We start from the raw sequence: 142,738 nt of genomic DNA, 5'->3' as shown, positions 1-142,738 counted from the left end.
TTATATGCTTTTTTTTTTTAGGTTACTGACACTGAAAATTAATCCCCTGTTAGAGACACTTTCAGAATATATCAAGCAAAGAACAAGAAATTAGAAGTGAAGAAAGAGCCAAACCAGATTTTTTTTTGTTTTTTCAATCCCTTTTGGCAGACAGGCAATTCTGTTTGGAAAAAGCACAGAGTTCATTAAAAACTCGAAATTGGGATTTAAAGATGATATCCCTGTCCACATTATTAGTGTATATATGTTTAATTTAATCTATGAATTCAGAAGCAAACTGTAACTGCAATGGTTTCTCTTTGGGGGCTTGAATTCCCATCATTTTTCTGAAACTGATTTGGCTTTACCAGGGTTAAGTGCTTTGTCCATTTCTCATCTTTCCCACGTAAACTTCCTCAAGTTACTGTATGGCTCAGTCAGTGGTTTAGAGATCCTTGAGGAAGGGAAAGCATTTTACTGCTGACATCAAAGCACTTGATTGAAGACTTTGCAATGAGCAGACACAAAAATCAGCACAGATTTGGATTTTTGAGACCCCACGGGATGTAAAGACCTCTTAGATTCTGCTTGGCCTCTTTTATAACAGCGAGTAAGTTAGATATGATTCTATAAATGTGTACTCTAGAGGTGTATTCCTGGCTGTTAAGCCGGATGTTGCTGTGCTCACAATGTCACTTCATTATACAAGAAATGCTTAAACTTGTCTTTTAATTATGGCTTAGAAGATTATTCCAGGGAAGTTTACTAAATCAGGTCCCAGAAAGACACAAATGCCAAAACAAGTGGGAGTTTTCCCGGTGAGGCAGACACCAGGCACTCACTGAAGGTGTTTTCCACAGCAGTGCTCTCTGTCTGCTCTTGTGCAGGATGTGAAAAAGCCCCTGATGCCCTCAGACCACAGCTGGACAATGAAAGAATGCTATTGCTGAAGAAAACTCCTGAGTGATGATGAGACAGAGAAACTCACCTTAAGCTGCTCCTTTCCTAGGATGTGTCTCTTGGAATGAAGTCACACTGGAAAGGACTTTGAGAGCTTTGATTTTGTAGCTCTTGTAAACAATAGTGTTTGTGTATGTTTTGGGTTTTTTGTGTGTTGTAAGTTTGGTATTTTAATGTTTAAAAGCAAATCTTACAGATTACCTGAAATTGTCCATACTGAGAGATTACAGAAAATGGGAGAAATGCTTGTGATAAGAAGAAAGTTCCTGTGATCCACATGGACTATTCTGTCCTAGAATAGGTACCTTCCACAATTGTTACTCACTCAGTAAAACTTAGAGGGAATGACACATTAGTCACTGTGCTGGGACTCCAATGACCCATAGCAGGATACATAATGCTGTGTGCTCACACAATTGTTTCCTTAGAATATGTTTATTTTTCTGTGAGTACAGGCTGGGATCACAGGATGGTTAGAGGCACCAAGACTGTCTTGTGAGCACATTTAGCTATTCCTGCAGGCAAGGTCAGCTGTCTTTATCAAATTTACATACAAATTAGTAGATTTAAGAATTAATTTTTTTTCACTGCAATTTGTGAGAAAATTAATGAATCATCTCTTGGTAGATGTTTTAAATGTGAACAAGAAAACTTTTGTAATTAACTCACTACGAGCCTGTCTATGCTAAAGATCCTAAAATCTAGGAAAGTTGTAGACCTGGGAAGATGGGCAATGGCTGGTGTTGTGTGATGGGCAAGTCTGAATATTTGCTTGTGTATTACATCACTTGTGTTGTCCTCTTCCCCTGCCACAAATATTTACCTTTCTCTTCCTTCCTTTCCTTTCCATGGGTAATTCCTTGCCATCTCCTTCCACTGCCAGTTTCTCTACAGAGCTCTTTCCCAGCATCACCTCATGCTGAGAGGAGCAGGTACCCCACATCAGGAGGATTTGAGCTTCCTCTCCACTTGTGACACTTTCTGATGACAGCATGACACTGAGGTACCTTGAAAAACAGCTTATAAATAAAATGAAGAAATAAATAGTGCTGCAGATTTGTTAAATTTTGGAACAAGAAACAATTTCCTGCAATATTGATATTTGCAGAGGATGCTGCTGTATATATATATATGTATATGTGTGTGTGTGTGTATGTATATATATAAAATTTAATATTTTATATATTTTATATGCATATTATTTAATTTGTATTTGTATGTTAGAAATTTATATAAATAAACAGATTATGGGGTTTTTTTCTATTTATATGCATAAATATATATTTTCTTTAGCCACTTTGTACTTCCCCACCCAAGAAAGGTCAGAGTTGTGTAAAGTCAGAGCAGTTGAGACTCTGTAGCTGGCGTCCCGATTTTTCCAGGGGCTCTGGCAGCTGGATCCCCGCAGTGCTGTCCAGCAGCCGGGAGGTGGGGCACGGGCTTTGCTGCTTCTTGCCGGTGATGGTGACAGGACCGAGGCTGAACACCAATCTCGAGGCTTGTAAGGTTCAGAGGAGATAAAGTAGCAACAGATTGACGATTAAAATTGCATAAGTGAAAGAGCAGAAAGTGAGAATTTTTAACACCACTGTCAAAACTGAAGCTGGTTGGCCATCAGGTCTCTTGGCACTGCTGAAAAGGTTGTCAAATCCAGGTGGCAGAGGCAGGGAACGGGGAAAAATAGAAGAGTAGGGAACTGAACTAAGGGAAATATGATGAAGCTCTATTTGCCACTGTTTCTGAAACTCTTTGGGGCAGTAATTAACTAAGAACACTCACTGTACAGATTTCAGCTTAAAATAGATGTATTTTCTGCCTTCATAACAAGGACCTGGCAAAATCTAATATAAAAGCTGGGTTTGAATATAAGGCAAAACTTGTTCATTTACATTGAGATAAATTTAGAACAAACCCATAGAAGTTCTCTAGCAGGGTTGTTAGGAGTTTATTCTGCTGTAATTGTGAGCAGAGACATCTCCAGTCTCTGGACAAGCTGTGAGAAACTCAGCTTGAGCTTCATCACATACAGGAGTCACAGCAGAACTTGGCAGCTTGCAGGAGCCTTTAGTTCTAGGTTGATAAGCACATAATTGTGATTCAATTAAACTCAGAACAACACTGCATTGATACCCACAAAGAGTTTTTTCCTTCCCTAAGCTACTTCCAGCTTTAGAGCAGTCAGTACACATCCCTGTTTAGGAGCACATACTAAAAGGTGCATTCAGATGTTGGAAAATTCCAAAACTGCCCAAAACCAGCTGCTCTGAGACAGCATTGCTATTAATTTATCAAGCATATTTATCCACTGCCACTGAATGGACTGAAAGTGCTTATCTTGTAGTTTACAGAGCTGCACCCTCTGGATGAACTCCTCAAACCACTCTGCAGGTAAAGGTGTGTGTTAATACATGTTGTTAATACCATGTCCTAAATAACAACGGACTTGAGCTCTTCCCCAGAGGAAGAACTTGACCCTCACCTGGCTGCAACCTCCTCCCAGGGATTGTAGGAGCCATAACATCCCCTTTGAGCCTCCTTTTCTCCAGACCAAACAACCACAATTCCCTCAGCTGCTCTTATCAGACTTGTGCTCCAGCCCCTTCCCCAGCTCCCTTGCCCTCCTCTGGACACACTCCAGCACCTCAATGTCTTTGTGTAGTGAGGAGCCCAAAACTGACCCAGGGTTTGAGCTGTGGCCTCAGCAGTGCCCAGTGCAGGGGGACAATCACTGCCCTGGTCCTGCTGGCCACCCTATTGCTGACACAGCCAGGATGCCACTGGCCTGCTTGGCCACCTGGGCACACCTGGGCTTGTGTTCAATCACTGTCAACCAGCACCTCCAGGTCCTTTGCCACCAGGCAGCTTTCCAGCCACTTTTTCCCAAGTCTGTAGTGCTGCATGGGATTAATATATAAATATATTGCACAACTCATAACCTGCTGATAATTTACACAACACTTTTTGTTGCCATAATTAGGTCCTGTTAAAAATTACTCATGCCCTGGAAAGTGTCATCTTCCTTCACTCCTCCCATTTTTCTGGTGAAGAAGAGCATGAACATCCCATGTGCAGTTTTCTGTACCATGACACTAGTCCTGACTTTGCTGCTATCAAAGCAGGTCAGTCTCCCTCAGCTCTGAGGGCCTAATCTTTGGGAAGACTGAGTAAAAGCACTCCTCTAAGTCAGGTAAGGTTCTTCCTTCTCAGTGCACTGATAATTATAATTGCTATCATCTTCCTTCTTTGTGAGGACTGTGAATCCATTTGGGGATCTGGAGAGCAATCTCTGACAATATCAGATATTCTCAGAACTCTTAATCGAAGGCAGCCCATGAAAGCACCCTGGGGAGTGCTTTATTCTCTGTGTTTAAAAGGACATGAAAGTACAATAGTTCTCTTTACATGGGTACAAAGCAGCCAATTGATCTTGTCAGTTTAATAAATAATACAATTGCTTCCATCAGACACTGTTAATAGACTCCTGTCTGGACTAATGTTGTACAGAATTGTACAAGTACAGAAATGTTATCTTCCTCGGTCTGCCTTGGATCAACCATCTCCCCCTTTGTCACCTAGAGGCAAAGCTTCCAGCAGGAGCTCCTGGAGGGCATCAGGTCCCCTGGTCTTCATCTCTTTCTTCATTTTACTGTGCGTTCTTGGAAGAGATGAGCTAATTTCCTGATGCATCTATTGTCTGACTGGTTCCTAACATTTGTATGGATTCCAAGAAGCTTGAGAATGTGAAATATGTGAATGTGAAATATGCAGAATGTGAAATTTAGATCATGCTCTTCAAACCCTGCAAAGGTGCAGGGAAGCTCGGATGCAGCTTCACACCTGGGGTGTTATGAACACAAGGACCAGGCATCAGCAGAATTGATACAAGGCTTTGGTTCAAGGAGCTCACAGCTCAGGGGTTTGGAATGCTTCTTCTTCAGTGTCAGCATAAACAGCTCATGCCCTTCTGTAGATGCCCCACTCAGCATTTTAAGCAGGCCCTGAGTTTTGCATTATCAGCACTGCTTTTTAGGTGAGCTTTAGGTGGAACACACACACACCAGTGTTCACCAAGAAAGTGCTGGTAGCATTAGCAAAGGTAGCTTTGAAACTTCTTATTGTCCTTGACTTTAAATCTTTCACTAACTTATTTTCTTTTCTCTGCCATGACAGAAAGTGTTCTGGGTTTTGCAGCTCAGAGATGTGCTAAACAGGGAAAAAGAGAAAGTATTTGTCAGAGAGAATAGGTTTTCCGGCATTTCAGGATGTTTTGCTTTGAAGATAGTTAATTTCACGGCAGTTACGGATGTTACATTTTTACATCTTTCTGCTAGTTACATACCTAAATATATGTTTATATATGCATAGAAGGTTTGTAAATATAAAACTATAAAAATATAGGTATGGTTTATATAAATATGTACATGCGTTTATGTATGAATCTAGTGTTTGCCTGTCAGAGCCCCCACAGGTGTTTTCCCCAGATGATGATGACAGTGTTTTCTCCTCATGCCTCCCTTAGAGTATCAAGAGAGATATTGTGGTGAGTAAAACAATGGCTGATCCCCTTCTGTGTGTTTTCAAGGAAAGTAGATCTGGTTTTAATGCTGGAATCAGTTGTTCAGTTGTTAATATCATTTTGTTTCTCTATAATAACCTAAGTGAATAATGCAGTGACCAATGAGTAAAAACCCCTGCTGGGGTTTTCCCCAGCCTTGGTTTTAGATTAGATTCCCTCTGACTTGGTTTTTCCCTGCTGTAAAATGTAGGTAGCAGCAGTGGCAGAACTCAAAGGGGCATTAGGAGGATAAATACATGATTTACATTGAGCTGTGCAGGTATTTCAGGTGCTGGGACAATATATGAAGGCAAGGGATTTGTAGCTAAGCAGAAAGATATTCAGGCTGAGCAATGAGGTCCTACAGCATGAGGAGCAGTCAACAGACCTGGAATTCTTATGGATCAGTGGGAAAAGTAATTTCTGGGAATTGAATGCTTCATCCCAAAAGTCTTTTTCTCCAGATCCCTGTGGGATCAAGTCTGTGATTCCTTCAGTATTGCTTTTGAATTGTTGCACTGCTTGCAGAGAAAACACATTGCTGCCCTCCTATGTAGTGATGAATTCAAATGTTTTTACTTTAAATTCAAAACCTATTCAAAATTTAGATTCCTTGGCTAATTTTAGATATAACTTCAGAAAAAAAAAGAAAACCAGTTCTTCAAATAATAAAATGCTCATGTTTAAAATCAGTTTTTTTATTCCCACATCCATTTTGAACTGAGGTTACTGTGTTTGAAGGGTGAGACCAAATTATGCTTCTAAAGTCACAATTGGTATTTGAAAGGCAGCTCTGTGCCCTCCTTTGAGTGCTATTGATGCTTTCAGCTGGGGCATGAAAGACCTAGAACTCTGATCTCTGGTTTTGGCAAGTCAAGTCATTCAATTCAATTTCAGAGCTGTGCAGCTGTGAAGCTTTACAGTTTTTGATGTTTAAAAAGGTAGGGATTATTTCTGTTCTCTGTGATTTCTGAAAACTGCTGCTTCTGTTAGCAGAGCCAGGAAGAAACCTGTCTGTCTGATGTGCATGGACTGTAAACTGATACCTGGCAAACACCTGAGCAGGTATTACACATCTGGCTGGCATCTCTGAGATCAAAGCACTCCCTGATGCTCTGCTGCCCTTTGAACAGCATTTAATTGGCCATGAGACCACATTTTAGGACCTGGGACTGAGCTTTGCCTCCTTGGGTCACTGGATGAATCCAGTTTAGGTCTGCAAGAAAGTGGTTGGTGTTCTCAGCCTCCTTTCTAGCGGAGAGAGGGCCGTGTGCCCTGGTTCCCTCACCTGCCCAGTCTGCAGTGCCTGCTCTCCCTTTTGGGGTTTCTGCACTTTGGCTGAGACACATTAGCACGGACTGTTGGGTGGGGATGGCCCTGGTGCCCTCTGCAGAGATTTCAAGCAGGTTTGGCTGGCCTTCCCAAGTTTACAAGGCCTGTCCCAAACCCCTCAAAACCCCATTCCCTGGGGAGCAGAGAGGAGCTTACAGAGAGGGACAGATGCAGCAGGTCCAAGGTCAAACAATGAGTCTGTGGCAGGGAGGCAGCACTTGGTGATGGATGGCTCCTGCTGCTTGCCCTGCTTAGGCCCACCTTGCTCATGCATGGTCCCATCCCCTGATGGGGACCCCCAAACCCAGTTGTCAGAACCCCAGGACCCTGGTGTGGGCCTGGGGGAGGCCAGCACTGCCCCCTCTGCCCACCACGACCCCTTGGCCCAGCCTCACAGCCCCTGTTGAAGCCAGCAGCCCCCAGTGGCCCAGGCAGTGATATGGTGACACTGATAATGGATGGGTGGCTATTTCCCAATAATAATCAACTTGTTCTGCCCCTAAGGGACCCTCAGCCAGGCCCAACTGGGGGACATGGCCTCTGGTCCCATCCCATGCCATTTAGGAGGTCCCAGGGACTTGTGCTTGGCTGTGTCAACAGTTGTGGCTTGCTGTCTGGGATGCTCTAAAGAGTTAAAACCTGCTTTTGTGCAGAAACTTTATTTTGTGCAATCCATCTCTTTCCTCTTTGGTGTTTGTGGAGGCAGGGAAGGGCAGTGGGAATGCCTTTCCTCTGGGATCAGGCAGAGCATTGGCCCTGTTGTTTCCACTGTCCTAGAGAAAAGGGATCTGGCACTGTAGAGAGGGGCACCCCAGGTGTTCTGAGTGGGGAAAATAGAGTGTCTGCACTCTAGCCCCACTTGATGGACTTAGCAGCTAACTGGAGTGTGGTGTGTGCACCCCCAGTGAGCAGCTCCCTGTGACTTGTGACAAGGACGCTGTGCTGAGGGTATCTGCTGACTGTATGGTGCAAAAAGGGTCCTTCAGAGACAGATCTGGGATCCAGGTCTCTTCCATGACCGTTTCCCAGGCAGGACAGATGCTGCAAGGGTGCACGGCAGGGAGGTGGGGGCGGTCAGAGCAGCCTGAGCTGGGGGTGGGTGTCGGGATGCTGACAGCACTTCCTCACTCCACGGGTGAGCAGGTGAGGGGAGGAGTGTGGGACATGGGCAGATGTGCACTGGGGAGAGGAGACATCAAAGCCATCCTGCAGGAGGTTTCTTCTGAGCAGGGCACTCTACCAGGGCTCAGTTCAGCTGTGTGCAGCACTGCTGCTGTCTGCAGCCAAGTCCAAAGGCATTTGGGATACCAGTACCTTGCAAGATTAAGCTCTTTGATTCCAATCTCTTCAGCTGCAAAGCATGTTGTTTTATCTAATGCTTGTCCCTGTCTGTTTTAGGCTGTGGTGCCTGCTGAGAAAAGGTATGCATAATGAAATGATTAAATCATGCGTTTTCAAATCATCAAAGCCATGCTGTTTCAGCTATGCAGAAATCCTGTTCCTCTTATGAGACATCTAGCCAGATTCAGAATTTGTTTTGGATTTTACATTTCTTAGAAGGACTCATCTGTTTAAGGCCAGTTCTGCGTTCCTGTATGCCCAGGGCCAGAGATGATGACATTCATATACTTCTTGTGTTGCTGCAGAGAGAAAATAACTTTGCAGTCTGATTTTATGCTCTAAAGAAAATCATTCACACTGTGACAGCACTTCAAAATATTTCAATCCTTATTCTGTATATGCTGCTGGCTATGACTGCAGTGCAGAATAAAAATGCTTCACTGAATCAGTACTTATGAGAAGGGGTAAAGTTTCCAAATCACTCCTTTCCATCTTAATTTGGTAACTAATCCCTCATCCCTGCTGTATCTCCAGTTTGAGATGTCTCCCCTGTAACTCTGCACAGCTCCCAGCTCTGGCATCCCTGACACAGTTTGTTGCTCAACACTGCTTGAATATTGTTCAGGGTAAGGTCAGAAGGTGCAGTGTGGGCTGCTGCATATGGAACCACCTCCTGGCTGTGGGGAATCTCCCAGGGAAATGTGCCCTGGAGTAGGTGGTGAAGGAAGTGAATCAGAAAGACACTTATGGTGCAAGTACAGTGCGTCCTACCCATCCACCAAGGTAAGGTTTCTTCTAAAAAGGATTATGCTCAGGCTTTTTTACCCAAAATGAAACTTTGTGTGCTTGTTTGAGTGATGATCATATGTGTTCCCATGTCGTACTGTTTGGGGTCACTTAGAGGAGTACATGAGAAAGCAGCTGAAAACAAACAGGAAAGCTGCTATCAAGGAGGACATTGACTTGCCAAGGCCATGAAAGTGACTGAAATGATGGACATTAAAAAGACTTGTTTAAATGAAAAAAAATTATTTACAGATGAGGTGGCACAGCACATATATATAGCTGCACTATAAGGCTCACTTATAGGTTAATTTTTGCAGGTCCTAAATAGAGTCTCAGGGAAAAGAGCAGTGAACAAGTCCCTCCCCACCTCAGTGTGCCACATTTATGAAATTGAGTAACAACAGTCTCTCTAAGAAAGCAGAGATATTTAATCAAAAAGCAAAATATCAGATGTACACTTCAAACAGAGAAGTGGTATTTTTTCAGGCCAAGGGGAAGAGTTTAATTTTGACAAAAGAATTTGTAAGAACTCATCTGCTTTACCATAAGGAAAACTTCCACCACCAGTCTCATTTATATTACAGAAGTGTTGTTCCCAAAGACTCCAGATCCACATGTGCAATTCTCCATCTCAAAATCGAAACATCACAGACCAAATGACTCCTGCACTTTCAGAGACACCCAGTGAAAGAGCCAGTGATTATATGGCTGCACTGCTGGGATGCCAGCCTTGCTCTGCAGCTCAGATGATGGGGACAACATGGTGGTAAGACAGAAGGCATTAGTCCAGCAGAAAGTGTTAACTGGAGACAATGGAAATGCCAGAGTAGCTATATGTAGACAGCAGATGGAGAAGGAAGAAAAGGAAATAATCAAATTGTGCATTAAGACAGAGTTTGCTTAGATGTCTTTTTACATTTGCACTCATCTTGTGAGATGAATTTGCTGTTTTCCTCTAGATATAGATTTTGTCAGATGACAAAATTTTAGAACTCCCAGCTTAGCAGCAACGCAGAACAAACTCAGAATTTGAAAAGAGCAATTTCTTATCCTTGAAAGAACAAATCTGGATGGTTATGCTGGTCCCTTTCAGCTTTAAAATGCTGCTGCAGAGCAGAGCCTGGCACTATTCTCTTTTCCTCTGTGGTGCTCTCTGGGACAGCACATGATGCTGCCATGGAGAAACCCATCTGGACAGAACAGTCTGGCAGATATTCACAGACCTTCATATGGAGCTTAAAGCTTTTCCCAACTAGGAGCTAATGTCAACAGTGTCCATATTCAACTTTGCAGAGTTCTGCCTCATCCTCTTGGCTGTTTTACATCCTACTTGAACCTCAAACTCCAACCAGCAGCCAAGAGAAGAGCTGTGTGTGGGTTTTAGAGTATTCAGTGCAATCTATTTGAAAAATGTCTGTTACTAAATGGTGTAAAGCCTTTAGCAGTCAAGACTAGAACAACTTTTTGTCAAAAACAAATTATACTAGTCCATATTGATTTTTCTTATCTGAGCAATTCCCAGATCAAATGTGCTCTTTCTACAAGTCAAAGGGCAATATTTCTAACTGCAGTCACTCCAAACTCTGAACAGATAAACCCCAAGTTTTTCTTTCTGTGCTCCATCATTGCTGTAAATAAAAACTTTACAGTGAAGGACTCACCTTACCATTTTGTTGCTGATCCATAGAGCTTACTTTCAAAACAAGGAAAAAGCTTCCCAGCTCCATAAACTGGGCATGGCTATGAAGAGCAATTGCACATAAAAGACACAGTTGTGTGCAGCTTTTATGCTCCTGAGCATCCCAAGTGCTCTGATGTATCCTGCCCCCTGCTCCCACTGTCTGACCTGCATGCTCAGCTTCCAGAGGACAGGAGTGCCTGGAGTCTGTGTTCTTCTCACCAAGCTCCCTCTGCTTGAGTCTGACAGTAGCAACTCGTGCACACAGCAGGGACAAGAGAGAGCAGAGTGAAGCAAGAGATGAAAATGCCCAAGCTCTTGGCATCAGATGAGATTGGCACCTCCATTCCTCGTGTTCAAATTTAATTCCTCTCCTCCTCTTCCTCCTCCTCCTCCTCCTTGAGGTTTGCCAAGGAGATTCTGCTTCTGCCAAGTGATCAGTGATGCTGATGTTTGAGATCTGCTGGCAGAGCTGACAGCAGCAATATCTTCAGTTCCCCACAGAGGTGATGGTCGAGAGCAGACCTGGAGGGAGCCCCACACAAACCTGCAGTCTTGTCACCCCAAATAAGATTACACAGCCAAGATGATGGATTTTAGGATATTAATAAATCAACATTTATTCATGAGTGGACTCTGGGAGGATCCTTAAAATCTATTTCACTAACAACAATAAAATTGGAATTTCAAAAACCAAAATATGTCAAATACCAAAGGGACGTCCTATTGAAGGAGAGGAAATCAAGCTGATTTGAGTCCAGAGACAAAACCTGAATACTTTGACTATTTCTCTGTACAACTGATAAAATTACTTTTATTTTTACAAACAGAAACTACACTTCCATATTTTTTTCTTTTTTTAAAGTAAGTATTAGTCCAATATATTTGTCACAAAGGTGGAGTGAAGGGTGCTGGCTTTCATTCTTGGACTCTCCTGAGGAAACAAACTTATCAACAAAGAGGTGATGGTGACCAGATCCAACACAGCTCTCCTAACACATTGTTTGAACCATGTCAGAGCCCAGCCCACTCTTTTGTCTGACCTTCTGTCCAGCCCTGTCCCAAAGTGGTGGCACAGAGCTCTGAGGTCCCCAGGCTGCCATCAACAGCAGAGTTGTTGATCAACCTCAAGTGTCCAGGCCTCAGAGCAGAATCGTCCTGAAGCTGTTCACTGGCAGTGAAAGCCCTTTTGAGCAATCCCTCTGTAAGAAGCACACTTAGCTGCTCTGTGGGCTTTTTTGGTGCATGGCACAGGCTTTTCTTTGTCGTGCCCCAAGGATCCTTTCTTCAGTCTTCTCCTGTTCCAGATCTCCCAGCCTTTCTGCACATACACTTCCCCTTTGATCTCCTTCCTTCCCAGCCAGAACTGGCAGGGCTTGCATACTTTTTTTTTTCCTGATTATTGTCAAAATGAGAGATGTCCTAAATACCAGGTTAAAGCTGAATACCAGACATTTTACATCTGCAGGAGAAAGGGCACTGCACGGTTATTTCCCATCTCCATTAAGTCTGTGGTGCCCTTTGCATTCAAACAGAGCACTCAGTCTTTCTTAGATAATTTATCTTTCTCATTCTTTTCTCTTATAGTCTCCCATAGCAAGGTCCCCAAAGTTATCTAATAAACATAGATGTTGTGACATCCTCCCACAATAATTCTAAATGTCATACAGGAAACATCACCTAATAAATGATAGAATTACTATGAAGAAGGAAATCAGCACTCCTGAAAATTCACTGTGAGTTGTTTTTTAACTTGTTGTAGAAATTGTTTCCATTTCTTTTCTTGAGTCCTTTTCTTGAGTGCTTTTTTGTCCTGCTTTGCTTTTCAAGCTCTTCTTTTGCCTCAATGCTTGTAATCACGTGCAAGAAATGTATATCTCCAGGCACAGAAATATAAAGTGCAGTCATTCTGAACTGGCACGAGAATGCAGGTCCACCCAGTTAATTTTTTTCCATTGTACTGGGTGGAGTGGCTCTGCAGAACCACTCATATACACACCCTTTCTTTTTTGGTATTGTTAATTATTTTAAACTGCTGTTCAGGTTGGTAGCATAGCTTATTACTGCAGAAAATGGGCAGTTTCTCTCCTTCTGTGGTGAGTTATGAAAAGCTTTTTAGCTTGATTTATTCTGAATTCTGCCATGTCTTGCTGATTTATCTATTATGCTCTAAAATAAGGCCAATTAAGCCCAGCAGTTAAGCCAGACGAAGACATGCATTTCCCTACCCAAAAGGTACTTTTGAAACAAAAAGACAGTGCTTTAAGCCAGTAAATGGTATCTTTTGCTTTGAACTCAGGACAGCACCATAGGATTATCACTGACTGTTGTCATGGGCACCTCACATTATTACTCCACTTTGCTTTGTTACCACATTCAGTCAAAGCAGCGACACACAAAGGAGAAGGCAGCGCTGTCAAGTGCTCCGAGGCTGGGATTGCTGAACGTGGATTTCAATAATCTGACTGGTTCACATGAGCCAGCCAGCCCCTGCCAATGCGGGAGCTGTTGTTGGCCAACCAAAACACAGCTGTTGTGGCTCATTTTGAAGTCTACCAGCCTTTCTGCTGTCCCCTTTCAGAAATTAAGCTTAATCTTCTGTATGCGAGGCTTATATCACCTTATTCAGGAAGGGTTTCACTGACAGCCTTGGTGTTTTTTTCCCTCTTCACCTTATCCTTTGTGGTTCTGGCAAGGAAGAAGATTTAATAGAAATATATCCAGGCAAAAAGCAAAACAGTGTGAATGCTGTGTGGTTCTGCCCCACAGCCAGCCCATGGCTGTGCAAGGGAAACACAAGGTTTTTGGGAAATGTCCGAGCCGTCTTTTGGAATGTTCTCCACACTGGGGGAAGCCGACCCTCTAGTGTGACTTAAGCCAGTGGGCACACGCCCAAAACAGAAGCTGTGTTTTAAGCTGAGTTTTATTTTAATTTCTTTTTTTTTAGCTTTCGCTGAAACCCAAGTGAAATTAAAGTGTGGAAGGGGAGGCAGTTGTCTAATCTGTATGGATCAAAATTTCATTAAATTTTAAGTGAGTAGCAGCAAAACAAAGCAGCTGAGCCTCCCCAGCCCACCAGCATCTCCCCATGGCCTCATCTGTGTGTGCAAAAGCCAAATCTATAAGCTATAAGTAACTCTGCTCCACTGCCAAGGACTCATCACATTGGTTTATCCAGAAGGGCTTCTGCACCAAGGACAGCCTCAGGCATGTGGGTTACATTTCAGGTCTGCTTTTAGAAGAGGGCTGCTCCCAGGGAAGATGAATGTTGGTCTTCAGGCCTGTGATTGTTGAAAAGCCTAGACTGGAGCTTTTTTTACTGCCTGGTGTCACAGTGCTCCTCTAATGACCACTGGTTGTTGCCACAGCTGAATAAGTTTCCCAGATTAACCAGCAAAAAGAGAATCCCTCCATCCTTGGTTCTTTTTTCATTTTATAATTATCTGCTCTTTCTCTACACTTTCTTTTATCCTTACGTTGTGCTCCTGCCTGGATGTGCCCAGTGCCTTGCAATTAAAACGAAGCTGCTCTGTAGAGTTCACAATCTAAGATCACACGCTGCCAACCCTTGCTCATTAGAGCAATCCCACTGGAGAGAGTAAGGCTGTTTCACACCAGGCCTGCTTGCTTGGTGTAGTTAAGTTCTGACCTTAAATTACGTGTTTTAAAACATCAGCAAAACGTTCTCTGACTCACTGCTAATAATATAGCTGCTAATGGGGTGAATGTCTAAAAAACACATCCAAATATTTTTATATAATAATCAGAAAACTTTCATTCCCAAAGGGAAGGAACAGTTGCACTTTCAACATCACTTGTGTTTTGGCCTGGAGGTGTCCTACATGCTGTGCCAAAAAGTAATAATTAAAGGGACACAGTCAACATAAAACTAAGTTTATTGAAATTCCTAACCTGTGCTCCTTGGCAATGCAGTAGAGTGTTCAGAGTGAAGAGTTTTTTAATATAAGTTTGTTTTGCACCACTCAGACTCTTTGTTCTTTTTGCAGTGCTCAGTTTTAAGTATAAAATCTGTTTTTTCTGGTTTCGCTTCTAGTTTGTGTTCGATCACTCAGTGTTTCTGTGCTGTATGTGCTCTGAATTTAAAAGACATCTGCTTCACTTCAGCTGGATCCCCTACTGTCAGTCTTTGCTTCCTCCTGTTATGTGCATGTTAAAATATCACTGGCATGAATATTCAAGGAAACTAAATGCAAAGCCAGCACCACAAATAATTGCTGATCCTTTTAAAGTGTCCAAGCCTCTCATGAGGTCTTTGATGCAGAGGCTGTTAAGCAAGACTAAAATTTTGACTGCTCTCTTTGCAAGCAACAAGAGTGAGCATCTGCAATTACTTTGTGAAAGCAACCACTGGTGAGAATTACAAATCAATACAATGCAATGTGCTGGGTGTATTTTATTTTAATGAAACCCTGCTTCACACATTGTTTGGAGTTTCTCAGCTGCCTTGTTCTTCCCTGGCATCCAGGCAGGGTGATAAAGGAGTGAGCCACCTCCTCCCCAGCTGGGGTCATGTAGCAGATGCTACAAGAGACCCCACAAATTTTGCTGATTTCTTTTTTTGGTGGGGTTTCCCCCAGTTCGATGGTGTTGCAAGTAACTCACTGTAAATCACAAGTCACTTGGTCGCCAAGGCTTTGCAAGTAAAATGGCAAGAGATTCAAATTAAAAGAAAAGAAAGAAGTATAAAAATGCATAGCTCTGAGTCCGCAGGAGGGAGTGACGCTCCTGCCTGTGCCAGAAGCAGCTGTGCCAAGCAGACAAACCCCAGCCAGATGTTGGCACCCTGCCCTGCTCTGTCCTGCCCAGGGAGTCTTGGATGGGCAGTGGGGAGTCAATTCCCACCCCTGGGTTTGGGGGTAGGGGGCTCTGCCCCCGTGCCAGGCTCAGGGCCTCGCTCATGCAGCCCCACGGCTCCTGGCCAGGAGTCACCTGCATCTGGCCAGCAAAAAACTGAGCCAGAGGAATTTCTGTCCATCTGCACCCATGGCCTGTTCCTGCTCAGGGTGTAGTTGGAGGTTAAAGCCAAACCAATCTTGCTTCTAGGAACACTGCCCTGAGCAAGGCCTGTCTGATCCAGATTTGATGTTTTCAAGATGAAAAAAAAACAAAACTAGAAAACCAAAAAGAACCAACACCTTTATGTCAAAGCTGTGCCATTATTCCCCCAATTACAGGGGTTAGAACAAAAGGGGCTGCTGCTCTTACAGGGACAGTGACAGCCCAAAGGCTGTGCAACAGCCTGCTCTGCCAGTGACTTCTTCTAACATGTCCAGAGTTGGGGAAAAAGCTGAAAACAAAAATTCTATCAGAAAGTGTAATGGATAGACTTGAGAAATCCACAGACTGCCCACCCGGATTGCTCAAGCTGGAAGGGAGGATTTGGATACCGTATTGATCTCTGCCAGGGAGAGCCAGCCCTTCTCTGCAGCAGCAGCAGCTCTGAGGAGATGACCCAAACAAGAGACTGCACATTTCCAAAGGTCCAAGAGAGCACTGGAAACAAATACATAAATATTTAGGTTGTGTGAATGCTCAGACAGGTCAAAAAGCCAAGGGGAAGATGAGAGAGGCTCCTGGCAGAGCAGCACTGCAGAGGAGAAGCCCTCTTCCTCCCAGGGACTGGGGGCTTTGCTGAGCTGTGCTGCTTCTCTTTGGAACTTTATCCAATTCACATCTCTTTCAGTCTTGATTTGTAATTCTTCATGAAAACCAGTTGTTGTTTTTACTTCAAGGGCTCAGTAGCCACTTGGCTCCTTTCCAGCAGATGCTCCCCATGCACAGCCAGGGCTGTGTGCTCCTCTCTATTGCTGCTTTTATTTCTGTATTCCCTGCCCTGAATGCAATGAAGAGGGGTTTGTCTGCACAGCACCGTGGAGGGGTGACAGGGGGAGCCTGCAGAGCCCCCAGGCTTCAGGGGTGAATTCAGGCAGAATTACAGCCACGTGCAGGGGCTGCTCCCGGAGCAGCGGGGCCTTTGTGGATGTGAGCAGCCTTGGCAGCTCCGTGTGCCACGGGCACAGCTGCTGGGGCTCAGCCCCTCCGCAGGCACAAGGCACTCCCTGGGACAGGCTCCTGCTGCTCCTGGGGCCGGGCACTGCAGAGCACACTCTGCTCTTGGCTGCTCTGGAAAGAGCAGCAAAACCTCTCAGCAGAGAGAGCCTGGCTTTGCACTGGGAGTGGGATTATTCCTTCTGCCCTGCTGCAGCATCCTGAGCAGGTTTGGATATAAACACCCATGCTGAACAGCCTGGCCTTGATCTGCACCCAGCTTGGCCCCCTGCTGCAGTGGGACTCCTGGAGAAAGGGTGCCTTTTGGGGCTTTGAGTTTTCCCAGGATGGGGAGAAAGCTCAGTGCACCCCTTCAAAATGCTCCAGCTCTCCTGGTGAAGGTGTGGCCCCCGGGGAAAAATGCCTCATTTGCTGAAATTCAGGTGGTTTCTCAGCCACATTGCATTTGGGATGCCCAAATCCTACCCAGAGAGGCTGGCCCGTGTGCTGCAGTGGGGAACTAAATCCCTGTGAGAGCTTGTTTGGACTGAACTGTGCATGTGCACAAGGGAGAACCTGCTGCAATGATAAAAACCCAGGCTATGTCCCCATGCTGGTGTTTGGCTGCACTGATAATATAACAATTCCTGGGGCAAGCTGGGGCAAAATGACAGGTTTACCCTTTACTGTGGAAGTGAACTGAAAGTGAACTTATACTCTGACTGTGAAAGTAAAAGAACTTGAAAGGAACAAAGAAAACATTGGATTAGATGTTAAAGGTGTCTTGCAGGAGATAAATTGGCAGGAGTGAAGCTGACTTAACATTAACACCCAGAACGAATAAGAGGCTGTAAGTTAACCTTGAGGGATCATTAACTTCCATCTCCTTTCAACCTATGGAAAATTATTTTCCCCCATTCTCTTATTTTTTGGTCCCTTTGAAGGTGATCAAATGCAACTCTGCTTTTCAGTTCAGTGAAAACTTTTAATCCTGCCTGTGCATGAAACACTTCATACCATAGTGTGGCACTTGACAGTAAATTAAATAAACTCTTCTTTATACTCCTGAACTGTGAGAGACCCTCAATAAATAAAACAAATCTGCAAATAAAGAGAATTTAGTAGAAGGCTGAATGTTTTCCATTCCCCTCAGAGACGTGGAAATCAGTGTTACCCTTACATGCCTGTGTACCTGTGAAAGTTCAGACACCTGACTTCTGTGCACCTCTTTCTCTTCTTTTGCTTCAGAGCAACACCTGCTGTCTTCTGAAAACAACCAGGGACAACAAGAGCAGCCTGCTCGGCTGCTCCAGGCAGTCTTGCAGCCCTTCCCATCCCTGCATTGTGCTGCAGGAGGACTCCTTACCCTCTCCAGGCTCTTTTGCAGGTCAGCAGAAGAGCAAGAAAACTCCTTCATGTCCATGATATGCACAGGGGATGAGGATCAGAATCAGCCAAGAGCCACCAGTTTCTGTGTAAGGCCTGGTAAATAAAGATACACCTGAGAAATCCAGGGGCTGCCCCTGAGGATTCCTCAGGCTGGAAGAGTATCTGGATACCATGCTGGCTGCTGCCAGGAGAGCCAGCCTTTCCTCTGCAGAGGCAGCAGCAAGGAGATTACCCAAACAGGCACAGTGAACACTTTCAAATACCTAAGAGAGCATTGGGAAATAAATACCAAAACTGTTTATGTTGTGTGAATGCTCGGCCAGGTCAAATGCCAAGGGGAAGCGCCCTGCAAGAGCCAGGCCGGCCTGCCCAACGTGGCTGAGAGTCACAGGTTCTGTAACCCAGGGATTGATGAGCTCCAGGGAACACTCCCCATGGATGACTTTTACTGCTGGCTGGTTTCAGCTGCACATCCTTGGATGTGGCTCCTCTGAGCTGCCGGGAATTGAGCCTGGCACGAGGCACCGGGACATTGATGGTTGCTTATGAGGCTGGGACAGGCTCCTGGCAGAGCAGCACTGCAGGGGAGAAGCCCTCTTCCTCCCAGGGACTGGGGGCTTTGCTGAGCTGTGCTGCTTCTCTTTGGAACTTTATCCAATTCACATCTCTTTCAGTCTTGATTTGTAATTCTTCATGAAAACCAGTTGTTGTTTTTACTTCAAGGGCTCAGTAGCCACTTGGCTCCTTTCCAGCAGATGCTCCCCATGCACAGCCAGGGCTGTGTGCTCCTCTCTATTGCTGCTTTTATTTCTGTATTCCCTGCCCTGAATGCAATGAAGAGGGGTTTGTCTGCACAGCACCGTGGAGGGGTGACAGGGGGAGCCTGCAGAGCCCCCAGGCTTCAGGGGTGAATTCAGGCAGAATTACAGCCACGTGCAGGGGCTGCTCCCGGAGCAGCGGGGCCTTTGTGGATGTGAGCAGCCTTGGCAGCTCCGTGTGCCACGGGCACAGCTGCTGGGGCTCAGCCCCTCTGCAGGCACAAGGCACTCCCTGGGACAGGCTCCTGCTGCTCCTGGGGCCGGGCACTGCAGAGCACACTCTGACAGGTTTACCCCTTACTGTGGAAGTGAACTGAAAGTGAACGTATATTTTGACTGTAAAGGTAAAAGAACTGGAACAAAGAAAGCATTGGATTAATACTGAAGGGTCAGCAAAACAGCCAGAAAGCCCCTCCAGGTCCCTGATCCTCACATGATGTGGGTGTTCAGTACAAGCAAAGAGCCCTTTCCTTTTCATGGCAGCATTCCAGCTTGTGGAATGGGGATTTCCCCATGGGTTCCATTTGGGGGATCCTCTGTCACAACATTGGCTGGTTTTGTGCCATGTGTTTGAAACCTTTTGTCTTCCTGCAGCAGCTGGCCACTGGTGCCCTAACAGTGCAGGACAGGCAAGTATCACCTGACAACACTTAACTCTCTCAAGAAGTGATACCTGCTCTGCTCAGACACCTCCAGTGCTGAGCACATGGCTTGCTGCACCACCAGCCTTCACAGAGGCAGGAGAGGGAGGGTGCTGTGTAACAGCCCTGGATGTCCCTCAGAGAAACTGCTTTAGATGTACATTAGGAGGGATTAACTTTTTTGGAGTAAACTGCTATGAATCAAGTTAGCTCAGTTCTGTTTTGCTCTGCCATTGACTTGTTCTTCCATCACAGGCAAGTCACTTCATCTTGATACATGGATTGTAGGAACATGTATCCAGGGGAAGTCTGTTCCATGCTTTTCTGGTAATGGCTGTGCTCACTTTCTACTTTATCCATGTTCAGTTGATCTGGAGATATGAATTTAGTTTAGAAAAGGGTAGCATGGATTAGAAGTCCTTGTTAAAGAGCCAAACCTGCAATAGATAGTTTAAAATTGTAGTGAAGGTGTAATTGGTTAAAGAGTGAGTTAAATGGAAAGGAACTTGCGGTTGGTAGGGCAATAGAGCTCCATGTTCTCACCCCATCAGCCCAGGAAAACTATTATGGGGTTCCTACAATGATTTCAAGATTCACTGTACTCTTGGCTGCCCGCTTTTTGCCACAAAGAATTATAAATGTGTCATGTTCCCCATGGCATTAACTTGTCTGGCAGCACAGCCTCTTCTGAGCCAAGTATTTCTAGAGTGGCACCACACAAACAGTGTTGCAGCTTACTGTGACTCACTGAGTATCCCCTTTCCAGAGCAGAAATGTGGGGGGGAAGCTGCTGACACCCCTGGGCCTGTGGACTTTCCTTCTGCCTGTGCCAGCTTTGGGAAGCTCTGCAGAGCGTGTGAGCAGAGCTCTGCATTCCCCAGGTGCTTCCCATTGCTTTTACACAGGACACATGCAGCGTGGTAAACTGGGAACAGGGCTTGTCTTTGTGTGTGGCTTTTGAGGACTATTTAATGAGACAGTTGTGCTCTTTTGCACATCTTTTTGATGTGCTTCAGTACAATTCTGATCCTAAAGGGTATTGCCCAGCAAACATTCATCCTAGTGAGTCTTTGGGGTTCTATGTGCTTGAACTTACTTTCACCTGTCTTGCTTAGATAAGAGCAAAAATATTCCCCTAGAATCTGGTTGAAGAATTTACATTCAAGGCCCAGGATGCTGTCATTGTACTGATCTCTTCTTATGCAATAGTCAATCCAGCTCACAGGCTGGTGCACCCACTGTGTGCTCCTTCTACACCTCTTACCTTCACCTCCCTCTTCATCCTCACTCTCCTACACAGCTCAGTCCATATCTTGTACTAACTATTTTCACCCCTGAGCTTCTAGTGCAGAGAACACACAGCACCCATGGCCCTGGCTCCAGCAGTGTCCCCTCTTGTTCCCATTTCTGGCCTCTGTGTTGGAATGGATAATAAAATGCTCCTCATTTCATCTTTATTAGGCTTTCCAAAAGGCTTTGGAAAATAAGATCTCTGTCTGAGGGGGGTCTCAAAATTCACAGGCTCAGTTAACTGCATGGACTAGAAACCACCTGGAGGGCTTTTTAAAAACTTTTTTGACCTGTGAAAATTTAAATTCAGCAACCAGCTTGTTTTCTCTGCAAGAGAGAAACCATCTCTTAACTCCAAGGAAAAAGCTGCTTTCCTTGATTTCCTTACAATGCTTTAGGTGTTAGTGATTAACAGTGTCAGCCTTCATTTCTGTCTTTGCAATACTGAATTTTGTGCATATGGCAAGTGATGCAGGTACACCACCTATTGCTAAAATGGACCAGCACTTCCAGCAACAATAATTCATTTCAGCTGCTCATAGTTTTGCCAAATTGCAACTATTTGGGCTGAAACTTCCTAAGCAGAGAATGTCTGCTTCATACTGATTAATTGGCTTTAAATATCAGCAAAAATGTTTCAGCTGTTCTTTGGCCAAGGTTAAAGAGATTCAATATTGGACGTTGCTCTTACTACTTTGGTTATGGTGGAGGTTTTTATCCCTTCCATCAAAGAAATTCTACCACCCACATGTGTTGTACTCTAAGCTTGTCATTTCTTGGATGTGATTTCTGGTGTCAGGCAGGGTTGTCCTGAGAGCCTCTATGAAACAAATGGTAAAATCACAGCCCATATCACTGCCTTCTGTTACAGTCTGTCTCCTGGAAATCTTGCTTTTCCTGCTTCTGTCCTCAATCCCACCATCCAAGCTGAGTAGCTTTCTGCTGTCCCCTCTTTCAATCAAATACACCCGGGGTTTCATGCCTCCTTACAAATCTGTCCCAGGTGCTCAGATGTACATTTTTGCCCTCCCTGAAGTCAGCAAATGGACTGATTTTAGTTGGTTTTATGAGCCTGGACATTGTGAACATTTCCCACTTGATAATGCCTCTCTGCAATTTCTGTGTCTGAAGAGGTTATGGACACCTGGGAAATGCTTGTGTTACGTGAGTTTATTCTGATTTCTTCAGATGATTGATTTTACAGCCAATATTCTTACGGGCAGGTGGGTGGAAGAGGTTTTTGGGCACGGAGAAAACCAGATACCTGAAGCTAGTTAAGAAAAAATTCCTCCCTCTCCTGTCCCCCACTTAGTTATTATGATATTTACTTAATATCACTTAATATGATTTAAAGTTGGCAAGAAAGACTTGCTGCAGGAAAACAGAAATACTCACATCTGTCACTGTAACTAACGGGGACTTTCTCTGAGCACAGCTCAGAAAGTCAGGTGCATTTGTTTTCATTGCTGTTGGATCTCTCACCAAAAGCATTTGGTTCCCCAGCAGGATTTCCTGCTCTGGCTTCCATGAGATTAATTGTTTCAAAAGCTGGAGTGGATGGAAAGTTGCGATGGCTAAGTCCACATAGAGCTAGCACTAATTCTCCATGCAGGAAAAGCTGATCTTTTGAGCAATGCCATGTGTTTCTGTGCAGTCTAATATTTCATTCAGCTGTTACATATTTTTACTTTATTCAGTCATTATTTAACACATTAAGGAAGAACATGAAGAGGTTCCATGCTGCTGTTGATGGATACCTTTTCTTTTATAGACTTCTCATTGCAATTTTTAAAGTTTCATTGCCACACTCACTAACAGCAAGATGTAGTCACAGATCAGACTTGGAACTCAGGACAGGTGTTTGAGGCACTGCAATCAAAAGGAGGAGATTTTGCATTGTGTCATTCACTTCTACTCCTAACAGTGGTCACAAAGTGTGGGATCTAGGATTAAGTTTCCCTCTGCAGTCCTGACTGATTGAAGAATACATTTGAGAGACTTCTGCTGAGAGTAGTTTTCTCATATTCTGCATTGTTCAATGAAGATTTCATTGGAAAACAACTAGTTAAGTACATCTCTTCTTCAGCTGAAGCTGTAGCAACCACATAGCTATAAATTCCTGTGTACCCAGACAGTGGCTCACGAGATCCATGGAGTCCTGCCCACTTTGTCAAGCTCTGGACATCCTGAGAGGAGATTCTGGAAAGTTAGCGTTTGCCTTGACTGCATGTTTGGCTGGTTTAACACCACGAGTCTCTTCTGGACTCTGCAGGAATAGTTTGGCTGGCTACAAACCAAAGACCAGAGAAAGTACAGCTATGGGAGCAGAAGAGAAGACAGTGGTCGTGGTTTAACCCAGCAGGCAGTAAAACACCACACAGCTGCCTGACCCTCTCAGACACACACACAAACATGGCTGGGGAGAGAAGGAGAGAACTGGGGACAAAAAGTACAGGACAGCAGTACAGTCATATATACTGCACTGCAGTGTGGATGGTAACTGTCAGAATAGCAGACCTTTACTACATTTTTCCCCCTAATTCCTAATCTTTTCCTAGCATGGAGCCAGAGTTTATAGTCTGGGCCAGCCCTATTTCTAGATAATGTTTAACCATGAGTCCCTCTCACTGATTATCTTACAGCTCAGTTTCAGCTGCTTTGCTGGGCAGCATGAAGCTTTTCCACATGGTCTGTGGACATTATCAAAATGTCACATGAGCCTGGTGCTTTCAGCCCAGAGGGATTTGACCCCCCTTCAGCAGCAGGCTGAGGCACAGCAGCAGCCCCTGGCTCTCCCCAGCCTCGTGGTGCACCGAGGAGCTCTGCACAGGGAGCCTCAGCCTGCACACTCCATGCAAGCTTGGATGAAATCCATGTTGCAGTGCAGTGTGGATTCATACTTCATTCAGAGCATGTCCCTCTCTGCCACCCCTGCAATTTGAGCAGTGAGTTTTTAATCCCTCACTAATTATCAGGTATTCCTTGTCTTGCTTTGATCAAAACAGGAGGTTGGGGGTGGCCGTAGTCCCCCATCCTGCATTTGGGAGAGCCCTCTGGAGGACTGCAGGACAGAATTGTTGGCCAGGGGCATCTCAGGGCATAAGCCACAGCGAGGCTGACTGAGGCACTTTGTTCGAGCTCCTTCACTCCAGTAGCTCCAGGATGCCAAAGGGAAATAGAGCAAGCTTCAGTGCAGTTCTTATTGCTTCAGGTTTTAAACACTGAAACATATGCCTGAGCTACCTTGTACTGTGTCCAGCTGGTGCTTTCTGGACATGCTCTCATTGAAAGAGATAATTGTGTTTTGTTTAAATTAATTTCTGAAGTTTAAAAGCCCATTTATATCTGCCCAGTTCACTGAACTGAACCTCTGCACAGTAGCATATTCAGTTTCTGCTGTAACCTGCTACTGCTGCTTTTAGCTGTAGCTCTAACCACAAAATAGCAGCCAAAAAAAAAAAAAAAAAAAACAACCCCACCAACACTCTACTGACTTCACTTTTTTCCTTTTTTTCCCAGTGACACTGGCTACACTGTTCATTGGAAAGAGGGTTTGGGCAAGGCTGTGACTGTGCTGTCTTCCTCAGCTGAGAGAGGAATTGGAATTCTCTTGGGCTTTGCTGAAATCACTCTATTGCTAAGAACATCTGCAGAAATGAAGTAGCTTTTTCTCTTCTCCTCTCACTGATGGCAAACTTCAGAGCAGGTCAGGCTCAGGGTGTTTGTGTGGATTATTTTCATGACACTGAAAAGGGTAGAGCCTGTCTAACTGCAACCAGCTGGAAATACAGCAACCTCTTTAAAAAGTACATGATTTAGCTGCCATCAATGTATAGATTTGGTAGCAGCCAGACTGTTCAACACTGTCAGCAGTACTACCACAGCAAGCCAGGTGCTCTGAGGGCAGGTCTGGCCATGCCCTGGGCAGTGCAGAGCAGCAGTAACTCAGGCAGCCACACTCTGCTTGAATGCTGGAGTCTCCTCCAGGGTGGCTCAAAGTGGGGGACAGGCTGCAACTGAGAGTTGGGACTCGCAGCTTGAGTTTCTGGAAGCTCATGACACACAAGCTCATGAATCATCCCTCCATGGCCAATCTCTGCAAGAAGAGCCCAAGGCACTGCCTGGAAACCTTTTATCTGATGGGTTTGGCCTACAATCTGCAGGGCTCCTTGGGCTGTTTCTCCTGAATTGATTGCAGTAGTAATAAAAGCTCCAGCTGCAAATCTCTGTTCCCTTCTGTCTCTGGACACTGGGATGAGGTGCTTGTTTGGAAGATTTCTTTAGGAAAGAGAGAAGCCAGCTGGCTTGGCTTTCTTTGCAGTGGCTCAGAGACTTGGAAAGGGCTTTCTCCACACCACACTAAGCTGATTTGGTACCTTTCCAGGACTAAAGTTCTTGCACAAGACACCTCTGGATGTAGTTTCTGGTGGAGGCAGACACCATGCTTCCTTGATAGACCTCCTAGACATTATGGGTCGGTGGCTGTCTGATTTTAGCAGGACTGGAATTTTCTAATGCAGACGTAATTCAAATAGGGCACCCAGAGGATTGGAGAAAAGCCTTCATTATTTTTAGTCTAAATAAAAATAGTATCTCAGGCTTCCTAGAATAGTGAAAACACAGAGTATCATGAACAAGAGCTGGACTAAGAATATTTATATGCCTTTTCAGCCAGGGTTTCCATGAAATAGAAGCTGTTTGAATTGGATATGACCAGCCCTGTCATGTTCAGACATATGCAATTACTTCTCTATGCTTAAAATTGCAGTAACAAACCTGAGTTTGACTTTGTAGCAGTATGTATTCACTAATGGTATTTAGTTGATGATGATGATTATTTTAACTGCAGCTCCTTCGGTAAACAAGATCTGTTTTTAGTCATGAGGGAATGTATCAGCAGTACTAAAGGGATTTAGGAACCTAAAACCTCAACTAGACATGGTCAATAAGTCACACAGATTTCTTTGAAAATGTCATTCCATACTGTTATCTTTGTTCATTTTCCTCTTTCCCCAGGGCCAGCCTGCTTTATTGTAGAAAGAGTCAGCAATGTCAGTATTTCAGGATGGTCTGGTTATGCTGTCAGGACATGGGGCGCTGAGGGGACAAAGGACAGACCTGCTCAAGCTTCCCTCATGTGAGAGGGGCAAGAATAAATGGGACCTCTGTCCCTGTGAATAACACAGGGTTTTAAGGAGAAAGAGAAGTTTCTCAGCATGTTCATTCTGTGGTTGAGGAGATTTCTATAGTGCTGTTCTGACCACTGAGGGCAATTTACACTTACTATTTACAGTGTGGGTTTTTCCCCTTCCCTTTGGAGCCAGTTCAGATGGATGTGTGCATTGTAGCAGCAATGTGAGTGCTAGCAGTGCCCTGACAGGCTGGGAAGATGCTTCCCTTGGCCACAAGCATTTAACCCCACAAAACACCTCCTCACTCCACTCTCAGGGACAAATCTGCCTTTGCTCAGACCTGGGGAGTTATAGAATGCAACACCCCAGGTCACAGTCTTGTGCTCAATGCTGCTGTGCTCAGAAGAGGACTCTCCAAATGAGGTACTAAAACTAAGGTCTCTCTCATGCTGTTTCTTGGCTGTGGCTGGTGGATGCAGAAGATTCCAAGACCAGATTCTTTGGTCCCAGGATTCTGGTAATGAACAGTCAATGTAAATCGACTGAAGTCCAGGAAACAGAACTTTCCAGTGAGATTTCTGAGCCGTCTTTGCTACCTGCTCTGCTCCTGAGATACCAGGCTTGTCTGTGCTGCTGAGTTATGTGCTTTCAAGCAAATAAAGCCCAGTTTAGAATGATCTGGTTTATACTTTTCATGAAAGTATAAAAGCATTCTGTTAATCAATTTCTTTCTATCAAATGCATGTATCCTGGACATGGCCCCTCAGCTGGGACAAAAATGAATGCAGCCTCTGAGCAAATGCTTAGAGCAGCCAAAGATCTGGCCCTTCCATTACAGGCTTTGATCTAACAATCCTGGGTTGCAAATCCATCACAAAGGCACTGTGTCTGCATGGGCAAGCTCTGCCTTTTGCTTCCCTATCACCAGCTTCAGCCAAATGGTTGAAAGCGCTCTGAAATATGAAGAGGTTTCTTGATGGCATCTCCAAGCCTCTCTTTCCCCATTTTGGGAATATTTTGAATGAAAACTGTGCCTTCAAGGAGAGAATTTTTTGCTCTGACATGCTGGAACTGTGGTAGCAAGGTCAGCATGTGGTGGTGCAGATGTTGTGCCCATCTCACCTGGCTTTGCTGGGGAGGTCCAAGAGTGTCTTTTATTCAACCTGTGTCTTTTGTATACTGACCTTGCCAATATTTAGTCCAGCACTCGATGGTGAATAGTCCATCCCAGCATGATTCTCTGCTGCTGTGAAGTAAGGCTCTTGTATATCAGTGCAAAGTGAGCATAAACACTAGTGCATTTATGAAATAATATTTGAAAAGTCACATTCTGCAGGTGCAAAGGGCTACAGGAAATGGTGGAAAATCATTGCACTGCTTGAGAAATGGAAGTATTCCAGCTTGGTGCTCTCAGCAGCAGTGACTTTTCCTTTTAATGCAAAAAAGTGACAGAACCAGGCACTCTGCTTATCCTTCAGGGCAAAATGTCATGGGTCCCTGTTTTGATAAGGATGGTTCAGATAAGGTGTTAGGAAAAATTTTAGAGGGTTTTTAAATCTGGAAAGGGTTGCTTGGCAAGATCTTCGGTGTCCATCTTGGGGAAACTTGCATAACAAGCTCAAGCAGGGACAGGCTGAGGCTGTGCAAGGTCCCTCTCAGCCAGCGTGTTACACTGATGCCATAAAATTTAAAACACAGCATTGAGTATCAGGATACACAGGGGTCCATGGAAATCCCAGAGGCAGGGTGATGCAGTTCTTAGGAAACAGAGAGGAGCTGACCCATGGTCATCCCTGGAGCACCTCCCAGCTGCTGGTCTCTGAGGAAAGCCTGTGCTGCACCAGTGTCATTCCCCACATCTCTGCCCAAGCCTTCACTCGCTGACACCCGGGCAGTGGCAGCACTGTCAGTGCACCAGGGCCACCAGCAGATGGGAGTCTCACCGGCAGGAGGCCAGGGAAAACTGCTTCTGCGGCTCCAGAATTAAACAACTGGGTGCAAAGTCAAAATATCCTCTAGAAAGGCTTTTTCACAGTGGCTGGACAATTGGGCCTCAGGGAGAAGTACAACAGACTCCTCAGTTTCCAGCAGAAACTAGACACTGTTTAATTTCTATTCACCATGGTCATCAGACCAAAGCTCGGGGTTAATCTCACTCAGTGGCACCAAGGTCCTGGGAAAAAGCAAAGCTTGTGGCAGAAACCTGCTGAGAAGACAGTAACGAGCACTGCTAATGAGCAGGGAGGGAATCAAGCATGCACTGCATCAAAGGCACAGCATCATTCCGCAGGCAAACAGCACTTCCTCTTCACCTACAAGCCAGCTGCAGTTCAGACCTTGGCAGTAACAAATAATTTCCCTCCACAGCACATTTTAGCACCTTTTGATCATTATTTTTGGTTACCAGTATTGTTTTAATTGTCATAAATATCTCCAGCCATGCTCTGAACCCCACAGTAGGAGGCACCGTGGAGACAGGGAACAGGGTGGCCCTTCCACAAGGAGTTCACAGCCTGTCAGGGAAGGAGCCATTGGCATTCTACAGCAAAAACTCATTTCTCAGTTCTTCCAATTGACCTGGCAAAGCAACAGATTAAGACACCAGGCATCAGTGCTTGCCACATTTATTTCATCTGTGCTGCTGAGCAGTTGTATTTTCATGTGTGCTTTGTGCACCTGCTGTTCTCCAGCCACAAGTGGGGCCTGGGGAGGGAGAGAAGGGCTTCTCCAAAGCAGACTGAATCTGATGATTCCATTAGAAATAGGCTTGGGATCACAATCTGAGACTCTGACAGCTTCATCTTGTGCCATCCTATATATCTGCAGTGATCTGATCTTCTCAAGCAAGCACTGGTCACTCTTGTCTGCCTTAATGGGCTGAGGTTGCTCTTTTTGGAATGGTGGGGCTGCAGGGGGGGGGGAATGGTACAAGAGAGCAGCATGTATGACCAGGGAGGTCTGTCACTCACTCAGGAACAGGCAACAGCAAAGGCCTGACCTCCCAGCAGCTGGTGCCATTGCCAGCAGTCAGCTCTTATAAAAATATAACTCTTCCCCCTGGAAAATGGGGGGGGTTTCTCTTTCTGAAAGGGGTTTGCCTTTTGAAAAGGGGAGCATTTGCAGTTGAGTCCACATAGGAATCCTATGAAATCCTCATGATGTGCTTCCATTTTTAGCCCCATGGATCTGAACAGCACATTCACCTCAGGCTGCTGAGGACCAGCCTCGCATATGTGATGTGCTCACAGATGGCCCTGGCCCTGCCCTCGGGGATGAAATACAGACAGCAGGCAGCAGGACTCAACAGGTCCTGCTCAGTGCATGAGTTTCTACTGGGATGCTTTACTGTATTTTCTTTAACAGGAATTTCCAACTATGGGTGAAGTTTGCTTATTTCTACCATTTTTATTCTTCCCGCTGAACCTAGGGAAACTGGGCTAAATGGATGATTATTCTCCCTAGCTCCTCTGGGAGCCTTGGGCTAGATTCTCTGGTGTTTCAGTACTGGGAGATGCAAATAATGAAAAATGCAGCAACAGTCTTGAGTACAGCTTCCAGCTCCTGAAAAGCTACTCCAAGGGGGTTCCCATTGCACAGGTTGGATGTGTCTTCAGTCACTGAACTCTCTCTGGCCCCAAGGACAGCGGTACCAGACATCCCTTTTGCTGCCCTGAGGTCTACCAGCCCATCTTTACATGTGAGGCAAACCCCAAGTCTTTCCATACTCATCAAGGGGCCAAAACTACTGCACCATTTGCAACAGAGAGCAGGCTGCATGTGCACAGCCATTGCCACCAGCAGCGCTCCCCAGCACTGTCTCTTGCTCCCCGGTGCTTGGGGTCACAGTCCCTCCCTCAGGGATCCACCAGGCACAGGGCTCTGCTGCCGAGGTTCCTTCCAGCTGGTTACTGCTCACACTGGTGTGCCCTTGCAAGGAGGGGTGTTGGGGTCCCAGTTGTGGTCTCATTTCTGTTACCCCTCTCTAGACCATCCAACAGGATCATCAAAGAGCTGTTTAATTCCATGGTCATAGCCCAACACAGCCTGCAAGATGCTGCGTGTGTTTTTATTCATTCCAGCTTCCTTCACTACAGTGAGATTCTCCTCCTGGTTTCCTCTGCCCTAAATGAGGGTAGAATGAAGCCCAGCATGTGCACTTACCCAGGCTTTCTTTGTCATTCCCTGTGGCTCCTCCTTGAGCTGTCCTCTTTTTCTTAAAGCTAAGTGTGCTGGGGTTGAAGGGAAGCAGTGAATGGGTGTTGTCAGTAGAATCCAGCTCTTGGTCTGGCTAATTTGGCAGGTGGCCTTTGAGTAGATCTCGAGTGTTTTACAGAGCTGGGTGAAAAGCATTGCTGCTATTTCAAAACTGGGGCAACAAAAGCTCTGGGCTGGTTCTGCCTGTGATTGCGGAGCCTGGGGGATAGAAGATGCAGTTAAGAGAACTTTGTGCTCTCACTTTCCAAAAGCATGCCGTGAGTAATAGAAAATTATGTCCTCCTACAGAAATTTATTGCTTGAGGTGGAATTAGTCAGAAGCATTATTGCTTTCAGTAAAAGACTGCAGGGCCGGGGGTAGCCAACAGAATATTAAAAAAAAAAAAAAAAGGAAGAGGTGTATTTTAAGGCCACGTGTATTTTAAGGCCACGAAACTTTGTGAGACTTCCGAAGTACTGACCGTGCAGAGGAAAGTGATCAGGAAACTCCCGACCCTGCCACCACATCAGCGACTCCCTTTTCCCCTCGGGGAGTCCCAGAGCAGGGAAGTGCGCACTCCGGAGCGCTGGCAGGGCGCGGACACGGCAGCGGGCGAGGAAACCCCCCCGGCCCCGCGGCGGGGCTGGCCGGGCCGAGCCGCTGCCGGCGCCGCGGGGCTCTCGGGGGGCGAAGTTCCCGTGGCGGCGGCTGAGCCGCCCCGTGTCACTTCCTGCGGGCGGGCGCGGGGCCGCGGGCGCGGGGCGGGGCGGCGGCGGCGCCCGGCGGGGCTCGGCGGGGCTCGGCGGGCCGGGCCGGGGCCGCGGGCGCTGCGCTGCGCCGCCAGCCGCGGCCGAGGATGCGGCGGAGCCGGGCGCCGCGGCTGGCGCTGGCCGCCGGCCTCGGCTCGCTCCTGCTCGTCCTCTTCTACTTCCAGAGCAGCCTCAGCCCAGGTGGGTCCGCGGGCGCCGCGCTCCAGGAGGGTCCCCGGCGGTCGCGGTCGCGGGCGGGCGGAGAGGGGAGCGGGGCACGGCGGGCAGCCCCTTCCCTGCTCCCGGAGCCCCTCGGGTGTCGGCCGGTCCCCGGCGAGCTGAAGTTGTGTCCGCCGGTGCAGTCGCCGGCGATCGCCCATCGCTCGGCTGAGCCCATCGAACTTCGCCGCTGCGCTCGCCCGCGGCGTGAGCGGCGTTCCCGTCCCGGCGCCGCCGCTCCGCGCTGACACCCGCGTCTCCTTTCCAAAGCCGCCTTCTCTCGGGTCGCTGTCCTGTTCGGAGTCCCTGCGGGGCATGAAACTGTTGGTGAGCTTTGTGCGATCACGGAACTGTGCACGGCTTCGTGCAGCCCTCCCGAGGCTGTGCCGGGGTCGGGACGGGAGAGGGGAGCTGCTCTGTCCCGCAAGTGCCTATTCATACCCGCGGTCACGAAAATTCCTGGGAGTCTGTCTGAATGGCCCAAGGGACTTATCTAATGTGTGCTCTTAGAAATTTCTCGCAAGTTGGGAAACAATTCTGAACTAAAATCTGAACCGTTTTGTACTGGGGGGATAATTTATTTCCCTGTCTTTTCTGCTCCTTTGGGGAAATTAGTTCCTCTCTCCTACGAGACGTTTTTGGGTAATTCCTACCGTTTTAACAATGTACTAATGTTTTCTGACTACAGCAGCAATCCATCAATGGGGCCTTTAGAGTTACATCTTTAAATTCAGAAGACTGACTTGACTGAAACGTTAATAGAATTTTATCAGTGAGACTAAATGAAATGTAATTTTCCTTTTATAGGGGCTGCTCTATCAATTTAATGTGTTTTTTCCCTAAAAATAAAAAAGGCGTAACTTGTTGGCTGAGTAAGATTGAAAAGGAGTTGGGTTTTGAGCAAGCATTTGTTATTTCTAGACAAGCATGTGAAGCTTGTCAGATGAATTCAGAAATCCCAGAAGACCATAATCAGTATTGTATTCCTTAGTAACTTTTTCTTTTCTTACGGAAATGATTTATGCATCTTATTTTAGTATTGGGACTGCTCAGTAAAAAGTGCATCACTGAATCAGCTTTAATCTCCAGGGGTGCTAATGAAGAGACGATTGTGTTTTACACTGGATATGCTTTCTAGCATCTGACTGGAAAACATCTCTCTTTTCAGGGCTCTGGTTTTCAAAAAAGATTCTGCTGGTCTGAGTCAGCAGAACTTTCTGTGCTTAGTTGACTTTAATTCCTTACCTGATCTCAACCCAGTTTCACACAGAGCTCCTGCGAGGTCAGAGCAAACCAGGTGATGGCAATGGTGGTGGAGTCTCACGAGGCCCTGCAGGGAATTTGGGTCTGGAATGCTAATGCAATGCCCTGCAAATCTCTTCTTTCACATGGGGCAAGTGTGATTTTTGAAAGTTCCCGTAGATGCTGATAGGTCTGAGGCAGGGATCTCCAACTGCTGGAACCAAGTAATGTTTGTCACTCCGTGGGAACCCATTTGTGAGGATGTGGATACCCTCTGCAGATTTGCCCCTTTCGGTTCAATAAAGAGGTGAGTTAGAATATTCTCCAACAACAGCTTATTTTCTAGCCACACAGTTGTCTCCCTGAGTCCAGCCTTCATTTGTGTGACATTTCTTTCCCTTATTATTTTTCAGTTTACAGTTTTTCCTTTCCTCTTCAGATCAGTGAGAAACACCAGCAGAGGAAAGGTCATTACCATATACAGAAAGGAAGCAAGCTACAGATTGCTTCATTTTTTATCCCAAAGGAAAACAAACTGAGGCCAATTGCTTGAATTTCAGAAGTTATAAGTTACAATAATAGGTAAACAATTTGCAAACAAAAATGTCATCTTTAAAGTGATGTCTGCTATGGGGTTATTTGGAGTTCTAGTTGTCTGGTGTCATTTAGTTTTTATACAGTAACGAAGAAAAATGCTAGAAAAAAAAAAGAAGCAATGCTTTGAGTTTCCCCCAGGAGCAGTCAGATCCTTTCTCCATCGTTAGCAGGATTGAGCAGGTTGCCTTCCCTGGGCTACCCACAGTCCATTACATGGAACATGCTGAATTAATCCTTGCTAATGGTACAGAGAGACCAAACCTTCCTGTGACCAGGACAAGGAATGGGAAAAATGATGATACAAACCTTTAAGCTTGAAGTGCTAAGGGCTCACTCAGCTCAGGGAGCAGGAATTAACCACTCTGGTTGTGTTGCCTACTTACAGCTGCATCTGGACAGTTGTGCATGAAGTGGTTTGTGCTGAGCTCCATGGCTGGGCTGGAATAAGGCTTTCTTGTTCTGCCTCAGGAACACCCACACACCAGCCTGTGCTGAAATAACTCTGCTCCTAAATGCTGCTGAGTTGGTGATTTTGGTGGTGGGCTGAATTCGTCTGTACTGCAAGCAGTGGCAGAATTCCCTGTTGTACCTTCTGGAGGCAGGAATGGGCTCAGTGTGTTTGCCAGAGGGGTGGGACAGGTCTTGGTGCTCCACAGGGAAGTGGGCTTGTGTGCTTGAGTGTGCCTTTACTTTGTGGCCCTGGTGGTTTTTTGTTGCCTTTCCTTCCTGCTGGCTGTACTGGTGAGCAGACACGGGGTCTGCAGGCCCAGCACTCCCCTGGCCCTGGGGTGGAGCTGTGCCATGGACTGTCCCCTGCTTGCTTCAAGTCGGTGCTGACCTGTCTGTCCTGTTGGCCATCAGCTGTCCCGCTCCAGGCTCACAGGTGCATGGCCAAGGGGAGGACATCTGCATTGCAGGAAGGTGTTTTTGTGCTGAGCACACCGGCCCTGGACCTTCCACACCATGCCACAGTGGGTAGTTCCGGGGTTTACCTGCAGCAGTCACCTTTCAGCACCTCCTGCACCTGGGCTGGTGGTGTGGGCAAGTGCGCGCAGCTCCCAGGCAAGCCTCATGCCATCTCAGCTGGGCTCAGGGGGTGATGAGGGCCACCAGGAGACCTTGGCTGTACTGGTGTCATCCCACAGCCATCCAGGAGATCCTGTCTGGCCTCGGCAAGATTATCATCCATGGTCTGAGCTGATGTTCCTCTGCTGTTCCCGGCAGGAGCAGCACACCATCAGCTGTGCTGACTCGTGCACGCTGTGCCTTTCTGCATGGAGGTGAGCATACACAGCTGGTATTTCATCTCACTCTGCTGGCAGCACATCTAGGCTGGCACAGCAGGAGATACTGGAGGCTGCCATTCCTTGTCTGCATCAGAGCTTTGGTCACTGCTGTTCTCAGGGGGACCACACTGATTTTAGCAACAGTGGGGGAGGTGAGATGACTCTGGTAGGACAGATGTGGGATAGAGGGAAGGGGAACATGTGAAGGAGGTAGAGGGAGGTGAGTGGCAGGTCCTAAGGCCTTATGTTCATCTGGTCTGAGGTTTCTGCAGGGCAGTACTGTGGGGCCACACCAATGGTATGTCTTTGGAGCAAATGTGAGTAGGCAAACTGTACTGACATCTGGAGAGCTGGCAGATTTTCTCCAATAAGAAAGAAGGAAAAGCTGTCAATCTCAAAGCGCTCCTTTATCTCTGCTCTGGTTCTGTCCGTTTGCAGCATCCAGCTGTTTTTTCTTAGGTCTTTTTAGCAGCACTTGCTCAGTGCTGGCTTCTGCACTTCCCATATTGTTTCACAACCTGCTGTCAGCACAAGCTGTTGGACCTCGTGGGGCCTTGCAAGTGAGATGTACTCAGCCTTTGGTCTGACTCTTTCATAACAAGAGATACCAGAAGTGCCAGGGTTGTGATCCTATTCCAGAAAGCTTTCCAAGTGAGAAAGCAGTGAGAGTCCTGTCTCCATCCTTATCTGCTCCTGTATCAACCAGTTGGATCTCCTCTGAGCTCTGATAGGGCAAAGCCTTCTCCAGCCCCTTCACCAGCCTGAGAGAGAAGGGTTGGGGTGTTGCAGGAGGATGAGCAGCAATGCCAGAAGCCACATCAACACTTGTAGCAGGTATCACAGGTAGGAAACTGCCTCACCATCTTTGTGTGTTTCTTAGCCCTCTGATGTGCCAAGGTGGATATGGGAGACACCACTGCCACCATTCTCTGCCAGTTCTCAGCTGGTTTCAATTGCCCAGCCCAACACCCTTCAGGACCAGCAGATCTTGGAGAAACTCTTGCTTCTCATTGTTCCAAATTTATTGATCCTAGTTGGCTCCATCTCTATGCCTAAAGACTGGTCCCTTCAGAGGGATACAGATTATTACAGAGATTACAGAGTTGATTAGTGATTTGACCCACAGAGCTCTAGTCCTGGAACCTACAACTGCACCTAGACCTGACATGAATGGAGGTAAATACACACTTAAATATTAGCAGACCTTTGAAAATCAGGGATATTTTTTTCAGAACAGGAAAGAGCCTATTTTAGTCCTCAGTTCCTCCCCATTGTTTAAAGGTATTTGGAGGCTGAAATTCAGCCACTGCCTTGGGACGTGTGAGCAGTTTGGCCAGCAAATGCTCTGAGCCTGGGTTGTGCCTGCAGCTGGCTGACACATGCCTCAGCCTTCCAGATAACGGAGGAGATGCTGCTTTTACCCTGGCTAAGGCTGCAAGCACAGGCAGGGATGACAAATCAAGCCACCCTCGGATGATGCTGACCTCTTTTCTTTTCTTTTCTTTTCTTTTCTTTTCTTTTCTTTTCTTTTCTTTTCTTTTCTTTTCTTTTCTTTTCTTTTCTTTTTTTCTTTTCTTTTCTTTTCTTTTCTTTTCTTTTCTTTTCTTTTCTTTTCTTTTCTTTTCTTTTCTTTTCTTTTCTTTTCTTTTCTTTTCTTTTCTTTTCTTTTCTTTTCTTTTCTTTTCTTTTTTCTTTTCCTTTTTTTTTTTTTTCTTTTTTTTCTTTTCGTTTGTCACGGGGCAGTTTTTCCCGACTCATTTTCCCAGTCGTAGTATCATGATGCCCAGAATGCAGCCCCTTCCTTTTGAGGAGCCAGTATTTGAAGTGCAGTAACATTTGCCAGCCAAGATGTTGGCAAACACAGGCTGGGCACCCTCAGATCTGTTGTTTTTGGAAAAGACATGAAGACTCTATCCATGACCTGTTGGAGTAGAAAAATCCACACAGTCCAGTGCTGAGAGCAGGACAGTAATGAAGCCCATCTGCTCCTGAGCTTTTCCTGGGCTTTTCATGAGGAATGCTTTCTCTAGTCCTTCTTGGCTTTATACAGTTTCCTGAGAATCTCTGATACATGCAAGAGGTTTTGGAGGGGAAAGAAGTGAGCTCAGCACACCCGGAGTTAACTCTGTCCCTGCAGGAGAAATTCGTGTCCCAGTGGCTCTGCTGCCTGCATCCAGCCTCTCCTGGCCCCACGTTCCTCTGGCATCTCAGCCTGGCTGTTTCTGTCTGGCAGCACATGCACCTGCATTTTGTCCCCACACACAAAACTCCAATGTGCTGCATTAAGAATTCCACAAAAACAGCACCAGGAGGGCTTTGCCTGTGCTGGTGCAGGGCAGTGAGGTCCAAGGCTGGCAGATGAGTGCTTGTGCAGGGGTCAGGGCTCTCCTGAGGGGTTTGGGATTTTTTATGCGCTGAGTTTATTTCTTGGTCCTTGGTTCCTGCAAGCATCTGAACAGAGAGCATGACAAACCCTCCATCTTAATTCCAGTGCAAACACAGCTGTCTTTCCCAGGACTCTATATCAGAAGCCAAAAGAAACTACAAAGGCATTAGGCACTTAACTCCCAGTACTGCCCCTTGGAGCTGAGTACCCAAAGAAGAGCTTAGCTCCCCAAATAGTTCTGAGGGGCCAAGGGGGGATTTTTCACTTTGAGCCTTTGAGGCACAGCTGGACAAAAGCCCAAAACTTTCCTTGTTCAAAGGCAGTTAAGGACTACTAGCAGTCAGACAAGGGGGAAACATGTCACTGAGGAGCTCTGGTGGCCTGAAAGTCCTGGGTTTAACACCATTGTGCCTTGGTCCTGCCTGCATGGCACAGTTTGCACTGAGAGTGAAAACAGGGACAATGGACCTACCCTAGGAGCTAGAGGTACTTTCTTCCCCAAGTAAAATTTGTCATGGATGGAGGGGAGTGACTGATGTCAATGGGGATTTGAACCCCACATTCCCAAGCTTTGCTGCCCAGTTTAGACCAGTCTGTTCTGTCCCATACATGTACTTGTACCTGCAGAGCTTGCAGTGCTGTAAACTGGGACACCCTGTCTCTGTCTCCTGTCTGGATCTGCAGCTGTGGGACAGGTCTGTATTCAACCACAAGCTCTCTGAAATTTCCCCACTGATTCACATAGATATTTTATTTTTTCCCTTCCCTTCTTTACTTCCCCCCTTGGCGGTAAAATCCTCCCAGCAAGGCTGGATGCTAAATGCCCCCTATATATGCTGCTGCCCTGTGAGGTTGTCCCCCATCCCTGATGCTCATTTCCAGATGGTGGGATCCTTGCTTCATGGCTGGCTGGTGTGATTTATTCCAGCTATGCCAGTTTTTGCTGTTGCAGGTTTGTGCCCCATGTCATTCTAGTAAACTACCCATTAAAGTAACTTCTAGAGTTCTGATAAATTTGGTTTGACTCCCAAATGTCTCTTCTTGCTCTGTTCTCTATTTTCCAATTGCCTGTACCTTCCACTGGGAAGCCAAAATTTCAATCTAAGTTAAAGGGCAAAGGTGAGAAGAAAGTTTCCCTGTATCCCCAGGAGCTGGGCAGCCACTGCTTGGGTAAAGTGTTCCTGCACGTCCTTCACAGGAGATCACCCAGCGTAGGAGGTAGCACTGGGCCATGGGGCTGGATTTGTTTCTGTTACAGTTTAATGAGCTGGGGAGCAGAGATGATGCCTCATTCATTGTGTTGGAAGCAGAGTGTGATGCTCTGAGGGACACCCAGTGTGTCCCTCGTGGGGACAGGGAGGGGAAGGGGAGCCAGAGGACACAGTGTGAGCAATGGCTCTGTGTGACTTGGATCCTGTACACAAATGATACCCACATTGCCACTGCAGGGCTCGTGCTGTCAGGAGCCGTGGTGTGCTGGCTGCTCAGCAAACAGGGGCTGCAGCAGCACCAGCCAGGCACTGGCACCTCTGCAGGAGGCAGCAGGGGTGGTTCCAGCAGCCACCAGTGCCAGTGCCCCTCTGCACAGAGCTGAGCAAGCCCAGGACACCCAGTGGCAGAGGAACGTGCAATGGCTGACATCCTGAACTGTCACCCCACCACTTCACAACCCACAAATCTCTGCTCCCCTCTTGGTGGGCTGGATCTGTCAGAGCTCAGTAGTACCCTGAGCGTGTTTTCAGTCTGAGCTCCTCAGACAGGACAGTGATTGCAAAAAGCAAACACACACACGCTGCCCTGTGCACACACGCTCCCCTGCCCTTGGCAAATTGGTCTCGGCATCACCCCCACATTGCTGTGACTCGTCCTGGGCAGCTGCCTAAAATATGGATTTTCAGTCTGAAAAGCCGATGAAAGGCTGTGTGAGGGCACCACATGGGATCAGGGCCACAGTCATGCCATCAGAGCTCCATCTTGGACCTGGTGCTGTCCTTCTGACCTGCCAGTTGTGGGGACATCTTTATGCTGGCTTCTGGTGGACAGGAAGAGGGCAAGTGAGAGGGAAGCTGAGTTCTCTTCCAGCATTTCTTTTGAATGCTACTGAGCAAGTTTCATTTTTTCCCAAACCATTTACAGCAGCCCTTACTGGGATATCTGGGGTCTGTAGGCTTTTTGAAGGTCCCTGCCTTGTAACCTTTTCCACTTCCCACCTTTGGAAGTCTCAGAGGCAAAGATCTGCCTCAGGTTTGTTTCTAGCCTTGGTGATCCTTGCCTCAGAGATCCTTGCACAAGTCCACTGCCTTTAACTTGCTGGCATGGCTCTGAACACATTTAGCTTCAGGGCATGGAGGTGTCCAGCCTTGAACCAGCCAGTGGGAAATTCCTGCAGCCTGTTGGAGGAGCAGGCTGCCTACTCTGCCTGCTCCTGTTTTCCCACAGTGCCCCTAAGCTCTTAATATTTGGATGAGCTTCGACTAAATAAATAGTTGTAAATTTATGGGCAGGCAGACTGATGGGAATTTGGCTGGGAAGGGCTTGGAGTTGGTTTTTCCTGGGAGAAGGAAGCAGGGTTTCTCCTCTCTGGTTAGGACTGTAGCAGCTCCACCACCCTTGGGTTCTGCAGCTACACCCTCAGCTGAGGTGGCTCGTCTATCTACCAGTGCAGGAAAGCCTGGCCATATAACCCACATAACCCACATCCTCTGGCAGCTCTGCTGAGAGGATGTTGAAAATGGTCGTGAACTTGGTTTTGAGGGTGTGAGTGTGTGTGGATTCAGGGTCTGCTGATTTTTCTGTCCCAGTTCAACATGCTGTCCCATGCCACCTCAGGTCCTTCCCTGTGCTGTGATGAGAGCTTCCTGACCCACAGCAGGGCTGGCTCTCCAAGCACCAGCCATCCCCAGCCCTGTAGACAGCCCTGGCCTGGCTCTTTGGGGTCCTGCTTGCCTCCCTGTCTATCAGCACGTCCCACCTCCCCTTCACCTTGCCAGTAATCCACGATACATTGGAGCAAGGAATGGCAAAGGTGTTCAGAGCTCCCAGCAGTGCTGCAGCCCTGGTCACTGAACCCTCGGGTGGTGTCACACCGTGAAGCTGTTTTGGCAGCTGTGAGATGCTGCAAACCACAGTGCCCCAGGCTTGTGTGTGGTGTTGTGCTCGGGTGAGTCTGTTACAGGGCCATGTACACAAACAGTGCTGAGCACAGGGCTGAGTCCTGCTGTGCTGAGGAAGCAGCTGATTCTGGTGAGACCCAGCTTTTTCACAATTGGACTTAATTTTCATAGACTCCCTCAGAGCAGCATCCAACTGGACTTGAAGCTGTTTTCTCCCCAGAGAATGTCTCTGAAGGTGTTGCTGCCTCCACAGCGGCTCGAGTGACAGATGAGGAAGCCTCTAAGGTGGCCATGGCAGATAGGCAGGTGCTGGCATCTCTACCCATGGTACTTGTGCAAGGAGATGTGCCACTAAAGTTTTGGATCTTCACAGCAGTACACAGGGCACATAGGTCCCTTCCCATCAGCTTATCTCCTGTGGTACAGAGAGATGCTGAGGCCATGAGTCCTGGCCTCCAGTCACAACGTGCTCACAGCTTTTCCTTCTCCATGTAAATGCCACTTGATTTATAGCCCTCCATCTCCTGGCTGCTTTCCCAGCTCTTCCAGGGAGGAGCAGCAGCAGGTTTGAGCCATCCCTTGCAGTGCTCTCCCTCTTTGTGAGTTTGCAGCCTCACTGCTAATGTGGAACCCAACCCAAGCCTACTCTCTGGCCAGATGTTGCTTCACTGACCTCACAGGAAGATGGGTAATATCGACGTGAGGTTCAAAGGTGATGTTTGTTGGGAGCTGCTGAGTGTGAGTGTCCCTGGGGCTGCCTTGCCTGTTCTAGAGGGCCTTCTTCAAAGCAGGGACCTGAGAGATCAGTACAAACTAGTTGGAGGTCAGAAGCTCCTCAGCAGCTCCCCGCTCCCATTTATACTGTGTTGCCCTGTGAGACTGGGGCTCTGCCTGCCACGGGAGTGTCTCTGCACAGGCAGATTTCCCCATGGCAGGAGAAGGCAGCGAGTTCAGTCCTGCACATATCTACAGAGCCAGGCCCTTCCTTTTGGCAGGGGTGCAGGGGTAGCATATTCACAGCTGGGTCTCTTCCAAGTTTACTCCTGGCAGTATCAGGGAGATTGATTTCCCTTTAGCTTAATAGGAACAGCAGACACAGGCACTGTGAGACCCAAACAAGGCTGAATTTATGCTGCTGAGTTTTGCATCAGTAGCCCACAGCTGCTGCTGGGTGGTGTAGACACAAGCCTCCCAGTTCCCTTCTTCCTGAGGTCCCCATCGGAGCTTGCTCACTCCCTGTGAAAAGGAAAGGGATATCCCCAGAGCCAACAGCCACTCTCAGGAAGGGTTAAATCCAACAGCCACTCAGACAAGCAGCTACCAGTGATGCTGGACCTGTTGTGCCCCAGAGCTGCGATGGCACTGGAGATGTTTGTGTCCTCTGCTAATGTGCTGGCTGGGGAGACAGGGCTCTTTGGTGGCCTCAGGCAGGGGTCATTACTAAATGCAGCAGAAGCAGGCACGAGGGGCCGTGTGGTGGGACCGTATGTGCCGGAGATGGTTCTCAGAGCTGGTTCTCCCAAGTCTCCAGCAGGCTGTAATTCAGTCCTCTCCTCCTCCGTGAACTCATGCATCTCTTCAATTCTTTGTAAAGCCTCTTGTTGTGTATCTTGAGACACAGAGTCTCACCAGCTGATGACCTGTGTCATTTAGAAAGTCAGGACACAGCCCCTCAGCTGGCTCTGCTGGGAGCAGAGGGATGAGAGCCATGAAGCAAAGCCAGGGAGGGATGGCTGCGTGCAAGGTGCTGCACTGTGAAGAGTTTGCTGAGCGTGCATTTTTTTCTCAGATCAGCTTGTTGAGGCTTTCATCAATCCCAGATGCACAGAGCTGAGAAGATGGCTTGAGACATGTTCAGCAGCCATCTGACATTAGAGAGACTCCTCTTTGTTGTACCTGTGCAGGTGGCCTGTGTGCAGAGGGCACAAACAACATCTGCCCAAACCAGACCTGAGCGCGGGCAGGTTTTGAGCAAGCCCAGCCTGGTCCCCTGCACGCTGGCCTGCCGTGGCCTCAGCAGCTGAGCAGGAGGCAGCAGGCTGGTCCAGATGGTCTCTTGGCTTGGCAGCTCTGTGGTGCTGTGTGAGCAGCTGTGGGCTGCCCGAGCCTGCCCAGAGAAGGGGGCCTGCAGGGGTACGGACACCACACGAGCGGGATTTTAGGGAGAAGTGGATCTCTGGTGCTGCCTTGCCCAGGGAAAAATCAGCCCCTGTCCACCCTGACAAAGGGTTGTTTGCCGGTGCAAGCCCTTCTTCTGCAGTTCCTTTGGGCAGCAGGCTGCAGAGGAGGAGTTTATTGACAAGGAATGGAAATGCTGGCAGTTCAGGCTTGAATTATAAATGCAAGCAGCCAACTGGGGCCAGGAGAATGACAGGCGTAATGGGGAAGAGAAATTGCTCTTGGAAAGCTTCTAGCTTGGCTTATAGGAGGAATTAACCATTTGGAAACAGAAGATTGCATGGTACTTACACACAAATACTTTATTTGCTCACAGAGGCTGTGTTCCTGCTGGATATTGTTAATTTTCTGTTTCCTATAAAGATCTTAATTGCAGTCCTTGTGACATTAGAGACCTAGGGACACTGCCCCAGCAAAATACATTCCTCCAGCTAAAAAGCCTGTGATCTTTCTATTAAACCTTCCTGGCATTTGCCTCAGGCTGGTACCAGGTGACCAGAGCCTCCTGCTGCTGAGGAGACACGAAGGTTTAGGAAGAGCCCCTGCACTGAATGGGCCAGAGTGTCCAGACCAGCTGCCATTGGCTCTATTCCTAATATGATCCCCACAGATGATGCTGGGGCATTTGGCAAGCTCCTTGAAGCAGCTGGATTCCTTCTTTCCTTTTCTGCATGATTTATTATGAGCTAATCCTGTAACTGTCACCATTTTCCATCACTTGATTAGAGTTTCCCTGGCTGATCCTTGACTCAACTTGACTAAATGGGAGTAAGAGGGCCTTTCTTGAAAAACAGAGCCTGAGCCATCCCCACCTCTGGGGAGGAGGGAGCCACACAAGCAAGGCCCAGCTGTGCCAGCCCCTGAGCCTGGGTGTGGCTGGTGGCACTGTGATAGTCCAAGAGGTGTCATTGGTGACAAATGAAAACAAATTATCTTTAGAAACATAAAGGCAAAGTAAGCTGTGCAAGAAAGCAGGAGACAAAAGAGGAGAGAGCTTTCATGAAGCTTTGTAGAAAACAAGGAGGCTCTTCATGTAATTTTAATAGCTTCCTAATGGCAATGGCAATAACTTCTTCCTAAGTAAACTTTCCAGGATCTTGAACATCAAGAGTAATGCACAAGTGGTTTTAAAGCATGTCCAGAAGCCAGATCCCTGAATCACAGTCACTTCTGGAATGAGTGGCAGCCAGTCCCTGCACTGGCTTGAGTACAGCCAGCACTCCCTAAACAGAAGGCATCTGGCCAAAGCCTGGACAGACCATGGATTTCAGATTACAGAGGTCTCTTCCAGGCAGTTAAAAGCTGAGCAGCCTCCTGTTAGGGAAGAAAAAAATGAAAAAGGAAAGGCAAAAAAGTAAAGTTAGAAAGATAATTATTTTCCTGCCTAATATGTGTGACATGCAGTAGAAATCTAAACTAGTGCAGGATGTTCTGACCCCATCTCACATCAGGAGTTTAATGTTCTTTTTGTAGCAGCTTAAAAAGACATCCATCAGATGACACCCCCTCAAACCCCAGAGCCACCTCTGTGGCTGCTGCCTGAGCTTTGTGTACAGCAGATGGAAGGCAGAGAGACAGAGCTGGCTGCAAACCCCTCAGTGCTGGATCATCCCTCAGCCTGGCTTAGCTGCAGAATGCTGAGTGTGCACTGCAAATGTGAAGCTCTCTGGGCTGGGTTTGTCAGCCAGGCACAAGGAGCAAAGCACACACAAGTCCATTGTCTTTTTTGCCAGGCAAGTGCCCCTCCAAAGGGTGCTGATGGGGGCTGCACACAGGGTCACACTGGCTTTGCTCATCTGGGAGTTCTTGCATGCCTTGAGCAGTGAAAAGTCAGCTCCAAGCTTTCCAGTTTCTGCTAAACCTGTAAGAGCATTAATAGAAATGGACAGTGGAGATTATATTGTCAGCAGTGCTTGCTGTGTTTCTTTGGAGCACTTTCAGCAGAGATCTCTCTTTTTTAGTGGTTTGGAGCAAAACACAAGTAGCTCTGAACACTGGATCTCTGCCTCCCTCCCTCCCATCCCACATCCCACGTGGTGCTGAGTGGGACACGCAGGCTGTGCTGTGGCAGGGGCTGATCTCACCCAGTGACCCAGAGTCCTGTTTCCAGTCATGAACTGTGCCAAAGGCACAGCAGATCCTGAGGAGTGGGAATGGAGAAATTGCCCCTTGGAGAGGCAGTTTCTGGATCCTTTCAGTGGAGGAAGGAGTGGTGATGTGAAATAAGGTCTGGTTGTCACGTTTCTTTAGTGATGGCAGTGCCAGCCCCATGTGTGACCTGTCAGAAGGCTCTCTTCAGGTGTGATTCCTGGCAAGGGATATGGCTGGGACATGTTCCAGCTAAAAGAGAAGATACTGAACTTTGGTGGCAAGGGGGACAGCCATGAGGAGCCCTTGGCTGGGAGGGGGTCAGGTCAGCTGCAGGGTGGCTGCGTGTCACAGCACCCGTTCAGGAGGCATCTGTGCCGTTCTTGGCCTGCCCCACAAAGGCTGCCACAGCGCTTGAGAGACTGGGCTGAGGCATTTTCTGATGAAAGTCAATGTGTCTGTCTTGAACTGGATCCAGATGGAGAAACCTGAAGTCTGGTGGGACTTGGTGCCAGTGGCACCTTATGCTGCTGGCCCCTACCCCGTGTTTGCTGTCTGTGGATTTATTGCATCTGGCATGAGTCACTGAGCATGGAAGTGGTTGTGGGTAGGTGACAGTCGTGAGCATGGGTCACTGCAACCCCAGACTGAGGAAGCATCCATCTGCCTCTTGCAGGCTGGAAACCATGTCAGTTTTTTGTTTAATTTAATGTGCCTGGGGCTTCTGTGCTGTCCCTACGCCTGTCAACCCTCAGATTTCTGTGTGAGAGCCTGTGCTGTGAATAATCTGCACTGTGTGGACAAGTGCCCCAATATCAGACAGAGAGGTGATGCAGCTCTGCTGCCTCTCCATTCCCAATGCAACATGTCAGAGGCATTCCAGTCCCACGAGCCCCATTTACAGGGATGCTGCCTGCAGATGACTGTGCACAGATATCAGGCATCTTGGGCACAAGTGGAGGCAGGTGTGCTTGGATTCTTGGTCCCACTTCAGTTCCCTGAGGCTGTGTGTTTCCACCCTCGCACATTCACCACAATCACTGCTGCTTCTGGCAGGCCTGGCTGTTCCCTGTCTGGCTGGAATGAGAGCAGGACGTACTCACCCCGCTGTATGGCTCTTCCCATCCATCACTTTCCAGAGAGAATAGCTCAGAACCTTCTTCCACACCCTCATTAACATTTCCTGAAGGCAGCACACCCCTTGTCCCTCTCTTGCCCGTGGGCTGCTGCCTTCCAGCCAGCATGCCACATCTCTGGAGGAGTGAATGACTTTTCCTACTAAAGGAAAGTGCAGTCCATTGAGTTATCCCATGTAAAACAGTGACTCATTGTCCCCTCTTTGGAGAGTGTTTCTTGGCTGGAGGAAGGCTGTTGTCAGTGCCAGCGAGCCTGGCTGCCATTACCACCCAGTTGTGCCACACAGCCCTGGCGAAGCTGCAAGGGGGGGATTGCTGAAAATAAGGGTATTCTTTTTAGGGGGTGACACCTCCTTTCACCTCCTTCCCAAAGGAAGCAATCTTGGACATCTTGCCTATGTACACCTGGTTACAGTGAGGTCCAGGGATCCCAAATATCTTTACATCTGTGTGTGTGTGTGGTTTGGAACTGTGTGTAGTAGGAACTGTGTGGTTTGAGGTGGAAAATGTTGCAGAAGGGTTTGTCCCAGGGGATGGTAGCTGTGGAGCATATACATTTGGTGGAAGGATTTTGGAAAATGCTCCTTTCCCTCTTGGCTAAGAGGTTTGTACTGCTGTGCCTCCTCAGAAGTGAGCTGTGTCACCTCAGTTCAGTGCCTGTGGAGCCTCCTCTGAGGGCTGTGGCTGGGAATGGGGTACTGGGGTGCTTCAGCAGCAGAGACATGGGATGAAAATGTGTCCTGGGGATGGGGTGCCCCATCACCCTTCAGGAGCCATCTGTGACTGCTTGGAGTTTGCCTTAAGTAGCTTCCCAGGAAAACAAGAGAGTCATTTGTGCAAAAAGGGTAGATTTCTGGGGAGGAAGATCTGTGTGATAGAGACTGGTAGGATCCCTCCATTTAATTCCGCAGGAGAGTGATGTATTATAGCCAGGTACTGGAGAAGAGGAAGGTGATGGACCATTGTGCAGCCTTCATCCCTCTGCTACACCCTACCCCTCATCTTGAAATGGTACTTTATCACTGTGGCTAAAACATCACTTCTGTGTGAGCCCAGTGCCTGTGGAGATGCAAAACCACCCTCTCCCATACACAAACACGAGCGGGTTCACCCACCCTGGCTGATGGGAGAGCAGATTTGTCATCCCCTGCTGCAGCTCACTGTGCGTGGGCTGTTCTCTGTGCAAACCTACTCATGCACACGTCCTGTCTTGCCCTGCTCAGGTTGGCCCTGAGCTGCTTTCCTTGTGGTTTTTCCGTTAGTGTGGTGGGTAACCTCCTCCCAGTGTATCTCTATTTCCAAGTGCTGGGTGTGAGGGGAGGTGGGGGGGTTTAATTACTTGGTTTGGCTGTTTCAAGAGGGATGGGAGAAAATGTGCAGCTCTGGGAAGAAAAAAGCCTGAGCTAAGCTTTCAAGCACCCCTGTGTTGCTGGGACTCAATTCTGTCTGATCCAGCCAAGTTCAAGTCACTTGGTTTAATTTCTGCTAAATTAAATATCGTTAAGTCAAGAGCCACCAAATGGAGCCCCTTTGCCATGGGGATAACCAGGCTGACAACACCCAGGCACTGGCTGTGGTTCAAAACCAAGCTGCTTGAGGCAGTTCCTGAGCCTGAGAGTTAGGGTGCAGCGCTGGTGAAGGACACTTACCCAGTGGTTTCAGAGGGACACTTGAGCTTCCTGGTGCCATGCCAATGCCTGAGGGTGGTGGCTCAACTGGTGACATGGAGGAATGAATCATGAGATGGCTTTGCAGGGCACAGGGACGTGCCTGCCTGCTGATCTGCTCAGGGAGGCAGAATGACAAAGGTCCTGACCTTCTGATATGCTACATTAACCTGGCTGGGTTATCTGGGAAGGACCTGCTCCAGGACCCCTGCAGGGGTAAAACTATCCTGGCCCTTGGCTCTTCTCTGCTGTCTGAAAATGCTCTGGAGCAAGCATGGCAAAGGTTCTGCTGCTCCCCAGGATGCTCCAGATTGTCATTTGTCTGTAGGGAACAGGAGGGGATCTGGCAGGGGAAGGTCTGATGGAGAATTATTCCCATTCCCTAGCAAGTGAGCTGAGACAGACAGCTCCAACAGACTCTCCGCCGCCTGTACCTCAGCAGAGAGACATGCAGAGCAGCCAGCCCTTCCCAAGGCTTGGCCCACAGAGCCAAGGGCAGGCTGTCAGGAATAGCTTGGGTTGTACATTGCTGGCTTGTTCATCAGCGAGGAAAACACTGGAGGAGGCCAGTGGTGGGTCTGCCTGTGACCACACCACATGGGGCTGTGTTAGGTGGCAGCCTGTTAGCTGTGTCAGTGCTGAACCTCTGCAAAAGGACGTTGTCATGAGGCAGAATAGGCTGAACAAGGCATAACTGGGGAGAAAAACACCATGAAAAGAGAAGCAATGGTGGGAAGGGCCACAGGGGCATTTCCTGAGCTACAGAGGATGTTGGTCTGGAAGAAGAAATGTATGTTTATATTGTAAATACCAGAGTTGCAGAGCTTGCGAGTTGATGCCAGCTCCCCTCCATCACTCCTGCTCACCACTCGCTGGCACAGCCCCAGGAGGAACAAAAGAGCTCAAGTACAGCGTTTGCTCCACAGGGATCTGTTCACTGCCACCTGGAAGCTGTGCCAGGTGTGGGCTGTTGTGGGCTGATATCTGAGCTCTCCTCTTCTTGGGGAGCTGTACTGTGCCTGGGAGAGACCCAGGGAAAAGACCAGAAATTGTCTCTTCTGGTTGTTCTCCAAAGGGCTGGTTGCTTTCTGCCATTGCTTGTGCTTGTCTGAATATTGCTGTGACATGTTCTCTCTCCCCAAAATTCTTTCTTGTGCATGTGCTCTGCTGCCAGTTACCTGCCAGAATGGGGCATGGATGCTGCCCACTCCCTCGGAGTGTTCTGGGTGCAGACACCTGGATGAGCCCAGCCACTTACATCTCCTTACAGCTCCCCAGCAGAGGTGCTTGTGTCTGAATTCACAAAGATGAAGGATGCATTTAAACAAATATCACTTGTGTGGCTCTATTAGATTTATTTTCCTAAGCTTTTTAATTAAGCCTCTGTTGTCTATATCCTTGACTTTCTAGATGCAGTAAAAATGAGCAGTCACAAGAATCTAAGGAGATTTGATTGCCTCTTTGAAGCCAAAAATTTGATTTGCTTTTGGAGCCAAAAAATTCCCATTCCCAATCAAAACCTTTCAGTAAGAATTAAAATTGGAATAATTCCCAAAGGTCCTCCCTTAGCTCTGTGAACACCAGAATTGCCACACAGTTCTTCACAGCTAGGGGTATGATGTGAGAAAGCAGTCACTTATTTGGTCATATTGTCCATCAAAGAGAGGTCACTGCCTTCCACAGCATTAAGGCAGTAAGTGAGTCTGGAGTTCTCTGTGGGATTCTGGTGTTGGAGTCTCACATCACCATAGTTTTGAAAAATATTGTCTTTTAAAAAAATTCAAAACAACAAATAACAATCAGCCTTTGTGTTTAGGCAGAAATTAAGGAAATGTGTTCACCAATAGCCCAAGCATAAAAGCCAGAGCTTCCTAGAATTAAACTGCTATCTGGAGACAACCCTGTTTGACCCTATAGCTCTGATCCTTGCAGGCAGGGCTCTCACATGGACCACTGAGCACTGCCCAGGGGTTCAGCTGGTGCTCCCATGTGGGATTTCTTGGCCTCCATGTCCTGGACCATCCTCATGCAGTCTGTGCATCTAGCTGCATGTCTCAGTCTTTGCTATCAAACCAGGAAGGAAAACTGAGCTCTGACTGCAATAACTGTCTGGATCCATCACTGCTACTGCCAAAGTCTATTTTCTTTTTCTCTCCCTATTTTTTTTTTTTTTGTCCTGCTTGGATGTTAATATTGAAAATTGGACCAATTTAGCAGCCAGTGGCTGCAGCTAGGGTTTGGCTTTGACTAGCACAGTCACAGTATCCTCTCAGAAATCCTATGGCAGGATCCTTCTGGTGCATTATTTCAGTAGGGAGGAGCCTGTCTTTGTGGAGTGGCATCTTTGTGGTCAGGGGTGAGTGAGCCATCACTGCTGAGGCTGAAGCACTCGTTGCCCCTGGCAGGTCCTGGAGAGGAGTCAGCATGATCTGGAGAAGCTCATCGCTGTGCCCACAAAGAGATCCAGGTCCTAATTTCTGGCTCTTCCAGTGATGCCTTAAACCAAGTGCTAATCCCTGTACACTGTGAAGCTCTGGGCGTTGTTTACCCTTCTGGTAATACAGTTACTTATTTCCCTCTGTACGCTCTTCCTTCTCCCATGAATGAAGTTCAGCTGCACACATGCCATGTGTGCCAAGCAGACAGCTGCTGTCACCAGTCCTTTTTCCTTTGTTCAAATCAGAATCCATCGAAAATATCACCTTCAATTTCAGAACTTTTTCTTTGGTGTGGGAGAGAGCATTCCCTTCCAAGAGGGAAGTCAGTTTTCCCCTGAGAACTGACTCTTCCTACAGAACAAAGAAGCACCTCTCCCACTGCCCCGCTGGCAATTGCAGGCTGTAATTTACACTGATCATTTCAGGCACCGCAATTATTTTTTTCTCTTTTTTTAGGTTTTGCACAGACACAACAGGAAGCAACAGGGCTGTGAGACGGCGGCGGGGAGGCAGTGGTGGGGTCAGGATTAGCTTCTCAGGGCCTCTGGGGTGCCTGCTCATGTGCAAGTACATGTGCTGTCTCTTCACTTCCCTTGTCTGGGGACCACTGATCTTCTCCAGGTGTTAACCCTCTCCAGTGTTTCATATTGGAGACCACATGTGGAGTTTTTGGCTTCTTGTGACCTGAGGGTCCAGCCTGGAAAATATCTGAAAGCTTCATCCTCAAACCCAAAAGGAGCTGGGATTCCTTCTGTTACATCCCAGCCACCCACTCCCACTGATCTGGGGTTTCCAAACCTCTTCCAGTCTGGCACCTGACACATGGGTGTGATGATGTCCTGCATGTGGAACACCTGCCATCCTCTCTGCTGGCCTGTTCCCAGGGGTGATGGCATCCCAGCTCTGCTCATACACACATCCAGCCCGTGCAGCTCCGTGAGTCCTGGATCACCCGCTCACCTGGCAGCCCTTCTCAGCACCTCTGGATCTGCCTTGGTCCAGGAGAGCAGAGCTGTCAGTGCTGCAGGTGAGGGTCACCAATGCTATGGACAGTAGCATATGGATAATGCTTTTTTTTTTGCTGTGATGGCAAATATCTCACCTGACTTGTTTCAGGGCTTCATTTGCCTTTTTTTATGACTGTCACACTGGCAGCTGATGGCGCAGAACTAATGCATCTGGGACCTCCTGCCACTTCCAGCAGCAAAGTAGCAGAAACTGCTGAATTCCAAGATTGTGAAATTAAATCCTGTTAAGTTTCCACTTCCCTCATCCAGGATGAACTTCAGTTTCCCTGTTGGTGTTTGTCTTTCCCTGCCACGGCAGCCTTTCTCAAGTCTTTGTCCATCATCAGTATCTTTCTGTTTTTATGTCAACTCCTTCTCAACGTATTCATCCCAAAGCTATTCTGGGAAGTATTTTTCTAGAAATCTGCCTTCTGTCCAGTATTTCTCATTTAAGTGCCACCTGCTTTCTTGTTGCTCGTGACCTTTCCAGTTCACCTTCTAAACTTCATCCTCTCTGACTGAAGAGGATTAAATCCTTGTTTCCTGTGTTGTCTCTCATGCACTGTGTGTATCTGGGTGAGGATCTACCACATAGGCTTGATCTACAGAAACAGCTTATTTTATTTACAGACAAGTTTGCATGGGTATGAGCTGTGTCTGGTTAGTGCCATGTTGATTTTCATTCTAAGTTATTTATTATCCAGTTGCACCCACATGTTTTAATTGCTTTCTTTTCTTCAGACTGTTTTCTAAAGCCTGGGTAATGCTGATGTCAGCCTAGCAGGCTTGTTGCTGCCTGAATCTTGTCTCCAAGCCAAACTCTTCAATTCACACACTGGATTTGCTGTTGTGGTTGCAGAGAACCTCCCTCCCTTTTTAAGGCTGTCTGCAGCCAAAACAGCATATTCTTTCAGTGCTGCATCCAGAAGTCTGGAATAGGCATGATCCAGTCTTTCCCTCACCTCACACGTCTGGCTGTCTTTGTAATCAGCTAGTACACCTAAATATTCACAGCTTTAAAATCTATTCCCTTTTCCAAGGATAGCTGGCAAGACATTGAAGCCCCAGATCCTGCTGCGGTGTTGATGTCACACTGCAGGAGAGTAGCTTCAGCTGTGGTGGGACAGCACTGAAATCTGGGGTACAGGAGGAAAGAAAGGAGGAAATGTGATATCTTTTTAAGCTCCAAAAGAAAGTCTGAAAGCCCTTGTAACATAGGAGACTCAAAAATGGGCCTGAGCTTCCTTTCAAGCTCATCTTGTGCAGTGATTTCTGGTCAGTGTCTTTGCCTTAGCACAGTGGTTTTGGTCTCCTGCTTCACATCACTCCTATGCCCTTGCCTCATTGTTTGAAGATTCAGAGGACAAATGTGATACTTCCTTCTGCCTGTGTCAGTGAAAAACACTTCAGATTTGGATCACAGACATGCACTGTGTTGATACTTCTCACCCAAATAGTGATCCTGCAGTTGCCAAGGGTTGGTGCTTTTTCCCCTTTAGAAAGTTGATATGCCTTGGCTAAGTGATGTCCCTGCTTTCAGATGCAATTGTGGCAATGCTAAATTTCCAAGGATTACCACTGCATGTGGTGGAATCTGGGAACCTCAGTAACAAGCTATAAAGTCAGGAGAAAATCCAAGATACGAAGATCTTGGCAGCTCCTCCACAATGGAATATCCTGCTCTACTCAGGGCCATGGTGCCAAAATGCAAAACAAACCATTAACTCACTCACATGATACTCCCTCCTCAACAGTGTCATTTATTTCAGTACTCCTTGGCCTTCCCAAGCTTTTTGGGAGTCCCATGGGCATTCCAGAGCTTGGTAAACCAATAGTACAGGGAATGGGATGCCTAACTCTCTCTCAGCATGAATGAGTGGAATAGGAGGGATGTGTAAATGTGAGCATTTACATGTAAGTATGTGAGCAGTGATGCTGCAGGTGCTGGGGCTGGTGAACAGGGGGTAGCCACAGCATGGGGTCATGGGGCAGGGCTGTTGGGTGTCAAAGGCTGATCTTAGTGGGGTGGACTCCTTTAAATCACTGTCTCTAGCCTGCTGCTGGCTCAAGTGGGTTGCAGTAGCCCTGGCCTGCTTACCACTGTGATTCCAGATGTTTTGGGGATGCTTTGGGCACAGACAGCTTGGACTTGTCTCTGTTCACACACCTGCAGCCGCTCTGACCCAGCCTTATGGAGAATGGACACTCCATCCCACGGGACACAGCAGATGCTGCTCTCCTCATGCTGCATCTGCCACGGGGCTTAACCCCGGCTCCAGAAGTCACTGTCACTGCCCAGCTGGGATCCTGGCTGCTTTTCTCCTCGGGGTGCCCTGTGTAGTGTGAGCAGACAGTTTCTGAGCGGGGACACTTCCTGCAGTGGAGCCGTGTAAGAACCCAAAACCCGCTGCCAGGCCAGGCCTTGCTCTGGAGGGTTTGGCAGCGCCTGGGCAGGGATGGTGTCACCGCTTTGGAGCGCACAGACCTCAGGATGCAGCCAGAGCCGAGTGCTGGTGTCTTCCCCTGCCAGCTCAGCACTCCCAGCCTCCTCCAGCTGCACGGGAGCAACCTGGCAGGGATTATTTTTTTCCCTTTTTTTTTAATCTCTTCCTCTTTTTTTTCTGGGACCCTGTACAGCAAGAGCATAGCAGGGATCCCAGGGGGTTTGCTGCTATCCAGAGAAGATTCCTTGTTCTCTGCCAGATCTTGCGCTGGGGAAGGGCTGGAGGAAATCCATTCTGCAACGTTTCTGCTGGGGCTGTTGGCAAGAGTGCTGCGAGATGCTGCAGCCACTGGCCAGGCAGGTCCCTCTGAAAAAAAGAGGACTGAAGAGGTCAGAGCATGGCTGTGACCTACCTGACCTCTGCTCCCTCCCCTCTTTACTGCAGATTTGCCTTTTGTTGAGCCCGAAGAGCCTCCTGCCAAGCCAGCGCTCCTCTGGGGCCGTGACCTGATGCTGCAATAGGCACTGAAGCCTTTCCCTAGGACGTTTCCATGCTGCCCTGTGCAGCACCAGCACGAACTATTTGCATTTCTAACAGCCTTAAGTCAGCCTGAACCACCCGGGGTTTGCTTCTTGTCCCCATGAGAAAGGTTCTGGCTGATGCACGTGTTAATCTCAAAAACAAACGCCTCCACATTGTTTTTACTAAATATAGGAGCAGTGTCTGCTGCAAGGCACTGCTGGCAGCCCTCAGCAGGGTTACTGTCCTACATCCAAGAGGAGTTTATCAGCCCCAGCCAAAGGGGAAAGGGGCTCAAGTTCAGTGCTCTGTGTTTGCAGATGTGAGCTGCAGTCAGTTGAGTATTCAAGGTCTCATTCCCTGTCATTTGCAGAGGGCTGAGCCTGGAAATGTGAAACGGGACTCCTCTGGGATGAGCATCTCAGCCCAGAACTGTACGTTGGATTTTCTGCTTATCTCCCGCTGGCACAGATGCTATTTCACCCTCCTGTGGGGTAACTGATAGAGAGGATTGAGGAAGAAACTGTACCTTCTCGTTGAGTCACATCTTGATCAATCCAGCGCTGCAGGAAGTGTCATTTCCCATGGACGCGCAAGCGTACGGGCACTGCTGATGAAATTTTGTGAGGTCAGGCAGTCATTTCCTCCTAATTACAGCTCCAGGAATGAATAATGTTTAGCTGAGACCCTGGTGACTTTGTGCTTTGGTGCAGTTTTCATTTAAGCAAAATACAAGCATGTCAAAATGAACGCAGGATCTGGATTTTTCCTTCTGGTTATTTTGGTTGTACAGATGCCATCTGGGACTTGTATAACAAATGTGATGGTCAGTGAATGAAAAGATCCGGAGCCCCAAACTACCATGCAAAAAGCTTCTGTTAGAAACCTTCATGTTGCCAGAAATGTCTTGTGGCAGATGCTTTTTCCAGGAACTTGGAGGACTGGAAGAGCCTCCCAGGCCACAGTTTCCTGAACAATGTGTCCTATCTTCCCCTTCAGAAAAAACATAATTCTCCATTTTAAAACTCATGGTGTGATTCCTTCTGTGGAAGCCAACTCCAGGACTGCACAATCCCCATGGTTAAAAACTTGTCATGTGGAAACTGTCGTGGCATCCTCTGCCAATGGAGAGAGTCAGAGCCAAGAAGCAGAGGGTGGGTGAGTGATGGAAGAGCTGCTTGAAAGGGTTGCTGCAAGTGAGGGCCTGTGCCCCTGCCTTGGCTGGCTCCCTGCGTTGGGTTTGGGATATCCAGGCCACATGGTTCTGCCCCCACTCTGCTGGGAACAGGTCCCTGAGGGGACCTCAGAGGCTGAGCTGAAGCAGATGCTTCCTAGCCTGGAAGGTGGTTGCATCCCTAAATAATTTATGAGAACAAGAACTTGAGCAGCTGTCACTGATTGGGTCTCTGGTGCTGCACTTATGGCTGGCCACATCCAGCCTTGGGTTTGGTGCTGCTGCAAATGGACCTCCAAAATGAACCAGCTGATCTGCAAGGCAGGGAGGGGGCAAGGACTGTCTGGAAGGCTGTCTTCAGCTTCAAACACCAGAGGAGATGCAGCTGGTTTAGAAGGGATGAAAAAAAAATATAAATAGCAAATAAGAACTTCAATAGATTTACCAGTCAGACAAAGCACCTGACTAATTTGTGTGCTCCTGTCCGTGTCTCTGAGCCTGGAAGTGCAAACTCTGAGTCTGTGGGGGCTCAGCACAGAGCTGCCAGTATTGGATCTGCCCTTCATCTCTGCCAAGCACAGGGGCTGTCTCACCCCTCACAGGGCTGTGGCAATGCTGGCAGGGTCCTGTCTCCTCTGGGTCATTCCCTCAAACATACAGCCTGGACAAAGTGGCATTTCCCAAAAGCATATGGATCAAACTTTTCCTAGTTGCTCTTGAAATTGTAATTGTAACCTTTATTTATGGTGTTTTATTTGATAAAAAATAGGTCTGGACCTTTTGAATCCTAGCTGCAGATTTTGTTACAAAGTAAGGGGGAGGGAAGAGCATTGCTTGAGCATCACTTCCAGGGCAAAATGGGTTTGTTTCTTCTTGGGAGAGGTTGTCTTATCCCAATTTGGGCATCTCAAAAGAAAGTATGGGAAGCAGACCCTTCCAACCCCTCTGATTTTCCTCACTCCTTTTTCAGCCCCTGAAGATATGAGATCCACCTGGCAAGGCAAGGCTGGTCGCAGCCCACTCCAGGCCCTGTATGAGAGTGACCAGGTAAGGGGACAGGGACAGAGAAGTGGTGGGGCAAATATCAAGTGGAGCACTGAGTGCTGACCCTTTCTTCCACTCCTCTGGTGTGTGGGGCATTGTGCCAGGTCCAGCCACCCCCAGGGTCCTTGTAGCTGAAGGGTCCTCTGGCTGTGTCTGAAAGACAAGACCACACTGCTTGGGGGTGTAGCTTGATAAACACTGCTTATGGCCCTTGCTGGTGCTTGGGTAAATATTTCAATTACCAGTGGGCTGAGCCATAGCTGGGCAAACCTGGGAGACTTTGTCATCTGAACATTTCAAAGCCAACTCTGTGCCATCATAGCTGGGCAAGAGCTTCATTGACAGATATTTCTGTGTTAGCTGCTATATATACATGCACACACATAGGTATGTGCACATATATGTGTTTACATAGATGTAGCTGGACTCAGCCATGGGGGATTTATAATCCTGGAACATCTCAGGCCTCTCCATCACTCTGAGCTGTGCCAGCTACACCTGCTGAGAAATGAGCAGCCAGGCACAGCTTGGGCAAAGGATCACTCCCCTCCAGGTGGGCTTAGTGAGTCCCTCCCAGTGCAGGAATTAGGGAAGGTGTCCTGTTTGCCCTTCACAGTGGGGCTTGTGGTTGGAGCTGTAAAAAGTCTTTGTTTCTTTCTGCTGCATTTCCCCCTGGGCAGGCAGTTTTCCCCTAATTCAGCCTCACTTCCCTTTGCAGAGGGATCTTTACCCACAACTTCCCTGCAGGAAGGCCTGTGGGAAACCACCCTCCAACGGGTGCCATGCCACATGCCCCAGCCACCAAATGTTCCCTGCATCTCCCCTTGTCCATGGGGCTGTCATGTGCTGCAGACCCCAAGAGCAGAGGGCAATGCTGGTGGCCCCTCAGTGGGCTGCCACCCCTGCTGCTTCCCCAGTGCCCGTGGGCAGTGCCCCATACAGCCAGAGTCAGCTCTTCCCATATGTGTTGCTTTGTGTCACTGTCTGGGTTGATGCTCTTATGTCTGTAAGCAGCCAAAGTACATTTGCTCTCTGAAAAATTACAAATATGGACTCCCTAGGCCATGATGCCAACAAAGCCTGGTGCTGCTGGAATGTCATGGTGCTATTTCCCTAGAAGTGATACTTAATTTCCCTGGCTTTTAAAGAGAAGGAAATGAAGGGAGCAATTTTGCTCTGAAATAACTGCAAGACATGCATTTATTCCAGTGGGCGGCTGCTGAAAAGTAGTCACATTTATTTGTTGCCATGCCTGCAGACAGTGTCTGTCTGTCTGTCTCTCTGGTCCAATAATTTTGCATTATGGAAGTGCAGGGAAAAACACCTGAAAAAAAATCACATTATTAAAATGCCTCTTTTTCTAAGCCTTTGCAAAAAAGGTTTTCCAATTCTGAAAGCTGACGGGGAAGCTCCAAACAAAAGAAATTTCTACTGAAAGGTTTGGCTGTGTTGCAAGGCAGCATGAGAATGCTTCTTCAGCTGTGGTTATCATCTCCCTAGGTGCTGTATTTTTTTTGTAGCCTCGTAGCCAACAATGTCAAAGTCATACCTTGCTGGCAGTTAGCATCTGTTCACCTGAATTTTGTTTGTTTTGGCATTTTCCCTTATCATGTCCCTGTTGGAAGGAGTAAAGATGGGATGCTTTCTCCTATCCCTGTCTCACATTACTGCCCATACAGGTTCCTGGAGAAAGTGGTCACTAAGGTGACCTGAACAAGGTTATTTCTTTTGTGGAAATAAGATCCGAAAGGGTTGGAGAGTGGTTCATGCATTGCAGAAGGAGTGTTTGCCCAGACATTAGTGTCTCTCTGAAGATCCAGGTCTGCTGGATCATCCACAGGATGGACAGCTTGTCCTAGTATCCCAGCTCCTGGCGGGAGCTTTACAAGCCCATACAACTGTCCCTCCAAACACCTCATTAGTCCCCAGGGAGCAGTGAGGGGCACCTGAAGCCTGGCCAAAGGTGTCCTTTAGCATTCCTGGGCAGTGGCAGCTCTCAGCAGCCGTGTAGGCAGCAAGGCCTGCCCTTGCTCTTCATCTGGAGCTTACCACGCCTGTGCAACTGCAGAACTGTTTGCTGTGGCACCCTCTGGCCCTGGGAGGATTGTCTTTACAATCCCAAAGTGGGAGCCACAGTGATGTTGGGAGGTAGTGGTCACTGCATGGCATGAAAGCCACAGCCCTGCGGGGTCAGGGCCACCCCAGGTTAGCGGGTGCTTGGTGCTGCCATTCCCAGACGAGGCTGTTGGATGTTCCCAGCAATGAGGAACACGAAATTTCCCAACCTTTGTGAGCAAAATAGGGATGTAGTGGGCAGGAGGAGGAGGGGACCTTCCCCTTCTGACTTCCTGGAAATGGTTTCCTTCACCAGATGTTCTAATGACATTTTGGAATTTCTGACAAAAACCATGACAGGAAAGGTCACGTCCCAAGATCTGTAAGGGGGTTTCAGCTGGGTCAGGGGTTAAGGGACTCTGGGCTTCTGGTAAGCCAGTGCAGCAGCTGCCAGTTCTTGATGTGAAGGTCAGAAGGGTTAAAGGACCATGTGTTGGTTCCTTGTCCGTGCAGCCAAAGGAAACTGTGACCAGAGCTGAGGCATTGGACTGGCCTGTGTGGAAGAAGTCCCTCAGGAGAAGGAACCCAAAGCTCTCAGGAAGGGCCCCAGCACTACCTACTCAGCCCCTTGCTCTTCTCCATGATACCTGCCACCCCACCTCATCTCCAGCTCCCCTCCTGGTCACCAGGGTTTGATCATCAGCGTTAGAGACCATTTCCATTTGCCTTTCCTTGCAGAACACACAGGCCATTTCCATCCAGCATGCCCAAATGTTCTGCTACATTTCTGCCCTTGGCTGGGTGTTCACAGCAAACACATGTGTGTGGGTGTCAGTGTGAGGCAGCAATGCCCCAGAGCAGGCAGGAGGTGTGCAGGGCCCTGTGCCAGCAAACAGGCTGTGCTTTCTGCCCCTGGGGCCATACATCGCCCCCAGACTGGTGTAAGGGAGAGCACATTAGCCCAGTGTGTGTGTGTCTGCTTTTAAAAAAATGTTCTGTTATTGACCCTCTCTGCACCACCCCTTCTTCCCTCACCCCCATTCAATTTTTCTCCTCATCCAGCTCCTTGTCACATTTTGTCCTTTCTTTTGATGCCAGCCTGTCCAAGGATTAAGTGCACCAGATCAAGATGTGTTCAAAGTGAGTGCTGTCTCCAAAATCCCACATGGGTGACTGACCAATGCAGTAAAGGGGAGACTGGGGACAACTGTGGGACAAGTGTTGTGTATAGGCCACAGTCAGCTTGGGCAAGCTGGTGACCATCTCTGTTGGGTTTTTTCTCCCCAGTTTGAGCAGTCGTCCCTGCAGGCAGTTCACCAGCAGAGACGGGAGATGTTGAGCAACATCTGCAGCCGTTACACCCGCAAACGGCGTCTCCTGCAGCCGGACGACTTGCGGCACTTGGTGGTGGACGACACGCACGGGCTGCTCTACTGCTACGTGCCCAAAGTGGCCTGCACTAACTGGAAGCGGGTGATGATGGTCCTGACGGGGCAAGGCAAGTACCAGGACCCCCTGGAAATCCCCGCCCACGAGGCCCACGTGCCCTCCAACCTGCGCACCCTGTCCGAGTACAGCGTTCCCGAGATCAACGCCCGCCTGCGCAGCTACCTCAAGTTCGTCTTCGTGCGGGAGCCCTTCGAGCGGCTGGTCTCGGCCTATCGCAACAAGTTCACGCTCAGCTACAACACGGCCTTCCACAAGCGCTACGGGACCAAGATCATCCGGCGGCACCGGCAGGAGCCCAGCGACCGGGCCCTGGAGCGTGGGGACGACGTGCGCTTCGAGGAGTTCGTGTACTACCTGCTGGATCCGCGGACGCAGCAGGAGGAGCCTTTCAACGAGCACTGGGAGCGGGTGCACTCGCTCTGCCACCCCTGCATCATCCACTACGACGTGGTGGGCAAGTACGAGACCTTGGCCGAAGATGCCAACTACATCCTGCAGCTGGTGGGGGCCGACACGAGCGTCAAGTTCCCGGCTTCTTCCAAGACCACCAGGACGACAGACGACATGACAGCCCAGTTCTTCCAGGACATTAGCCCCTTCTACCAAAGGAGACTCTTTAATTTATACAAAATGGACTACTTGTTATTCAATTACTCCATCCCATCGTACCTCCGCATCCGGTGAGGCAGGGGCTGTGGGGGAAGAGGTGAGGGAGAGCTGGATAACTCTCACCTTGCCACAATCCCTCTCCTCCTGCCTTGAGCTCATCTCTTGGTTGACTTCTTCCCTGTGTTAGGGTCTGCTCCACCTCCTGATGCCTTGTTCATGCATGCTCTGGAGGAAGCACACTTCTCAAAACACTGGGGCTGGAGATTTTCCTTCCATTTCCCTCCCAGCCTTCAATATCTACAGGGAATGGTGGTGGGACTGGACACTTCTTGCCTTGGCTGGGGACTTTCTTGTAATTAAGAGACTCCTCTGTAGATCCAAATCTTGGGAAGGCTCCATTTTTGGGCAGGATCCCTTCAGGTCTTTCTCCTCCCTACTGGGCCGTTTGGGGGCAGATATGGAGTCTCAGGGGTCAGAGTGGAGTGTATCAGAGACTTGCATAGAGCCAGAAATAAAGCAATAATTTAATGTAACTTTTTCCTTTTATTTAAAATTGCTCTCACTTTTTCTTTTTGTCTTGTTCTCCTCTGTCCTTCGTGCCATCCCCTACTGAGGGGGATATAACACACAGAGGTGTGTTACTCTGACCACATTTTTATCCCTGGAGGGATTTTTTGTTCCTCTCCTTCCACGTGTTCTCAGTTGGGGTGCAAAATACTCCAAAGATAGAGAGGAAAGGCTTGCAGCAGGTCCTCAGTCTTTCCCCTGAACTACCACAGCAGAGTGCTCAGTGCCTGTGTGTGCATGTCTCTGGATTTCTGGTCAAATCCATTAAATCCAGGCCCCACACCTCCCATTTTTTGAAAGCAGGTGACAACAGTTGTAAAGCCATACAGACAGCATGGGTGCAGGTGTCTGCTCTGATGAAATCACTTAATCCACGATGATGATGGTCAGACAGGGCCCTGCTGGCTTCTCTTCCCATGAGAGCATGGGCTGCTCCTGTGTGCAGCCCCTTTATAAAAGTTATAAAGTGTTTGGGGGAACACTGGGCTGGGATGTGGGAGATTGCTGTGGTAATGGAGAAGTAATGTTGGACTGGGAGGCCAGAAGAGTCTGTGTGTGTATGTTTGTGTGTGTGTGTGAGAGAGAGAGGAAAAAAAATTGAGGATAAAAACAGGGAGAGAGACACCTAGAGGGAAACAGTCCTTTTCCTGGTTGCCTTTGGATAATCATTCCTTGGAGAAAAAACGGGGAGGACTGAGTGCAACACAAAAGAAAATGACAAACTAAGCCCTAGGATTTTAAATAATAGCCAGTCCATATTTCTTATGGAAAGACTCCATAAGAGTCTTTCCTCTTTTCTGTTTGGCTTTGGCTTGCTGGCTGCCTTTGTAAATAAACACACTGGTAATAGATGCTGTAGAGTGTGTCTGCTGCCTTGGCTGCAAACACTTGACTTATTAGTGCAATACAATGGGAGGTTTTATAAAACCACAGTGCTCTCAGTATCTGTAAAAAAATGGTGTTTCCATCTAACAACTTTCAGCTGTTATATCTTAACCTTTTTCCTCTCTGCCTCTGACTGGCATCTATATGCTGACACTCCCTCCTTGCTTGCTCTATTGGAGATTGGCTTTAGCAAAGCAATGAAAAAGAAAAGTAAATGAAGCTGCTGGGGATCCTGGCAGTGTGACTGATTCTCCCAATCTGCACTGGAGATCTTGAAGAAATGGCCCTTCTCATGCTGTCTTGGTATCTCCCCCCGTCTAGCTGAAACACAAAGCACAAAAACAGATTATATGATGCAACAAATCTCATCTGCAGCGTTCAGGCTTGGAGAGCATTCCTCTTGCTTTCTCAGGAGTCTTGTGCTCCCTGCTTAGAGCTGCCTCTGCTTGGAAAAATCATTGTTCAAATCACTGCAAGATCTTTTCATCGCTTTTGGTAATGAATCATAATTTGGGGTCAGATGCAGTGTCATATTTAGATTTTTTTTGTTTTGTTTTTGTTTTTATTTTTCCAAAATACTGTTCCCTGCCAGTATACCTCTAAAGAGCTGATGGCACAGTGAGTGGCAAGGACAGATACACTCACTCCCAGCTGTGCTGTCTGTGGGTGTTTAGACAGTATCTGGCTGGCTGGGAAGTGCTTTGGGCTTTCTTTGGTGTGAAAGTGAGGGAACAGAAGCCTCTGGGCTTTTTTCTTTAGCCAGGTGGTTTCTAATCTTTCCTGCAACAGTGGCAATGGGGAGGTGGTCCCAGCTGTGAATGGCTGTTTGACTGGCAGCCTGTCCTGGCATCCCCATCAGACCTGACCCAATCAATAGCCCAGCCACACACAAATGGACCAAATGCAGCCCTGCAGCCTTGGTCATGATCTTCTGAAAGCAGGACCCTGTAAAGGTGTGGTTTGGGTCATGTAGGACCTTTAGAAATACCCACCTTTGGGCTGCTTCTATAAACAGACAACATCCACAATCCAAACCATTTAGGTCATACCCTTGGTTTCTTCTTTGCCTAAACCCAAAGCTTTCCAAAGGAAAACCTAACCATGCAAACAGAAAAGGGGCACTGTGCATTTCTGAAGTGAACACTTTCAGCCTGGACTGGAGCATTTTGGGACAGGAATCGCTCAGCCTGTGCCAAAGCTGAATTGCTGGGACCAGGGTGCTCTGGGGCCAGCTCTGGAGTCGGGATGCTGCAGGATGGGGTCGGGAAGCTGCGGGATGAGGATCGAGATGCTGCAGGGCTGGCATGCTGTGGGACAGGGGTCGGGATGCTGTGGGGCCGGGATGCTGTGGGGTCAGGTTGCTGCGGGGTCAGGTTGCTGCGGGGTCAGGTTGCTGCGGGATGAGGATGCTGCGAGGTCAGGATGCTGTGGGGCCGGGACGCTGTGGGATCAGGATGCTGCGGGGTCAGAATGCTGCCGGGTCAGGATGCTGCGGGATGAGGATGCTGCGGGGTCAGGATGATGCGGGATGAGGATGCTGCGGGGTCAGGATGCTGTGGGGCCGGGACGCTGTGGGATCAGGATGCTGCGGGGTCAGGATGCTGCCGGGTCAGGATGCTGCGGGGTCGGGATGCTGCGGGGCCGGGGCCGGCAGCCGCCGCCCTCGCCGCAGGCACGGTCCAACCCTTCCCGGTCCGATCGAAAGCGCTGGAGGACGGGAGCAGGACGGAGCTAGGAGGACCCCGTGTGACCGGTGATCCCAACTACAGGCGGTGTGATTCCCTGTACGGGTGCTGGGAACAATTTCTCTGAGGGCTCCTGGTTGGTTGGGCTTTTCTAACTGTTTCGCTGCGACCCTTTTTCTTTTTAGAGGAGAAAATATAAAGGAGACCTGGGCCATCTCTAACGTGTAACTGGATTTGGTTTTCGCCTCCACTTGGAAGTGGGAATGTGGCAGTGGCTGATGTGCAGCCAGGGCATGACCTACAAGGAGATGCCGGGGTCTGCCCCCCAGGAGCAGGGCAGGGCATCACCCCCCCGGCCCTGTCCGAGCAGCCTCTCTGAGCAGGGAATGTGACCAGCAAAAGGTGCCAGTCCTGGCCTCGCTGAAGATCACCATGGTAATCATGGTAATCATGTCCCCCCAGCCCCCTGAAAGGTTCCCATCCTGACCTCAGGCTGCAGAGCTTGGGGACAAGAGACTAAATAATTCAGGTTGGTCCTGGAGTCTCGCCCAAGGCTTGGGAGCTACTGGGGAGCTCTTAGAGCTCCAGGGACACAGGAAACAAGAACAGCCTTGCTTTGATACGTTCATGTGTGCACAAATATACAATGAAAATAATGATTATATTATAATGCATAATAGAATTACTCCCGGGTCAATCTACATATTATATATTGAGTGATTACATTTTTATATGGTTATAATACTTAATTGACATTTGGCTTTTGTATGTCTACATATGTGTATCTGTACACCATCCCATTTTTTTATATAAATACTCATATAATCCCCAGCATAAAAGAGAGAGCACCTTCCCTTGCTGCACTGTTGAGCTTTGCCACAGTCCAGTGTGGGTCAGGAGTTAATGAAGAGCTGGCCCCTTCCTCCAAGTGGCCCCAGCAGCTCCAGCCTTCTGAGTGTGCTGAGCACTCTGCCTGTGCTGTGGAGCTCCTGGCCCCATCCCTCATGGCCCATGTGAAGCTGCTGAGTTTCTCCTTCCAGTGGAACAAAATGGAGCTTCAGTCATCAGGAGGTTTCCTTCCAGACTTTCCTGTGCACCACAGATTGGGTTGTTTACCAGCTGGAGGATTAAATAGACTGTCATTGAAGAGAAAAAAAAAACAAAAAACAAGTGTGTTTAAGTATGTCTTGGAAGCAGTGTCTCCCTTGAAGGAGGCTTTTCAGACTTACTGTGTTTGCTGGCTGGCACTTCGCTTGTCCCTGGTAAGGAAGCTCCATCTCACAGAGAGTTTCTGGAAAATTACTGTGTTAGGATGGAGGCAATGAGTGGAAGCAGTGGGGGGAGAAAAATAAATTATTTGACTATCCCTGAAAACAAACCTGTTCCCATCTGCATCTACAGATGGTGACAGCCCCTTCTTTGCCTGCAAAGAAAAACCCTTATGCACCCAGGAATGGGGGAACCCGTGGCTGACCTTCCTCCCTAGTTCATCTGGGATCTCCCCAAGGTCCCAGCAGCCACCCCAGCACCCCAACACATGTGGTGCTCCAGGGCACCCATCCCCTCCCAAACTCCAGTGCTCTTCCTCAGCCCCATCCCACAACACTGACATGAACCTGCTAGTGGCTGATGTCAGGAGTGAGCCTACCTGCACTGCTAATACAGTGGGAAATAAAACCATGGGACAAAAAAAAAATTGTTTCACTGCCCACTACTAGAGTCAAGATCAGCTGGCTGATGGCTGCACATGGTTCAAAAATAGCCAGTCTCATTCTCTGCCAACACTCCCCATTTTCCTTTATTCCCTCTAAAGATTACAGCAAGGTAAGCCTTCCACAAGCATCTCACAGCATTGGATGGGTTTCTCAGTCCAGGACCAGCACTGAGCCCAAAGGGGCAGCTCAGCAGCCAAGGACTAAAGAGCACCATGAAAGAAGCTCTCTTCTTCCACCTCATCCTTTTTTAATGCTGTTGCTTATTTGGGAGCTGTGAGGACTAAATACAAATAAAAGTCACTGTCAGCTGAAACTGAGGTGCTGGTGTCTCTGGCAGGGTGTGTCCAGCCCTGTGACAAGCTGGGCACAGTAATGACACAGACACAGCAGCAGAGAAGCCAGGCCCACTGCTGGCAGTGACTTCCCTGCTGGGTTAGGCAGAAATCCCTGTGAAATGTCCCCACCCTGTCTGGGCTCTGCTACCCACACAAGTCTGCTCTGAAACTGAAATCTGTGGAAGAAAAGGGAGTCAAACAACCCCCTCCCCAAATCTCCTCCCTGACAAATTGCTCCAACACAACACCACAGGGAGCATAAAAACAGGTAGGGCCTGCTGTGATGTACTGAAAATTCTTAGAAGCTGAGGAGCCTGCAGGTATTTAAGCATCAAATTTCTGCTTTTAAGGGGAGGGAAGGGGGAGGATGCCCGGACAACTCAGGGGCTTCTGGCCCTGCTGGGATGGCTGGGGCAGCTGTTGCCAGGGGACAGAGCAGTGCTGCCCACTCACTGGAAGGGCTGGCGGTGCTTTCTTAGAGGAGCAAGTTCAGACAGAGTTGCAGGAATTGTGATCCAAGCTGTGATCTGGGGTTACATATAAACTTTGATAGCAAAGACCCTTTCTCATTTGCAAAGGGAAGAAAAAAAGAGGAAAGAGAAAGGGTAAACAGGCTGAGCAGCCAAATAACTAGCCTCTCACTGCCCTTAAAAAGAAGGAGAAAAAAATCCCCTTTTATTGAAACCATTTCCTTTGGTTATATCATTTCTCTTGAGGCTGGAAGCAATTTTAAGTCTGAAGTGCATTCCCTGCACTAAGTCCACAGGGACAAGGCTGATGCTTGGCTACCCACCAAGGGGTGCTCTGGAGAGCAGCAGGTCTTGCTGTGCCCTCTGTCATTTCCCCACACCACCTCTGAGCCCCAGTGCCTCCTGCAAGGGGGGAACCCCCAAGCCTAGCACAGGCAAGGAGCAGCATGGGTCACCTTGCACAGCTGAGTCCCACAAGTAGGACACAGATGGCATCCATTACATGTTCCCATCCCTGTCCTCTGTCAACAGTGACAACCAGATTAAGCTGAGTTCTGCCCAGAAATCCCCCAGTGAAGGGACGTGCCAGTGCCAGGGCTTTGCTGCAAGCACACAGCAGAGAAGCACCTGTGCATTGGGCACTGGGATTTGATGCTGGAGGAGTGTGACTGGGGTCCCTTGCACCAGTCACTGGCTCCAGTCTAGGTCTTTTGCAGGATTGGAGGAAGCAGGACCAAATCTGTAATATTAAGAGAAAAGCAGGAGTTTCACATGTTCAGGATCCTGTTGAGGGCTGGGGTGTCCCCAGCACTTGGCTTTAGCACCAGCCTTACTTGATTCACAAGACCAGCACAAGCACCAAGCTCCAGAGAGGACTTCTCTGAGGTGGTGGGGACGATGCAGCAAGGAGGAGGAAACATGGTGTTGAGGCAGGAGGAGTTACTTGCCAGGACTGCTCAAGCCAGTGCCAAATTTGAGCTATTAAAGCTTTGCAAAGTAAAACACTAAGCTCAAGTTATTAAAATACATATGTACACATCCTCTAAGGTGCCCCTCAAACTGGGACTGGCAGTCGGATGATCTGCTTTTCCTACAGGCCCCCTCAGCTGCTGCTGCTGCAGTTGTCACCCCTGGGTGCCCTGGCCAAGCAGAGCTGGCAGCACAGAGGCTGCAGCAGGGGATAAAGCAGTGACACTCGAGGCAGGGCAGTGTGTCCTGAAACCTCCCTGCTGGGGAGCTGCCATGCACAGCCTCTCCAGCACAGCAGCACCAGGCAATTTGTCCTTCATGACAAAAAAAAAGGAAGAGAAAGTTTGGGGAAAGGGGAGGCTACAGCTATTTTTTTTTTTTTCAGGGAGTGCTTTTCCCCATGCCTGGCAGCCCAGAGCTGTTCAGCTTTCACTGTTAGGGACCTTCAGCCATGTGTGGAACCCATGCAGGGGCCTCAGCTTTGCAGTGGCTCTGGGCCACCAGAGCAGAACTGGGAGCAATGAAACATCCAAGGCCAGCAGGCACTCAACACAGCTGAGATTCAAGTATTTTAGAGCTGGCAGATCCTTGAATAAGGCATCATGGGGAACTTGACCTCCCCTTTTCCTTTCTCCAACAAGAAGGCAGATAATTAATAAAGGTGAGGCCTAGTGACGTTTTTCAAATGTTTGATCCATGTCCTCAGTTCCTGACTCTTCAGCATCTTATTATCTGGAGGACTCTGTTGCTTCTTCAATTTCAGTGAGAATTGGCTGCTTCCAGCCTCCCTGGCATGTCCTTGGTAGTACCAGATTGCCACCTGGAGCAAGGACCTGAAGAGTCACTGGCCACAGCCTAGTGCCTGATCATCACCCAGACCAACACAGGCAGCTCCTGGACTCATTCCAGAGCAATTGTAAATGAGTGGATGGTGACTGTGGGAGAGGCTTTAATGCTAACCCGAAACATATGGGTGGCAAAATGTTCTTGGTTAGGAAACACTGATTTTCCTGAAGCCCTCTTAATATTGTGTTGTCCAACCCTGGATGGATGAGAAAAAAACAAAAAGTTCTACCTGACAAGTTAGAACTAAAAACAGGCAGAGTCATGTCAAGAAAAAAAAGCAACCCACAAATCCACAGCATTACTCTTTTTTCTTTTTTACCCACTTTATTTATGTGTGTGTTTCTATAAACATTTTAACTACTGGACATTTCATAAACCGTAAAAACAAACCTTCCTGCCCTCAAAATGCAATCTAACCAGCTTTTTGGTCAGACACTAGCGATGCTGTCAGGGCAGGTAGGTGGTATCCCTAAATAACCTCCCACTGGGCATGAGCCAGCAGCACACTGCCTCAGGTCCTGAGCCTCTGAGCGATGGAGACAAGACAAGTTTAAAGACCTGGTTGCTCTGCTACTCCAGGAGCAGAAGAAAAGTGGGGTGAATAAAGAACTTCCCTTGGTGGAGAGTCAGAGTCTGATGGAGGGGCTGCAACATCCACTTGCAGGATCAGACGCAGTGACCTTGGCAGGCTTTGGGGCAGCCTCGGGGCTGTGTCAGTGCTGGGGATTGAGACCACAGCCCAAATACTCGCTCCTTCCTTCCTTCCTTCCTTCCTTCCTTCCTTCCTTCCTTCCTTCCTTCCTTCCTTCCTTCCTTCCTTCCTTCCTTCCTTCCTTCCTTCCTTCCTTCCTTCCTTCCTTCCTTCCTTCCTTCCTTCCTTCCTTCCTTCCCTCCTTCCTTCCCTCCCTCCCAGTGGCCCAAATGCTCCTTGTTGCCTTGTTTGCCAGGTGCAGGCTTGAGCAGCGGGTGCTCACACCTAAAATCCGCTTTGCTCACTTGCAAGGGCAGAGTTTGTGGGTGCTGACTCCTCGGGGCGGGCAGGCCCAGCTGTAAGGCACGATGGGGAGGGCAGGGGGGGTGTCGGGGTGGCAGGGGAGGCCCAGCCCAGCCAGGTGAGCCAGCACCGAGTGCCAGGTGCCCCGGTGTCCCGGAGGGGAGCACCGTGTCACACGAGGGATGAGAGCAGCACGGGGACTCTCAGTTGCCCAGGTTCATATCTGTGCCGTGGATGAGCCAAACCAGGCGGAAACAGATGGCCAGGAATCCAGTGCCCAGGAGATCACCCAGGGCAGTGAGGTAGGGGATGGAGAAATTATCTGGGTCCAGAGCCTTCCTCCACATCAGGCGCACAATCAGGTCGGCCACGTAGAGCAGGATCCCCACCTGGGAGAGCAAGACAGGAGGGCAGAGAGAAGGTAACACACAAACCCTGGGCTCAAAGCCACAGTGACGTGGCCATGGCCAGGGAACCAGAGCTAACAGGGATCACTGAGCCTTCACACCTTCCCCAGAGAGCTGAGGTTCCTCACTGGGATGGGATGGGATGGGATGGGATGGGATGGGATGGGATGGGATGGGACGGGTGTACCTGGCTCCTATCCTTTGGCAACACATAACCCACAGTGCCAGAGCCCTCTGCTGCCAGCCACAAGTGTGGAGACCCTGCTTGAGCTGCTCACCAGCACTGCCTGCCCAAACAGAGCCTGGCCACCAAAAAGCATCTCCCAAAGGTACAGTTCCTATTCCCGTGCCTTGAATGGGAGTGCTCCCACTCACTCCCTCATATGAAGGGTTTCTGTGAATATGCAGGCAACATCAAAGGACAAGTTTGTAGCCAGACTTTTTCCTCTTCATCCTTCCTTTTTCCATTACAAATTCAGATCATGTCTAGTTTGTTTTTCCTAAAAGTCTCAGTGGACAACTGGAGTTTGAGGCAGTTTTTACATCAAAGATATCCCAAGCAGAACTGACATGTTAAAAAAAAATCTTTTTTTTTTTATCTCAACAGTTTAAAAATCTTTGTTGTGATTTCTTTTAATTCTTATTTTTTCCCAATTCTGATAAACAGATGGCAGAAAAAAAATACTTCGGTTAAAGATTAAAGACTGTCTAGTTAATTGAATTAAGAAGGGAGAGAGAATTTGCACCCCACATCTGTGGTCCCTCCATGGGAGACCACAGCACATCAGGAACCAAAGCCTGAGGCAGCATTTCTAAAGGTGAAAACTGCAAGCTGGGTTGGGAGAGAGGGAGGAGGAGAGATGGGGGAAGTAAATTAAATAACAGAATCACAGAAACTAAAGCTGGCTGGAAGTTGAGAGTTTTACACAGATCATTTGTCTTCCTTAATTCAGGATCAAATACATCCACATCTTTCCTGATGGAAAATTTGTTTAACTTGTGCTAAACAACCCTCAGATGGAGATGCCACACTCAAAACAATCATCCCCAAGGCTTTTGTTTCCCTCCCATTTTTGTTTTTCCCAAGGCCTAACATAAATCTGCCTTTTTCCATTTGAAATCCATGATTTCATGTTTCCTCCCCTAATGACCACATAGCAAATGTTATTCTGTCCCTTCCTACAGAAATTTGGCAGTTTAAAGGCTGCTAACCAGACTTTTTCTTTTTCTTTGGACTAGTTAACCCCAGTCCATTCAATCACTCCTCTGAGGTCATGTTTTCTGGGCCTCTGATCTTGAGCTTCCTCCAACTGACCCAGACTTTCGTCCCAACCCTTTTTCTTTCTGTCTTTCTTTATAGAGTATAACAGAGGGGAAAAAAGGGCCAGGCTGAGTGTACCCTCCTCCACTGGCCTCCACAGGAGTCTTTCAGGGTCAGTGGTGTTGCTGGGATGCTGCTCTTTATGCTGTCATTTACTCTTGTATTTTCATGCTTGGCTTTGGTTGAGGAGTTACCTCGATGCATAAAAAGAATAAATATTTTCCTTTAAACTGTGGCTCTGCTTCTGGGCTTAGGGTTGTGCAAAGGTTGAGAAAAACTGATTGTTTACACATACAAGGAATTCACCCTCAGACAAGGCTGCTTGTAAGGCAAAGTGAGAGTCAGCCACCTCATCATGCAAATTAATGAATCACTCATTTAAAAGGGCAAGTGAAGTCAGAGCCTCTGTGAGTTCAGGCAACAGTCACATGCACTTCTGAGTGAGAAAAATAAAGTTTACAGGGCAGGAAAAGCAGCAAAAGAGAACAAGCAGAACAAATCAGATGATCTGCCCATTGCCTACCAGGAACTTTTACTTTTGAAGATGAACTGCTCAGGGCCTGAGCTTTCCCTTTGTTTTTTGCCCACATGGCTCTGCCCAGAGGGATTCCCCAGGTCTTCACCATAACATCTGACAGTGGTTTCCAAACCTGCTGGCTGGAGTTCACTGCTTCTCACCTTGCTAGTGGCAAGGTCACTAGTGGCAGCCTGGAAATACTTGGAGCTCAGAGACTCAAGGAGTGAACATTTTAAAGCAAGGTACTTCTCGCTAAGTGTGTCTCTGCACACTTACTGCAGCTCAGTGGATGCTGAGAAGTTTTTCCTCCTCTCGCGCCTGATCCCTCGCTCACCCTAAAGCACAGCTGTGCTCATGTGGGAAACTACAGCCTGGCAATTTGGGTGAAGCATTACTGGAGCTACAGAATGTACGTGATTCGTGGTAGAAGCTCATCTGAAATGACAGGAAACAGAGGCTGCTGACGAATGTTTTACTGTCACTCCTCTTTAACCTGGGGAATGCTGGTTTTATGTTATCTGATAGATTCTTTTAGGATAAGAGTTTGGGGTTTACCTGCAGCAAAGCAGCAGCCAGATAGAACATCACAAAGGTGAAGGACAGGGATGTGTGGCCTCCCTGCAGCAGATGGATGGTGTAGAGGAACACGAGGTGCCCTGGGATAACCAGGAGGAACAGGACCCGGGCGGACTTGGAATTCACCCCTGCAGAGCACAGAGACAGGAACAGGGGTAACAGCAGCTGGGGAGGGTGAGGGGAGGGCAGGACACTGCATATTTTAATGCATAAACCTGGGGCTGCCCCTCCCACCAACCTCATTGCTAATGCCTTCTCTAGATCACACAAACATAGGAAGCATCTGCAGGATCAGCCCAGAAGCTTTGTCTAGCACTGAAACTACATGCCAAAGGCTTTGTGCTCCATGCTGATCCACTCTGATTCTTGAAAACACTCCTCTCAGCTGCTCTCTGCCTCCCACAACTTCTGCTCTGCCTCACTGCAACAGATTTTCCCAGTTTATAGTTTGATCTAGCACTAACTCTCAACCTAACAGGGAAAATCAAGAGGAACTCTGTAAAGAAAACAGACACTAAATTGAGTTTTGTTGATGCTTAAGTATTTCCAGTGCTGACGATAGAGGAATTGCTGATTTTCAGCAAGATTATGGTCTATTCACTGCTCTGTCCACAGGTGATGGCTGTAGGCTGGCCATTAAAATGACTTTCTGTTAGATTAAATCTAAGATTCTTTTTCAATTACTTTCTTTAGAGCTCCCTGAAGGCCACTTTCTTTGCATGCCAGTAAGCAAATATGCCTTAAGCCTTTTTTTCATGCTGCCCACTGCAAGGATTTTTCCTCTCTGATCTGAGCATTCTCTGAGGAAGGGGAAAGTTCTGCCTTTGAAGCCCAACTAGTCCTTCACCAACCAGGCTTGGGAATGGAGCTATCTGTGATGACAGGCCTTGAGACATGGACACCAAGGGTTCAGGGTCTACCTGATGAGAAGAATGTAGTGCATGGGTTGGGCCAATTCTGCCTCATCTTGTATGGCAAAACCCCAGGCATGCTCCAGAAATGAAGGAATGTAGAAATTCGGCTAGCTTGGATGGCAACCAGATTCCCTCCAACACCTGTGAGGACAAAACACAGAAAACCTGTAAACCACCTTCACCACAGCAAAAAACATCAGTCCAAAACCTAGCCTAAGGTCAGTCAATCTGCATTCACTAAGTGCAGCAGTGAGAGAAAGAGAAAACCTGATCCCTGCATTCCCCAGGGGTGCTGCACTATTCACTTTGCAGGAACAGCTCCTAAAAAACAGGAAGGCTCTGGTAATTGTATTCTTCTGACTGCTGGCTGAAAACATTTTCCCTTTCTCCCCAGCACTGGATGTAAATGCCACATGGCCTCTGAAGATGATGTAATTGCACCTGGTTTGACACAGTCTGTGAGCAACACCAGGGGAAAGCAGTGCAGATGCTGCTCATGGCCACTTCTTGGATTTACTCACTCAGAGAAACACGGTTGTTTAAAAGACAACAAAACATCACAGAGAGTCTGTCTGAAGGTACCTAACACACTGGTTAAATGAGAAGGAATCATAAGAATTATTTAGAACCCAAAAATGTTAGGTAATTAAAGTAAATTAATTCATTCCAGACTGATTAATTGTAGCAAACATGAAAAAGCAGCTGCATTTTCCAGTAGGAAATAGAGGGATGATGATCTGTGGAGCAAACTTCCACCACCCTAAGTATTTTCAGGGTGGAATGCCACAGAAAAGATAACGGTGAGCCAGATGCTACAGGCTTCTCCTATTTTCCCTTCCTTGGAGAAGAAATCACTTTTAGATGTGAGATTTTCCAGATAGGAATCAAAGTGAAAATATTCAGGCTGTCTCATTGTAGCTGAAGATGGGACCTGAGCCATGCACTGCCACGCTTTGCACATGCAGAATGAAGAGCTGCAGGTGCAAAGACACAGAGCACTGCACAACTGTGCCAGCAGCTCTGCCAAACGGGTCACCTGTCCCCACAGAGCCACGTCTGGGGCTCTCATTGCTCAAATGGCTGTTGACTTTCCCTAGCAGGCTCCTTGACTAACCATGCTGGAAAGGCTCCTGTCAGCAAGGTGGTTGTCTTTATGCAGATCCAGGAAGGTGGCAGCTGGGTGACACCCTCTGGCACTGCAACAGGACACCATGCTTTGAGGATGGCATGAGGCCCTAGGAACCTGGGTTTCCCTTGGAATGGGCCTGTCCTACAAGAATGTTATAATAGCAGAAAAATAAGCTAGTGGATCTTCAGTGATACCAGGATTCCCAGCAGTTTGTGCTGATAGGTGTGTGTATAAAAGAACTGTGAATATAAATATAAATGAATATAAATATAAATATACACACAAAATATATTGAGATATATATATATATAAATCAAATTATATCCAATCCATGGATATAATCTTTCAGATACATACACGTGTATAATCTAATTATATTACTAGTAATCAACATTCTGTATAGGGGACGATTGCACCACACAAATTACTGAGTGGAGGGAAGGAAATAAGGGAAAATGGATTTATTGTGACATCCCAGTAGGTTTGACTTTATGAAAAGTGTCAATGTAGCTCTCAGAGATGCTGTTAACCTTTTTGCACAGCTCTGTCCTCACTGCTATTTTGCTCAAAACATAAGCAGGAACGTGATGAGGACCAGTAGCTTCACTTCCACTCATGATGGGAGCAGGGACTTGGACACTGATCTCTCTGTAGGGGCAATGGTAGATGCCAGAAGCCTTGGGAGGAAGGGGAGGAATAAATAAAAGCATGCACAGAACCCCCATGCCCAACCTACCATTAATCACAGGTGTGAAAACTGCCATGCCTTCAAAGTTTGGGTCAGTTACAGTTTTGTCCAGGATGAGCCCACCAATGCTGTTAAGAAAAGGACAAAAAATGAGGTTGGACCAATCTTTTCCCAGGGCAATTCCTACACTGAAAATAGCACACTGACATGGGTTACTGCATCTTCCCCAGTGCCAGGGCTGGACTGTTCACCATGTACTCCTTTTACAGCTCAGTTTCCCCCTACAGAAAGCACTACAGATTTTGTTAACAGCATGAGTTCAGAAGGACCTCCTTGCCCACACCCAAGCAAAACAGGTAGTGAGGAAAGCCTTATCATCCTCCCACAAAGTTTTGTTACACTTCTATACTAGACTTAGCAGGTTTTAAAAATTCTCTTCCAGATCTCAACTGAAAGATGTAGCACAGGAAGAAGGAACTACCTGGCTCTACATTTACCAGCATTTTCTCTTTACAGCTGGATAAGAATGAGGTTGAAGCCTGACAATTTGTGATGAACAAAGCCTGACAAATTGTGATGATCATCATCTGTGCTTTCAGTTTCCTGGCTTTCACCCATGTGGTGCCTGGATGTGTGAGTGAGACTTAGAATGATTTGCTTTTTCCAGTCCTTTGGGGGCTCCCTATCAGCTGTCTCACAAATAAGAGAGACAGATTGAAACCCTTTGGCACAGTTTGTATCTCCTTTATGCAGGACTGAGAAGGACCAGAGGCAATTAAAAAAAAAAAAGGAGAATCTTCTCTGGCAAGAGGATATATTTTGCAGAAGGAGAAGGTGCTGCAGCAGGTGGCACACAGTACTTCAAACTTTACAGACTCAGAGTCTGTTGGAGAGTCACCAATGGCTGAGAAGCTCTGGGCAAATACCCTCCTGCTGTCCCTGCCAGTGTCACCTTTGGTGGCCCTCTAAGTGAGCCCAGGGTGTCTCTGCAGTGTGCACACAGGGCTGGGAGCTGTGCCTCGTTTACCTGCTGATGCTCATGGCAACAATAACCGGCTGCCACCCAGACTTCAGGACTTCGGCCAGGGAAGGACTTTGCTTGGCAATAGCAACCCAGAGAGGGATCATGACAATGAATACAGCACAGATCAGAGGAGAAAGGTACTTCACATCTGGCAAGGAAAAGAAATCTTGAATTAAATACCCGAAGCTTCACTGGTTGCCAACATTGTAATGTACAAAGATGGGAAGAAATGCAGCAGGGCTCTTGCTCCAACCGAGTTATGTTAGAGGAAAAATCACATGAAGCATGATAGTCCCCACAAAACCACCTCATTCCACCACAGAAATCCATAATTAATCCCTGAAATTCACTGCTAGAGGATGTTGTTTGAAAATCAGCAGGATTCAAAGCAAGTTGTATTTGAAGATGAACAACTCTCCAATTCCATCTCCAACTAAGAAAGACAAAAAGTTGCAAAATTTCTGGCTTCAGGGTGCAAATCAAACAGCAGGGCAAGAGGGAAACTCCTGTGTGGAAGCTGTATCCCACTTAGGGCACACACCTCATACCTTCACCTAAAACAAGAGGTAGGAAATACTTTAGAAGGCAAGCTAACAGAATTGCTGAGCAGCTGGTCTGCTCTATAGGAACAAATGTTCTCTGGCACATATAAGCCAGTTAAGATCTGGGATTTCTTTTGTGTTAATTTGCATGTGTTTCCATTAGGTGCTTCTTCCATCCAGCAGAGGCATAGCCTTGGAGTGATCTTTAAAAGCAAAGAAATTAAAAAATAAGTAGATGTGCAGCACTAAAAGAAAATAAACTTGACTCAGAATCATGAGAAACACCTTTGAGCAATGGGGCTGATGCCAACCCTCTTTTGATACAAAAATGCTTCTTCAACAAAGCTCTCCATCTGGTCTCTGAGCTGGGGCCAAAGGCAGTGGGATGTAATGCTGGCTTTGCAGGTAATCTGGGAGATGAAGCAGCTCAAAGTGTGCATTTTTAAAAACACCATTGCCAGGGCCTTGGGCTACCTGGATGCGACAGCACTGACGTGATGGCATCTTCTGTGAATCAAAGGCTCTTACACAAAGGGGTGCAACTCTTCCTGAGTGGCTTCAGTGGGCACTGAAATGCAACTCCTCCTGGCAGTTAAGAGTTTTGTCAGTGCACTTCACCCTCTGGAGTCATCCAGGACAGGTGGGTTGTATGACAGACTTAGCTGCTGTACTGGGTCTCTTACCCACACCACATGTGGTTTTGAGCAATTAATTCCATCTTAAAAAATGCAGGCACAGAGCACTGGAGTTGATCAAACCTTATCAGAGCCCACAGAAAGGCTCCTGGTAGGATGAATGGTCTTCAGGCTCCACATTCCAGTTCTGCTACATTCTCTCACAGGCAGCCCATAAGCAAACTGAAACCCTTTGGCACAGTTTGTATCTCCTTTATGCAGGACTGAGAAGGACCAGAGGCAATTAAAAAAAAAAATGAGAATCTTCTCTGGCAAGAGGATATTCTGCAGAAGGAGAAGGTGCTGCATCAAGTGGCACACAGTACTTCAAACTTTACAGACTCATCAGTGTTTTTGAAGGATACATATACATTTTGGTAGGACCCAGAAGTTTTTAGAGTGTGACCTGTACCTCATTACACACTGGGCAGGGAAATGGATTTGTTCAAGCACCATCAGCAGTGCCATCCTTCTACCTGCTTCACTTCATGCTCCCAATGACTTGGTGTCTGTGTGCTGACTATTTTCCATCTCAAGAGACTCTTTAAACTACTCTGGCAACCCCAGAAATGCTCTCTGGTCACAGCCATAGAGGTTATCATGTTGTTCTGCCCTGTGCTCCCTGGGAGATACTATCTGAGGCACAGCAACTGAAAGAGAGATTAGCTTTACAGAGACAGGTGCAATGGCATCATGGAAAAATCCTGCTTAAAAAAAAGCACCTCTGAAGCTCAAGGAGGACAGGATGGAAGTGATTCATAGGCCTCTCCCTGCAGTGTGTGCTCCTTCACTCCCTCACTTGTTCTTGCACATGGAATGAGTTATACAAACTGAGAACAGCTGCCTCACTGCTTCTGCTCAGTCTGAAGCAACAGTTTGGGTTTCAAATGGAATTGAGTTTGCTGGATTTTTTTATTTTCCCGTTTCTGTTCTAGCTTAGGCTCACAGTAAATAGCCTAACACTTTAAAAGCAACAGACATTTATTACCAATGTTTTGAATTTCTGAGGGTCTCAGGTGCCCAAGCCTTTGGCAACCAGTAGCACAACTAACCCCAGACCACAACTCCTGCTCAGAGTCCTGCAGGCACAAACACTGCAGACTACTTCCCTCCAACTGAATATCTTGTTTACCGTAACTCTCCACGTGAGAGGATACAAGAATATTTTACTAGTGCCAAACCCCTGAAATTGCATTGTGAAGAAGAACCTGCTATTACCCATGCACAGGAAGTAGTTTTGCTTGGCTAGTGACAGATCAAGGAACAGAGTCAGTGTCACATATGTCAGCCTTCTGTTCCAAAGCTGCACAATACATGCTGGTCATTTCTTTGACAAATCCCAGTTGTGTTTACTAGGTTCTGCCTTCCAGTTTGTTACTAAAAGACAGTCTGGAAAAAGCCTCTTTGGTCATTTTTCTACCCCAGTGGCATGACAGCCTCCATTCTGAAACATGCCAGAAATGCTGAGGCAGCCTGTAGTAATTTCACAAGGATTTGTGAGCTCCCTTGCTGAGCTGCAGTTCCCTGCTGAGCACTGTACCTATGTATTTGAAGAGTGTGCTGCTGATTCCTGCGAGGAGGGAAAGGGTTATCAAATCTCCCAGGCTCGCTGCTATGGGTGTGGCGACATTGTCTGGATTGATCCCAATTTTCCTTGCTCCAATGATCACACCAATCATCACCAGACCTAGAGAAGACACAGAGCAGGCATCAGAGAGAGCATTTGGCTATGTTTTACCCCAGAGCTGCTGTTCTGGTTCCCAGAGGGACGTGGGAGTCTAAGAGAAGCAAGAAGCACGTTACCCACAACAGCCCCATGCAGCTGGAGATTGGACACCCCCAGGAATTTGTCCTTTTGTTTTCACCATCCTGAAGTGCATGACTCTGTCCTTATAAACTGCACCAAGGGCCCAGAGGCACACAAGCAAATTCCAGGGATCAAAGCAGATACCAGCAGGCAGCCCAAATGTAGAAGCTCCCCTCCTGAGCAGCCTAATCTTTGCTGCCTTGAAGCAGGACCAGGCACGAAGCACACTCATAGATAAGCACACAGCAGGCATGCAGCAGCCTCTTGGTGCCATCCCCTCCTCTGGATTCCACGGCACAAAGATATTTTCCATATTAGACTGAAATTTCTCAAAGTTTGAATCACCAAGGAGCAATGAGCTTCCTTACAGTAGCCTGCATTAGCCTTTCAGCCCAGCCACCAGACTGAGCCCTCATGTCCCAGAGCCTTTGGGGCTGCTTTAATTTGCACTGGATGAATATTGATGCTGTGAGCAGCTCCAGAGTCAATGGGTCATGGTGGTGGCCCACATCTCTTCCCTTGTCCTCTGAGGTGCACCTGGAATATTGAGCTGCTTTTCAGCATTGCTGGGGAGAAGAGAGGTTTTGCTTGCCCAAGTAAGTTTAGGAGCACAAACCCCAAACCCTGATGAACATGTGGGAATCCCTCAGCTATCAGATCTCTCACAGGCTTGTGGAAGAAGCACCTGGAATAAGCCCTGGCCAGGCTCCATTGCTAAGCAGCAAAGGCAGCCTTGAGACAAGACATAAGACATCCCTTCAAAGTCCTTCTGTGGCTGACAGACTGCACCAAAGGAAGCCCAAGAAATGGGGATTCCCTCCAGCTCACAACCTCTCTGTGCCTGTCTGCACAGCCCCTCCAAAGCTGAGCATGCACAGGAGCATCAGTTCTACCCCAAGAAATGCTACATATGCATCTTCCCTGATGTAACATCCTCAACACAAAAACACATCCTCACACAACATGACATTTCCACAGCAGCCCTCCCAGACACCCACGCTCCCCTCAGCACAGTTCATGCTGCTTCCCTCCCTGGCCATAAAAAGAGCAGCTTCCCATTGTGCACACCCACACACAGGCTGCCTGTGACCGTGTCCAGGGAAAACAACTGATGTCAAACCTGAGACAGTACAGCAGCAAAGCCTCTCTGCACCACACCAAGCAGGGAGATTGTAGGGAAGAGTAATGAAAGCTGAGCTGCTGGTATTTAACAACTGCCTCATCCCACGTTTTTCATCAAAGGTATCTACAATCAGCCTTTGATTCCAGCTTCGGGATCTGCAGTTGTTCTAACTTGTCCCCTTCATTTAGGAAACTTGCAGTATCCTTTGTGCCAGCTGCTCTATTCAGGGTATCATGCTGCCCTCCTATGGCAGACCTACAAACTGGAGATCTTCAGGCCACACAGAACAGCTCCTGCTGTCCAGCCCATCACGTTCCCCTGGAAGAGGAAGGGCCAGGGGAGAGGACTGCCAGGCTCCCAGCTCACAGCAGGCAAACTGCAGGGCTGGCCACAGCCCTGCTCAGGGTGTGGGGTGACCCAAGTCCATCTCGAGCCTGGTCTGGATTTGTCTGCCAACAGACCCTCCATTCTCTGGGTGACAATATTTCACCCTCCCCTGGGAAAGGGCCAATGTAGATGGCTCATGTGACACCCAAGAGACACGGAGTGGGGGGTGTTTGTACAGCCATGCACAGCTTGGGGCATTTTTCATGGGTCAGGTGAAGCACATTTTGATTGCTGCCTGTGGATGCTGAGGGCCCAGGGAGCAACAGATCATAGGGGAAGAGAAGCAAAGGCAGGATGCAGAGAGGATGAAAGCAGCAGACACAGGTCCCTGCATCCCTCCTCCCTCTGCCAGACCAGAGGCATGCCAGCTGGGCCTCCCTGGTGGAACAGGGACAGTTCATTCCCTGCCTGAGTGCTGCATGTTTGATCTGAGGGACCAGAACCACTCACCAAGGGAAAGCGCAGCTATGAAGGCCGTGGTCACGCTGCTGGCACACAGCACAGCAGCCTGGCTCAGCTCCACAGAGCCCTTGGAGATGGCTCCCAGGATCACAGCAGCAACAGCAGCCAGGAGTCCCACCACAGTGGCCTGGACCTGGGGACCAAAGGACAGCTGGTGAGCACACATCCTGTCCTGGCAGCCCTGGCTCCACACAACTGCAGTGCTGCCACACAGCTTGGAGGGCAAAGCCTGGCACAGATGCTGATTGTTTGAGTATTTAAACAGCATCCCTGCAAGGCTCCACTAGATCAAAAAAGAAATCCTGACAAAGTTTGGAGAAAATCTCTGTGGGCCTGCAAAGGGCAGATAACACTTCAGCAAAGGACACTGGGTCCATCAGCAAAGGAATAGCCCTGGTCAAGACAAAAATGGGCTCCCCATCAGCTCTGCACTCCTGGGAGGCTTGGAGCTGTGCAGGGAGATAAGGGAAAGCACACAGACACATGCTGCCAGCCCTGAGGTCTTGCCATGTGCAAACTCTAGGCTGGCTCCTGGCTTTTAACAAGCAGAAGAATTGCCTTTACAAGAGACAATTTCTCCCATCTCTCCCCTCCTGCCCAAGGCTGATTCCCACACACTGCCAGTAAATGACAGGCTTTATCCAGGGGCTGCTGTGAAGCAGGGATTGTGCCACAGCTCCTGCTGCAAAAGGAGTTTTATTAGTTCAGTATGTCCACAAAGGCAATGAATGTCTAGATGTGTTTTACAGCTAAACTACAAGCTCTGGGGCCACAAAGAGCTTTATTGGAGGTCAAGTCCTGGCTTTGCTTGGCTGTGTTGAGGATACCTGCCCCAAATCACCAGCTGTGCATTCAGCACTGCTGGAACAGATGCTGCTGGTCTGCAACATAGCAAGAGAAAAGGGACTTTTTCACCTCCCAGCTGAAGTGACTCACCTGGATAAGGGCTAAATTGCAGGTGGCCATTTTCCATTGCTTCTGGGCATCATCCATCTGTCCAGTGTTAGCCTAGGAGTCAAGAGAGACACTCTGAAAAGCTCTTTCTGTGGTACAGGTGGCTGCTGAAGGCAGTTTCACCTGTTCCCTGAGGGAAAGGGGCTGTCAGAGAGAGGCAAATGCAGGTCACCATCTCCCAGCCGTCCCTGCACTTCCTTCTTGACACTTCCACCAGCCCAATGTCCCAGGGGCATTGGAGGCTCACACTGGAGGTGCAGAGGTGTTGCAGGGCACCCAGCTAAAAGTGAAGTGGGCATATCCACCACAGCCCACACAGACAAAAAGCTGAATAAATTAAACCATTTTTCGTCCTTTTTTCCCCCTAAATTTCTCTGATAAACTACAATTTCTCCTGAGGCATAATAAAAAAAAAGACCAAAGTAAACAAAATTGCTTAGGGAGATAGAAGAGATCAAATACAGAGTAGCAAAAGCTGCTGCACGTTCCAAGAAGCCTCAGTCTGCTCCCCCCAAGGTAGAATTGCTGGGAAGCCCTCAAGGATCAATACCCACAGAAAAGCAATCCAGTACTGAAGCTGACAGCTGTGGAGTCCTGGCTTTGTCTCCTTCATGTGTCACAGGGCCCCAAATATCAGCAAGTGGCCACCCAGGGATTAATTCACCTTCAAAGTGCAGATGGAAATTCTCTGTTCCAGTTACAAAATGAGGGCAAACACATTATTTTAATGCTCACACCCCACTAGTTTCTAGTTAGCAGAAAAGGGCATCTCTCATACACAGTGTGATTACATAAATGAAGAATCTCCCGATGTCTCCTGCTAATCACCCCCCTCCCAACACTCCCCACCAGCTTAACACTCACAGCAGTGGAGAGCCTGGATGCCAGTGTCATCTCCAGATTACCCTTCAGGCCAACCAAGGCAGGAACCAGGATGAACACTTCTGTAATTGTCCGGAACACATCCCAGTGCTGCAAGGAAACAAAGCAATGACCTCAGCTTGTGGTGCTGCCCAGTCCAATGCTGCTGCACCCCAGGGCAGCAGGTTCTTCTCTCACCACCTCCAGGTGTCCTGTGCACACAGGGGCAGATGCTGCCCGGATGCATTTTATGTTTTGCATTTTGGGAGGGAAGGAAGGAATTTTCAGCTTGCAGTATTCTTTTTCATCTCATGCACAACAAAGCACTACCCTAATGGGGAAGGAGCTTTCCTTCTAGGGGCAACAGAACATTTTGGAAACCCACCAATTGAAACCTGCCTTTAGCATCAGCCAAGACCAACGTTAAAAGTAATTAAGGTTCACAAGGCAAATTAAATAGAGCATGTTCTCCATCCTTTGCACTGACACTAGAACCTCTGTGATTAGAACCTCTGTGACTAGAACCTAGGAACCTCTACTGCTAACCAAACTCATAAGAACAAAAACAAAGATCTGGAAAATGATCTCACAACAAGAAGTTGTGTCTGTCTTTTCTTACCAAACTTCTAGTCTAGCATCTAAGACTGGTGGGGGGAGGGAATGAGATTTTTGCATCTCTTCTCCACAGGCAGTTCTTAAATCTTCCTGTTACCAAGCACATTCTCGGTACAGCTGGAAAAAGGTTTTGAATTAAGATATCTCATAAGCCAGACTGCTGGGCCAATATCTTGACTGTTGTTTCTCCTCTGAAGCTGAACTGTACAAAGCTGTTGAACCAGCTGCAACGCCAGAGACAATCTGAAAACATAAGAAACTTTATTGACTGACATGTGTTCTCTAATTTTTGTACCATACAGTGCCTAGGAATAGAATTCAATCCTCCTCTGTGCATTCAAGGGTGTTGGCAAAGCCCTGCTGTAGCCAGAGAGGTTTAAATCAGAATGAAATCACAGAATGGGGCCACTCAGCATGAAGGAAAAGTAATGAGCCTGACATCTAAGAGCAGAATACAAGGAAAAAAAGGGTGGCTGCAATGAGTGAGATCAAAGGTCCATCTAACCCACCCTTAGCTCTGCCAATAATCCAATTTGGGTGTATAAAACAAGAATCTACAAAAATGACAAGTAAATGGGATAATTCTTCTGTGTATTTGCCAGACTATGACTATCTGCCACAGGGTGCTGAACTGGTAGGGGTTTTCTGCACAATTCCCAGTGTTGAAAGGCTTTCTCTTTCAGGTCCTCATCCAAACTCCCCCCTCCAACCCATGTGCCACCCTGTGGCAAAGATTTCCATAGTTTAGCTGCACATCATGTGAAGGATTTGGGTTTTTTTCCAACTTGTCACTGGGTCATACCCACTGTGGTCCTGAATTCTGGCACTAGAGGACAAAACAAACCAGCACATCCCTACCCACCTTTTTCACATCCACTGGGATTCTATAAACTTGAATATCCAGGTGGTTGGACAGACTCAACAAATGGTGACACATTCAGCTGCCAGCCTGTTAGGAAATACACACGGGGTGTAACAGCTCGGTGTTTTTCTCTGGCTGTGCCATGGGAAGCTGCAGGAAGCTGTGGGAAGGTGGTGGTATCTGTCTGCTGGGAAGATCTCACAGCTTCCTTCTCAGTCAGGATGAATGAAACTGGGGCTGAGCCAGTCCTGAGCATGTGGTGCAAGGCACCTCAGAAGTGCAGATAACAGGCAAAACGTTATTATCAATATAAAAAAGGCACTTTTCCTGGCAGTGGTGGAAACAGGCACATTTCAAAATGTTCAAGGTATGTTACTGTTGCATAAACAACCAACAACACAAAAATTGTCTCCTTATTTGACACACTACAGTTTTGTTTAAACTTGTTAACATGGAACTTAAATACCTGAGAAAAGCTAGGGGTGGACATCTCTTTTAAAGATTCATATCCCCCTCTCTCCTCTCTCTTTAATTACAAATAAAGATCCAAACACATCTTTGGCATCTTCAAAAGAAAGAGGAGGAAACACAGACTTCATAGTCACAATGTAAAACTCCCCAGTCATTTAAAGCTCAGAGGCATGCAGAAATTCACACTTAAGACCTTGCATATTTTGCACATAAAAAGACATAAATAGAAAGCAACAGGAAAATTCAACTGTTTGTATTTTCTGTGCATGCCACCTTTGGGAAATAAGACTTTGGTATATCTAAGTAAGATCCAATCCTTGTGACAGAATAGATTTTGCAGGTTTCAAGCCATCAGAACAGAAGCTTCAGCATATGAGGTATGATTTTCTGTGACTCTGCCTTACATATAATTACACCTGAAAGCTCTGAACAATTAATAATCACACAACTGTACTAATAAAAAAGAGCTGACTTAATTGCCTCTATTTGAGTCTCATTAGTGACTCATCTAGAGCCTAAGGAAAGATTCTTAATGATTTATACCACAACAGCCAGGACTTCATTGTGTTAGTGACTGCAGAAATACAGAATAAACAGATGATGCCTGTGCCATCAATTTGCAGGACTGTCAGCTGGAGGAGTGGCTGAGTTGGGCAGTTTGGAGCCATGCAGGCAAGGAACTACCTGAATGAAGACACCTGGACAAAGCCTAGGAAATGTCTCTGTCCTTTGAGATGAAAACTGGCCTTGAAAGAACAAAAACATTCCATGCAGCTTTGCAAACCCACACAGGCAGATACAGAGCCAGAAAGGGACCCTTTCCCACTTCATATTTTCATAATGGAGTTTCAGCCCTAAAACTCAGCTCTGAAGAAGCTCAATTAATTCCATGTTCTACCCATAGCAGCTGGATCTGCTCGTGGGGTCCCTCAGAGGAAGAGAGATTATCATGGATGCACTGAGCCAGCCCCCCAGCCTCAGTGCAGCCCCCCAGCCTCAGTGCAGCCCCCCAGCCTCAGAGCATCCCCCCAGCCTCAGAGCATCCCCCCAGCCTCAGAGCATCCCCCCAGCCTCAGTGCAGCCCCCCAGCCTCAGTGCAGCCCTGCTGGAGCTCCTCACACTGTCCTCACAGACCCAACCTGTCCTGTTACCTCCCCAGGACATCAGTCTCCCATGGCAGCAGCTCAGGAGCCTCAGGGGTTTTCCATTACTCTGAACAAGTCAACAGAAAGATCAAAATATCCTAGAGTACAAAATGCAAGCCAATTCAAAATCCTTTTCAAAGCTAATCGTCTCATGGGCTTTTGTCAACAAAGGACAGAAATATCTTATATCTGTGACTTTTACTTGGACTGTGTCCCACTCCAGTGGCGTGGAAAGGGAAAACGGAAGGGAAGCTTTCCTCCTGAATTCTCTGGTTTGAAATCTGACCAGCCAGCTTCAATATGATTCTTCACCTTACTGTACAAAAGTGGGCCAAACACTGGCAGGGCCCTGCAAGGTCTCCAGCAATGCCAGCCAGCCCAGAATCCAGATGGCCAAGGATCACTGGAACAGAGGCAAAAATGTCCAGGAGAAAACCTGTGCTGTGCTATCAGCTCTGCAGAGAGACTGCATCCCCTGCACACTCAGGAAGAGAAAATGGCAAACATCTAACTTCTTTGGGCATCCTTTTCCTACAGCATGGGAGACCCAGGTCTGAGCCTTGGAGTCAACTGGGCTAGATAAATCTGTTCTGTTGATTTTTCTTTTAAAGAGCAATATGAACAGTTCTTGGTTTCATCCCAGAGCAGATCAGAAACTGCTAAAATCCTGAGAAGTTTGATAGGATACAAATGAGCAATTTACACTTTATTCTCTTTACAGCAATATGAGTCCTGCAAAAGACAGCATCAGCTGGACTCACAACACAGAACCAAGTTATTTCAAGATATTTTGTACATAATAAAAGAAGAACAGCAGGATTAAACTCAGTATTATCTATGCTCTAGATACCATCCTTAAGCTTGCCCATATATCTCCCTGTCCAAGGCAGACACAGAGCTCCCTAAGAATGTTTTCCAGTCACTAAGGCAAAACATTCCTTAGCCAGAAGAAGCACTAGAAAATGGGCAAACCACAGACTCCTGGACTTGAAAAACCTGTAGTTTCAGTATGTGAGCCCTCATGCCTGGCAATATGAGTCTTATGGTACCTGGCCTCAAGCAAACAAACTTAGTGTCAGGTAGGTTTTAGTTGGACAGGACTGTGATTTTCTCTCTCTCACACTCGCAGGAAGTTGAAAATAAACAGCTCTAAGACAAATAAGCACTGAAGAATATCCCAAAGCTATAAAGGCTAAGATCTCTGCATTTTCCCAGCTGCTGGTTTTGTTTTTAGCTGTGGAGTTGTTGGTACCATGGTAGCTCACCTCACTAACATCTCTCCTGTGCCATTTGTGAGTCTCAATGGACTGGGCTCCCTCCTCTGGGAGCTAAACCCATAGACTGACCGTTTCTATTTCAACATACTTCACCAAAATATACACTTCCTGTGGTTGTGGTTTACACCTGACCCCATTTCTATGAGTCAAGTGAGCAAATACACAAACTAGACTGCACATTGTTATTTAAAGGACAGGTGCAATGTACGCATACATGGCCTGTGTTTCCCATCAGTTTGGATACAGTTACATTTTTGGACACAGCTCAGTTCTTAGCACGTGAATTGATTTCTTCTAGACAAAGACCTATTCACCCTAAGGTACAGAGTGGGTATGTGCTGTGTCTTTCTCCTTTGAGACAAATGCTACCTATCAACATAACATCTTGGGTAGTTTGGGAACTTCTGTAATGCTGCAATACAGGTCTGTGCCTAAGCACAGCACAAGGTGGAGATGACAAACACAGCCCAGCAACAGCCTGTGCCACTCCAGTTAACCCTTCTTTGATATTCCTTGTGCTTCCTTTAGTTCAACTTCTCTGCCTTCTTTGTTTCTTCCAGTGCTAGAAAAAAACAAGCAAGGTATTGTCTTTCCAAACATTCAAGTATCCATATTTAGCTCCTCCTGTGGTATTAATGCCAGAGAATCCGATGTACTCCAGTGAGCTCAGAGTGTAGGATATATCCTTGGGAAACTCTGCCAGCCTTTTGATTTGTAAATCTACCAGCAATTATATGCCCAAACGAGATCATATTTTGCATTTCTATTTGTGCCACCAGTACAAAGGAAAGATGGATGGGACAAATCCTGGTTGGGAAACAATGGTGTAAATACTGCAGCACTCCCCAGCAGTTGGGAAGTTATTCTAAATTTATAGCCACCTCAGAAACTGCCCAAGAAGCACTCAGTTTGTAGGCAATGCTAATCATTTTATGGTGGCATACCTCTCATCACAGTATCTAAATGCTTTCTAGACCAAAGATTATATTAGGCTGTCTGCAAAGACCTGAAAGCATGAACTTGCCTCTAAGTAAAACAGGTAGTTAATAAAAACCCTGACCTAGATCTCCTTATCAGCAATTTTTGAAGGAAAGAAATGATATCATGCAACAGGGGAATATGCTGCAGCCTGATCCAGTTGCTTCACAGGAGTCTTTACCAAAGTGTTTAGCTCCACAGAGAAAAGGGAGCACCCAGTCTAACAAACCCAGCAAAGGCTAGGCAGCCATCTGAAAACCAGTATCCCACATCACAAGGAACCCAGCTACTGATCTAAAGAAGATGGATGGTGTCCCTCCAGCACAGAAAAAGCCCACAGCCATGCTGCTGACTGGCTGCTAGGACCACACATTAAAAACAAACAAGCTCAAATACTCAAGGTCAGAGCCTTAGCCCACCCTCTCACTACAAGTTGCCTAATCACAGGTACCTACTTGAACAACATCCATCAAGAGGCCAGCAGCTACCATTCCCAAGCCAGCCAGAAGGAACGGCACAAAAATCTGGGAGGCAATGGAGAACGAAGTCTCTGGGAGAAATCCACTGGCTGACCTGGTCAACTTGCAGGTGAAACCTCTCAGCTTCTTGCCATGGAAGCACAGTTCCAGCTGTAACTGGGTGACCACCATGGTCACACACTGCTACCCCATGCTCAGCAGGAAAATGAAGGGAGATCAGGACATGACACAGATCCTCTTTGTAGCTCTCTCCAAAGTCAGAAGGAATGTTTTTCCTCAAACTACAGCAACGATGCCAAATTCCTTTAGTTTCTTCTCCTCCTAGGAGCACGTCCAGATGATTGCAGCAAGGGTATCCTCCAAAATTGGTTCAGCTGGGTTGAGCCCAGGTGGCAGCAAACTCGATGGACACAATTTCTCTGATTTATATCCAGGGGGAAATTAAAAAAGAGAAGAGAAGATTGTAGAGATGCTTGTGGATGAATAGAAACGAGCCCACACCCCATTCAGCTCCCACCGCTTCGGTAAAAACCAGTAAGACCTGCTCAGGCTACAGCACTGAAAGAGTAACAAGTCATACAAGAATCCCTCAGCGTGCTCAAACACACTGGTGTCCTTTCTCCTCGGGTTACATTTCTTGTCAGAGCGCGGCGCGCGTTTGATACGACGGTTTAATGTGTAAGCCTGCTGCAGACCAGCCCAGCTCCCTGCTCCCACCACAAGCACTGCTGAACTTTCCTCACTGTCCCGAGGCCGAGGAGGTGGGGAGTTACCAACCACGATCCATTCTGCACTTCTCCAAGGTGAAGAAAGGTCAAGGAAAGCACGAGCCCACGTTTCTCTCAGCTGACAGCATTACGCAGGTCTCATCCCCGGGCAGGTGACACAGCTGAGCCGGCTGGTGACACAAGATCTGCCCTTCTAGACCCCGGCCCCTCGCGTCCGCTCCATGGTCTCCGTGAGACAGAACAATCAGGCTGTGCCAGCTGTACCTCTGAATGACTGGCTCTCAGGGGGAAAAAAAGTTCAGAGAACCAGCCAATAAGCTTCAAAAGCGAGCACCCTTATCTGCTGTCATCACTTCAACTTTCTGCTAGTTTGCAAAGGCCAAGATAAGAGTCCTAGCTGGAGCTCATTTAAGGTAGCTCCATAATCTCTCTGCACGACAGGCAAGGGAGAGAAAGGGCACGCTGTGAGCTGGTCACCCTTCCTGTTCTAAAGTGAAACACGCTGCTCCTGCATGCTCCCAGGAAGTACTGTCTTTGAGAGAGGGGATCTCACCCCAGAGGCTTCATGGTTAAGGAGCTTATACAAGGTAAAAATTAGAACTGCACCATGGCTACATACAGCCAAAAAAATTTGTATCCTGCTCTGTAAAGATTTCAGCTCAAAGTCAGACATGTAGGGAAAAGAGTCATGGTATTATGCCTGGGTTCCTTTCTAATAATTATTTTGGGCAAACTAATTGAATCAAAAGGTTAAAAAGCTTTAAAAACCACCTTTTAGGATGGATCAACCCATTCCCTCACATTCTCTGCAGAGAGGAAAAGGCTAATGGCTTGTGGACTCTGTCCTTGTGACAGGGTCCCCAGCAGTGCGGGGGAGTTGGAGAGAACACGACATGCTTGCAGCTAAATTGGGAACTGAGGAAGCTTGCGGCTGTTTGGACAGTGTTTCTTTGGTCTGAATTCACACCAACTGCGGTGACAGAGCAGGTCTCCCTGGAAGCAAGGCAGAGTGGAAAACAAACGCAAGCTACAGAGGCTTTGTCCTTCCATGCTTTCTAGGCTGTTCTTTAGGTACAGCCCCAAAAACCTTCTCCACTCCCAGCTGCCTTGGTGTGTACATGTGTCTCCAGCACCTAACAATGGTCCAGTTAGCTGAAAGCTAACAGGAGAGTACATTTCAGCTATTCTAACTGGAAAAAAGTCCCACAATATCTAGAAGAGTCAGGTTAATAAAAATCCTGTAATAATCACACATGACCCAACCTCTTTATACCAGCTGGGAAGAGAGAAATGACAGTATGAAGGCCCAGTTCTAGTTAGTCATTCATAGAAGCTTCAAGGAAATAAAAGACGATTTCTGGACAAAATTTCTGCACAAAAGCATAGATTTTCCAGTCCTAATAATGTGCCTACCTAGTCCCATATGTCACTGTGTCAGCTAACTGGATTGATGACAGGCAGAAGCATTAATGTAAAGGAAATATCAATGAGACTGAATGACTCAAATGACATTAAAAAACACAGCAGCAACACATCCTGTACTAAAGCGTCAGCCTGACAGGGTTTATGAGTTTATCACGCTCCATCTCTCTCCTGCTAAGCAAGCACCATAAAAAGCCCTCAACCGATAAATCAGTATGCAGAGAGGTAATTGGTTCAGGTGACCCATGTGTGTACACTGGGCCATTTTATTATGCATTTAAGGAACCTCTGATAAAGAGCTACACCATATTTATCAGCAGAGAGATGCATCACATTTTCCTGGCAAAGAAATATACCTTATTTGTCCAGAAAACATATATCAGGTTTGAGAAGAATGAGAGCATTGCTCAACAGTGGGAAAAAGATTGCAACTAGCTAGTAAAGAGACTAAAAAAACCCCAACAGCTCATGGCTGTGCCACTCAAGAAGGCAAAACCTGGAGAGGTGCACTGCTGCCCTTCTCTGCACACAGATACACCCTACCCTCATGTTCCCAGCTAGTCAACAAGTAGCACTGTCCTGGAGGAGTCAAAGCAGAAACAGCCTCTTGGGTGAGTCCTGACCCTGATCTAGATCCCCCATCCACTGGCACTGTACAAAAAACAGAACAGAAAGACAGCAAGTGTCTGAGAGCACAGTTTCGTACATACCTTGTCATCCCTGCAAAGAGGAGACAGAAATGACAGAATGCTCTCACAATGTGGCAGTGCTGGCAGCAGGCAGCACTATTCCAACACCATGGGCTCACGGGAGAACGATGCTTTCCAGGGACTGCACGTCCCAGCTGCTTGAGCACCACCACTCCCGACTCTGTGAGCTCTGTTACACCAAGCAGTGTATTTTTGTTTCTAACCTTGCTCTTCTCCTCTCCACTTTAGGAAAGGGCAGAGAAGAGGACTTTTGTGGAGAGCTGGAAAGCAGGCAGATGGAGAGTGCCTGGGGCCCAGGGACTGTCAGGGATCCACTGCTGTCCCACAGAAACAACAGCAGCAGCCAGGCAAGGGCCAGGACTGGCTCAGGAAGGAAGGGCAGCAGCAAGTCCTTGATGAGATGTGTTCAAGCAGTCAGTCCATGGTCATGCACAAACAACCACTGTGCTAATTGCCAAAGCCACATTTCCTATGAGATGTTGCATGGGTTGATTTCCCATACTTTAAGCACTACTATGATGGCTTTTAGTGAGCTCTGTATTTGCAAAAACAGAAAACAGACTTTTGCAGTTTCAGAGTAGAATGAGGTTTGCTTCACATTCTGTTCATATTAGCAGCTCAGCAGCTCAGTTCCCTCTAGAAAAAAAAAAAAAAAAAACCCACAAAAAAAAAACCTCCCAGGGAAGATACATTGAAGGAAAAGTCCTCCTCCAAGATCATAAACCCATCTGCAATCCATTTCACACTTTAATAACTCACAGTAGGAAGAAACATACATTTAATGTCAGAGGTCCATAGGAACAGGCAGCTCTAGAAAGTCTAAAAAATAAAAACAGAAGTGGCTGCTCAGTGTTCAAGGCTCTTGGGAATAATGTCTAAGGAGACAAAAAGTAGTTTGACACTGGGTTCTGCATTTGCCTGGTGTTCTGTGATCTGACTAGACATTGTGCTGGGTATCAAGTACATGCTAAGGTCAGTTAAGGATACTGTGTCACTCCTAAGCCTTTATAGCTCTTCTAGCTCAGGGAGATCAGCCCTGGGTTAATGACAAAGGAACACAGCTCCACATTTGTGAAAGTTGTCAATGTAAGCACTGTAGCTTCTGTGTCACCGTATCAGATAGGTCAGGGTAGTTTGACCTCACAGCTAGTTAGTCAAATAACAAGGTTAACAAAAAGGCATGCTGTTAGAGGAACCCAGAGTGCAAAGGCATGGCAATTCATAATCAGCTTTAAACTGTCTAAAATTAGGTGCTGATCATTGCCTTAAATTTCTGTATTGCTGCACCACAGGAGGAAAGGTCTCATCCTGATCCTTACAGTGTCAGGAATGGGACTTAAGGAATTCAAGTCTTCTGCTGTGAGGCCTTAGAAAATGATGTGGCGCACTGGCAGGGCTGAGCTGTTGTATGAAATGTTAACAGTGCTGGGCTGGCTGATGCCTTGTGCAAGGAAGCAGCGGGTGCAGGACTGTCCAGAGCTACATCCATGAGTGATGTCACCACTCTGTCTGCTGCAGGAAAGCACTGTGCCACCCCAGGCTGCCCTCACCCACCCTCTTCCCAGGAACCAAGGGGAGATCTCTGCATATTCCTAATCACTGATCAATTAGGACTCCACATTCCTAATTAGCCTTCATGTACTCTTTAGTACCGTGATCTCTTTTTTATCCAGAGGAGGAAAGGCACCAGAAAAGCACCAGATGTCTCTTGAGAGCTGCACAGTACATAATAGCTGACTTTGAGGGACATGCTGGCATAGGAAACTGCTGCAAATCTTCCCTCACTATGCCATTCCCAGACCAAATCCCCTGCCTGTGAAGAAAAGTCCCCCACTTATCCCACAACAGGTATGTCAGATGAGTTTCTTCCCCTTACCTGAACATAATCCAAAACCATGCCCGCCAAGACCATGCCAAGCCCAGCTAGGAGGTATGGCAGGAGCACTTGCAGGCAAATTGAGATTGCTGACTCTTCCTGTGACTTTGCCATGGCTGCTTTCTCCTCAGCCAGCAGCTTCTGCTGTGCATGCAGAGTGACATCCTCTGCCTCCTGGCTGCCAAGTCGGCTCTCTCTGTGTTTACCCTTGCTCTTTCCTTTGTGCCGGGATCGCTCTCCATTCCTAGACCTGCCCTCCTTTCTCCTCTGCCGAACTTCCTCACCTTTCATGGTGGCTTTCTTGAATCACAGTTTTTCTGAAAACAAAGTCAGAAACAGTGAGATAACAAAAAGAAGTATCAGGTAGGTGAGAGACAGGAAATTCTTTGGTACTGTGTGCACTCCATTAACCTGAAGGCAAGCTACCACATACTCCCCAAACCCAAGATACTCTGCTGGCCCAAATACTAGTACTTAGTTTACCTTCAACTTTGTATAGTGTCAAACCAATCTCCCTTTCTGAAGTAGCATCTCTTCCTAGGCCTGTGTTCACGCTGCAGTGCTTGCTGTGCATCCTGGCTGTTCCCCTGAGAACACCCAGAAGAATGCAGAAGGCACTGCACATAGCCTGAACTCTTGACCTACTAGCTCTCACACTGGGAGTCACAAAGATCTTATGAGCCCAGCAGAATCCAACCCTTTCCAGGACCTGACCCCTAGCCAAGAAATGGGAGCAGTTGACTTCTTTATATCCTAGCATCCCACAGTCCAGCAAAGGACTAGGGTCCAGGTGTGTACTATGCTTACTACCTAGCATAGCTGTCCACCACTCCTCAATAACAAGACAATTATTTGATCTTTGTGCTAATCTGGATACTTTTCCTTCCTTTTGCCTTAGTTGACACACATGCACTACATGACTCATCTATCTACAGAAAAGATGTCATGACCCCACAGCATCTTACAAGAAAAAAATAAACATGCAAAATTCTCACCAGTAGCCCTTTTGCTGCCATCAAATCTCCTTTCTTGATAGAGCTGTCACTCATACTGCCTGTCCCACTGTTGGCCCAGGCAGTGCCCCAAGTCTTTCACCCATCACCTCCTGCCATCCTCGCCTGGATTAACCTCTGCCGGATGTTCTCTGATGCTCTCATTTTCAGGATGCACCCCTAACACACCGGGGCCCTGCGCTATCCCAGGTAGGACCAGCCCTCTTCTTGCCCCAATCTTGCTCCGATCTGGAGAGCGGAGGGAACAGCCGGGAGGCCCCAGCAGCGGCTGAGGAGCGGAGGGAGGGAGGAAAGACGGGCAAGACAAAGTCCCGCTCTGCGGGAGGAAGAACCGCGGCCCCGTCCCTGCGCGGCGCTTACCGGCTCCGTGCGCTGCCCGGGCGCCGCCCGTGCCGGGGCTGTCCCCGCGGGCCCGCGGGCGCGGCCGGGGCGATGCGAGCGCGGGAGGCTCCCGCCACATTTGGGCGCGGCGGGGGCGGCTCGGCGCCCGCCCTGCGCGGCGGCCGCGGGTTCGAGCCCGGCCCCCGCCCGCGGAGGCGGAGGCGGCGCCGTTGAGTGGCAGCCTCCGGTCCTGCCCCGGCGCCGTGCCCGCACCGCGGCTGCCGCACGCCCCGCCACGCCGGCAGCGGCCCCGGGCCCCTCCGGTACCCCCCGGCCGCAGCGGGGGCGCTCCCAGCAAGGACGGGTGTCGCTCGGCGAGCAGCCCCCGCGACGGCGGCGCTCGGGGGCCCGCAGCACCCCCCGCCCTCCCCCCGGCGCTCCCGGAGCCCGGGGAGGGTGGTAGGGAAAGGGTGACAGCTTCCAGCGTGGGCAGCGTAAACAGGAGGCTGCAATTAATAGCTGCGGAAAGACGTTTCCTCTGTTTGGGTTCGTCGGGGTGTTTTTTGTTGGGTTGGTTGGCGGGCTTTTTTTTCCTCCTCATTTTGGCATTTGCAAGAGCTCGTGTTGCAAGCTTCCTGTGCAAAAGCCTGTCTCCACCACCGGCAGAGCAAAGCTCCCGTTGATTCCGTTTTTCTCCCCTTCCCGTTCTGAATCAGCGTGTTAGAAACGTGATTACAGCATTCATCAAATTTAAGCACAAAAATCTCATTAAGCACTGGAGTGACCATACTCATGCAAGTCTCCTGAATCATGCAGCTCAAATTTCCAGAACAATTGAGGATATTAAATCATACCTCAGTACCAGAACAAATTTATATCCTGCTGAAGTCTCTCAGATGTCATGCTACCCTAAAGGGCTCTTACAGATAAAATGGTGCCCCTGGCTCAAAGCAGGGCACACCAAAAGGAGTTGAAGGTTTCTGTAAGGGGCAGTAATGAAACCGTGCAGCTGCTGCGTGTCAAGGGTGCACGGTGACTGTTGAACGTCACTCTATAAGGGCAAGGCTTTAAATTTCAGCTCACTTGGTGTAATTTTACGTCTTTACTTTGCAACTGATGCTTCCCTGAGAGGGGTCAGAAGACAGCGTCTTGGTGTGAGAAACAAGAAGGGAAGGAACGCGGTTTTAAAAAGTAACAACGTTGCCAAGACAGTTTTAGACCTGTTAAGTGTATTCTCCTATCATTTTACCAATGAGCTTCAAAGTGAAGTATCTAGAGAGCAAGCACAAAGTCTCCCGGGGAACTTGATTGACAAGGGCACGTCGGTAACACTTCCAGCTCAGGAATGTAACTGTTCTACCAGGGATCTCACACCTAGGTCTGACAGCAGCCACAGCAAGAGCTCCCAGCTCCTGCCAGAGCTCACTCTGGGTGCAGCAGACCTGTCTGGCTCATGTGCCATGACCTGATGTAGCAGGCTGCAGTGCCTGGAGCATCCCCAGGCTGTATATTTGAGCAGGCTGCCTTTCAGCAGCAGCACAAAGCTGCACTTTCTCGGAAGTGCAGCAACACTGTTTGGATAGATCCTGGCTTTGACGTAAGGGAGCAGTGGCTGGACCTTGATTGCAAACAGAGCTGCAGTGACCCTTTAGATAGGATAGCTCAGCTGCTGCTTGCAGCCTGGGAAGTGCCTGTTGGCACAAAGCTGAGCAACCTCCTGCTAAAATGTTTTATCTCCCCCCTGAGTTACAATTCACATGTGCTGCTTTCCTCTGCTCTCTCACAGAGGTGCAGGTAGCACCAGCAGTTGCGAGGTCAATACACTCATTTCTGTTTCTCCCTGCAGTACTTTTGAAGACTGTTTCCTTCAGCAGGGAAAAAAAGAATAAGATTGGTATTCCCTTTGTCACCTCCATGTTGCTTCACAACTGGACTTTCTTTCCAGCAATTATTCCCTCAGCCAAGAAAAGTGGAATTTTACAGCTTTCTTCAGTATTCTGTCTGAAGATGTGATTTTTTTTATTTCCTTCCCAGTTTTCTCCTATAAAATGGCATTTCTTGGGTGACTAGGGACTACTGGAGACATTTCTCAAATATAAATCTTGATTTATGACTTCTCTTAGCCCTGGTCACAGACTTAGTTGGACTTCTGGGCCTTGCAAGCTCCCATGTCACCACTGGGGCTGTGTTAAGGCTGCTGGAGACTGCTGCATGGCACATCAGGCTGCATTCCCATCATGGGACATGCCTCTGGATACCCACCTGCTGCAGCTCACGGATGAATAAAGGAATATACATTCTCTAGCCTTTCTCCTCTGTGAGACAGTGTTAGCTAGCATAGCTTAAAAGAATTATTTGGAGATATGTACATAGAAAGAAACAGGCAGTACAAAACTGATGCATGATCAATACTTTTTACATTATAAATCTGAGGGTTTAGAGGCAGAAGCCAGCAGGAACTTCCTGGAGCTGGTAAAGGGGAGAAGGGGACATCTCTTCTCTTTGGTTTTCCTTTGTGTAATATTTGAAGGAAAGTGAGCTTTATTGTCTGCTAGGCCATGCCAAATAAATTTTAGATAGTTGTGTTAATTTTGTTCTAATCTCCACCTCCTTCTCTTTCTGATACAAAGTTCTGGAAGTCCAGATGTTTTGTGTGCACCAGTGTTACTAAGAAAAATTAGAAGTGCCATCTCCTACCTTCTTTTTCACATCACCTCCCCTTGTTATAGGCACTCAGCACTCAGTTGCCATTGCCCTTGGGGCAGTCGTTAAGCCAGGCTACAATAACAGACTTTCCCTCAGGTTTCCTGTATGGAAACAACCCAGCAGAGAAGAGCAAAAGCAGTGTAAGACCTGGTATTTGTAGTGGGACACTTCTGTGTTGAGTCACAGCACAGCAGTCCTTTGTCAAACTATTCTTCAGAGGAATAAAACCAGCCTAAAGCCCCTCTCTTCCCCAGCACTCTGATGAGAACCATCTGTGCAGATTTTACCACCTACCAGAGTCCCAAGGGTGATATTTATGTTGCTTTCTCTTGCTTGAGGCCTTTCCCCTCTCCATCTGCCATTAGATGGCAGCAACTGAATGTGAATGAGGCTCCACAAGTCCTACTTATCCTGTGGCTTGTGCAGGGATTTCAAGCTTTTCGCTTCTAGGTCAATGGTTCAAATCTGGCCCAGGTCAGGAGGGGCCAGAGATTTTATAATCCTACAGCTGCTCAGTGTCCCCTGCGAGAGCAGTTTGTGCATTTCTGCTTCTGATCTTGTGGACGAGTGTCCTTCTCATCACTGGCACTAATTGGCACCAGTGCTTGACACGCCAACAAAGAGGTGGAGGATGCTCCAAGGAGGCTGAATTCTCCTCCCTGAGCTCCGTATGATTGGACAAAGGGGAGCACTCATCCCTGTGCACAAGCCGGCCTTCGGTAATGATGCCAGAAGAATGTGCTGGCCCCATTCCTCCTCTAAGCGAGTAACTGCCCAGAATTATCTCATTCTGGGCAGGAGGGTGACAGTTGGGGTCTTTCAGCAGATAAAATTAATTTGTTATTAATTTGAGATATGATATTCAGACAGAGTAGTGATGGCGCAATGAAATCCTGTCAAACATGTTGTAATACCTATGTTATTTACAGCCTCTGTAACTGCAGGGACAAACTCCATCCAGAACTGCCTTACAAGGTGACCTAATTTGGAAAAGAAAACAGATACAGAATTTTCTCACATTAAAGGACACCTCACTGTGACTTCTTCCCTTACAATTTTAAAGCCCTGTGAAGGACTGGAGCAACTGATACTCTCCAGAGAAACCCGTGAGATAAGAACTGAGCCTAGCAAGCATGTGATTGTGATACAGTTCAAGCCTGTGTGTGTATCACTCAGCTTGTTCTATGAAGATTTGAGAAGCATGTCACTACGTAAATCCCTCTGGGCAGCTGGGCTCCCCTCCAACACACAGATTTCCCTTGCTGCTAATGAATCAGCCTCTTTTGCTAACTTACCTCCAAAGCTCGTTTACTTGGAAACCAAGGGAGCTTAGGGAGCAGGGTTCTCTCCATGCATAACAATGACCTATTTGAGATACTTCTCCTCACGAGGTAAGGGAGCAGGGGCAGGAAAAGAGTGCTTCTATCTCAAAGGCATTTGCTGGAATCAGTCCTAAACAATGCCAGCCATTTCCATTTTGAGACCTGACATTTCATGGTGCCAGTGCCACCACACAACAGAAAATGCCAGTGTGAGCCAGGGATGGGATCCAGCTGCCTCATTGCAAGGACACGCACCCAGGCCTGCTGCACACGTGGGTATTATTGTCCAAACAGCCCCCTTCCCATGGAAAATGGTAACCCAGAATGGAAATCCTTCACAGCACTCCCAGAGCAGCATGGCAGAGAGGCCAAGGGCATGTTTCACATACCTGGGTATGTTTACATCGCTGGGCTCTCTCAAGTATCATGAGCAATGCAGTAGGGAAAACACAGAACTGGGAATCTGTCCTTCCTCACCGAGCTCTGAGGTGCTATCCATGCTGAATTAGCAGCACAGCTTACAGGACTGCAGGAAAGAGGCACCTGGTAGCCCCACAGGAAATGGCTGGAAACAGGAAATGTTCCATGTGCCATCTTGCCTCTGAGATGTGGGCTACTGCCCAAGCTCGGGAAGAATTCAAGCACTTTATGATTTTCCCAAAGTTAGTGCCCTGAAGCAAAATGGGAGGAAACAGATTATAATGTATTAGTTTTGTATTTTGTTTAACTCAAACCTCAAACCTCACCAATCTGATTACAAGGCTCAGATCCCAGACTGGAACTCTGTGGTTTCAGCACATCCATGGTTGATATCCTGCAAAGCAAGAGAGGACCATTGTCCTGTGTGACTCAAAGCACACAGCATGTCTTTAGATTAATTTCTGGTTGAACTGGAGCATTAGAAATTCTGTTAGAATGTCTTTATGAGACTAAATTTTACCTATTTCAGCTTTCAGCCCCTGAATGTAGTTACATCTTTATGACTATATAAGCTCATTTCCAAGCTGCCCTTTCACTTCTTGTCATTTTCCTTGAGTCCCTCACAATAGGACAAGCAAATTAGCTTCCACTCACTCATGTGGGTCTCCCCACAACTCCCCACTTAACTAACTTTCCAAATAGTGTGCAAAACAACAGACCCCACTATTTGGCCAGCAGGGCTGAATCCAAAGAGAACCAAACTAACTGTGCTATGGCAGCAGACTTTTTTTTTTGTCAAACCAGTGACCATTTTAGCCCTGCTAGACTTTTAAAGACTGGCCCACTGGCCCATGGATTTTCATAACTAAAGTGCTGGTTGTTTGCCTGTGCAGCAGGAGACTGTCAGTGTGTTACAGTGTCACTTCAGCCCATCAATAATAGATCTCTGCCTGTAACCCATCAGCCTAACTGGATTAATTTGAAGGGACCCGTTTTTTTCCTAAATAAATGTTCACTGGTGTTAATTACCGAGTTATTTTCATTCATGAGTCACCTCTGAGCTCTTCCATTACTTTGACTAATAACACTGTCACAAGCAGTGACACACAGCACAGCCTTTTTTCCATTCTCATGGAACATACCTGTGCTTTGCTGCCTCTGCAGGGTACGTTTCTCACCACCACCAACAGCTCAGGCTACTGAGTAAGAGGGAGAGAAAAAAAAATAAAATCAGTGTTTTCACAGAATCACAGAATGGTTTGAGTTGGAAGGAATTATTAAGATCATCTATTTCCAACCCCCTTGCCATGGGCAGAGGATTTTTCTAGTTACCAACAGGTAGTTACTCAGTCTGCTTCATCTCCCAGGTTTACTCATGACAACCTCAAATATGCTCTGTTCAGCTAGTGCTATTTTTAGTATTAAAAAGGGAGTCATCTTCCTGGCCCCTGAAAATTCAGTAAGATATCATGATGAATAATTATTCTTAGTCATCTCAGCATGTTTAATTTAGCATAACTGCACTTTTGCTAAGAAACAAGATGGCTGTATTTATGGTAAGCCCTACAATTAGTTCCCTGTAGTTCACACCAGTGTATGAGGTAAAAGCTGTACTCAGTATTTCTCAGTTTGCCGTGATCACATCAAGATACCTTGCAGAACCATTCAAGAATACTTATACTTGTAGTGCCCTGGTATAGGACACAGCCTCATAATAGGTTTTTTAGGTGCTTGAGTATGATGGAGGTGGCAGTAGGAAATCTTTGTACTGGGATGTAGCAGCTCCAAACATAGGTAACAAGAGCATAATTTCTTCCATTCAGTTCTCCCTGAAACTGATACCTCAAAGTAAGCCAGTGATCCTTCTACTTTTTTTTTTTTTTTTAATAGCTCTTAAAATAAACCATCTTTCAAAATCACTCAGTTTTGCAGAACCTTGGATACTATTGAACATTTTTGAAGCTGTGTCACTGCCCCCAAGGAAGATGAACAAAGAAACCTTTCCCTATAGACAAATGCCTCTTGCTTAAGAGGAATTAAATATAGACACTTATTCCTTAGGGCACAGCTGTACTGAAATGAATATTATTAAGTGACTTAAAAATTATCATTTTGAAATGTCATTCTGGTTTGTTAGGATATTTCCTCAGGAAATGATTTCATTCTTACCTTTTGCTGATCTGTATTATGAATTGCTGCCTTTGATTTCTTAGCTGTTTGCTGCTGCAAATAGCAACAAACTTTCCTCTCTGAATTCTTTCCAGAAAAGCCAAAGCTTTCTTGAGAAAGAATCTCGGAAGTCCCAACAATATTGTTTAGCAAAACAAAATATGCACTCGAAGTGTCCCAAAGATCACCATAAGAAATGGGCTCAAGATTGGCAGCCTTAGCAGAAAACTCAGGGCTTAAAGAGGACTACAAAGTCTGAGCGTGGACACATTCACTACCAAAAATAGGCTTTTAAAAAGCATACTTATAGTCATAGGCTTCCAGGGGCACCTTTTCAAAGGAATTGCCTAACAAGGCAGGTGCATTTTGTGTACCCTGACTCAAGACTTGCCAAATGAATATGTAAACTGCACGTAGTTATTATGCAAATGTATTTTAATCCCCAGACATCTAAATGCAAAATTCCCATAAGACAGCATTTAGACCTTTTGGAAACCATGGGAGGCACCAAAGTCTGGGCACACAGCTCTGACAACACCCTCAGGCTGTGCTCTTTACTCAGCCAGCCTTGGTCACCTGAGGGACCAGTGTCCTCCCACTGCCGTGGCACAGACACACACAAATGTCACAGATCACCTTTTAAGAGCACAATCTGCATGTGGGTTGGGTGGCAGGGAAGACATTTTAGCAGCATGAAAATAACTGAGTCATGTTTCCTCCAAGGATCCTTGAGCAATTTACGAGCTTCCTCAAGAAGGTCTATTTGTTAAGTAACATTCTGAAAAGTTGATAAATGTTACATAAATGTCCTGATGCTGCTGTTATTAGGCACAAAAGGGCAGATTATGGAACCCAGACTCAGTCCCCTTCAAAGTGCAAATACTGAGGCTATCTGCCCATCAGTTACCATGCGCTCCCATGGTGCTTCCCTGCCTGCAGGCCTGCACACCTGCTGACTCTTGCTCGTGTATCATTTATTTGTGCCAGTGCTAATCTAACAAACTCTCCTCACTGAAAACCAACAGCAACAACTTTTTCAGCACTTTCAGTTCTATTGCAGTCATGACTTTTCTCCTTTTTCTCCCAAACACCAAGCAAAGAGCCCAGTTTCTTTTCCCCATCAGTGTGTTCTCCACAGGCAGGAGAAAGGGATGTTGCTCATCCTTAGCCACTGCAGCCCTGTTCAGAGCATGTCACCCCCAGGCAGAGAGAAATGAGGGGGAAATCTTGTGTCCCTGCTCTGCAGCTGGGCTGCAGTGTGTCAGCCTGTTCACGTATTTAGTAGGTTTGCAGCTGCCTGTTACTCAGCTCCACAACAGAGGCTGATCAGGCTCACTGTGACTGTGCCAGGCTCTCCTGGAAAAAAAAAAAAAAAAAAGGAAAAGGTATTTATTTATAACTGGCTTGTAAGATGGAAAAGTGGTTTCTATATTTAATAGAAAGTGTTCCCAGCTGATTAACCCTGGTAGTATTAGGTTTGGGGACTTGTTTGGTTCAATTTGAGCATTAGCTACTATACTTATCGCATTTCCAGGTCCAATCCTCCACAGAGTGGAGTCCTATAGCATAATTGTTTACTGCTTAGAGAGGGAATAGCTTATTCTCAACCTGTCAGAAATCCAGACTTAGGATTGTACAGTCAAAAGGAAAGGAAGACAGTAATTTTCAAGGTTCTTCTGAGTTTTTATTTTATACTTGAAAAAGATAATTGATGTTTGAATACACTTGATGCTTTGTGCTGCAGCCGTCAGTACCACATGAGCCCCTGTCCTGTGATCTTGTAGTACGATCACTTCTGCCTTTTGAGGCCAAATTCAAGAGCATGTTCCCACCTAAACAGCAAGTTTAGAAACACTGCATAAGATCTTCTGGGGCGATGCCCATGTCAAAGGAAGTTTGAGCATGTATTTCTCTGTAGCTCCATGCAGTGAGGCGATGCCGTAGCTGCAGTGCCCATGTGCAGAAAACAGCTGGATGCAGGCAGACACTCACAGATGCTTCTGGAGCTGCCCTGCCAACACCTCACAGCTCTCTGCAATCAGTCTCCTGCCACCATAGCACAAAGGCAAAAGACACTTGAGAAAAGCTGTCAAACATGGGTGCAAAGTGAAAAAAAGAAGTTCCTTACACAGATAATCTCTGAGCTCCAGCATGGGTAAATTACATTCTTCAAATTTGCATCACTATTTCTTCTTCAAAGGTATGCAGTGCATGATCCCTCTACCCTGCTGTGAACTTCTGTGCCAGGCTGTGAAAAAAGCACTGCTGTAACATTCAGTCCCAGACATGGGTACATTCCAGGAGCAGGAGACACTATTTCTGTGCATTTCATTCTACACTGTCCAGCTGAGCTTGTTTTGAAACTGACTTTCTATTTGTGAGAGACTTTGGAGATACTTGGCTAAAACATACACATAGATCTCCCTTTCCAACTTGGGCATTTCTCCTGTGGTGCATTAAGGAAACTGAGACACAAGGAGCTCTAATTAACTCACACAAATCTACAGATGTATCTGTAGAAGACTCCAAGTAGAAGAAGACTTTGTAGCCTCTAGATTGTATCACTTTTCATTATTCTCTAACCTCTTCTCCCTAATAATGAGGAACATCTTTCCAGACTCAGACTCTAATCTGGAGTGTTCATATACTCTTTGCATAGACCTCATCCTGATATGGCAAGCCCAGATACTCTGTCAAAGTAGCTTAGAATTCTGATCACATGCCAGTGTGTATATATGTAACATTACAACACCAGAGACAAACATAATTCTAGGAAATCATGGGTTTTTCCTTTCATTTACAGCCTGGGCAAAGGGAAAAGGCATTATGTTCTTGCTAGTGTGCCATCACTCATTTGGTACAGGGGAATTCTCCGTTCCTGAATGCAAGAAGTGCATGGTCAGAGAGGGTGTACAACCCTCATACTGCCTCCAGGTCTCATACCAGCAGGCTGAGTAGCCATCACATGCCTTGGCTTCTCAAGAACCTGTACCTACAATATTACTCAATCCCCTACACACTCCTGGCCATGGGGAGAACCATTGCTTGCCTGTATCAGCAGTGAGAGGTTTCTATTAAATGCAGAGTCCTTCTGGTTCAGAAACAAGGAGCAGTCATAGCACATGATATATGCTAAGCAGCTCTTCAATCTGTTTACCAAAAGCTTTGATATGATTCTGAAGGATACTGGCAGTACTGGAAACCTCAGAGGCAGCACAGCCCAGCTGTTGAAAAGGCAGCTTTGGAGGAGGCAAAGCAAAACTTACATTTGCATGTGCTGCTAGTTTGAGCAGCATTTTACTCTCCTGTTCTCAGTCTTCTCATGTCTGCTACCAGGATAATTACAGTTAACAACTGAGCACAGTCTGTGGTAAAGCTTCCTTAAACATTTGGGTGATAAAAGCTGCCGACAACATTTATGGATTTTCATTCCATTAGCAGTTAGCTTCTGCCACAAATAGGACCCAAACCAGCTTTGATATCTTAAGACAAGATCTATTTATGTCTCTGTGTGCTAAGCAAAAAACCAGAGTCCTTGAAATGACAGACAAACAGGTTTCTCTGTGTGGAGAGCCAAGCTGCTACGGAGAACCAGTCTGCTGAGCACCATGTGTTTAATGTTCTCCTGTGCCTCAAGAGACAGACACTGGTGAATGGACACTGCCTTGCCCTGCCTGGAAGCTCTGACCTGGCAGCAAAGTGCTTTGGAGTAATGGGAGCCGTAAGTATGTGAGCCCTGAGCTTCCCATATTTGTGGGGCGTGTGGAGCCCGTGGCGGCACTGCCAGTAGTACATTACATCCCATGACCTGCCCTGTAATAATAAGTCTGAATGGATGGTGACATTAAGAACCAGGGGTAAATATTTTGCAGTGTGCACTCCAGGATGAAGGTAATAATTTAATGAGCTTTTGAAGAATTTGCACCCTTCCAACAAACTCTGCCTTGGAATGAGCTTTAAAACAACTTCCTTCCCATCTCTAACACCAAGGGACTATCACTCTAACTGAACAAATACCACGTCACAAGTACCAGAAAGAGTCTTCTGTACAGGTGCAAAAAGGACCTTGCTGGAGCTCTCGTTACTTTTCAAATTGCTCTATAATTAAATATTCATTAACTTGAAGAGCCCTCAAAGTCACTTGCAGCTTTTCCAAGGAAAGTGACTTAGAAAAAGGTAAATGTTCCAACCTTCCACAAACAGAGCACTTCCTAAAACATCTCTTTAATGCTATAGACAGTCACTATCTTCTCGCTGTCAGAATCTAGTCATGTGCAGATGTACTGCAACCTCCCTTCTCCTCCCTTGTCCATTTTAATATCCTTTGAGATTTTTTGCTTTATTTTGTTGTTCATTAATACATTAGTTTAATTACCTATGTTGAAATGCTAGCAAGCACCCACAAAGACATGGGAAATTTGGCTTCATCTTAGGAAGAGCTTTCAGACTACCAAGATAATGAAGCATTAGGCCAGCATGCCTCCAATAATTGACATCTTTACAGGCATAAACCTCTATGCACAGGTAACTGCAGCAGAGGATGAATGAGAAGGCTTTTAGAGTTGCCTTCCCACTCCACAGTTTGTTAATTAGCTATGATAGTCATCAACTACCCACTTTCTGAAAGTAATGAAGTATAAGCAACTAGAGGTACATCCTTTGGTATTTTATAAATTGCAGTTAAATGTGTCTCGTTCTCAGACACTCAACTGAGTTGCTCTGGTTTAGTCAGCTACTGCACATCAGCTGAGCTACATAAATCTTTGCTTTTCACAGATAAGGGGGAAAATGTAAGCTGTGAGCACTGTTAACCCAGATGAGTAATGCCTAAACCCCCTGACTGAATATGTCAAAATTGAAACAGGCTGGATCATACTCATTAAACATTAGGAAGGCTAGATAGCCAGGGAGCAAATCATCAAATCCATCTTAAACACTCTCTTCAGATGGGACCCAGTAAAAGTGCTCATTGTTCTCTGCTTGCTACAGAAGGAATCTGCCTTAAACACTGAATTTTAAAGTAAACAGACAACATGAGTCTTGGAAGAAATCTTCAGCACTAAACAAAGCCTAGTAACACTGCCCACCTCTCTGCTTGTACATGGATGTGCTGGTTTTGGTTAAACAAGGACAAGGAGGAAGACTTTTTTCTCAGACTGCAGTGAACACAAGATCCAAGTGGCTTCATGCCTGTAGACTGAGGTGGATTTCTTCTCATCTGGTTAACTACTTTTTGGGCAGAACTGCTTATCTCAGCCCTGCAGCTATGCAGGGAGGTTTGCATTCACAGAAACACTGTGAGAGCCTCTCAAGGGAAACCTGCCCAACATTTTCCCACATTACAGCCTTAATCCTCAAAGTTCATGCTAAGTGCCTCAGCTCACTGCATCTTTTGCACGTGGCAATGGATTCTGTGTAAGGAGGCACTGGAATACAAGTGTCTAGCATTCCTTTCCTGATGTTAACAATGTGATCCTTTTAGAGCAAGGAAAAAGTAAAGCCCATGATGAGATATACTGATATGGCTTGGTAGAGTTTCCTGGAGTAAAATACAGATCACTTACTCTTCCTTGCCACACAGCTGTTTTCCTTGCCAGTATTTGCCCAATATCCTGCCCTGTCCCAGGCAGCAGCAAAGTTCACTGTCTACCTCTGCCTAGTGACAATCCATCCTCTCCACAAGTAGTACAGACGCTTTAATAACATGTTCATTTCTCAGTTTGTTACTTCTCCTTTACCCAAAGAAAATAATCTTCAAGCTCAAAACTCATCAGAAGATTAAAGCCTTTAGAAATGGAGAGCAAAGTTGGAAAGGGGCAGAGTAATGTGGTTCAGTGTTGCAGAGAGCAGGCTGGGTGGTCAGAGCCTTGTGCTCTGGTCACAGCCAGCAGTGTCACACACGAGGCACACACCGAGCAGTGTCACACACCAGGCACACACTGAGCAGTGTCACACACCAGGCACACACCGAGCAGTGTCACACACTGAGCAGTGTCACACACCAGGCACACACTGAGCAGTGTCACACACCAGACACACACTGAGCAGTGTCACACACTGAGCGGTGTCACACACCGGGCACACACCGAGTGGTGTCACTCACCAGGCACACACCGAGCAGTGTCACACACTGAGCAGTGTCACACACCAGGCACACACCGAGCAGTGTCACACACTGAGCAGTGTCACACACCAGGCACACACTGAGCAGTGTCACACACCAGACACACACTGAGCAGTGTCACACACTGAGCGGTGTCACACACCAGGCACACACCGAGCGGTGTCACACACCAAGCAGTGTCACACACCAGGCACACACCGACCAGTGTCACACACCAGGCACACACTGAGCGGTGTCACACACCAGGCACACACTGAGCGGTGTCACACACGAGGCACACACTGAGCAGTGTCACACACCAGGCACACACTGAGCAGTGTCACACACTGAGCAGTGTCACACACCGAGCAGTGTCACACACCAGGCACACACCGAGCAGTGTCACACACCAGGCACACACCGAGCAGTGTCACACACCAGGCACACACTGAGCAGTGTCACACACTGAGCAGTGTCACACACAGAGCAGTGTCACACACCAGGCACACACTGAGCAGTGTCACACACCAGGCACACAGCACCCCCAGAGCAGCAGCTGCTGCACAGCTGGCGCAGGGCTGGCTCTGGCTCCCTACGCTCCCAAGCACAACCACTCGGTGTATTTTGGCATGTGTGTGCCTGACAGTCACTTAAGTTTGGCCACAGTGCAAGTGCAAAAGGAACAGAGGTGGTTGCAAGAAGCAGCTCTTTTTTCTTTCCACCTCCAACCTCTGTGTATTGGCACAAAGAATAAAATCATCATCTTAATACAAGGGTCTTCTTCAGACAGAGAAATCTGAGCTGTCCCTGGGGAGAACAGCATTGCCAGATTAGATTGACTACAACCAGCTATAGACAACACTGGTTCTGGCAGAGGAACTCATAACACATTCCCATTAATGACTTCCACCCTCATCTCACTCATTTCCCAATGAGTGAAAGCCTGCCGTCAGAGGGACATTGATGGCTAAAGGGATAAATGTCCTTCAGAGCATAAAATTCACTACATGCTTCCAGAAATGATGGGCTAACCTGCTAAACCATTTGCAGTGAGAACATCTAATAATGGAGTTGTGTATCCCAGAGGGGTGGGAGATGGGGCACAAGATCATAACATTTTCTCCTCTGGCTGAGAACAAGACACTTACGACAACATTGTTAATTAGCTGGCTTCTACCTAGGTCCTTAGGGGAGGGTACAAACTGAGGAACACTGAAGTAACCAGTTTAAGGTACGATCAAGTTCTAAATACAATCCTGGCTAGAAATTCACTAGCCAGCACTCCTGTCTCCAAATCTAACCACTGCCAAAACCCCACTGATTCAAGTGAGGCCAGAGACTGACCCCAAGCTGATCACACCTGGGGTTTTCTGCCATGATAAAGATTTGCTAAACTTGGAACTCACTTGTGGGTCAGCTTCCTAACACCACCCATGTTTGGGGTGGCTGGAGCTGGAGTTTCAGTTCCCTTGTCCATGGAACTGAAAGCCAGAATTATGATAATGACAACAAAAATATTCAGCACTTCATCCCTGTAGGATGGGGTGGATGGTTTAGTCAGTGCCTAGCTAATCAATGGCACAATATCAACATGCCATCAATTATTCATACAACATCTTTACAAGCTACATATGAACATATCCTGTGGGGTTGACAGGTATATTTAGATTTATTTTTTCTCTAGAGTTCCCCCTATTTCTAGATTCCCAAAACCACAGTAGCAGCAATAATTTTTAAAAGAGTGTTGCTACAATCTAGAGGCAAGCTGGAGGGGAGGTGTGAATGGATACTCCTAAAGTGATCACTTTTTATTTTGAGTGTGGCTTTCTGAGCAGTTCCTGTGTGTCTTTTTACCCTCCTGCTGAGGGATTTGGCTGGAAACCTCCTCATCAGCTGCACTGCCTCCTTGATTGTTGGAGGCATTTCCTTGGTGACCAGAAAGTGGCACAGAGGAGTAATTGAACGTGAACTCTTTAAAGGGCTGGCACGATCCCAGTAAATGAGTGATCAGAAAAGCCACTCCACTGAGCAGCCTGAGAGGAAGGAGCATTTTGTGAAACAACCAGACTGGGAACAGAGGCTCGGGTTTTTTAAGACGGAAACTTCTTGTCCAGAGGATCAAAGTAGGTGCATAAAGAAACACAGAATGAGTGTCTCAGAGTGCAAGAGATGCCTGGAGAAGATGCTTCCTTTCCTTCTTGGCTCAGGAAGGGGAATTTTGCTTGACCCACATCACACTACTTTTATTAAAGAGCTGATCTTGCTATGCACTCAAGAGCTTTCACACTCATCAGTGACTGGAGGTCACCCAGTGTTTTGCAGGAACATATTCCATGGCAGGTTCAGGCTCTAAAGTGTTTGATGTCCAGTCCTTTTTTTGCTCTTAAACATGTCACATATCTGTTTAAAAAAGGATCAAGCTCACTCCAGGGCACAGCACCCTTAGGATTTTTCTCAGTGCAGAGAGCTGTGCTATGTGTTCACTCTTCAGTGCACTCCTGTGTGTGTGTGGGCTGGAAAAACCTGCAGCCCGTGGGGATCCACAGGGGATGCAGAGATCCACCCACAGCCCGTGGGGATCCACAGGGGATGCAGAGATCCACCCACAGCCCGTGGGGATCCACAGGGGATGCAGAGATCCACCCACAGCCCGTGGGGATCCATGGGGGACACAGAGATCCACCCACAGCCCGTGGGGATCCATGGGGGACACAGAGATCCACCCACAGCCCAGGGGGATCCATGGGGGACACAGAGATCCACCCACAGCCCATGGGGATCCATGGGGGATGCAGAGATCCACCCACAGCCCGAGGGGGAGGTGCCCATGGTGGGGCAGGTGGATGCCTGCAGGAAGCTGTGATCCAGTGGGAGACTCCATGGAGAGAGGGCCCTGCTCCCAGGCTGGAGCAGCCTGTCCTTGGAGGACTGCACCCTGTGGAAGAGAGACCCATGCCACAGCAGTTTTGGGAGGCCTGTGGGCCCGTGGGGGGAATTCACATTGCAGCAGGTGTGGTGCAGCTGGTGAGATTGGAACCATGTTGGAGAAGTTCACTGAGAATTGTCTCCGTGGGAGGGACCCCACGGCCTCACAGGGGAAAAACTCCTCTCCCTGTGCAGTGGAAGAAAACCACGGGTGATGAACTGACCAAAACCCCCACCCCTGTCTTCCTGTGCTGTCAGTGGGAAGGAGGGATGAAAGTCTGGATTTGAAGCTGGAATCATACACAGACATTTCTAAACACAGAAAGTCATGCTGACCATCCCCACACCAGGAAAACCACCTGTCTGGGGAGCTCATTTAATCCTGGAAGCCTCCTGGAGGGGTCCAAAACATTTTCAAATGTTGTGAAATGAAAAACTGAATGAAAATCCTGAATACTTATTGTTTAGGTTGCAACACAACTCCAGCCCAGCTCTAGGAAGGTCATGCTTTGCCTGCTCTACAGAGATATTTCAGAGATGTTTCTCTGGAGGCTCAGACACTAAGAAGCATGAAATAAGACACTTGGAAGTGGCAACTCAATTCCATCATCATCAGTTAACAGGGAATTAACTGCTAAGGGCTAATAGCTAACTGTAATTACATATTAAGTATAGTAATGAATGAAGATGAGAAACATGAGAGCCTTCATATGCAAAATTATCCAAATTACACAGTCCTTTCTGTTTTTCCAAGTAGTCAGTCAGCCACCTCATGAAAAAGGCTTGTAATAAAAGAGATTTCTACATTTTATTGTTTCTACAGATATCCCAGGAAAAGCAGCATGGTTTCCCCAGAAGTCCAGGGCTGCATCTGAAGCCTAATTTACCTTCTTGCAGCTGAATCAGCAGTCTGAGCCAATAGCTGGGACAACATGTCATATCAACAGTGATAAACCTGAAGTTTTACCTGATGGTAAAGCTGATTGACAAAGAAGAAATTTCTTGTTCTGTAGATATCGCCAGAGTAAAAGCATCTCTCAGAAGAGATGCTCCTTCTGCTGTCTCCAGAGAGCTTCATGTGCCACTGAGAATAACCAACCTGTTTATTTCCCTTCTCAGAAGTTGTTCTGGCAGGATGGCACCTTTCTGTAGATGTGGGAGCACAGTTGGATATATCCCTTTTCTGGAGAGATTCAGAGGCTTGGTAACAGCAAAGAGGACTTTGGGTACCACTAAATGTCACTGTGCAATTTGGGAACCTCTTCTCTGCAGGGACAGCAATGAGCTCTTGGCAGCTCTTCCACTACTGGTTGCCTAATAGCAAAACATAACATTAATCAGAATATTTCCCATGCTTATTTTCCATTACACCACTGTGGCCCAAAGCATGGTCTCATCCACACTCTCTAGGAATAGTTAGAAAATAACCCCATTGGTTAAAACACAGGCTGGATCATAGGGTGGTAAGAAAGGAATTGGATGGGTTGTTCCCAAGTTCCCAGACTCCAAGGATTTTGGGAACTAGTTTGAGTGGTAGCACCAAAAAAGAGAAGCTCAGGATGTGGAGAGAAAGACAAGAACAAAGCCTGTGACTGTGTCCAATAAGTAGCTGCAGCTTGACAACTCTCATTAGTGCCACTGAAGGGAAAAGAAAGCCCCTGTGCACTCACACAAGTTTCTTCTTGTTGACACGATTTTCACGTACCACGAGCTCCCTGGCTCACTTCAGGGGCTGGCTCACATCACTCCTCACAGACTTGCTCGAGCCTGTATCAGACACACTCCCTCTCTCCATCCTCCTTTCACACCCACTCCTCCCTTTGCTTTCCCGCCACCTCTCTGCCACCCATTTTTGCAGCACCATCTGTCCAGAATGGATTTGTCTGTTTTTCCTCAAACCAAGTTCTTCCTGAGAAGCACGTACACAATTTTGAGTCCAAAATCAAAAACCAGGCTAATAATAAAAGACACATCTTTCTGACTGCCCCTCACTCAGAGTTCCCACCTGGCAAACATTTTCAACTCATTGCCAGAGGATTGTTTCATCTGCTGGGTATGCACCTCATGTTTCTTCTGCTGGATATGCCTTTCACTCCACAAGCCAGTTCTTCCCCAGGTGTCTTTCACGTGGCATCTTCCATGCCAAGTGACAAACTGCCAAACTGCCACCTTTGTGTCAGATAGTGGCAGCAGTTCAGAGAGAACAAGCCTGGAAGCAGCAGGTTGGAAGGAAAAGAACAGGAAAAGCTTTGAGATTGAAGGGTTCTTGTTTGAATCCCTCCATCAAACTCCAAATGCCTTCAGTGACAAAAGGGGGGAAAAAAAAAACCTCAAAAGAGATAAATACACTGCATGGCAGAACTACACCCAGCGAAAGTCAGCACTTCTCCACTGCCATGTGGGTGACTTCAAACACAGACCCTCCCTCACCCCTTCCCTGGGGAAGGTCCTACAAAGTGCAGATCCACAGGCACACAGGACACCTCTCTTCTAGATGCAGAGCAAAATAGACCCCAGCTGAAATAAATCAGTGTATGGCTCCAGCGGTGCAGTGTAAATTTGCACCAACTTTAAACTTGCATTAAGAAGTATATGTTATATAAAGTAAATCTCAAGAAAAGGATTTTCAGAAACCAAAATCAAGCCAAGTTACAGCCAGCTTCTCAACTCCCTCAACACCCTTTCTTAGGTAGCTTTCCAATTAGTGTCAATGAAAGTTTTGCCTGAGTAGTGACAAAGTAAAAATAGAATTATCGGGATTTGACCCAGAGCCTTTAATACACAGAAATAGACAGACCCACACACCAACACACACAGAGAGGGCAAACCTCAGGAGTGATAATGAGCTTTGATTTTTCATCAGCCACAAAAATATCAGCTATGCCGCCAGTACATTCCACAATAGGGCAATATTTATATTTGATCCCTGCAGTGGTTTCACACTGCATGTTACATAAGCCAGCCATTCCCCATACAGTAATGGAAACAGCATTTGCCATGGTTTATTTTTTGCATCAGGCATTCTTTGCCAGGTACTCATGAGAAGTAAGATGGCAGGGGAATGGCTCTAAACTCCCCCTGTGCTGACTCCAGGGAGGCCATGAACAAGCAGTGCAGGAGTTTCACTCTTTTTTTGGAACTCTTGCAGGAGCTTCACTCTGTTTTTGGAGCTCTTGCAGGAGCTTCTGGCTCATCTTGCCCCCTTTGCATACCTAGGAGGTGTCATGTGCTACGAGCGTGTATTTGCTGACAGAACAAATTTGGCCCCAGTGCCCAGAAAAGACTGGTCCCTGCAGTGAGCCCCTCCTTCTACCTGTGTGAAAGGGATTCAAACAATCCTTGGGGTGAGATCACCCTTCCCACAAGTGCCATTATTTTCCTGTGATCTCTGCTAGAAAAGATTTTCTGCTCCACCCTGTAGAGAATGAGCTCAAAGATAGGTTGAGCCCTTCACTAAGCCCTAGGCTGTGGGATAAATTTCTAGGCAGAGTGAAATGAAAATTCAATGTTACTCAAAGGGACTTACTGCTTAATATTGACCCCAGCATTAACTACATAAAATAGCTATTTGGTAACCTTTTGTGAGTCCATCCACCACCATACTCACAGTATATAAACATATGACTCTAAAAGAAAACTTGGATCCAGAGTGAAGGTGCCGCTGCAAACTTGACTTCAGCCCTGGGTTTAGACCCACTACAGATGTGGGATCATCCAGCAACATTGCTTGTTCTCTGATTTTTTTTTGAATCTGCATGTTTCAGGGTAAGATTTGAACAGATTATTTCCTGCTGTTAGACATTCTTAGAGGGTGAAAGCTGAACTATCAAGAACTTCACAGAGTTGTAGCACTGTTCTTTGAGTCTTTTGGAAACAGGCTGGAACAAAAGAAGCTGCCTAAGCCACGTCTCTCACACTAAAGTAGGATCACTCAAGCCTGAAATAAAAACCATTCTTGTTATATCTGAGCAAGCCACTCTATGCACCAGGTACTGAATATCCTGAACCCCAGTGGCATCACTGAGGAGCTGGGAGCTTTTAGCCTTTGACAGGCTGGGCCCTGAGCTTGTGCTTACACAGAACAATATCATTCCCTGTGTCTCACCCTATGCTTGCACAGAGCTCAGAGCCTTGCAGAGAGCCTGGCAGGCAGGGGACATGGTGCTCCACAATTTGCAAGCAGTGCCCAATGCTGCCTGGGCAGACTGCTAACATCTGACTGCAACAACAAGGTCAGGGAAAGAACTGGGGTGGGAGAGCTTGGAACATGTCCCCCATGAGCTAGAAAGGCCTGGGAGCAGCTTGAAGGTTTTATTGGCAGGGATCAAAAGACAACAATGCACTTTAAATCTGCCTTTTCTCTATAACCCATGTAAGCTCTTTTTCTTGGTGCTTACAAACTGTGAAGGGACACAGGGGCTGGAGTTTTATCATGTCTTTTGCTTCCAGCAAGCAGGCACGATTATTTTTGCACCCTTGCTGGAAAGAACAGAGCAGACTGTACTGCAGGACTTTGTCACCTCAGGACATATGATCACCATTCGTATGTGTCACACTCAGGCTTACGCCAGCCTGTTAGCAGAGCTGGAATAGTAAAGGCAGCGAGAGACAAGTTGCATTTCCACAACCCTCCAGCTGTCAAGAGGAGCAGAGACTGACAGAAATAAGCTGCATGGAGGAGACAGGCCAAACCAGAAATAATCCATCATGTGCCACAGTTCCCAGATTCCTCAGGATCCTTTCCGGGGAATCTGATGTCAGGCATTGGGCATGTCAGCACGACTTGCACTTTGGTGATTTTCCATCTGTAGCTGCTGTTTCTGATATTACATGAAGGGTTACCACTGACACAGAACACTTCAGGAACAGCTGGGGGAACAGTGGCCAACCCTCCTTTGCATACTGAGAGTCTAGCACAGCCAACACCCACAAGACACATTCTGCAAGGCAGGGATAGCAGCTCCACTGGGGTCTCACTGCTCTCATGCGTGCTGGCACCAGGTTGAACGTGCTCTGTGCAATAGGCTCAGCCCCCTCCTGACTGACTTGAGAGATCTGAGGTCACAGAGAAACCCCCAGAGCCCTGCAGACCCCCACTGGTGGTGATGTGACACAGTCAGTGCATGAGGAGTTGTACTTACGAGGCAGCTGTGGCTCCAGAGCCACACAACCATCTTGAGAAAGATCAAAGCATTAATGAGGGGAGTCAAGTAAACAGCCAGAGAGAGACAGATTTGTAGTTCTTAGTCCAAGGGGAACATCTGGGCTATTTTTGAGGGGAGAGTAGCTTGGAGTATTCAATATCTGGCTTGACCAGTAAAACAGACCTCAGAGAAAGCAAGACCAAAAGAGAACAAGGATGTTACAAAAACTCCTCCCAGATTTCCCTGTTACAACTTTCTAAAGAGTCATTTAAGATGGGGCACCCACTATTTTTACCTTTCTCCCTCCTAGAAGATCCTTCTGTTAAAAATTTTTGGAAGCAACAGAAGTCCAAAACCCACACAGGTTCCTTCAGCATCAGACAGCACAGAAAACATTTTCTAACCCAGTCCCGTCCTGCTCATTCCCTCTAAGGCAGATTCCAAATTCCTGCAGATCTTCCATGGAACCAAACTCTGCTGCCAGCCAGTCCTGGCCAGTCAGAGAAAGGGAGCAGGAATCCAGAGCATGGCCCTGCCCTGGAGACACTACTCAGCAAAACAGAACTCAGTTTCCCACAGAAAATGAAGTTTGGATCACGCTGACTGCTCACATGCCCATTTCACCATCACTCCTCCACTTGCTCTCCATCTCCATTCCTATCTATTCACAACCATGTTAGGCATTTCAACAAGTATGAGGAGAAAAGGATCCATGAAAAGAAGGCAGCTAAAAAAGAGGTAAATTGGTATAATTAGGATTATTTTGGAAAGCAGAATGCCCTCAGGAAATAAGAGTACTCATGACTATGCAGTTTCATCTCATTTCTCTTTGTTGTGGAACTACAGCACCACAAGCATTAGAAAATATGGAAAGAAGCAACTCATGTTTGGAAGTAGAACATTCAAGGTCATCTGGATAGACACTGAACAATGCACTGAACAAGAAATTAAAAGGTATTCAAGAAATGCCAGCCAACAGAAAGAAGAAACACAGTCACATTTCTCAGCCTCATGTCCCAGCAGCTGAACTTTCTGTCCCCTTCTGTCATTTAATCCCAGCTTTTCCCAAGTCATCATAGTACTTCAAAGGAAACTCTTCACCAGAGTTCCCTGCACAGCCCTCCTGTCTCAAATTTAACACCTCTTGAGCTACTGCCTTTCATACCATTAAAAGGGCCTTATGGGTATATTTTAGGCACTAAGTGATCGTTTGCAGCATTTACTGCAAGAAGCTGACTACTTCCTTTCTTGCCTTTATCAGGGGAAGTTTGGTGTTTATTTTAAAATCTTCCTGTTCTGATTTTAAATGGCTTTTTTGCCCACTCCCTCAACAATATTTTATGTTCTTCCACAAAGTCATGCTGCCTTGTATGCCTCTCTTCTCGTTCATTGTTGCAACTGAGCTGTTGCAACCTACCCAGCTAGACTGAATGGGCAGATTCCTGCACAGGGCTCTCCTCAAGATGTTCTCAGCCCTCTCCCTGCCCAAGTGCACTCCCTGTTCACACAAAGAGAATTAGGTCATCTGGTTGCAAGTGTACACAACAAATGCTGCAGCAACAGATGTTATGGGCTGTTCAGTGACGCAGTTTTCCATGACCCAGTTTTGAGTCTATACCACTGGTTTTCCAAAATGTAGGAGCTTGGACAGCATTGTCCAAGCCATGATGTTAATGTTTGCTGCATAAGAGTTGGGCAGAGCTTCAGCACATGCTGCACTACAGCAAAAATTCACACTTAACTCAAGACTGGGGTAGCCAAGTATGGCAATGGGGACCATCACTGCTTTGTAGAGCTCAGTTCTACCACTGTGTGCTGGTTTTGGCTGTGACAGGGTTAGTTTTCCTCACAGTAGCTGGTATGGGGCTGTGTTTTGGATTTGTGCTTAAAACTGTGTGGATAATAGGGGGATGTTTAATTAATGCTGAGCAGAGTTTGAACACGAGTCAAGTCCTTTTCTGTCTCTCACCCCACCCCACCAGCGAGTCAGCTGGGGGTACAGAGGAATGTGGGAGGGGACAGCTGGGACAGCTGACCCCAGATGTCCCACAGCAGATGGCATTGTGCTCAACTCACAGAACTCAAGGAAGAAAGAGGAACAGGGGGCACTGGGAGTGATGGTGCTTGTCTTCCCCGGTGACCATCACACCCACCATGGAGCTTTGCTTTCCTGGGGATGGATGAACATCTGCCTGCCCATGGGAAGGGGTGAATGAATGCCTTGTTTTGCTTTGTTTGTGTGCACAGCTTTTGGGTTACTTACTAAATCACCTTTATCTCAGTTCATGAGTTTTCTCATTTTTACTCTCCCAATTCTCTCCCCCATCCCTGCTCAATAGCACTGCCATGAGATGCCAGAGCTGGACAGTTCAGCCCTCCATATCTTCTGCTCTTTATTATTTCATGTACTATCAGCCAGCAGGGATGGTCACAGAAACATAATAGTTTAGTAGAAATAAAGAATAACAAGCTATCCTATCTAGAGGAGTTTTTGGAAACAATTCCTTCACTTCTTAATCAGGAAAAACACCCTCTGAAGTCAACAGCACAACTTATTGCCTCTAATTCCCAGCTCAGGCAAAGGAGCTGAGGTTCATATTTCTAATCAACTTCACCACCAATGTTTGATTTTTCAGTGACTCACTTGGACCCAGCAGGGAATCCCAGAGGAGAACCCAAGAATGGAGATCCCATAGCATCAGCATCCTTTTTTTTCAAGTAACCTCATCTAACTTGCTTCCATCCAAACCTTTCCCCCTTTCAACAAAACTTTTCACTGGTCCAATTCTAGCTCCAAAGCCTTTCTCTTTCTCTTGTGGGGCCCTCGTGAAAGTCTTGGACTCACCAGCACTGGGAATTAGACTGTACATGGCTGTCCTAGCACAGAACAGAGAGAACATGATGTAATTTCCATTTTTCTCCCGTTTGTGCTCTTTCAAAGCCCCAAACTACTTATGGTTTCCACGCCACGTATTCTTCTGTCCGTTGCCATGGTGCAGTCACTGGTTTGTCATTAATATTGTGGGTAACTTCAGATCCTTGACCTCAGGGCTTTCAGAGCTTTTCATGGTGTATTTTCCTCTTGATTGAATTGCTCTGCATTCCCAAGCACAGCTAAAACAAAAATAAAACACTGCCGCTTTTGAATGGTGAAAATTCATTTCACAAAGACAGGCTAGCAAAGGCTGGAAACCCATTGAAGAACAGCAGATTAAAAGGAAAACAGCCATTCTCTGCAGACGTAGCAACTGTGGCACAGATTTAAATTTACCTACAGCATCTGAGTCAAGCGATGGTCCGCAGGGCCCACGCATGAACTCCATATCTGGCGCAGTTCCGATCCTAATAATGTGCCACCCCAGTGGAGAGGACCTCAAATCATTCCATAAATTCTCATCCATGAAGTTTCACAACAGTTTTAAGAGTTCCTTGTTCCCAGATCACAAATTGAAAGACTGAGGTATGGAAACAGAAAGCTGAATGAAGGTGTAGCTCCTGGCTTCCCGTGCATTTGCCCTGCCTTGACCTGTGTTCTTGCTTAGGGCAATTTGCACACCCGGGGATACCTCACTCCCACTGCAGACCTATGCAAATGATTTTGTGCCTGTGAATTTTGCCCAGTTGGATTATTATTTAGACAGCAATTAGTAAGTCACATGCTGTCTGTCATTCTCTATATTCAAGACTTGAATTTACTGAGAGCAGAATCTCAAGTATTGTTTAATGCTAGTGATAATTCTCACTTCAGAAAGAAGTCCTTTGCTAAAGTCTCTGAGAAATCAGCAAGTTTGCATACACTAGGCTGAGTCTGTGGTATGCCTGATTAACAGAAGTATGATTTTTTTTTCCAGCTTTAAGAAAATAGCCATTACTATGAAAAATGTATTAATTGTCATATGAACAGGAAATTGCCAAAGCTAAACTATTCTTCAAGTGAAGAGATTTTAAAAACTGCACATACTTAAAGGTGGAGCTTTCACACAAGCTCCTTCTGTTAAATGGGATCCCAGAAACATGGATTTGCATTTAAAAGCCCTAAGCCACCACATTTCTGAAGGTCCAACCCTCTTGCCCAGCCTGGCAGTAGTTTTTTGGTGAGGGGCCCTTCAGGATATAAAACCCCAAGGGAACAGCAGCATTAGCATTTTCCTTTATTTCCTGGGGGTATTATTTGTTTAAAGAGAAAAATGCATCTATTACCTGCTTTGGGAAGATGCCTCAGAGGATGCAAAAAAACCCATCTGAATCTACAGGCAATGCAATACTGCATGTGCCAGCCAGGCAGTTTTATGCACTTAAAAATGCCTAATAACAGGACTGGGAATGACACTAAGCACTTGATCATATCAGAGCCCATACAAACACCTGTCAGGAAAAATAAAGAGCAGCAAATGGACAGTAAGACACAAAGCCTGAAGGGATTTCTGGAAATGCTGAGGGAGCAAAGGACAAGCAAAGAAGAGAAGCACAAGTAACACAAAGTTATATCAGTACTCCTCAGATTTGGGGTCTGGTTGAACACATGTTGCCACTGAAGCAATTTTAGGACCAGTCTCACTTCAAGAGTGTCTCCCCCAGCCCCCTTCCTGGGCAAGACAGATCTGTGCTGTCAGAGCAGAGCCACATCACAAGTGCTTAGGGACAAAACCCTCCCCTGCCACCAACACGGCCCTCTCGCCAGAGGCTGGGAGTAAAGCCAATCCCACAGTTTCTTCCCAGCAGAATAAGGACTCCCTTTAGGATTTGCTCAGTCAAGAGGACACTCCAGCTGGCTCCACTCCCTCAGAAGCCTGCACTCCTGTGTATCCATCCTGCCATGCCAGCCCCAGCAGAGCCACTCTCACTCTGGCAGTGAGGGTGAGCTGGCTGTGAGATACCTCAGGCAGCCCATTTGAAAGCCTCTCATTGGGAAGGCCAGGCACATTCCACTTCAGACAAAAACGCTGCCTGACAAGCAGCCTTGTTCCTTAGATCCCTGGCTGGAATAAGGAAAGAAAAAAAAAAAAAAAAAAAAAAAAAGAAAGGATAAAAAACAAAAGGCCATGAAATCCCAGATCTCCTCAGGGAAACGTGTCTCTGTGTGTGTCAGTGTGTCTGTACCTGACATTTGTGCTTATAAAAGCAATTGAAAAAAAGTTTTATAAAAAAAATCTTACATTGAGGATTTATAGAAGCACAGTAGAAATGTTGATAAATGCCAGATATCCCTTGCAGGGTTAAATCCTATGAGATGCTGAACATTGTCACCTTCTTCTGAATAAGGCAATTTAAACCCCTGGATCATAATTTAGTTTTCCTCATATTATCAGCCCCATGCTCACAATCAAGGTGCTCACTTTGGAAATCAGGTACCAGCCTACTGCTTTCCATTATCAGAAGTGGGGTTTTTTTTGTTTATGGGGATTTTTAAATACATTTATGAATAAAATAATGTTGTAAGTGGAACCTTTGTCTACATATTGCAAAAAGCCACATCTGTTCCCACAGAGTGAGCCATGCAGGATTAGCCTAATAAATTCTGGTGTAAATTAGATTCATAGCATCTTACTACACCTAGGAAGAGAAAAATGCAGGGTACCTGCTGAAATAGAGCAGTCTGGCCTTTCTCAGGCCCAAATCCATCCATCCATCCATCCATCCATCCATCCATCCATCCATCCATCCATCCATCCATCCATCCATCCATCCCAGAGCAGAACCAGTCCTAGCATGAAGCACATAGAAACATAAGAAAATAATTTCCATATTGTATGCTTTGCCACCTTCTCTGCTCCAGAGGGGTCAGAATTCAGCTTGGACATAGAACTGCACCTCCTTTTCACAGAGAAAAGAGATTAAAAAGCCTCAAAAACTAATTTTTCAGTTGAACACATTTCATTAGACAAAATTTCTCCCACATGGAGAACAGGATGCTGGAATGGAAATAGCTTAACCCATTTTATAAATTGGCATGAATTAAGGTAAACAGCAGGTGTTAAACAGGCTCCAGTCATGCTGTTTGCGTGCTTCACTTACTCTATTATGATATAATTTCATCACTGTTGATTAACTAATTTTGCTAGCATCTAGAGTAGTCATCTATCAGGGCCTTGAGGTCTCCAATTATTTCTTTGCCAAAGTTATGACCTACTTATACATCATCCAATTACCTAACAGTGACAATAAAAATCACACCTTATAGTTAAACTGCAAGAGTGAAAGTCAGGAAATGGAAATTTCACCCCAGCTCTGTTACTCATTTGCTGTTTGTGGCCAGCTCAGGCCACAGTTTCTTCATATACACTAACATGGGAATTCCTGTTTCAGACAATCAAGAGCTCTATCAAGAGAAAATATAGATACTCAACAAATCAATCTCTCGGTGCCTCCAAGTGAGCTGCCATATGCAGTAGAGAGCCCTACAATTCAACTCTGTAATGATTCCTTAGGCATTTAATCAGATATAACAAGCCTCATGCATGAGCTGATTCCTGCCTGATGTTTCCCCCAAAAGATGCCTGGAAGAGCTGCAGTGCAGATCCCTCTCTCCTGATGCAGTATCCCATGCATTAAATGCACTGTAGCAGCAACCCAGCTTCGTTTGCTACATGGAGACAAAACAAGAGGTCATGTCTTTGCTTGTGGTTGGGTCACTGAGACCAGAGGAGCTGCAAGAACAAACATCCCCAGGTGCTTCTGTGGGGTGAGGACACCCACAGTGTGCTGCCTCCTGGAATGAGGGGAAAGATCTCTGCAAAACAGGGACAGTGTGAATGTCAGCCTCACACAGGCTGGGACAGATCTAAGGAAACAGATTTTAGTTCACTTATGGAAAAAGTGCTGCACAACTCTCCATTCTTGTGCTGTTCTCATGCAGCACAGCAAGTTTTTACACTTGTTTTCAGCCCTGTAGCCTGGTTAAAAGGAAACACTGTTCCACTGAAGACGGAATGTGCTCTGGGCAGCTGAGCTAAAAGCAGAGCTTCATGCTGAAGCTGGAACAAGGTGAATCCTTTACACCATGGCACCTACTCATGGTATAATGTGCAAGCATGAAAAATGAAACCAGCTGAGTTCTGCACAAAGCTTTTGTGTGTGTCTGTGTCTGATGTGCTCTGTGAATCTTTTGTCACAGCTCAAAGTGCTGTCCCCAGAGAGGGGCAATTTTTTCCTTTCCCTCAACTGTGTTTTATGGTTTTATTCTAATTTTACAACCAGTGTGTGACAGCTGGTCACACAGTGTGTCTGGGTTGAATAAAGCCCAGGGACCCTTTGCCAAACTTCTACGCAATGTGCTGAGCTTAATGAAATGTGTCAGCTCCTCTGTGAATCGTGCATTCATGGAACTGAATGAATCAGAGTTTTCAAGGAAAACTTAAGGGATACATAACTGCACACAGCAAATTCGGGGTGGGGGTGTGGAGAGAGGAGAAAAATCCCACAGAAACACTTAGCAGCTCTACTAATAACCAAATAGATCCTGAAAGCTGGAATTTAATCAACCTGTTTGAGTAAAGATTTGAAAGTACCAGCCACTGCTGAGGCCTCAGGGGAGACCAAGTGTGGTTCAGTGGCTGAGGTAAAATGCTGTGTCCCAGTGGTCGAGGTTATAGTGCAGCTCTGCCACACGCATCCAGGACAATCCCAAGAAAGTCACATAACTTTGGGGCCTTTCTCTCCCATTTATACAACAGGAACAAAAGTACTTCATTCTGGCTTGGGTTGCTTCTCTGATCTATTGAGGTTTTCAGCCCAGCAGGACACTGACCACTCCTGACACACAACCCTGTCTAGTCAGTACTTGAAACCATTTTCATATTTGGGAGAGGACAGACATCTGAGGGATGCAATGTACACAAAGCAAAGTGCATAATGCAAACTGGGTTGTACTCTGATGAACACAAAACCTGCTAATTTTGACAGAACAAGAGGACTTCAAATGGTTTAATATTTTCCTGCATCATGTCAATATGTGAAAGTTGTGGTGCCATTGCATTTCTCATCCTTGCAGTTTCTTGCTAGAAAGTAGTCTATCAGTAAAAAAATTCATGTCTTGATTCTCTGTTGGAAGGTAAAGGAAACAGGAGTGCTCAGCATCCCTGAAAATCATGCATGGTCTGGGAATTTTTCTGTCCTAAGAGATTCACGAGGGAAATAGGTAAATTGTCACTGTCACCTGCTGTAAAAGAGTTGCTCAGTTTTCCCTCAATGTTTTCAGTTAGTTGTCAGCTAAACTGCCCCAAACCAGACTTAGTTGTGCCATACTGACCACGCTGCTGCAGAGTGGGGAGATCTGTAAAAGGCACCTGATGTCCATGGCTGGGCCCTGCTGCAGTTTGCTGTCAAAGTCAGTCTGGCATTTCTGGATCAGACAAGAAGTTATCTGACCTTGACACCAAGGAAAACAGCAGACATGCTTGCACAAACATTGTAAAACAGGAGGCCAGATGTCAAAACGTGGATGTCCTTTGGAGCAGAGTTAAAAGTCAAAGACAGGACTCCTGGATGTGTTAACACTGCTTTCAAAGCTTTTCACCTCTCACCAGCAGCTTTTTCCTTAGCAGTGCTTCACTAAAGAATTTAGCCTTAAAATATCCTTTTAGATATTCTATTTTACATTAAGGGAAACAGAAGATTAAATGACTCCTGCAAACTTTACACTTGTGTTGGAATCAGATATAAACCCCAGCTATCTTTGCTCCACTCCTTGGCTTTAGCCCAAGGCCATATTTTTTCACCTCTTAAAACAAGTCCTGCAGACATGTGCTCAAGAGGAACTTCCTCTGCAAACAAGAGCCCTCGGGTTGTAATCACAGCTCTGAGCTCTGCCAACCGGCCACATGCACTAACAATGCAAAAAAAAAAAAAATAAAAAAGAATCCACAGCCTTTTGAGAAGACATTCTTGAAAGTGGCCCAGATCCCACCACGCTGTCTCCAGCCACCTTCTTTTTGCACCTGAACCAACTGCACCATCTTCCTTGCCCCTGAACTCTCCTTCTCCTTCCACATCTGTTGCCTGCAAATCTTCCTGTCACCACCTCCTTTTTTAAATGCCAAGATCTGGATTGCATCCCCATTCCTTCAGACCTTGATCACTTCTGGCCATGGGAAAGAAGAGCAAACTCCACTTCTCCCATGGAGCCTTCCCAGTTGCCCATGGCACTGACCTTACCAGGTGCAGTGTGTAATTTTCCAAGCCCTTGCCCTACATGGAAAGGTGAGATGAGGGCCAGTCCCACCCCAGTCAGAGCCTTGGAGATTGCATCAGGAATATGAGATCCCACATGTAACGGGATGGAGTCTGGTACAGTGCTACTGGGATCCAGGCTGGCACCCACAGCCCTCTGATTTCACCAGTAAGCCTTTGAGACAAGACAAGTCTTGCCTGTAATGTATTGCCTACATCCCATTGGTTCTAGGATCCAGTTCAAAATAATCCTTTTGGATTTTCTACTTCTCTCTCTTTCACTGCTCCCTCTATTCCCTAATGCTCTTCATCATGACACAAATGCACTGCTGGTGCAAGACCTTTCTGTTGTGCAGAAAGCCACAGGGTCTTCCTCTTCTGCTCTGGGGATGAGTTTGTGAATACTTAAATATATTCCAAGTATTTTTTAACCAAACCTTTGTATAATTACCAGCATCTATTCTCACTATCCTGCACGTCATTGGGAGTGAGAGTGATTCTAGGCCATGGCAGTGTGCTCTGTGTTAAGCCTAATGAAAGCAGGGTTTACCCAAGAGGAAGGATTAATTTAAGTGTCCTGTATCTCAGCTATAGCAATACTTTTAATTCATATGTTTGTAGACAAGCCAACCTGTTCAATTCTAATGACCTGTGCAAGAAATACATTTTTCAAATAAATTCTCAGTAGGATACTTTTCTTTAGCATCTCTGGCAAGAAGGATCTGAGGTGATTTAGTTATGAATCTTATAACTTGCTCTGGAAGTGTCCTTAATGATGGTTAAGTTCTGAGTTTGTAGAAGTGTTTTTAATTACTAAAAGAAGAAAAAAAGAAGTCAAAGCTTAGTCAGCTGCCAGAGCTTCCAGAGGACTGACCACATTCACAAATCTTGTAATCTTTTTATGTTCATTATGAGGATATTACAAAAAAAAAAAAAAAAGGCAATCAGATTTTGGCCAACAAATTAAATGCTTATTCAAAGATTAATTCACATCATCTGTACTCCATTAGATGTTCTCCTCTGCCAGGGAATATAATGCAATATTTTCAGGGGGAACAGTTGCTGCTATTGCCAAGAGCTTGCAGTTTACTGGCTCTTGCAGCACTGACATGGGAGTCACTGGGCTATGGGCACAGCTAGAGCACATAGTGGAGCAATATTCAGTATGAAACATATGGACCAAATCTGCTTCATTCTGGTGTTAAAAGGTACTGATTATGACCCTGAGAAGCAGCCAAGTGACAAGGGGGAAGCAAACCCATAAACCAATAAAAGTTTATCTTTCCTTGTATCATGAATGAACAATTTGCTGCAGCTGGGTTTGGGCTCCCCCTCCCCCAGTTATAAATACATCAAGATTTCATTTGAAAATCACAATATATGGCTGAGGGGAGTGGGACTTAATTTCAGTGTGTCTATCCTAGAGCCTCCTAAGAGGGCAAACTTTCCAAGAATAAATGCATGGTACTGTTAAAGGCAGATTCCCTGAATATTAATTTAAAATCCAGCTTTCCTGATCAATTTGTGATTCCTTTCAGAACACACAGTGCCACAATGCAGTTCTCCTATCCTGCCTGTTTATACATTTGCTAAACATGAAGATTTTACCTTTTGTTTCCCAACAGCAAAGACCAGCTCTGCATTGCTTACTGCTGGCTAGACGTTAGATGGGTTCATGTACGACAGTGAAATTCATGAGAGCCAATATGCATTGCAGAATTGCCTATGTTAGCCCATAGGAAATCATAGATACTTAACTTTTGTCCCTTAGGGAGCTGTTACCACTGGATTTAAATAGCTACAAAGACAATTACACAAGACAAAGGTGTTTGCACATTTTACTGGATTTGGTTTCTGATCGCTTTTCTGGGCAAACCTTCTAGAGCCATAATAGTAATCATTATCCCCAAATAGTCCTTAATTATGAAAAAAAAAGATTTTTCATTATTTTTTTATTGGTTTGTATCCAGGGTTCCTAATATAGTGAACACAAAAATCTCAGAGGGGTAAGACTTCTGATTAAAAACTGGCATCTAAATGACAGAGATGGCACTGCAAAAGCAAACACAGAGATTACATCCAGGAGAAGAGGCAGATAATTCCAGCCACTGAACTGATCTTGAGAATTCAACTGATAATATGGAGGTTGACTCATACTACACCTCTGATATGGGTAGGCAGTTCTTGTTTGTGGAACACTTTGTTCTTTCCAGATGTTCTATTGCATCTGTGTGGTTGAAAGAGATGAATTTACAGCTATTACAAAATTTGCCTGCAGGTATTTTTTATTTTTATACTGCAGTATTTACAATAAACAAATCACCATGAAATCTAGATGCCACAGTGCCACATAATGTACCCACTCATTTGATTTGTCTGAGGTTCAAATCAAAAACAAATTATGTCCTTCTATTGACTTCTCTGGGTACTGGAAAGGACCCTGCTTGCATTTGGCTCCCTGCGTAAGATAGATGCTAAGATGTGGCCATTTCAAATGGCTTAAGAGCAGAACTAAATAACAGAAAGTTGTTTTTTCCTGTAAAAGCCATGCAAGATCTAGAGTACCTAGCCCAGCTTTTAGGTACAAAAGTAAATTTAATTCCCAAAGGAGTTTTGCGTAAACTGTTACTTTCTGCCTGATCCATGAAGATTTAATCTCTGCTCTCCACTATAATGCACACTGCCTATTTCTCCCACTGGCCTCTGAGAAGTAAGGTAAATGCAACTGCTCTGTTTAATGAGCTGCTATTATTCTTATTATGATGCTCAATAAAAATTAGGATTTATTTTCCTGAACTCTTTCCTTCAGGAAATGTCAGCCAAACATAACCCTGCAAAAGCAAACACCATGTTTGCCTTGGCTTCTTGGACATGCCACGTTCCCAGAATGAGGGCAGAACAAAATATTGGGGCTTAGGGACATTGCCTGGCTTGCAAATTGGGCACTGAGTAAAGCTGGTGTGCAGATACTGAAAGCCTAACCCGTATTTTGAGGTTTGCCAAGTCTGGTGCTTTTCCTCCACACTCCCAAGCCCATGGTAGTCACATATATATGTATTTGAGAAAAGTTTGAGTGCATTTGAGTTGTTATGCTAATATCCTCTGTTATGTCCTCTGTTATGTACTTACCTGTCCTGAATAACATCTTGTAAAGGTTTTACAGACACCAGCGGTTTTGGATTAATTACCAAGCAAAAGCCAACCATTTTCCTGTGTTACTATACATTAATATAACCAATCAGCAGAGTCTAGTTGTCAAGCAGCACCAAAATTAGGGTATTGAGCCAGGTTTCTGAAAAACTATTTGGACACCCTGCTCTCTGGTTTTGGCCCGTGTACTGTTAGAAAGAGGACACCCTTATTTCTTCAAATTTCACTGATGGAATAGGTTCATATTATAAATTACTCCAACTTAAATTGTGATTTTCTTTTCTGCATTAAAAATTCCAGAACATAATTCATCCTCTTGTCACTGTATTTTGACATGAATACAACTCCACAATCAGTGGAGCCAGACCAAACTGGGGTGCTAAAACAGGCTTTTAGGAAACTCTCTTTTTTCTAAGTCCATCTCTAACCAGTTTCTACTTTCACTAAGAGGACAAGACTGAACTACAAAATTTTTCCATTCCATGATGTTTATTATCAAAAATCTCACAATCCAAGCGTGGATTCCTTGAGATTGAACTAAACCCACACGCAAACCTAAGCTACCCACAAACAGGGCATGAAGGTTAGCCAAGTCTCCCTATCCCAACGTCTTCAGCTGTGAATGCAGCCAGAAAATAAGGATGAGTTTAAGAATTGTGTCCCCAGCCAGCTTTCTCAAGGAACAAAGCAACTTTGAAATTTGATCCTCAGATAAATAAATTTGGCTCAGTTTTCTGTCATATCTGTCTGAACTACCTGTTCCTACAAATGCAGGAGCTGTCAAAATAGGGGTACAGTTGCTATTTTCAGGATATGCAAGCATAACTTGCTAATCCCTCTGTTTATCCAATCTTGATTGGAACAGAAAAGTAGAAATGGATGTGATAGCAAAATGGATGTAATTTCACACCCTTTGCCAAGGGACTCTGTTAGTCTTGCCCCCATTAGTCTTTTCTCTGTGGCCCATCATTACAGTCCCTCCTCCAAAGTGGTGTCTGCAGAATCCTTCAGTAATTTACATGGCCTTTACAAATGCTGAGATATAGAGTTCCTGAAAGCCACAAGAACTTGTGCACTTCAAAAAAATCAAAAGCAGGTCAAGGTGTCAAGCTCTTACTTTGTGCTTTCTGAGTCTATGTCCTGACATCTCTGCACATCTCAGTGTTAGACCAGAGAACTTTCATCAGAATTACTCCTTCCTTACAGGAGACATCTCCAGTGTTGTGATATCAGACTGTGTTTACCATATGCCACATTTAAATGCAGAAGTTTTCATTGGCATAGCATTGATCTGAAACATGCTAAGCCTTTGGAAGGAAAATGAGAGAGAGAGAGAGAAGGAGAGAGAAGAAGAGAGGGGAAAACCTCATCCCTCTAACAAGTTATGTTATGAGCAACCAGCTTCCAGGATCCTGGCAGACTGGGACCTCTTCTAGGGGAGAGAAGGGGATGCTGAGATCTACACATGAAATGCAGTCCATCACATGGCAATGATGTTTATCATTCATATTCTACTCCTGTATGGTTAGTAAAACCCACAGACACTGAAGTTGTACTTTATCAGCATGTTTCTGTTCCTGCACATGACCATCATCAAAGTGCTCTGCCAGCAGCTAAAGCAATGAACAAGAAAAAACTACCAATAATCCCAGGCTCTGTAATTTTCTCTTAAGAAGCTTTGACAGGACTTGTTGAACAGACAAGAGAGCCCTGAAACTTTCAAGATGAAAGCAGAAATACAAGCAAAACTGTCAAACTTCATTTGAGTTAACACCTCTAATAAATATTGTGACCAGAAATACTTTTCCAGAAATGCTGGCATGAGACTAAATACATAACTGAAAGACATTGCTCCTGGACTGTAATCCCAGCTCTGCCACTGACTTTTTCAGTGATTTCATTTGGGGTATTTATCCCCTGGTTACACCACCTTCCCTACTGGCAAATGAACACAAGGATATTGAACTTCCTGGGTGAGGCTAAGGCAAGCGTATGTGTTCTGACATCTGTTCCCAAGGCAAGTACCATACTTGTGTAAAATAATCAATATGTTACCCACATGTTAATTCCTGTCTCCATTTTGCTAGTGCCAGCAATTCTGCTATTTATTTTAATTGAGAAACTTCATACTCCTTTTGCCTTGGGTGCCCAAACTATAACACACCTCATGGGAAGCTGCTTCTAATAAACGCCTGTAAATCCATCTCATTCTTGATTTATATCCTTACATCACAGCAATTCTTCCATCCTAAAACATGATGATGATGAGGCAAGCTCATAAGCTGACACGTCCTCATGTTGTGCCAAAACCAGCTGTGACTGCACTGCAATGAAATCACGAACAGGAGGTGTCTGAAGCAGCACCCTCCACACATGTGTGAGCCAGAGTGTTTCTGTACAAAACCATCAGGAGAAAGCAGCCTCAGTCTGGGTAAGCTGAGAGCAAGTTTGAAAGAAAACAGAGGAAGAAGTTTTCCACACAATGCCAGCTGTGGAGCTTGTGACCACATGAGCTCAAAATGGGATTAAACACTTTCACAGGGTCACAGGCTATTAAAATCACCAGCTCAGAAATGGGCTAACCTGCCAGTCAGTGTTCTGTCAGGGGAAAGACCACTGAACACATGCCCCAATCCCTTCCTTCCAGCCCTTGTCACCAGTCACTTCCAGAGAGAACATCAGTTTAGACAAACCTGTGCTCTCACCCAGTAGCATACCCTTACATTTTTAGGTAAACTAGTAAGAATTGCTTTTGGCAAAAGATTATTCCTTCTGGCACAATACCATGGTATATTGCTTCTAGCTCAGTGGCAGCTTTCAGCAAGCTCAGTACCCCTGCATGCTGTTTCTTGTCCTTGCTGGTACATTTTATTTAACATGAACATTATAAGGAGCAGGACAATTGTTCAGTCCTGTTTATTGAATGCTCAAGATGACTCTGTATAAATATTAGACCCTAAGGTGAGCTGTCAGAGAGCCCCTGTGGAGCAAACACATGCAGGCCCAACCTCCAGCCCCCTCAATCCATCACCCCAGGTTAGCTGATATGATAAACAACGTAAATAGAAACAACTTGTTCTGAGCAATAGCTGTTAAACCAATAAACATCCAAAACTTTGGAGAAAAAACACTGCTTTTCCTCATTTATCAAACAAGACTCTGTATCTATTTTTTTTCTCCCTCTTCTTAAACAAGTTCAGTTTGTAAAGATTGAAGGAAAACAAGACGTCCTTTCAAATCCCTCCTTTGGATTAAACCTCATTGGGTTTTGATGTCAATGGTGCATAGAAGGCTGACCACTGCCAGCACAAGTATTTGGCAGCCGGGCTGTTACATAATACAATCCTGTCTTTCACAGGAGAGAGGTCTCTGTGCTACTCAATGTGCTAAAATTTAACCCACTGCTTTGCTTCATCCAGCCAAAACAACCTTGTACATTTTTCCATAGCACTAAACGATGGCTATTAAAAAAAAAAAAAGAAAAGCTTCTGCTTGAAAAATGATATACGCAGGAATACTAAAACCACATATAGGTATTTATTTAAGGAAGTGCACATTTCCCTTTCCCCACCTCTGACCAAAACCTGCTCTGAGAAGGGAGATGTTTATCCCAAAAAGCAAGAAGGGTATTTAAAATACTTGTACACCTACTGCAAGAAATATACTAACAAAAATAAAAGTGTGTTACTCTCAAACTGTGTCATTGCCTCATGTAAATGTTTGGATTCAGATCTCTGGAAACATAAAATGCTGTCCAAGGCTGTTTACAGTAAGTTTGAGTTTTCAGCTCCCATGAGTAGGAAGAAAATGTCTAACTTCAACTTTTTTCCAGAATAGTTTTTTAGCTGTTCCTGTGTACCCTGTGATGCTAACAAAAAACAGTATCAGCTTTGAGTGGTGTAAATCAGGGGCACTTTTAGTCCCATTCGTAGTTTCTGCCAACAAACTGACATGGCAATTTACAGTGCCAAATGCTGACAGGTGATATTCCCACTGAACCCAAGTTTTAAAAAACAAATTATCTTTTCTGAGCTCCAGTATAATACAGCCCATATAATATCACCCAGCCATCCCTGGACCAGAACCAGTATCTTGTGTTCAGCTCATGAATACCCTCCAGTGATATTAGCAAATCTGGGAAAGATAAATCCCAGTTATGGGACTTACTGAAAGTGGATGAAAGGACTTCAGGATTTGCTCCATAGAGAATGAAATGGAAAGAGCCCAGGAGGCCCAGATTTTCGCAGTCAGTTTACAGTCACCAATAAAGATTACCCAATGGGAGTCTCTCAAGGAGATGGAGAAATATTTTGGGGATACAAATCCATACTGAAGCACAGAGTTAAGGAGAACTGTGGAGCAGAGCAGAGGGAAGAGACGTGTACTCCACCCCACACTGAAGACATGAAGCGTGATGTGACCAGCCATCGTTCTACTCCATGGGTAGTTCCAGGCAGACAAAATCCTTCTCTTGGAAACCCGGGTGCCAGCTGCTGCTGGAAGAAGAGTTTAGAGTCATAGGCATTCCTCTATGGAGCGTGGACACAGGTAGCCACAGACATCTGACACACAGCACATATTGTATAATGTCTGTAATTGATGGCATCCCCTGTCCTGGGCTCCTACAACAGCAACGAGTGATTCTGAAGAAGGGAAGATATCCATTGAGGCATTTAAGAAAACTTCTATCCATAAGCCCCTCTGATAGTAAAGTCAATATAGGATTTATTATTGTGATTTATATAGTCTGAATTGTCCACTGAAGGCTCTCCAGCCACTGAGAGCAGAAGCCTCAGAGAAACCAGGGAGAGCTGAGTCCCAGGAACTGAGCTCACCTCGGGGAACACACCAGCCCAAATGCCCCAGCTCAGAAACTGGACAAACAAAGCCCCATCTCCCAGTGGAGGGTGGCCAAGCTGGCCTGTGTCACTGGAGCATTCCCATTCAGACATTGTGCTACCACAGTGTCCAGCAAAATCCTCCTCACACAACCTGGAGATCATCTCTTGGTGCTCCTCCAAACCCCAGTTGTGCCCAGTATGTTTTTAATTCAGCTCTGTGTTTCATGAGTGGCCATTTTATTGTACACAGGGAGGAGTACATCAGGGGAGGAAGTAGGTGGAAAGTGTTATTTATTTAGCTTTAGGGAAATTTAGTTTACTTAGGAATTTATCTTTTGTTTCCCTGAATCAGGAATCAATTAGTCCACATTACTCTCTTTGTTTAGATGTTGTGTGTTATGCTTTGCTGGTCGGGAATAGGCCTAGAGCAATAAACAAACACTTGTCACGGTGCCTTGGAGCGTGATGGAAAACCTGGAGATAGAAACCAGCCAAAGAGGGAGAAGGATCAGCCCCAGGCTGGTGAACGGGGGTCACACATGGCCAATCCCCTCAATCCTTCCCTCGCACACCCCACAGTCCCCTCCACCGAGATCCCAAATGACAGATCCTACTCGGAGCACGTTCCCGAGGCCTCGTGCCGCGAAGGCTGCCAGTGCAGGATTTGGGGAGAGGGCTGAGTCCCTCTCAGCTCCGGGAAATGAGCAGCCCCCGTGAGCCCCAACCCTGGCCCTTCCTCCAGCCTGCCCAATCCCTGGGAGGGATGATACAGCAAAAACCTGGCTCCCACCAAGCGCTGCTACAGCCAGAGAGCTCAGAGGTTTCTCTTGGCTCGCTGGCTGGCTTGTGTAACCATGGTGAGGTGGTGTGGGGAGCACGAAGGACGAGAGGCCAGATCTGCAGTGCTACAGGGATGGAGGGGAGCTTAGCTGCACTTTACTGGCTGTGAGAGACATAATTAACAGTTTGGAGTCACCATGGCTGTGCATGGACAAGAGCTGTGTTATGCAGGAACAGTGCCCATACTGAGAGAGCTGTGGAACACCTCTGTGGGCAAGGGCATAAGGAAACCTTGAACCAGCAGCCCCTGTGCAGGTTCCATTCCTCTTCCTACTTCACTCAAAAGCAGTGTGCTGCTTCCCCATCTTCAACCTTTTCTTTTGGTTTAAAGTTCAACTCATTGCACAGATCCCCACTGGGGCATTATTAACATTTTGAATAACCACAATTTCAATGCCATGTGTATGTGATTCCCTGATATTCACGAGCAAGAACAAAATTGTTTTGATTTTTTAGCAAGTAGGCATTTAAGTAGATCAATAGAGAAAGGCAGTACTTACTCAGAAAAAGGACACTGCTCTCTTATGACATGACAATTCTAGACACGACACTGCCTGCCAGAATTTGCCACATTCCTTCTGAAATCAGGATATTTATTGTCCTTTGATTATTACAAGTTTGCTTCATGCTCTCTCTTTGCAAATGACAGGTACTCAATAGTAATTTTATGAGAGTCCCTCGGTGTAAATAATACAGCAGAAACATAATTGCTTGTCATTCATGCTTAGATATTATTAAACTTCCATCATCAAACAGATTAACTCTTTATGACTACACATCTAAATGGGGAACTATTTCAACTCCCCACAATATTGTATTGTGCAAACACTACAGGCTACATGCATCACTCAAGGTTAAAGCATGCTGAGGAGTATTCAAAAGCTTTAAAGTGCCTAAATCACTCAAAATCACTCAATTAAGTATTTTAAACCTCACTGAAGTCTAACCTCTCTCTAAACCTCCCTTTTCTCCCTCCTAATATCACATTACACACTACTTCAGCCTACAGACATGTTAGGCCTGAACTTTAAGTCATATCAAGAACACCTCTGATCAACTTACAAACGTCTATGACCACATAAGAGGGTTATTTGAGTGTAGAATATTGTTTGTTGGCTGAACTTACCAATTTCTAGAAACTTCAGGCCACCAACAGAGTCCTCACTTACCCATAAAACAGAAAATATGGCTTTGGACTACATTTAAAAACCATATGACACCTTTGGTACTCACATCCCAATTTGGCTTCCTTGCCCTTGCCTGCAACCACACAAGAGGTTAAACTCAAGACATTAATTTAGACCCTCTGTCTTCTCTATGAGTTGGGAAGAGCTGAGCAATGCAACCCACAGACATGTTAGCTGAGAATGAGGGTACCATGTAAGCAATCATGTTCTTATTACTACGTGGTACTTATTTGTTTTCCAGATAAATAAGCAGATAGAAATGACCAAACAAGAGCATTTTTAAACTACTGTTCCATTGAACCATCCAAATACTGCAGAAGCACTTTAATTAACCACTGATTCATTCTTTGCATGCTTGAATTTGGACTCCTTTTCTAGACCTGTCCCCTTAAAATTATTAGATATGCCATTCTTCTTTGCAGATAAGATGTTCAACTGTTCAATTTATCAAATAAAGAAAAATTCATATCCCAGAAAGTCTACCCAGAGACAGCCTTTGGTTTTAGCAGCTCTCTCAGAAGTTAGAAACCAGGCTTTCATCTGGTCCACAGGCACCATTATTTATGAGCCACTAGTTACATATACCTCAGGGCAAGGAAAGCCCTGCAAAATCATCCTCCTCCTATTTTTTTCTCTAATGAAACTGTTTGATTTAGTCCTAATTTTGTGGGGAGGAAAAAAAATCACATATAAATAAAAGCTAGCAATCAGGGCTTTAGTCTGGAAGCAGATTTGACCCCCACATGAGCAGACATTTCTGCAGAAATCTTCAGTGAAAAGACTGGTAAAACATTCAGATTGACCAATGCATGAGGCATCAAAGCAAGAGCGTTAGAGCTTAAGTGATTTGTCATCAGAACTCAAGCTGGAAGCTCAGTTTTTTTTGAGCTTAACAGCCTCTAGAGACTGAGCAAAGATCTCTGTACTGCACACTCAGCACATGGAAACGCTCCCTGCATTGCCCTGCACTGGGCACTGAACGGGAGCCAGGGCTCAGTCCCTCTTGCCCACACAGAGAATCCCCTGCTCCACCCTGAGAGAGAAAAAGATGTCTCAATAATTCATGAGTGCTAAAAATAAACTCAATATTAAATAAACAGTTTATCAGGTTGGGACATTTTGTGCTACAACAGACATTTTTTAAATTTATTTTCTTTAAAGCTTCATTTGGCAGAGCAGCTTATTTCCCAACACAGCCCAGGCACCCTGGGTTACTTCAGAGACGATGTAAACAAGCCAAGTTTTTCAGATTTGCAAATTAGCTACTGCACACGTACATGTAGCATTTGCAGAACAATTTCCCAACACGTACATTTGTACCAAGAGCCTTAATGTCCCTGTGGTGCAGAGTGATTTATATCTGAGGCGTGTGTGCCTGATCCATGTTGCCCGCCCAGCGAGGCTGTGGTATACGCCATATATCAATTCTCAGGCTTGTTTTCTTTTCATTTTCTCTATTAAAAAAAATAAATAAAATTAATCAGGGAATAAAGAAATGCAATTTGCCAGCCTTGCAGACTTTTCACAGTGATTTAAATAAATCAAATCACTATTATAAAAGGGCCAAGATCAAGAATGGCTAATTGCATTAGAGAACGTTGCTCTGAATCTGAAGCAACTAACAGAATAGCCTTGGGTCTTGACTCTTTCCTTTGAATACAAGCTATACAGGAGCAGCTTCAAGTAATTAGCTCAAGCAGGGAATTGTCTTCCTGAAAATATATTAAGCACCAACTTTTTAATATAACAGCTGGATATTTACAGCTTTATAAAAACACCATAGAGAGCCACATTGTCTCTGGCCCTTGCATGGGACAAGCACAGCTGGAAAGAGAAGACACAAGGAGGTGGCAGCATTGTGCATCTTGTTCAAAATCTAAAGATGATCACAATTCTTCTGCTGAGGAATGTTAAAGCAAGGGCTCTGCCTACATGGGATGTTCAAAATCAACTCATGCACGTACAAACAAGCATTGCATGTTCTCATCAAGGGGACGCCAGATTTAAACACTCCTGAGTTTTGGGAAAGTTTGGATGAAAAATCACATGGCTCAGGTCCACTTCTCACTGCAGCCAAGTGCCCAGTCCTGATCTCACTGAAAACAATGGCAGAACTCCTGGAGAACAACCCAGGTCAGAGCTAGCCAACTGTCTATCATTTTTCTCACTACGTAAGCTCTTATTTTTACTATTATACCTGACTTGACTCTCCAAGTTGTGGGTTTTTTCCCACCCTGATTTCCCTTGAATGATGTCAGACAGGGAGGAAGGGAGACAAATACAGAAATGTGGTAAATGACAAAGCTGGAACCAGCACATCCAAGAAATAAATATAATAAGTAGATACAGTGCCAAAGCTGGATACAGCAGCTGAGGAAAAATGGGAAATGTAAAACTTTCTTGGCAAAGGCACATGGATTCATCCAGCTGAAAGAGGCACATTCCGGCCCACACCATTGTAAGCAATAATTGATGTCTCTCTCGAGAAAATACAGATGTTTGTAATTTTTTTGATTTTTTTTCTTGACTGCTCAAATGAAAATAACCTTGTTGTCTTGAAAAATTCCTCTAGGACTTGGTATTGCAAATGTTACTTCTGTACAAACTGTAAACTGCTGATTCAAACCAAACACACAATTACATACAGGACAGTTTTGAAATGCATTCTAATAATAAAAATGTACTTGAAGATTGACTGATGTTAATAAATTAAAAATTCATTCAGGCTAGATAAGATGCAATTAATAATAACAATAATAAAGGGACTGCAATCAGAGCTTTTTATTATCTGCAAGTGTCCTCCTCCTCTTCATCATCTATTTCAGAATTTTCTTTCTGAATTTCATTTTTTTCATGCATACTGAAAAAATATTTTAATTCTATTATTTTAATTGAGCTGGTACTTCAGTAATTTAATTGTCTTTTAATTGGATATTGCTGATTTACAGGCGTGCAAGTGGTTGAAGAGTACAGTCATCACATTCTTAGAGAGGCTTACTGAATTTGGCACCAAGTCCTGGCAACTCGCATGATTTCAGCCAGAGAAATACTTTAACTGGAAAGGCCCAATTCTCCTCTGCTTTATTTACATAAAGCATATGGTTACTGTTGACTTCAGCCCTTCTGATTTTCACATCTTCTTGGGGATATGGACAGCTGTGTGCTGGGAAAATACTTCAATGTTCAGATGAAAAAACTTCAGTGCTCAAACACATTTTATTACACAAGTTTTCAGTTTTCACATTTAATCTTTCTCTACATTAACCAGAAGCCTGATTTGATTGTTCTTCTCTTTTTTCCTTTCTGGCTTACAAGTGCTGTAGCTTCAGTCAGCCTGCTGGCTGAAAGTCAGCCTTTCGCTTTTGTCTAGCTCTAGGGAAGATGATGAATTGGGAGAATTTAAAATACTTTGTCACAGAAGGGCCCAAGAGTCACCACTCAGTCTGTCAAGCTCAGAACTGAACCCTGAGGCAATTGCTGGGGACAAATGTCAAATCTGCTGTCAATCTGCTGGAAACCCTCCTGGCTTTGTTGAACACTGACAATTCACACCAGCAAAAATCCAGCCTAGTATTTCAAAAATGTCCATCATTAACCTAGAACCCTTAGAGAAGGGTTAACCTCTGAGTCCCTGGAGATGAAATACACCTTCTACAGATCAGGGCACAACCATCAAGAATAACAACATATCCCTTCCTGTATGGGATCATTACCCAACACTAAAAGCACACACTCTTCTGCAAATAGATTCTAGTCCTTTCTTTGAAGGGCCCCTTAGCAGGATAAGGTGTCAGGGAATTACCCAGGTAGCTTATAAGAGCTTTGTGTAATCTTCTTTAGATATTCCATCTTCTCTTTTACTTGCAGAAAGCAGCTTCTTAACAGCAAGACAGGAGGATGCAGGTGAGCAGAGGCGTTTTTTTACACCTTTCATTATCTGCTTCAAGCAGGTTTCAGTGTTTAATATTTTTTACCTGAACCCTTCTCTGACAAGTCCTCAGTGCCCTCCTTAGTAAACAATTCTAATTTTTAATTGATCAGAGAGTTAAAATATTTTCAAAATTTCTCACTTAAATCTACCTGTGTTTAATTTCACAGTGTAAGTCTTCTCATACTTCACCTCTGTCTCTCTCAGACATCATCTTCTCCTGGCTTTAGTTTTTTTCCACTCTCAGTTATTCATGTCTCAGTTTTCCTCCTAAGCCTTGTAGGGTATTAAAATTGGCAATTTAGATGCACTGTAAAAATAAGAACACTCCTTCCTGCTAAGAGGACACATGGCTTATTGTTTTCTAAGCTCTGCTGTGTCAGCTCCTCCAACCAGCAATTATAAAATTGAAGCCGCCAAGGTTGGTAAAAGTCACTTTCTTATTAGCATCTAATTATCTACCAGTAGATTTGGGTCCAGCCTTCAGTGCCATTGAACACATATGATATTGGCTAGGACAAGCAGAAAATTATGATTTCATTTTTAAGGAGACTTGTGAATAGAAATGGAAAAAGAGTTGGATAACACAAGGAAAGCAATTAAAACCTAATACAAACTTTTTGTATTGCCAGAACCCATCCCCTCCAATTCCTTTCACTCCACACATCATCCATTTTGTCGAACAGACTCAATTTCCATGCATGCTGCAATGTCCCACTGGTGTAAGCCCTCTGAACTGAGAGTGCTCTTGAGTGTGGAGCTACATCTACTCCTTCCTTCATCTGAAAAAGTGCAATCAGGGAGTTTCAGACTGTTTTCCTAACATCTCCCAAAATACCACACTGACCTGACATAACAGATGTCTATCCTCTCTGAAGACAGACAATTCAGGAGGTGTGGATGCTCACACAACAGGTAACTGATATTGTGTGATTCCCTGGCAATGCAAGAAATTTACAAAGGCTCAATGGAAATAATTTATTTGAGAAAAGTTTATTCAGGGTTAGTAATTAGACTATCCACAGCAGGCTCAAGTCTCAGGGAAAATAGTTGTGTGTTAAAAGATTGCCTTGTGCAGAATATCATGCATGTTTGTCCTGTTCCTGATCTTCCCAGAGTATGCACTTGGACACCATTAAAGATGGGGTATTAAGCTGGAGGCCCTTTGGCATGTTCTCAGCACAGTTATTTTTATTGCTTTTAGAATTAGGATGATGTACTAAAGTATATCAAGTGCTGAGACAGCATACAGAAAACTGCAAACACACTGGTTTGTACCAAGGATCTGCATGAGGACAGGCATGGGAGGTCCTTCCTGGTTCCAGTTGCCTCCCAACCCCATAGAGCAGTGGTTTCCAAATAGGACAAATGGGACTACCTGGATATCATCACATAAGGGAACAACTCCAAATTCAGCACAAAAATGCAGCAGTCTCATTTACCTCTGGCATGTTTACTCAAGGCTAGGAAACCCTGTGTAAGAAAGCAGAATGGCAGAACGGGGCCCCTCTGCACAAACAGGCTGACAAGCTTTGTCAGTAGCTTGAATTGGATGTACTTTCCCCTGGTTTTCCTCCACTGAGGAGAATCAAAAAGTAGGCAAAAAATGAAAGCTTCACAGAGTCTGTCCCAGCACACTGCCCATCTGTGTAGATGCTCTCATTTTCCTTAGGGGCCATTTCTGTCCCTTACATGCAGCAACACCCCACTTTGTTAATGGCTGTCACCTTAGTTCACCAGGAAAAGAGGGACTAACCCCAAATCCTTGAAAGTTGATTAAAAGTCTTGCAAAGGGACTTTGAACAATGTCCTTAGCCACCTTCAATCAGTTCTTATTGAGTGGTCCATGCTGGTGGACCACTGTGGAGCTTTTCTTCATGGATTTAAGACCTTCAGATTATAACTCAAGAGTTAAACCTAAGCATTAAAAAACCCACAATTCAAGTAGATAGTGAACTACCACAGAATCACAGAACAGTCTGGATTGGAAAGGACCTTACAGATCATCTAATTCCACATCCCCTGACATGGGCAGGGATATCTTTCATTAGATCAAGTTGCTCAGGGCCCCATCCAACCTGGCTTTGAACACTTCCAGGGATTGGGCATCTACAGATTCTCTGGGTAACCTGTGCCAGTGCTTCACTGCCCTTTCAGTAATGAATTTCTCCCTAACACCCTCTTTCAGTTTAAAACCATTTCCCCTTGTTCTGTCATTATCTACCTATATAACAAAAGTCTCTCTCCCTCCTTTTTATAAGCTTTTTTAAGGTACTGAAAGGCCACACTGAGGTCTCCTTGGAGTCTTCTCCAGGCTGAATGAGCCCAGCTGCCTCAGCTTGTTTCCACAGGAGAGGTGACCAAGCCCTCTGAGCAACTTTGTGGACCCTTCTGGACCTGCTCCATCAGGTCCATGTCCTCCTCATGTTGTGGGTCCCAGAGCTGGACACTCCAGGTAGGGTCTCACCCTACCTGAGGGTGAAGTAGAGGGCCAGAAACCCCTCCCTCTCCCTACTGGCCACACTGCTCCTGAGGCAGCCCAGGATGCTCTTGGTTTTCTGGGCTGTGAGTGCATCGTGGTAATGGGAAAATTAGGGTGTGTTGCTTGAAAGGTCAGTGCAGAGTCCTTAAAGCTGTGTTTTAATAACTTGGATACATTCACATGAAACAATGGCTTCTTAGAGAATATTGAGATACAAAGAATATTGTATATTGAGAACTCAGTGATTTAACAAACAGGGTTGTTTTCTGTTATAAGTGACAGATAACTAGTAACTAGTAATAATAACTAATAACTAGTGACTGTTAGGATCATTTTTTTCCTATTACCAATGGACTCAAGACATGCAGTTTGTATCCAATTCCAAACAATTCCCAAATTCAGGGAGCTTGGATCTAAGATTTGATTTCACTTCAACCCCTTCTTTTTTATTTCCTTATGTTTTGGCCTCTCTTTAAGCATTACTAGGGCCAGAATAACTATTTCCAGGATCCCATTCAAAAGGAAGCCCTCAAGCAGCTAAGAAAGGGGTTTGCCATTACATTACACCCTCATCTTCCAATTTTACTGCTGAATAAAATCTGGACAGCTGTTAGCAGCTTTTTCAGAGTCTTGATTTGTAGAGTTACAAACTGAACAACATGTAGCTTGTACATGACTGTTATATCTGAATGCTTGTCAGACATGGTTCTTATTCAACACTGTTAGCCATCAAAAACTAGAGAAAGATCTTCCTTCCTCAGCATGAGGAAACTTGTTTTGCTTTTCTGAATTTCTTGCATGAAAAAACCTGGCCAGCAACTACAGAAACTTAACTCTCCAAGGATGGTGAAAATCATCCACTTATTACTTTGTAATTATCAGAAAGTTTTGGATGAAAATGTCTAGAGTCCACTGTCCACATTTCACCCTGACAAAGCTGGCAGATGATCCAGCACCAAGAACAAAAGAGTAGGAAATTATTGGGAAACATGCTAAATGTGGAAGACAATCCTTTGAAACTGCAAAGGAACCTCTGATTAAGTGATCACTTGGAGTATTAGTGATTTATTCAGAATAGAAGAAATGGAAAAAAGCCAATTCATTTGGGACTTGGAGCTGAACTGAACCCAGAGTAGGGAACTGTCCTTATCCTGAGGGTGCCTTAGCAAGGCTGGAGCTGTGAGGGCAAAGGGGAATAGGAAAGCCCAATATATAAATGTTCCACTTTTCAAAGAGAAATAGGGGATTTAATCTTACTTTTTTTATTACGGCCAGTTTATATGCTTACTCCTCTGGATTAATGTCTCACAACCACTGACCAGTACAACTACCCAGGGGTTCACAGTACTCACATCCCACAGTAACCTACTGAGAGCAGTACGTAGGTGTCTTGCAGCTGAACTTAAAATTGCTTCAGGACCTTCATTCTAGAAAAGTCTTTGATCATATCCTGGGGTTCACAGAGGAGGGGAAGTCTTCCCTTCCTCTCCACTCCTGGATGAGTAACACCTTTGCTTTCCATTTCCTCTCTCTCAGGTGACAGGGACAGCAACCTGTAAAGCAAGGAGCACTGTAAGTAATAATCTGGAATCTCCATCCCAATTCCAGAGGCTGGGGTAGGATGCACAACATCCTTAGGAACATTAGGAACCAGACATTCATGCATACACAGCAACACATACTCCACCATCTCAGTTCAAGAATTGTTCACACTTCTTTACAAACAATTTAGGCATCTTATTTTATGAATTTAAATTGCTGCTAAATTACGAATAAACCGAGAATAACTTAAGACTCTCAGAAATCTCAGTTGAAAATAAAACCTAATTTCTGTCCCTAACTTACTTTCCTACTTCAGTAATAACCAAACTAGGGTTAAAAATGCCATTTCCCCTGAAGGATTAAGAGACTATTTTTTTTTTTTAATAAGGAAATAAATAAAAAGTCCATAATTTCAGAATTTAATTGGCTGGTGTCTCCCCATGACAAAGTAGAAACACATTCATGACATGACATGCATTTATCTTTAAACCACTCACTTACAGTCAGTGCCATGGAATATGGATCTCATTGAGCAGGGTGGAAAACAACCCAAGTATCTTTTGGAAAGAATAATTTTGTTACAATTACAGATTTTCAAAAGGGCCTGAAATCTGATGATTTCCGAGCAACAGGGCACTAAAGCATTTCCCTCCAGGGAACTAACTTTTGTTTAGGGACATTCCAGGAAAACAGTCTGGACAGATCTATTTTGTTGGCTGTAGCTTTTTTGCAGACTTGGTTCTGAATGCCATTAATTAACTGAAGAGGCCCCAGAAGAGAGCCTATTCCGCATGAAAGCAGCAGCACACCAGAAGACTCAGAGCTCCATGATGAAATTGCTTTTCTATCCTGTTCTGTTTTGCACCTTCTGTATCCACCAAATTTCATTGCTGTACAAGAAAAGAGATCTTTCCTAAATTGAATCAAACCTTGCATTTTGCTCTATTTTTGCTTCCTACTCAACCACACTGAGTCAACCACCCCGCTGTTGGCTTTGATAACCACATCCATCACAGGAGCTTCCTTCTACTCACAGCACTTGTTTCTCAGAGGTTGTCTGCAAGGGAAAGCAAACAGTACATCAGACCAATTTTAGACCCAAATGACCCTTCCAGAGAACATGCCAAACTTTCTGCACCTCACTATTGAAAAGGGCCCTGCTGGCTGCAGCATCATTTCTTGCTTTTCAGTTTAACCAAACCAAAATACCAGGACTAAAGGTAAGAAGTTTCTTCTTTGCAGCCATTTAAACTAGTTATTGTACACAAGGTGCTGATGTTGCTTATCTCTTCTATAGTTTTACATTTCCTTCCCTATTTCTTTGGAACTCTAAGCACACAGCAATCAGTCATGAATTCACAGATGCAGATTACCAGTTCAAAGGGGACACCCCAAAAACAAAAGCAAAAACCCCAACAACCAAAAAATTATTACCTGTACTGTCGGTCACAACCAAACCTCACTACCCTTTCAAAATACAAGTATCTTACTTCAAAATGTGTTAATGAGCTGATTCTAACTCATCATTAGCTGATTTATGGGCTGCATCTGCTCCAG

At 46.2% G+C, this 142,738-nt stretch overlaps 2 protein-coding genes and 1 long non-coding RNA gene across 12 annotated transcripts in view; 1 reads left to right on the top strand and 2 right to left on the bottom strand.

The window, feature by feature from the left end:
* Positions 1–30,933: 30,933 nt before the first annotated feature.
* Positions 30,934–60,038, top strand: CHST13 (carbohydrate sulfotransferase 13). Of its 4 annotated transcripts, none has more exons than XM_053954165.1 (3): positions 30,934–31,055; positions 55,319–55,395; positions 58,735–60,038. In XM_053954165.1, the coding sequence occupies exons 1-3, from the start codon at positions 30,962–30,964 to the stop codon at positions 59,578–59,580; spliced, it is 1,017 nt and encodes a 338-aa protein (XP_053810140.1). In that variant the 5' UTR covers positions 30,934–30,961; the 3' UTR covers positions 59,581–60,038. The 4 variants fall into 4 exon arrangements, with proteins under 4 accessions (XP_053810140.1, XP_053810141.1, XP_053810139.1 ...); XM_053954166.1 differs by lacking the exon at positions 30,934–31,055 and adding an exon at positions 31,382–31,400; XM_053954164.1 differs by lacking the exon at positions 30,934–31,055 and adding an exon at positions 53,947–54,328.
* Positions 60,039–67,837: 7,799 nt separating this feature from the next.
* SLC41A3 (solute carrier family 41 member 3) lies at positions 67,838–93,379 on the bottom strand. 6 transcript variants are annotated; one of them, XM_053953949.1, is made up of 11 exons: positions 93,294–93,379; positions 92,205–92,237; positions 81,361–81,468; positions 80,479–80,550; positions 79,531–79,675; positions 77,304–77,450; positions 74,551–74,695; positions 73,572–73,651; positions 71,713–71,847; positions 70,772–70,920; positions 67,838–68,360 (listed from the first exon to the last, which is right to left on the bottom strand). In XM_053953949.1, the coding sequence occupies exons 3-11, from the start codon at positions 81,388–81,390 to the stop codon at positions 68,175–68,177; spliced, it is 1,089 nt and encodes a 362-aa protein (XP_053809924.1). In that variant the 5' UTR covers positions 81,391–81,468; positions 92,205–92,237; positions 93,294–93,379; the 3' UTR covers positions 67,838–68,174. The 6 variants fall into 6 exon arrangements, with proteins under 6 accessions (XP_053809924.1, XP_053809922.1, XP_053809923.1 ...); XM_053953947.1 differs by lacking the exons at positions 92,205–92,237; positions 93,294–93,379 and adding exons at positions 87,161–87,603; positions 87,962–88,177; XM_053953948.1 differs by lacking the exons at positions 92,205–92,237; positions 93,294–93,379 and adding exons at positions 82,835–82,921; positions 87,161–87,247.
* A 46,331-nt stretch (positions 93,380–139,710) lies between these two features.
* LOC128794352 (uncharacterized) overlaps positions 139,711–142,738 on the bottom strand; it is a 3,722-nt gene continuing 694 nt past the window's right edge. The window contains exons 1-3 of one of the 2 annotated variants that reach the window (XR_008433060.1): positions 142,616–142,738; positions 142,111–142,238; positions 139,711–141,192 (exon numbers count right to left, since the gene is read on the bottom strand). The exon at positions 142,616–142,738 is cut by the window's right edge and continues 694 nt beyond it. This is a non-coding gene — a long non-coding RNA (uncharacterized LOC128794352). The remainder of the gene's footprint in view (positions 141,193–142,110; positions 142,239–142,615) is intronic. The other variant, XR_008433061.1, reaches the window with a different exon arrangement.

The sequence above is a fragment of the Vidua chalybeata genome, chromosome 12, assembly GCF_026979565.1.
Source record: "Vidua chalybeata isolate OUT-0048 chromosome 12, bVidCha1 merged haplotype, whole genome shotgun sequence".
Lineage (NCBI taxonomy): Eukaryota > Metazoa > Chordata > Aves > Passeriformes > Viduidae > Vidua > Vidua chalybeata.
Note: the sequence above shows the minus strand (reverse complement) of the source record. Positions and strands in the feature narration are given on the sequence as shown.

What these genes read in the sequence shown, in the direction of transcription:
- SLC41A3 (XM_053953945.1), bottom strand. Translation starts at nt 92,211, where the DNA reads ATGAAAGGTGAGGAAGTTCGGCAGAGGAGAAAGGAGGGCAGGTCTAGG. An exon ending in CATAGCTGCGCTTTCCCTTG is followed by an intron (nt 77,451 to 79,530) that starts GTGAGTGGTTCT and finishes TGTCTTCTCTAG; the next exon opens with GTCTGGTGATGATTGGTGTG. An exon ending in CACACTCTTCAAATACATAG is followed by an intron (nt 74,696 to 77,303) that starts GTACAGTGCTCA and finishes TTTCCTTGCCAG; the next exon opens with ATGTGAAGTACCTTTCTCCT.
- CHST13 (XM_053954164.1), top strand. Translation starts at nt 54,151, where the DNA reads ATGTGTCCTATCTTCCCCTTCAGAAAAAACATAATTCTCCATTTTAAA. An exon ending in TCAGAGCCAAGAAGCAGAGG is followed by an intron (nt 54,329 to 55,318) that starts GTGGGTGAGTGA and finishes CTCCTTTTTCAG; the next exon opens with CCCCTGAAGATATGAGATCC. An exon ending in CCCTGTATGAGAGTGACCAG is followed by an intron (nt 55,396 to 58,734) that starts GTAAGGGGACAG and finishes TTTTCTCCCCAG; the next exon opens with TTTGAGCAGTCGTCCCTGCA.